Source organism: Phodopus roborovskii, unplaced genomic scaffold, assembly GCF_943737965.1.
Source record: "Phodopus roborovskii unplaced genomic scaffold, PHOROB, whole genome shotgun sequence".
NCBI lineage: Eukaryota > Metazoa > Chordata > Mammalia > Rodentia > Cricetidae > Phodopus > Phodopus roborovskii.
Window position 1 is genome coordinate 8,605,287 of NW_026125281.1, and position 144,179 is coordinate 8,749,465.

General features: G+C 42.6%; 1 protein-coding gene across 1 annotated transcript; it reads left to right on the plus strand.

Annotated features, from left to right (window-relative positions):
- The first annotated feature begins 852 nt into the window (after positions 1 to 852).
- Positions 853 to 120,483, plus strand: Eya1 (EYA transcriptional coactivator and phosphatase 1). The gene is made up of 16 exons (XM_051196911.1): positions 853 to 1,084; positions 21,250 to 21,327; positions 29,103 to 29,172; positions 29,502 to 29,647; positions 32,586 to 32,708; positions 48,150 to 48,232; positions 48,624 to 48,810; positions 66,973 to 67,112; positions 69,028 to 69,111; positions 84,610 to 84,699; positions 105,710 to 105,768; positions 105,883 to 106,043; positions 106,916 to 107,030; positions 107,136 to 107,257; positions 110,255 to 110,355; positions 120,320 to 120,483. Exons 1-16 carry the CDS (start codon positions 913 to 915, stop codon positions 120,398 to 120,400), a joined length of 1,812 nt encoding a protein of 603 aa, XP_051052868.1. The 5' UTR covers positions 853 to 912; the 3' UTR covers positions 120,401 to 120,483.
- Positions 120,484 to 144,179: the final 23,696 nt, after the last annotated feature.

Below are 144,179 nucleotides of genomic sequence, written 5' to 3' on the forward strand. Positions count from 1 at the left end.
GTGACTTTAAATAAGGCCTCTGTTCAGGAATAAGAGTGGGAGATAGAAGCAGGGTCTAGTTCTGAAATTGCCACCGTGAGTCGTGGCTGCTGTGCCTCCTACAGCAGGAGTAACTGTCGTTCCTAAGGCCATCTGGGAGGCATTGAACTGCTTTTTTATATGGTGAAAATGAAAAATTATAGCACTGCATAGAATTTTCTTTCTTCCCCTAAGTGACGGCTGGGGTGCTGTGAGGGCTAATGGTCCCACAGACCCCTCTGTGTTTGGCCTTATCCTTTTTCAGTTGGCTATGGTGTATGTAATCCACAAAGCAAACAAGTGGGCGGACACCGTGATGTTTTAATGCTGCATTTGTTTCAAGGGAAACAGGAACAATTAAGTGGTCTGCCAGAGTAAACATGTGCATCAGGACAGGCTCCCTGTCACTGGACTGGAGGTTTCGAGCGCTTTATTTGGTTTGGAACCCATCAAATAACAATTGGGTGTTAAATTTTAAAGGGAGTCTCTAGTGTTAATTTATTAGATGAAACAGATTGCACAGAATAGTGACTTATTTCTTTTCCACGTGTTTATGTATCTCCCTCTTCTTTTTAGCAAAGTCATACTCCGGGGGGATTGTTTTAATATAAAAACAACTGCCATGTTTTCTTCTGAACGTACAACAGATGCCGTTGTCCCACATTAGCTTATGACTTTAATTATACAAGAAAGGGGGAGATTTTAAAAGCTGCAGGTGAACACTGGCTGCACAGGGCGAGCATTGCCTTTCAGTAATACATGTGATGAAAGGCCTAAAGACAGATGCAAACTGAACCGTTTCCAGTCTAAGAGAACAGATACAATGGGACTTTTGTGTGTGTGTGTGTGTTTCAAAGAAGGTGTCAAGTCGTTACCACATTAAATGGTGCCGTTATGAATTTGGTACATCTGTCAAACGGAAGGCTTCTTGTCTTTAGGTCTATGGAAATGCAGGATCTAACCAGCCCGCATAACCGACTGAGTGGTAATAGTGAGTCCCCCAGTGGTCCCAAACTCGATAGTTCTCATATAAATAGCACTTCCATGACTCCCAATGGCACGGAAGGTGAGTGTCTGTCTCTCTTACTTTGCCTTGTCTCTTCATCACTGTGTACCTCTTGACCGCTCCTGAACTCTGCCCTCAGAGCCACCAAACTGTTCCTCTGTTTCAAAGTAGTTTGAATTAATCCATGTTCCCCCTTAATTGGGAGTTGCATATTACTGGATTATCACATTCCATAGGCTGGATTTATATTTGTGTGTGTGTGTGTGTGTGTGTGTGTGTGTGTGTGTGTGTGTGTGTGTGTGTTGTGTGTACGTACTGAAGTATATGCATGTGGATACACAAAATGCTTTTAACTTGGAATATATTTCTTTGTGTTGATTACATGTCCTCATCACCATATTATTTTACATCATTTTTCTGTATGACTACTGAAAATTTGGAATGATTTCATTTTATTTTCCATTTTGTTAGCAAATACAACCAGATTTTGAAAAATGTCAACATCAAACTGGATTAGATCAGATCAGCAAAGCAGTTTTTGTGTCTAATATTCCTGTGGCTTTGGCCACTGCAGTATAAACAAGAAGAACCTAAAACTTAATACCTATAAAGTATGCAAGCCTATTTGGCAAGTATGCATAGCGTTTAGCCACTTTCTTGAAGATTGAGTAGTATACTTTAAACATAGTATCATAATTATTTTAATATAATTAGTACATATGAATGCTTATGTGAGCTGCATGTAAATAGAAACATCTACTTCAATCCATGCATATTTCAGTCTATACATAGAAGGTTATATGTACATATTACTGTCTGTTATGCACAGCTACTTAGGTGCTATGCATATTTTTATAAGTCAGATGTATAAATTCATTGCATTTATTTCAACTGGGTCTATGGAAAAATGTTCACTGATATTGTTGCTTATTTGTTACTAAGCCATAAAGTGTTGATGGATTCATGAAATAAGTTTTATTAGTTCAATAGATTATCCATGCTAGGATTCCATTCATAGACAAACCCTTATCCATGAGTTCTCCAATCATAATGATCTTTTATCTCAGGTTTTTTAAAAAATAAGCATAATTAAGTTATGTATAATTATTATCATTTTGACATGGTATTCGAGTATGTATCTGGGAAAGCCTTTTAAAACTTGTAAAGCTATTTAATCCATAACAGATAAAGCACAAAATTAATTACCTTAGATATAAGGTGTCTTGATTTTTCTACCAGTAGTAATTAATTTTATGCACAACTGTTCTGTGGCTTTCCTGACAAGTAAATATATTCCTGTGCAGTGCTTGTGGAGAATGGCTGTTGTAAAAAGTAGAAACTTTGTGCTGATATAGCAACACGGTTAATCTCTGGATAAAGCAACTTTCCATTGGAAACTTCCAGTCACGTCAATCATTAATCAAGCCGAAGTTTACACAAAGGCAAGTTTAATGTCTAAGTAGAGTGTATAGAGCTTGAACAGTAAAAGCAATTGATCAGTCCTGGTTCACCTCTTCTTTGAATGTCTTCAGGTGGGAGCCCATTAGCACAGACAAGGTCTGGAGACATTTATACACTCTACCACAGGGTCCTCCTCAGCTGGGCCCAGGGGATTGTCAGGGTGCTGGGCAGCCAGTGAGAGGCCCTGCATCAAACCCAACACTGTCAAGCTCAAAAAGATAGCCACTTAAACGAGGAAGACTAAGTCCATTAAACCATTTACCAATAGACATGACAAGGAAGGATTATAAGATAATAACATTTTGAATATGACATAGTGACATAGGAGTAAGACATTTTCATCTTTCCACCACATTACTGACAAGCCACCTCCTCCAAACAGGAGTCACCCACTGTTTAGCAGAGTGTCTGTTTGTGTGAGGCGCTTCCTTAGATGGTTTTGTGTGGATGAGATGTGGCCTGATTTTAAAGAAAACGTAGAGGACCAATATATTTCTAAATGTTTATATTTCTTACCTTGCTATCATGTCTATTTTCAGGAATAAAATATATTTTGTAATGTTTCTATACAATTAAAGTTACCTTCAGATAAATAAATATTCTAGATCAGTTTTGTAATTGCTCAAAGCATTCAGTATGTGAGACACATAGAAAGTAATTTCTTGAGTTCGAGGCCAGCCTGGTCTGCAAGAGCTAGTTCCAGGACAGCCTCCAAAGCTACAGAGAAACCCTGTCTCAAAAGAAAAAAAAAAGTAAGTTCTTTTCTTTTTCTTTCTTCATTCCTCCCTTCCTCCCTTCCTCCCTCCTTTCTGTTTCTTTGGTTTTCTGAGACAGTTTCACTATGTAGCTTTAGCTGTTCAGGAAGTCATTATGTAGACCAGGCTGACCTTGAACTCAGCGATAATTCTACTTCTTTGCCTCCTTCATTTGCTGGAATTGAAGGAATGTGCCACTACCCCTGGCTCTTAGAAGTAGTTTCTTGTCCTTAAAAAAAGAAAGTTAATTGTGCAGACGCTGATGAGGCACTACAACCCTAGTACTATGAAGTTGGAGTCAGGAGGATCAATCAGGAGTTTAAGCCATCTTCAGCCATGGCAGTGAGTTGAAGGCCAGCAAGGACTACAGGGGATCCTGTCTCAATGGCAAAGACACCACAACATTTTGATGGTGTTAGACCTTGGAAATGAACTTTCAAGGTACAATTTCAAAGGTGTACATAACTATCCATGGTGTCTTCTCTTCCGGTGTTTTTATCAGTCAATGTGCTTACAAAGGCTATGGTGGAATGCAGTAGGATCAGAAGCTAAGCTAGAGGGTCTCACTATAAATTATTCAGAGCCCCAAAGGAATATTTTTGTCAGTGTAATGGAAAATTTAGAGCACTTTTTTAGCATAAAGCTTAATATTATAGACCTGAATTTTCCTCAAGTTCTGTTATATGGCTTTACACCCAGATGTATAAAAATAATTCTAGGTTATTGTGTGTGAATCACATGATCGCGTTCCTTTTCTGTTCCATCATATTCTTGTTCATCTCTCTCAGCCACCACCACAGGAATTGTGGTTAAAATTAGTAAATTTATTAACATCTGGCAAGCTTCCCTGGAACATAGTTGTTACAGATCTTCTTCCCATCCCTCCTTTGAGATATGATTTAGTTTGAAACCTGAAGTGCTTATTAATGAATTAGAGGATTAGGAAGGAAAGAAAGAAATTCATTAAAAGTAGCCACTAAAATAACACCTCCCTTCAATCCTTAGCAAATATTTCAGCCCTTTGTACCACACATGCATGCACGCATGCACACACACACACACACACACACACACACACGCACGCACACACACGCACGCACACATGCACGCGCACACACACACGCACGCACCGCATGCACGCGCACACACACACACGCACACACACACACGCGCGCACACGCGCACACACACACACACACCATGATAGATGTTTAAGTGACTTCCCAGAAGCCAAATGCAAATAATCTCAGCTCAATTTAAATTAATTAAATGACCAGCAAGACTTACATATAGTTTAGAGTTGGCTTTGGCCGAATTTACTGAATTTGATATTTGGTTTGGCGCTCAACTGGGTTGCCTTGTCTGACTCAGAGCCAATTATTAAACTTCCTGCCACCACTTGTCTATATCACGTGGCAAAGAAAAAAAAAAAAAAACCAGAAAAATCTCCTTTGTAAAAAAACATAGCTTCTTCTTAAGTACAAACAAGGAGGGAATATAATGGAGAGGCAGAGAATATTAAGTTTCTTCTGAAGTCTGCTGCCAAATTCTTCTAAGACACCATGCTTGTAGGTTCTACACTCATAGGCTAGTACCTGTTTTCTTGATTCATCTAGGGATCGAGACAAAACACGCCAAGCTCCAGCCTCAAGAACTATGTTTCATTTGCTTTGCAAACACTGTTGAGTTATAAGAATCAAATGTTTTGAAAATGTTTAGCTCTTTGTATTTTCTTTTTTTTTTTTTAATGCCAACCTCTCTGGTTTTTGTTGCAAGTTTGCAGGTTTCGGCTGGTGTTGTCCAGTTTGAAATGTAGAACAGAAGTAGGTAAACACAGTTTATGTTTACCAGTGAATAATTGACTGGTAGTGGGAAAGTTCTGTCGGGAGAGATGGGTTTCAAATGTCATCAGTGAATATTTCAGTTAGCATTGAACAGGCTCATTCAAGAAACACAATTTACATATTCTCCCTCTACTCATTTGACTCACCCTCTAAGGTACAGTGGGAAAGAAATTTCCTATCAGAGGCATTAAAATATCACCTCTCTTCCCTCTATAGCAAATACTCAGTTCTCTGTACACACACACACACACACACACACACACACACACACACACACACACACACAGTGTTTAAGTGTAGTAGTCCCAGCTTAACTGAAATTAAATGACCAGACAAACTTGCATGCAGTTTGCAGTTGGCTGAGTTTACATGGCTGATGTGTTGTGTTAGAGCATAATTTTGATGAAATCGGCTTTTGGGCAAAGTTAGCTGAGTACCACAGTGTCCAGTGTGAAGTGAGGGAGCCTTTCTGCTGTGGGCGTGTGCTCCGGCTCCTGTTGTGAGAGCCTTGTGTTGTAGCCATGGTGGCAAACTATTCTGAAGGACCCAGAGTCATAGCAGTAAAAAGAATGTTTATTTGCACACCTAGCTCGGGCCTTGTTTGCAAAGCACAGATTTTTTTTTTTTTTTTTTTTTGCCATCTTTTTTTTTTTTTTGATTGTCTTAAATTCGCAAGGGCTAGAGATTGATGAGTTCTATACTGCCAATTTGAGTGTTTATTTTTGGTTGTAAGTGGCTGGGGAAGGTGAAGGGAGAGAGAGACAGAGAGAGAGAGAATAGGGAGGAGTTAGGCCCAGACCTGAGGCTGCAGCTTTCTCTCAGATCCCAGCGCAGGAAACTTCTCCTGAAGCAGACAAATGTGTTTAAACGATGTAAAAGCAGATGGAATTGGAATTCTCACTCCCACTCATCTCAGGGATCCATAGAGTAATTCAAAGAGTAATTTTGAATTTATATATCAGGTTTCCCAAGATTGTGATCTTGAATTAGGTGGCTAAATTGCCTGCATTTACAATGTATTCAATTTTGTTTTGCATATTTTAAGGTGGTGGGTTAATTCAATTGCCCATATCTATATTACCAGAATCTATTTTCAAACAGTTTTGTCATTTCTACAAAAGTTGGAACACTAGAAAATTACTAAAATTAGTTTTCTTCTCTTTCTGTATTTGAGTAAAATATAGTTCTGGCTGATGAGAATATCTTAAGCAATCTTGTTTACAGAAAGTCTTCTAAACTGAGTGTGTAGAGTTGGGGTTGGAAGCTGCTCCTCATAGGAAATATTTGTATATCTGTGCTCAAATATGCTGGTGTGAATAGAAACATGTTAATCTAATTTCACCCTTGTTTACGTTCCACACTTAATTCAGTTTCTGTGAGATTAAGGGACACCATGAGGAAAGGCATTACTAAAAACATTTTTAGAGTTTTGTTGGTGGCCACAGCATTGGCTTCTTAGAAATCACTCTAAAGCAAAAACTATGAAGGAATAAAATAATGAGTTAGGATTTAATATTTACTATATGTTATATACATGGAAATAATTCTCGCATGTCTGTTAATAATAAAAATAGCTGTTTTAGACTATTTTGTTGATCATTGCACTGAGTATTTGCCACATTTTGTTTTTGTCAATCTTGAGAAAATCCCTGGAGCTGGCCAGGAGGATGGCCTAAGGGTATGGGTTTGAATCCCAGCTCCATAGCGTGCCAGCTACAGGGACAGGAGCAGATGAGCTACCCTGACTCAGTTCCCTCACCAGTCAAATGAAGAAAGCAACGGGTCTCACATTAGGCTTGCCATGAGCATGTAATGCAAACCTCGTGGCATATTTGGAACTTACTAAGCAAGGACATTACTGTATCTATTAATATTAACTGCTAGGCCATATGTAAATAATAGTCACTTCTATGGCATGATTCCTGTTTTACAATAAAAGCTGTAAAAAGTTAAGCTCCAAGTTTCAAGGCACATAACTTGTTGTAATGGGTACCACTGGAGCCTGTTCTTGTATTTGAGGAGCTGCTGACAAAAACCAATGGCCAGGCTTGGGATCGCTGTGTTTTTCTCTGAAGACGATATATGACCTTTCTCATGACCTTTTTCAATACCTTCATCTCAAGTGTCAGAGCACCTAACCATGCTAGGGCCTTTGGTAGTGACCAGCAGACTACACACAAGTTGAAGGTGGAAATTGTTGGTAGAAAATGGACTTCATGATAAGGATGACTACCCAGGATACTTGCGTCTGCGATCTCATGTGAGATCGTGGAGACTTCTTCTGGGCCCACACATGCCTAGCACCTTGCTTCAATTGCTTAACTTCGGGGCAATGGTCTCTAACTAGGTTTCAAAGCTTTCAGCTTAATTACAATTCTGTCAGGCAGCCTCTGCTTGCTTTAAGCCTCTTTGAGATGAAAAGGAGATGGGAAACAGTCCCTGCTTTTCATTACAATAGCCGTTATTATATGCACATTTGTGAAATTCAAAAAACATTTTTGCTACTGCTCGGAGTAAAAATGTTCTACCTCAGGAAATGTTTTTCAGTGGGTAGTGAAGTGGATGGCCCCATGTCTTTTGGCTTTGAGAATCAGATGTGGATGTTCTTGTCAAGGATGCTATGCTACAGGAACAGCTAGAAGCTACCTGTGGTTGGAAGAGAGAAAGTGGCTTACTTTACAGGACTAAGTGGCGGCATGTGTGGACCAGTTGGGGGACAGTCTGCTTTCACCTGTCACCTGTTAATAAACCAGCTCTATTCCTGGTACCTAGTTAGTTGAGGAGATTCCTATTGTGTAGATTCAGATTGAGTTCAGTTCTTCAGTTGCTAATAGAGAATCAGCTCGGTGACATCTCTATTGCAGTTTTCCTCTGTGAGCTGAATGGGCTGAGTTCTTAACACTTTGAGACTGTTATGGTCCACTCTACATATTTAGTCATTTCATCCTCCAAGTAATTTTTAAGATGGGGTTTATGCACCTGGTGCTACAGCAGTTGAGTGACTGATCCGCTCTCAAAGCACATGGGCTGTGCTAGGGAGATGGCTAAGCACGCTGCGAGCTGTGATGGCCTCAGACCCTACATCCCTGGTCCCTACCATGTGGGCTTTCCGCTAGCACTGCTCCAGTTCTTCCTGAGACTCTTTACCTGCTTGAAGAACTTTATTATTATTATTATTAATCAACTTACCTAGGACTATAGCCAAGACAAAAGGGTTATAATATCCAACATATATTTCTCCTTTGCCCAGTGGGGCCCCTGAGCACCTTGAAGAGCAGGACAGACTTGTTCACTGCCCTTGGCATCTGGCAGCTTTGTCAACAGGTATTTGTTGAATGCATACCCTTGTTACTAAGTAAATCATGCAAACGAGGCATTATAGGAGCAGGGCGTCCATTCATATTAATTTCAGGAGCAGGCATCCATTCATATTGCTGACAGCACATTAACTATTCAAAAACTATTTAAAGCTTCACTTTTAGTTCTTTGGAAAGTTCTCGTCATAGACCAATTCACAAAGTAGCCATGTGCTTTCCATCCAGCGAAGAGGAGCCGAGGTAAGCACCCATGGCAGCTTTTGACATGAGCTACAGTAGCCAGTCTGCACTTGACCGAAAAGAACTTAGTATTTCACAAGTAGAACTAGTGGACTTCTAATCTTAGCGGCGATGAAGCAGCTCCCACACGGTATGACAAAAGTGTATGACATGGCAATAAGACTGTTAGTAAGCGTAGGTTTAGCATCTTTACAAATATGGCAAAAGTAATGTTTAAGGTAGGGAACGACTAAAGGAGAACTAATACTTCCACACTTCAGTCACTGTAAAGAACGTGCTATGTGTACCTCTGTCTCTTGTACACAGTCGTGTCTGTGTGTCTGTGTGTGTTGCGTACAGAACACAGCATAGCGAGGAGACTGGAGTGACGGGCTGAGCAGGTGACGCAGCCTCCGGTTACTGGGCTCTGAACTTGGGCCAGTAAATAGAAGAGGGTTGTGATTGTCTGTGTGTTAAGCCTTGTACTTAAGTAGTATGGGCAGTGGGAAAGGACTTTGGGGGAGAAGATGTGGTGGTAATTTACTTGAAGCCATGGCACTTACGTAGTAATGTCTCAGCGTCATCTCATATTTGCCTTGGGAGGTGAGTGGGACAAGAGTAACCCTAAAAATGCAGGAAAGGGGCGACACATGGTGTGAGGTTGTATCTTCTATAGTCAGACTCAATGGAGCTCAGAGTCTCTGTTCAGCTCTTTATGCTCCATGTTACAAAGTAGGTTTTCAGAGGCACAGCGGAGCAGGTTGAAGGGGCCCAGAGGCCAGGCTTTCTCCACTGGAAGCTGGACTCAGTCTCCAGCAAACTAGGCTCTTGATTCAGACCTCTGCAATTGAGATGATAATGGTACCTAAGGAGAGAGGGGGCCTTTAGGAGGATGTAGTGATGGAAGACAGTCTGACTCTTCCTCCGTTACTGTTCATTGGCTATTCTTGTTGCCTTCAAGCCTTCATTGTACACTGGGGATTACCCATTTATTCTTGGTGATAGGACAATTAGTCTATCCAAAATCCTGAGAATGATTACTGCCATCTGCTTCATGCTCAAGACATAGTAGCTACTTTGAGACAATGGTGAATGTTCTATTTTAAGGAAGCATGTCCTTTGGAACTGGTAGAGTAGTGTCTACATAGGAGGTAGGCTTATTTGCTCTTGCTTTTGTAGGCACTGAGAGAGCTTGATAAACTTAATAGCACTTAGTTAATACTGGGTAGAGGTGAGGTGAATATCTGGGTGCTCCTGGGGCTTAGCAAAACACAGGAAAGGGGTACTAATCATTTGGTGGGTTGATTGCATTTTGGGCAAATAAACCATTTTTCCATATTGATATGATTGAGGTTCTGAATCGGAGCCAGCTCATCTGCTTCCAATCTTCAGACACTGGTTGATTTTACCATCTGCTAATTTGCAACATATACTGATACACTTCTCCTCCGTGCCCTGCTATTGGCGGACTAGCCTGGTTAGTGCCACTCTCTGATTATCTCAGTCTATACAGAGGAATGGTCCAAGATGAGAGAACTCTACTTGGGAAACAGCTGACTCTTCAGCAGATTGATAAAAGAGAAATTAATTGCAGCAGTGAGAAGCTAGCTTTGTAATCTCGGCTGTCACTTAACATCTTTAGGCTGCAGATTCTACACCTTTGAAAGGAAACAAATAAAATGCCCGCCCTTTAAGCTTAAGTAAAGGAGCTGTTGTTTGCTTGTAAAGTGTTTAGTATGTACTAACCACACAAGAGGTGCTTAACACATTGAAACTACATAATAAATTATCACTCCTCCATTCTAAAAGCTACATAATGTGTTATTTATGTCAAAAATGGAGACTGGTATATTGCTAAATTTTTAGAAGTTTTTTTTTTCTTTTTTACCATTGTGCCATGTTTCCCTTGTAGCAAGATAACAATATTTAGCTCCTACTGTGGTTTCTAAAGGCTATTATCTATTGGGAACCATCAAAGGGCACGATTAAAACCTGTACCTTCCATATGGGTAACTTCACTGAAAGAGACATAAACAAACCTGGATGCTAATGATGTGAATGATGAAATATTTAGAAGAAATCTTTTACATATGCAACTTAATTGGGAATAGATAAAAAAAAAAATTAGGGTGTTTTTTTGTTTTTGGAGTTTTTTTTCTAGGCAGAAAGCATAACAGTCTCCTAGCTCAGTCACAACAGCACAGCAGTAAAATATTAATTACTGTCCCCTAATGGTAGGTTTATAGTGATTCATCTGATGGCCCTCCCAGCTTTTCTGCAATCTGGTAAAGGCCATCATACAATATTGGGACAGAAGGGAAAAACTAAGTTTTGTGTTTACTGTGCACAAAGCACTCTGAAGGGAGATAGAAGCTGGACCATGAAGAATGCTGGTTGGCCCCCTGCCTTAAGGAGCCCAAGGTCTGAGTGAGGGAAATACAGATTCCAACTTTTTGGCAAAAGTAAATAAATAAAATTTGGGGACTAGGACCTTCAGCCCCTGACTCAGAGATCCCTAGGAGCGCGAGTGCATGCTGAAGATGAGAAACTGATTTTGTGTATCAAGCTTTGTGTATTTGGTGAGTACATTAGCATGTCATATGTGCACTTTACACATGGGACCGTCCGTTCTGTTTGTTCAAATGCGAAGCATGTGTCATTCATTTCACAGTTAGGGTTTGCCACTAAGTTCTTTCCACATCAGCAGATTGGAAAGAAGTGATCATTGAGTTCTGAAATATTTTGGTGTCAGGGAAAAAAAAAAAAAAAAAAAAAAAAAAAGACTTCATTCTCCATCAGGTTAGAAGCCACTGGTGTGAATAAAAGTGCTCTCAGGGTTCAGAAGAAAGGGCTCTTCAGCTTGCTAGGCTCTGGCCGAGCTTCAAGGAGGAGGGTGGAATGTGAGCTGACTTGGGAAATGGGTAGAGTCTGAATAGGTGGACAAGAGCTGGAATGCATGGTAAATGAGGGGATGCTATGAACAAAGGTAGGATAGTCTGGGGGACTGAGGAGACCTGGCGAGCTGAAGAAGGGGCTGATGGGAGATAAGGTGAGGAGGCAGTCAACTGTAGCCAGGCTGAGCATCAGGCTGAGGAACTTGGACTTTCTGGGCTGGTAGGAGAAGCCAGTGAATATTTTGAGAGAGGGACTAGGCCGACACTGTGCAAGTGTCTCAGGTATTAATCTGGCACCATGTCTGAGGAGTGTTTGGACTGAGAGGGGGTGAGCTCCAGCATAGTCTCAAATCTGTTCAGCTGTGATGTGTTGGGAACCTGAGCCGGTGCGACAGGAATGACACCCACAAAAACAGCCCATCAGGGTTGTGAACAATCTTTCCAGAGACTCTACATTTATCTTACTTCTAGAAGAGGGCCACTAGCCTTGGCCTCTGTACAAGTCACTGCACAAGGCACAATGGCACACTAAGTTAATATACTCTCTTTCCTGTGAATCACAGGGTTTGAAATTCCCTGCCATTCTTTTTTGACCAGGTATATTGATTAAATTTTCATTACTATTACCAAATGCCTACCATAGCTAGCTGAAAAGGAGGGAGATTATGTTTTGGCTTACCGTTTCAAAGGTTTCATTTTGTGATCAGCTGGCTGCAGGCCCTAAACCTGAGATCAGAGAACACATCATCACGGAAGGGTGTGCCGCAGCAAAGTTATTCAGTTCATGGTGACCAGGAAGCAGAGGAAAGGGCCAGTGATAAGAAATATCTTCCCAGAGCTGACCCCCACTTTCCTTATTCATCTATCTAGGCCACGCCTACCTGCCACCAATTTCCAATGATGCTGCAATATTGTAAGTCTATCAAGGAACTAATGTGCCAATTGGTCAGAGTTCTCAGAAGGAAGTCTTTTCCCAGAAGCCTGTCTGCTAGCATACAAGTACCCAATCCATGAGCCAATGGGCGACATCGTATACCATGCATACTCTTAAGTTCAAATCTGTTCAACGTGGTTTGCTTTTAACATGGTTGTACAAGCTACTTTTGAAGAATTCATATTTTTCTCCTTCCTTGGGGGACAGAGAATATGCCTTTAATATTCCGAGGACATCAAGTTGTAGTCCTAATCCAAATGAAGAGATGCCTCATCTTCTAAGTGAGGCTTGACTAAAAGCAAAGCATCAACTTTGTAGGTATCTATCTGTCCATCTATCTATCTATCTATCTATCTATCTATCTATCTATGCTTTTTGATTAAAAAAATAACATGGCAAGTTAATGTAATTCAGTGATTTTTTTTTAAAGTCAGGCATATAAATATGTACATTCAGGGATATTTTCCACTTTCATTTACCATGTACCAATTTTATTCGTTTTTCGCCACTTTTCATTTGGTGTCACCGAACCTGAGCCATTACATGGCTGTCCTTTTCCTTTTTGACCTCAACAGCACAATACTACCAAAGCTGTCTCAAGTCATTTGCCCGTCCTCTTATGAAGTGGGGAAGGGTACTCTCTAACAAACAAATACCCAACGATACTATTTCATGACAATGCAATAGTATTCGTTTGACAAAAGAATTCAGAATGACACAAGTGTTTTATGTGTGCCCCACCCATGGGTGCTTTGGTCATAGAAGCTGCATCTAAGCTCCTGGGGTAATAGTTTAGGAGGGCTAAGATCGGTGGTTTTTGTAATTGCCTGATCGGCGTGCCTCATGGGTTAAGCTCACTGAAACCTGCCTTCAGGTAGCATTCATCCCCTACCTTCATCTGTTCCTTCTGCAACTGCTGGGTCCTGGGAACCAAGTACTGGCTTAAGTTCTGTAAAGACAGAGCGACTTAAAAAACGCTTCTTCTGTGAAAATAGTTGCCATACGTCAAGATGGATAAGACCATGAGATATGAAGTAGAAGAAAAGGACACATATGCAGATAAATACATTCATGTATTCTGAATATTTATATTCTAAAGATATATACTGCGTATTCCATATATCATATACAATATATCCCATATAGCGCGTATTGTATATTCTACATAGAATATATTCCATTTACTCTATATAATATAACATATTCTAAAGAGGGCAAAGACACAGGTTTTGAAGTTCAAGGTGAAACATTATGCCAGAGTAGTAGATTAAGGGCAACACAGTAAGATTTTGAAATGTAACTTGGAGTATATAATTCAGCTTGGAAAATGTATACAATAGTTACTGTGAGAGAGTAAGAGGCATGGAGCTGGGAGGAAGCACTGGCTACTGTAGTTTAAGGGTCTGTACGTGGGAGCACGTGGTACCTTTTTCGGAGCATGTAGATGATAGTGTCTCACAGATAGTGTCGGAACCATTAGATGTGGTTGAATGTTGTAGAAGAGTCTAATGTAGGATGAGTAGGGGATAGAAACTTTGTTCCTGCCTATTAAATACTTGCTGAACCTCAGTGCCAGAATATTGTACAAATCTAGGCCACCAAAATGTAAGATTTTCTACAGCTTCAAGAGTGGAGCTGACGGTCTCATCTCACCAGTTCTGCACCAGTTAGAAGGTAATTAGGGCAGGTGGTAGAATTGAATATGCATGACTTGTTAGCTTTCTGTCACAGTGACAAATGACTGAGATAACGAGATTGTAAAGAACAAAGGCATCCTGGCTATGTTTCCTGAGCCCATGAACAGGTAGCCTCAATACTCCACCCCATCCCCATTATTGGAAGTAGGAGCCAGGAGATGGTGCGTGCTAGGAAAGTGCTCTGCCAGTGTACCAGATGGCTACATCATGGCTGTTTTCTCCCTACTTAGGAACCAGTGGGCTACATCATGGCTGTTTTCTCCCTGCTTAGGAACCAGTGGGCTACATCATGGCTGTTTTCTCCCTGCTTAGGAACCAGTGGGCTACATCATGGCAGTTTTCTCCCTGCTTAGGAACCAGTGGGCTACATCATGGCTGTTTTCTCCCTGCTTAGGAACCAGTGGGCTACATCATGCTTTTCAGACTCTGGTTGGGGTAAGACATTTCATCAGGGTTGGAACACTGTGTGCACAGGAAAATCATTCATCTCATGGCTGGGACATAAAAGAGATGAAAAACAACAAAATCAAACATTTCCTGGCCTCCAGTAATGTCACAGGGGGGGCGCATATCTCTACACCAGCCTCTAGGGCATACGTAAGATCCAAGCTTCATCTACAGTAGTAGATGCAAGAAACAGAAATCAGAAGAGAGACATCCACTGTTCGTGACTAAAAATGTCTTTTATAGAACCTGAGCCCTTCAGAGGGATGTGGCGGTGATATATTTATTTAATCTCTCCCTGTTTCTCTCTCTCTCTCTCTCTCTCTCTCTCTCTCTCTCTCTCTCTCTCTCACACACACACACACACACACACACACACACACACACACGTGCGCGCGCGTGAATAGAGATTGAGAAGTTGCCTATATAAAAATCATTTTCGAAGTCATGGTAAGGAAAATTATTGTGAATGAAAATGGAGACGGGTGGCCAGGAGGGGCAAATGATGTGGGGATGGGGGAAGAAAGATAACACAGCAGGAAGAAAAGCAAAAGGAACCATTGTTATTGTTGGGTAATTAATGATTTAACAGAAAACTTTCACGGGATATTGTTTATTTAGAAGGGCTAAAGAAAGGTAAAACTGAGAGAAGTTTGAGCTAGGAGGTTGGAAAAGGGCATTTATGGAAACAGCAGACACTGGCAGATGGTACAGTGAGTTAGAGAGTGAGTCCATGATGCAAATATAAGAACAAGTGCCCAAGAAACTTGAAGGGTTAAGAAGACAGCTTGAGAAGAGCCATCATTGAGAGACAATTCACAAACACTTGAACAATTAGGAGAGGGGGCAGGGACAGAATACAAGGTAGCTTATGGTCCCGTGCTCAGTTCTGAGCCCTGCAAACAAGATGTTCAGGGAGTCCTGTCTTTGTCCCTGGGTACCAGAGAAGCAGCTCTGTGGAAGTCACGATGCTGCGAAACGAAGAAATGGGGAATCATTACAAGGGAAGCCTTGGGGAGACGTGAGGAATGGGGTGAAAGGAAACCCTGAAACTTTAAATTAATTAAACATACTGCACCAAGAAGGGAAATTAATGCAGTTTCAGTCTCTATAAAATATCTGGTGAGGGTGGGAAATGAGATATGGTTTGGGGAGTGAGGAAGCTGGGAAGGATTCAGTGAGGCTATTTCAGGCACTCGACAAGAAGTAGAAAACAGAGACTGTCCCATGATGGGATGGCTCAGGGGATGAGAAAAGGGGAACCTCTGCCTAAGTGGGATTCATCGGCGTGGCAACTGGTTCTGGGCTGCCACGGTGAAGAGTGGGCAGTGACAGTTGCCCATCCTGGGATTAGAGGCGGACAGAAAAGGCACGTGGGACATGAGACCACATGGCCCATCGAATACAGACGAGACACGGCAGTCACTGGACTCCACACTGATGAAGCTGGAGTGGGAGAAGAGACAGGGGTTTGGAAAGACAGGTTCTAATGAGCATCAAGAGCGAGTCTGGCAGAAGTGAGTAAATGAGGAAACGTGACAGTCCTTGGAGGCGATGTACTTTTAAGCAGTGGCATAGCAGGATCACCTCACAGGCAAACTTAAATGAATAAAATTGAGAGGAAGGAATCATGGGAAGAAACAGTCCCTCTGTGTCTGAGCTTATGCCAGCCAAAGAACTGTGAGATGAGCTTAGATTCTGGCCTGGGAGTGGGGAGGAGACTAACTGCTCCTCAACCAGCCTGCTGCCTTTCTGGGAAAACTCATCAGCGTACACACTGGCTCTCGGTCCAGCAAACAGAGCTACAATTTTATTAATACATGGGAGAAGTATCACTCATCAAACGGCTTGAGCACTTCTCTGATTGCCCTCTAAGTTTGGAGATGTGTTTTCATGACCATAACATTTAAAGTTCATCCAGAAGTTGATGAACATGGGATTACGGTGCCAGAGGCTAATTGGCTGATTGTCATAGCGGATCTCCCCAGGCTGCAGTGGTCTGATAGGCAAGTCTCCATTTACAGTATCGAAAGAGGCTTTCTTGTTTTTATAGATCAGCTTACTATAAAGAATGCTAGAACTTCTACGTGTATTCTGAAATTTCTGATCACTGCTACCTCGTGCGCCATCTTTCTTCTGCTGACCCGATCCTTCAGAAAAAGCTTACACTGATGATGGTACTAGCCGAGGCACTAGTTGTCTTAATGTAATCGTGATTTAGTCCCGCCTTCTTGAACTATTCCCAAGATACCTTGCTTGATTTGATTTTGGCTTCCCTTAGGTAAGGCTTCAAGGGTTGATTTTTCTCTTTAGATCCTTCCATTTCTTTTAGAAGGGTAAGCTTGACTTTAATGTGGGACTTCTGATAGATTTTTAACATTGTTATCTGTACTTTTAAAAACAATGATTTTGGAGCCAGGGATGTAGTTCAGTGGCAGAGTATTTTCCCAGCATGCAACTCAACCAGTGGAACAGAGATTCTGATTTCTCATGCTTCCAGAGATGTTGCAAAAAGAGGAAGAGTTTTTATAAAAGTATGGGCTCTGGATCTAGACAGAGCATGGTTAAAATGGTGGGTTCTGGACATAGCGCACTGCTGAAATGGTTATGATCTTTATTTATTTTATATTATCATCTGAGTATACGATACCACTACAGATGAAAAAACTGAGATAAACAAAATGGAGTGCCTTGTTCTAGGTTTACACTTTTGGCATTGAAGCACCGTTAGTAATGGGTTGTGACTTTAATTCTGAGTACTGCTGCTAGTGTGCGCTACCAGTGATGGAGATGGACCCTGCCTCACCCTCCTTCTTGATACCAGATCTTTCACAGAACATCCTGTGAACGTCTATTACAATTCAGTGACATCTATAATGTAAAAGCATCATGTAAAAAGAGGATCGGAACCAAAGAGCTAAACTGTAGCAAGGCCAGCCACAGGGGATCAGGTCATCTGACCTCAACAGTGATGCTCAAAGGAATTAGTAGGTGGAAGTTTGTGGAACATCTAATAAGAGTAGGTCCGGGATGGCTGAGGTCCGGAGTGCGTGGTCACGTGACAGAGTCTCTGAATGTCTTAAAGGATATCTCTGACACACAGTTGGCCAGGGTCAAAGGGCAGGCCAGAACCCAAAACTGGGGGAAAGAAGAGATGCAGGAGAGTCAACAAGAAGAAATAAAAGTGCTACTTTGTAACAAACTGGGGTCATATAACAAAAGAATGGTATGGGGGCGCATAATCCTATAGTTAGGGAAAATTATTTATAGGATTTTGCCCTCTAGTCAGGAATCTTAGATAGGAGAGCTGTCCTCAAATGTCACAGTGTCTTTCGGAAGAAAGTCAGCATGTGGTACTTGAAAATTTAAAGTTCGGAGAGATGCTTTGTTATGTCACTTGCAGCCTATTGCTGTGTGTGTGTGTTTACCCAACTAAGATGGACCAGGTCAGATTCTGGTGGGCACATACTGCTTTTGTCTTTTTAATTCTTCAGGCAGTGTATAGTTGGCTACAACAAAGCCAGAAATATTTAGTCTTGTCTTTTTTTGGAAAGGAAGTTATCCTTCATGAACGTATGTGTGTGTGTGCGTGCGTGCGTTCGTGCATGCATTGTCTTCTTCTATTTCTCTCCACCTCGCGTTTTGAGGCAGGGTCTCTTGCTAAGCCAGAGGTTCCCTTTTTAGGCTATGGGCTGGCTAGAGAGCCCTTGGGTTCCATCTGTCTTCCTTCTCCTCCACCACTGAGATTATAGGTGTTTGTCACCACGCCCAGTTTTTACTACTTGTGTCCTGGAGAAATGAACTCAGGTATTCATACCTACACAGCAAGTGCCTTAGCCAGCAAGCCATCTCCCCAGCCCCTAGGAGACTATCTTACATCACAGTAGATCATTAAGCCTCTGTTGATCAAAGTATTTGATTACAGGACTGATATAATCTTGCACATCCTGGTAGTTACTTTGTGGACATCTCTCTAAAACAGAGAGCCTTTTCAAAAACCAGATTTGGAGGGACTCTGTAGTTCATAGCGTATAGATGGCTGTATTGAACAACAGCAAAAGGCAATGATCTTGGGACCTAAAAGAGAGTATCGTCTTCCTTTCCTTTCTTTTTTGCCTACTTTTAATGGATTTCATGAACAATTGAAGTTCCTGGTTGGTTGGGAGTGAGAGTTGCTTTTGATTGAGCTTGATCTTGCAGGGATGTAGATTTCAGGGGAGCAAAGATAGAAGGGGTTTTGTTGTAGGTAAACTTTCTCAGAGTAATTGTATAGTTCAAGCTATAGCGTCATTGACCTTAGATTTGGCAGACTTAGAAGGAATTTGGACTGAAATTGTAGGCAGTGGAAGAGTTCTTCTTCATCCTTTCTTGACATCAGGGCAGGGAGTTGCTACTTGAGATCATCCAGTAATCTCAGTGGTCTGGAAGCTCCAAGGGCAGAACTGGCAGAGTCATATTTTCTAATCAAATCACAGCTGGTGGCGCCAAGCCTCAGCTGCCTTTTTCCAGCATTAACTTTTGCAAAGTGCTACTTACTTACTTATTACCGTTTCATCAAGCTTTGGTCATGGGCCTGGGAATAAAGGAACTCCCCAGATGAAATCCCGTGTTTGGATGCTTCCTGGCCTCTTCAGTTTCAGTTTTTATATGTGGGAGAGACAGTGAGGTAATGCCTGACTAAGGAGTTTCAGGGACCTCGCAGAGGTCCCCATGTGATGATAACATCCATGAAGAAGCCCACCCATAATATGAGTGTTACATGGTCACTTTCCATTTTACCCCATTCTACCCATGGTCTCAGCACGTGGTGTTTGATTCGGAGTTCAGCATCCCACTAGTGCTCAGTCTAGAAAGTGGACTAGAGCAAATGGGTGACCTGCTGAGGGCACTGTGCCAGGTCTTTAAAGGAACGTGAAGTATATATAATGTGGTCATCTTGAGCATGAGAGCCCCTTGCAGTTTCTTCCCTACAGCTGTGACCATGTCGTGGTTATGAAGAGCAAGAGCATTAGGTGGCTGGGGGCAAAGGGGCAGGGATAGAAGGGAAAGTCAGACTTCTGTCAGAGTGTATTAGCATCAGCTAAGACTTCTAACCCAAAGCAACTGGCAGAAAAGTGAAAACTTGAGTCTCAGTGTTGTGTGGTCTACATGAAAACAATCAGGCAAAATGATTTCCATTTGTCTCGGTGGGTTTTCTTTCTTTCATTTTCTCTTTTCTCCCCAACTTTGTTTAGAAGCCATCGGAGTAATTAATTTTTTAAATGACGGTGTGATCCATCTCCTTACAGTACTCATGGGAAAACCACTCATCATATGTGTGCAAACGCTTAGGGCCAGAGCCTGAGCTGGATGAGTCTTCTGCCTGGTGTTTGGGAGAGATTGATGACATTGAGACAGAAGAGCTGTTTTCTCTGTCATCTCTCCCATTCCAGAATGTTCTTACTTTGAGGGAGGAGCCTCTCTCCCTGAATACTCTGTGGTCAGAACTTTCACTTCAGGGAACATAGATTTCAGGTTGACTTTAGAATGTTAGTATATTTTCCCCTTTCCCCCCACCCCGAAAACCTGAAAATAGAGAATAAGTCACCTCCAGATACACACACACACACACACACACACACACACACAGAGGTTAGGAACATGTCTGTAATAGCATTCCAGAAAAAGGATTATAAAACTAGGGAGGGAAAAGGCAGGTGCTCTGAGTTCTGTTTGGTGGTATACGGTGATTCTGTCATTCTGTTGGAAGTAGGTTTAGTGGACATCCTATGGCCTGAATCAGAATGGAATGTCTCAACCCTTAGGAACTTTGTCAAAGATTAGATATACATACATATTATGTTTACATATTTTTCTCCTCCCACTATCTTCTGTTAATATTATTTTTAAATGGAAAAATTCCTCTTTTCTTCATTGTACAAAAAATATTGATGAATTGTCCATCTGAAATGCCTTGGTAATAGGAATTCATTGGCTTAAGGTTGTATCCACACCATACTAGATATCTAAGGAAGTGTGTGTGTGTGTGTGTGTGTGTGTGTGTGTAATATGTGAATATTCACATACTTGTTCTCAATTACTATGGAATCAATTGATCTTAAGGATGGGCACTTATTTCTTGCTTCTTGAAACCCTTTTAAATTTTCCTTCTGATTGCTTAACTAAATGACAGATTTTCGACAAACACTAATAAGTAATTACACATTGTATATTGGAAGTAATATTTTTACTAATGAGCAAATTAGTGGCTAGATACTGAAAATGAATTTTAACTAGTTTGTTAATTCTTCCTTTAAAACAGTGATAGTTGGCCTGTGGGTCCAGGTAGCATATCAGATGTCCTGCAAATCAGATATTTACAATACATTGCATACTAGTAGCAAAATTACAGTTATGAAGTGTCAACAAAATAATTTTATGGTTGGTGGTCACCACATGAAGAATTATATTAAAGGGCTACAGCATTAATGTTGAGAGAGAACCATGGATGTAAAGGGTAATTTGTAACAGAAGAAGGACTTTCTTATAGAAACCAGATTTAACATGCGAATTTTTCAAAAGAGAATCTAGTAGCAACATTGTTTAGGACGTTACATTTTCTCTCCTGCACCTTTACAAACGACTACTAATTCCGTGTGCGATGTGTGTTTACTTCCGTAGTTAAAACAGAGCCAATGAACAGCAGTGAAATTGCTTCGACAGCAGCAGACGGGTCTTTAGACAGTTTCTCAGGTTCAGGTAAGAAATGAAAGCGAGCTTTTCCAGTTCGCACCAAGCATTGTATTTCTGAGTTTATTATATGAGAGTATGTGTTCATGTAGGTGCATGAATATTCACAGGTACAAATGTAAATCATAGGTCTCCTCCCAATCGCAAAAGAACAGTTCTCAAGTTTGTAGTCCCTGTGTGGTATTTGCAAATAACGGTGGCGTCCAAAGAAGATCAAAGGACTTTTGTTCTCCATTCTTAAATCACCTTTATTTGTGAATGGCGCTTCTCCTATTGTTATCTGTATCATTTTTCCAGTCATAGAAGTTTGTGTGGGCAAAATTTGACAGCTAAAGACATCCTAAAGAGATGTAGTTCCCTCAAAGCTGACTCTCGTCTGAACGAGGTCTATGATGGGGCGATTCTGATAAGCAGTGTTTTATTCATAGGTTTTTATCACTCTCACATTAGCAAAGCCTCTAGTAAACAGTACACAGTGTCTGTCACAATCAAAACACTCAGAAGAACTTAAGGGTGGCAGAACTTACTATGAGACACTTGCCATTCACTAGGCAAGCTACCCAGAGTGCTTTCTTGAAAAATTATTTTCTTTCAGAGGCAGTCCTTAAATTGTATCCCCTTGTCTTGTGCCTTCATCGGCTTATGATCGATGATCTTGTTCTCAGAATCACATATTTTCAATTCACCAATGGAAAGAAATTATATGCAGATAAAAATTAAGCATACGTGCACAATTTTGGCAGTTATGATATTAGATAGAAGCAATAAGTAAACAATGGAGCATATCCTATCCCTTTGTTTCTTCACAAGACATTTGGCTCATCCAGGCAGTATGCTTTGTGCTGTTATAAAGTCACAGATGTATGACAATGGTCCCAGTTCAGGACTTAAGGGGATGAGCAAAAGAGACATTATCCCAGTATAATTTGACAACAGCAGAGAGAAGACCGATGATTGCCAGAGCACCCAGACAGGGTTAGTAGAGATCAGGCCAAGGTAGACTTTTAGCAAAGATGTCCCAGGCTAACACTCAGATTATAACTAATAGCAAAAAGTTCACATGGAACCAGGGAGGAGGACATTGACAGATTGGCAACTCTCTGTGAGGGGGACCGTAGCCTGCGGGCATGGAAATGTGGGAACTGACAGCAGTCTGACACCCTAAAAGGTACTGCGTAAGCGATGTGGACGGATGTGTTATAGACAGGTGGGTTCAGGGGCCAAGGACGCCAGCAAGTTCTTCCTGGAGTTCTTTGGTTTCGTTTTTGATTTTTGCCTCTGTGCAATGAGAGACATCACAGGCCAAGCTGAAGTTTATGTTCCTTATTTAGTTACAGCTGCTGGGGTAATGTATTTGGGGACAGCTGAATTCAAGTGAGAGACCGGTTTAAGAGTTTTGCCTTAATTTGATTAAGAAATATTGAAGTGGAGGCTGGAGAGATGGCTCAGCTGTTAAAGAGCACTGGCTGCTCATCTAGAGGACCTAGGTTCAATTCCCACCACCCACATGGTTGCTCACAACTGTCTCTAACAGTTGTGGCAGTGTAGCTGTAAGTTCTAGGGGATCTGACACCCTCACACAGATATCCATGCAGGCCAAACACCAGTGCTCATAAAATAAAAATAAATTATTTTTAAAAGAGAAGTACTGAATAACACTGGGGAAATTCTGGGAGTGGGAAAAGGAGGGTTTCTATACATTTATGGAGCTTAAGTCATCCATGACCAATGGTCATTGCATCAGGCAAGCGAGACAGAGAGGAGGTCAGCAAGGCATGTGTGGAGTATAACTGCTACTTCAAGGTGGAATACTTTGAATGAGAGAATGAGAGGTATGAAGATGTCAGGTATATTAAGCACCGGAGCTCAGAGAGTTTTCAGATGGAAAGTTTGGAAGTATACAGGGTGGGAAAGATAGTGGAATTTATTAAAGTTGAAGACAAATGATAGAAACCCCCCCTCTCTCTATATATATATGTATGTATGTATATGTGTGTATGTGATATATACATATACATACATATATGTAGTATATATATATATATATATATATATATATATATATATATATATACAGCCTGATAGGCAATCCCATGACAACAGAGATAATTAGAGATGGAACAATGAAGTAAGAATACTGAATTAGAAGTGAAAGCAGAAAGCAGGGAATTTAAAAGAAGCATTGTCTATATGGCAGATTCATTCATAGGCAGCCTCATTTATGTGTGTGTGTATACTCATGCATGAATACTTATGTGCAGTGAATATGTAGACACACAAATCTTACTTCTATGAAGTGAAAGAGTAGGCTCTATAAGAGCAACACCTTGGGAAACCTGTGGTGATGCACAACTTTAATCCCAATTCTCAGAGACAGAACCAGGCAGATATCTGAGCTGGAGGCCAACCTGATCTACAGAGTGAGTTCCAGGTCAGCCGGGATTACATAGAGAAACTCTGCCTGAAAAAGCCAAAATAAAATAAAAAATAAAGAGTAGTATCTTTAGTATAATCACTGTTTTATTTTTAAAGAAAATACACATACATGTATCCATACATTTCTTTGTATGACTATATTTCTGTGTGTATGGGGACAAAAATGGTGTTTGTGTCTAGGTAGTGGGATAAATTTTGAATTTTATTTATTTTTTCTTTCTTTTTTTTTTTTTTTTTTTTTTTCTATTGTGTATTTTCCAAAATTTCCTTATTGGGAACTTAGAGATTGGAAAAAGTGGTATTTTAAAACACAAGTCAGAAAGCATGTGCTACAAGAAGGTAAGAAAATTTGAATGGATCCTGTCCCTTGTTAGCCTTGTCTTCTTGACACCTGTAGTAGGCCATTCATCTTTGCTTAGAGAAGTAACACATGGATAAGCCAGTAGTGAATGCAGTCTACATTTTACTCTCATGTGTCTCGAAGAGGAGATTGGTGACAGGCTTGTGACTGTGTAGACTTGGAGGAGTCTGAAGGAGATGCCGTGCAGAACAGGAAATTGTGACAAGGTGGCTTCCAAATGTCAAAGAGGATAGACAGTGCAGTCACAGGTCCAAGCAAAACCAGAGCTCTTGAACTTGGAATATATATATATATTTATATATTCACAGAGTGAGTTTTCCCTTTAAAGCAGTGGTTCTCAAACTGTGGGCTGTGACCCTCCATAGGGGTCATGACTTCCGTGGAAGTTACAGATCATATATTTACATTATAATTCACAACAGTAGCAAAATTACAGTTATGAAATAGCAAGGAAATAATTTTAAGGTCGGGGTCACTACAGCATGAGGAATTAAAGGGTGCAGCGTTAGAAATGAGAACCATGGCTTTAAAGGCCTAGCGACCAGGTGAAGAGACATTTGGTTTGATCCAGAGTTATGAAGTTGGCAGATGGGATGCAAGAGAAAGTAGAGATAAGAAAGCTGAGACTATTTAAAAGACATAATATTGAGTAATTATTCATGTCTCCAACTGCCATATCGGAGAAGATACAGCCCAACATCGACAGGATACAGAGATGGAGGGAAGGCCGCATCTCATGATGCCACTGGAAGAGATGTGAAATGACAACAAGAGAATGAAAGTTCTGCAAAGAAAAGAGCCCCTCCCCCCAGTCTCCAAGCCAGCGAGATGCCACCACAGAGTTCTACAGTTAGTTCTCCATATTCCCCTGCTCAGTCTTCATCAGCACCTTAGGAATTATTCTTTGCTGTCTTCTTGTTTACTGTGTAGGCCTGTAAGAACAGGGTGTCTTGGTGTTATCGACTCTTACATGCCAGTAGCCATGTTTGATATATGTTGCTTAAATGTAGGAATGAAATGGCCAACATTCTTGTGGTTTGAGAGTGTGGGCTGTGGTCCTGAACCAGAGTGAAGATCCAGACAGAAGGAGGGTGATTATATTGGGACCCGTTGGGAGACACTGTGGAAGTCTAATGCTTCTGCCTAGGTCAAGGAAGCTGCTAGGAGGCAGTCATCATCACAGGGACATTAGAGATTCCAGAGCCCAGGCAATGGAAGGATTTCAGAACAGCAGACAGGTGCATGCTTTGACCAAGCAGTTTGCTGGGGTCGTTGTGATATCTTGAATCTCAGGTACTTTTCAAAGCAGCTTCTTTGAAAAGACAAAGAGGAAAAATTATGGACCTAGCAAAGGGCTTGGTTGAAGACTTCAGGGACACCTTGTTGAATCTAGAAAAGCTCTTAGTTTCTACAGCATCTCCATGTGAGGGAAAGGAGAAAAGGAGTGGGCAAGCCAGGGATGGTGAGGTGTGAGAAGAGACAAAGCGCTTCCACTCTGTCAGAAAACAGTCCACAGAGAGAAAAGGGCTTGGGGCCACTCTGGGGGTGGTGGCATTGTCACCTCTGTCTCTGTGGCCTTTAGTGTTTCCCTCCTGCCCTTAGTGTGGGGACACTGGAGAAGACTGCTCAGTTTGCCTAGAAACACAGTGGACTTGAAAATTTCAAGGCTGCTTACTGTGGATTGAAACCATTGTGTTGTTCCACTCAATTACTCCTTACAAGTACAGAGTAATTAATTAGTGTGAGCACACGCATAGGCAGAGAAGGGTGAAAACTCATGGCTACACTTTAGATCTGACCGAAAGAACGTTGCCAGTGAACGGGGCTGCCTGGAGGAGGCATGGACTGAGGACAGGCGACCTCTGAGTGTCCTCTTGATCTGCTCAGTGGGTTCTCACACTTGAGATTGCTTTTGGCTGTGGATTCTCCCACACCCCAAGACGTATGGAAACTTCTTTAGGTTATGTGGTAGAAGAAAGAGAAAGACTAGAATAATCACAAGTGTGCTGACTGACAAGGAGCTATGGATTGTCTGTGTGTTTCCAGGGCTCTCTGATTCCTATCGTTTGGAGTGGATAAATGGAGAATGTGACTATAAATGGGGTTAAGTGAGTGGAAGAGGGAACCAAGACAGTGCCTGGGGTTTCTAGATTCTGTGTAGGATGTCAGTGAAATGTTTTGATGGAAAAAAGACAGCAGGATATAGGTTCAAAGGTCACTGTACCTGTGTTACCCGCCCCCTCTGTCTTCAAAGATGTTAGGTCCATCTGTCCTGAACAACTCACGTGTAAAACGTGGGTCAAAAATTCTACCAGTATGCATTTTCCTGGACAGGTGGCAATGTCGCTTATTAATCAGAATTTAAAAAACAAACAAAAACCAGAAGAGAGGCTAGGGAGATGGCACATTCAGCAAAGCCCTTGTATGCAAGAATGAAGACTTGAGTTTGATCCTGCAGCCCCTGTGAAAAAAAATCTACTCATCATGGCCTGTTCTTGTAACCTTAGTCTTGGAGAGATGGAGTTGAGCTGATCCCTGGGACTCACTGGCCAGCCTGCCTAATCCAGTCAGTGAGTGCTGAGCAAATTAGAGACCCTGTCTCACAAAATAAGGTGGTCAGTGCCTGCAAAAGGGTGCCCAAAGTTAACCTCTACCCTTTGCCTCCACACATATATACCCACACACATGCATACACCTGTATACACAAGAGCATGCACACATGTGTGCACACATACCACAGAAATCAGAAAGAAGGGCAAGGTTAGGGACAAACATGGTGAGACTCAAAGAAAGTCATTTGTTCCTGTAATCACTATATGATTCACTTCATATGACTGATCGTCCTTAGTCTTCACGAGGCTCATACGAGGCCTAGGATCAAACATTGTTGCGTCATTATATGGAAGCTAGGAGTGGATGACTTGAGGCCATGTGACTTGACTTTCCACGCCCTGTAGCCCCTAGTTCTCATGACTTTCCTGCATGTGCTACTCCCATACAATGCATATACTTTTGAACACAATTTTCACTGGCTCACAGTGTGATAGACAATCCTAATGCCTCCCAGTGTTTTCTTTGTAAAAAAAAAAAAAAATTGTTGGGCATAACTTACTGAGATGATGGATCTTTTCAAGAATTGTGACCCAGGAGTTGAAAACCGAACCTAGAGCTAGAAAAGAGTGAAGGAGAGTCTCGTGGCTTCTGTCAGTGGGTGGCATCCGCTTTAATTGTGATTTCCAGGGAGATAACCCTTTCTGCAGATACTGCCTGCTTTGCCCTTGGCCTCTTTTGGTGGTTAGAGAAGGGGGTGGGAGAGCCTGTCCCCATAGGTGACATGGACAAGCGTCCGGCAGGCCTCACAGTCTAAGTGTATTCTCAGCAATACCTGCCTCCCAGAGACTGAAGCATTTAACAAATCTCCCCATGACTGCTCCTGTATCATCTGCCAAGAGGCTTGGGACCAAGTAGCTACTCAGTAAGTGCCTAGAGCTTGGGGGACATGAACCAGGTAGCAATCTCTTTCATATGGATTCTGTCCCTCCTAAGGTGACACCAGTCATGCCACTCTGGCAGTGTGAAAGGCCAGAGTGCACCCAGACCTTTTGGGCAGTCCCTGGATTAGGTCTCATTTGTCTGAACAGAGAAAGATGCCGTCTCCTCTGAGATTCTAATCAAAATCCCCCACTCTTCTGGCAAGTGCCCACCTGGAAATGCAGTGCGACAAGCAGAAATGCATTGCATGGCAAATGAGAAAGCATGTGACTCTCTGATGCGTGGGACTTTACATAAGTGTGGGGGAGAAATATCGAGACTGAGACTGGGAGGGCCTCCAAGATCCCGAGGGCTAATGGAGGAAGAAAACACTCACATTACACCCAGTAATAGTTGCCCCCAAACACTGTGCATTTTAGCCAGGGAAAGATTGGGAAGTTTGAGGGGAAAATATGTGTATTCATAAACAAATATATACTGTCATATGTAGGTAAATGGTCCTACTTGTAACAAAAGCCAATGTTTTTAACCTTTATGCTATTGAAAATGAGTTTTTGCTTTTTTTAAAAAATGTGAATGAGAGTTAAAAGGACATTTTATAGAAGGCTGGTGAATTTCTGAAACACCCAGAGTCAAGAAAATCTGATGAAAAGAAATTCAGTTTTGCTTGATTGCTGAACTGCTTCCTTAAAGGGGGGGGGGCTGTTTGCTTGAGCATCCAAGTTGAATACATACATCTAAGAGAACAGGAATATGCAGAGCAGCCAAAGAACAAATAGGCCAGGCTTGCAACCTGAGACATTAAAGATAGTTGCAGGAATGCAGTTTTACTAAACAGCATTGTTAAATCGACATTTCCCTCACAACAGAGATTAGGCCACATTTCTTGTTAATTCAGATTGAGCTTTGTGTGTTCCTGACGCATACATACATAGAGGCCCTTTGAGTTTCCTACCTCCGTTTCTGCCTGACTTTCCTGAGGGCAATGGCATTCCTCACCGTCAAAGTGCTCTGAAAAGTATTTATGGCGGTATCTTTGATTTTTAAGAGTCTATTTAAAATTAGAACCACTCAATCAGTGGCTATGTGTTCCCCCTTTCTAAAAGTTTTATTTTATTTTATGTGTATGGGTGTGTTGCCTGCACATGCCTGTACACCACATGTGTGCATTGCCTGAAGAGGTCAAAATGAGGCATTGGATTCCCTAGAAACTGAGGTTACAGATGGTTGTTAGTCAACACGTGGGTGGGTGCCGGGGATCAAACCCAGGTCCTCCAGAAGAGCAGTCAGTGCTTTTATTGCGTGAGCCATCTCTCCAGCCCTCTTTGACTTCCTAGCAGGAAGACCGTATGAAATCATCATGCCTGTAGGCCAAAGAGGTCAAATGTCTGCAGCATTCTGTGGTGATGCTGTAGATTGTGACATGCCCATGTTCTCGTCATGTTTAGTGCTCTCCTTGAGTTCTTTTGCATCACTGTGTTTTCTTTTTCCTCAGCTCTCGGGAGCAGCAGCTTTAGTCCAAGACCAGCTCACCCATTCTCTCCACCACAGCTCTATCCTTCCAAGTAAGATGTATTTTCTCTTAATCAATACATGACTTTTTCCGCGTAGACTTTACTTTGTTCCAAGTCATGTCTGTGCCCATGTTACATCGTAATTTAAGTGAAAGGGAATTTTGTAGAGGCTTTAATTACATACATATGTATGCAAATTTATCTTAAGCACTTACCTAATAGCATTGGAGCCCTTTGAAGTGCTTTGTCAATTGCTAGTAGAAAGTCGGACTATAAGATACACTCTTTAGCTGGAATTTGTAATGTAGTTGATCATTTTGACCTTGCATGTTTCCATCTAATGCATGGGCTTTCTATTTTCTGTCATTCCTGACAAATAGCAGACCATACCCACATATTCTCCCTACCCCTTCCTCACAAACTATGGCTGCATATGGGCAAACACAGTTTACCACAGGAATGCAACAAGCCACAGCCTACGCCACGTACCCACAGCCGGGACAGCCCTATGGAATTTCCTCCTATGGTGAGTCATTGGACCATTATTCTTGTGGTGTATTCTGTTGAGTAGTACTTCCAGTGCTGTCGGTCTACTTCAGAAATTGTTGCCTGCCTGCCTGCTGTCAGTTCTGAGTAATCCCTGCTAGTGAGCTTTGTAAAGACAGTGAACTCTTAACTTGAGGTCAGAGGTGGAGAGCAGGCTGCCTGGGTCTTAGGCCCCTTGCTCTCCTTTTTCTCTGCTTATATCTGAATTGGGCATCAGAGAACTTGACTCTGGAATCCAAAGTATTTTTGTGCATATTTGTGATAAAACTTCTATGAATGGAGTCTTTTGGGGTAAAGATCCATTTCCTGTTTATCAGATGCCTAGCTATGATTAGGGAAGTACATGCAGAATTCGGCAAACTGTTGCCCTCAACCTTGGGGTAGTTACACGATCAAATTTCAGCCTTATCACCCAGTAGGAAAGCTGATCTATATATCGCCTCCTGGACCGCACTTTGAAGACGCAGATCAGGAAGCATTCAAAGCTCACAAGCTATTTGTTCCTTCCCACCTGGAGATTATCTTTATCTTGGTGTAATTTAACTCAATTGCGACGGGGTCAGTACCTGTAAATTAAAAATAAATCCAGCCAAATCCCAAAGTTCTATTTACAAAAGACTACAAATTTCAAAATACATTTTCTTCCATTTGAGTTGTGATTGCAATTTTCCAACCAATTAAATTGGGCAGACTAATACGGGGCATTTTATTAAGGAAAGAACGGAGAATGGTAGAGAAAAACGTATATGAGTGTTTGTAGTAAAAGACTGGACTAGGTCCTTCTGAAGGTGATATCATTTTGGCAGCTGTTGCATTAGTCATTTGTTGATATAGTTTCTGTGTTGTCTACTTGCCAGCAAACCCTGAAAACATGGCTGTTCTGTTTATCAACCACCTAGTAGAAGCTTTGCAACTTTCTTCCATTTACTGCTGTCTCTTGACCTCATTTGACTCTATTAGTTCATTCTAACAACACATGGAAGTAAAGTCTAACTTACATGTAACTCCAGCTTCTGTAGTTTTATCTCAAAACCACCAGAGCTAAATGTCACTTTCTCTAAGGGCCTGTGACCCCAAGATTTCTACATAGAACTGTGAAAGTAAAGAAAAGTGAGGGGGGAAGAAAGGATGGGCATAGATTTTCATAGTGAGAATAGCAGAGAGGCTGAACAGCAAATTTATTACAGCTTAGATTAGAGCCATCACTCATCTGCCCACAGGTTTCTAAGAAAATGAGCTTTCTGCCCCTGGGTAGAGGTTGGGGGAGGGGGAGGGGTGGCTCCTGGTGTTTTCCATCTCTTCTTGCTTCCTCACAGCAATTCTCCATCCTGAGCTTCTGAGGGGAGGGTGGGAGGGAGACAGGATGCCCCTGGGTGGGTGGAGAAAGAAGGGGAAAGTCCCTACTGGTGGCGCATGGAAATAAAGGGAGTTTCTAGAACTGTCCAGCCACCTGTCTAGGGCAGGTAAGTTTCCAGGAATCATGTACAGGTTGGAATTGTTCGTTGGTGAGATTACCTGTACATAGCAGGTCACATTTGTTTTGACATGTTAAGATTGTACGGAATTTTCAATGTTACGGTCACTGTGGACTATTCAGAAATACCCAAGAAGTTAAAGTAGGGTCTCTCAGCCAAATCAGATTCTTCTGCTGCCTTAGGATAGTTACCTAAGTTCACTCTACCCACGAAATTCCCCTAAAATGGAAATAAACAGCAAGACTACTGTGTATCCTAGATCCCAAAGATATAATTTATCTTCAGTGTAAACCAAGATTATTATTGAAAAATGTGAACTCTCTTGGCAGTAATGTTTCTGTCTTCCCTGTGTGAGAGTGGGGGTCAGTTTTATGACTGCCTTTAACTTCAGCTGAGAGCAGTGACCTACCTCGGTGTTTCCATGTCCAAGTCTGGAATAGTGTACCAGCCTGGTGACTTGGGAAGTAATTGAGGACCGTGAATGATTTTCTGGAATCGTATAAAACATAAACTTGTATTTGCATGATAATATAACTTCAAATGTACTTTAGTCTGCATTTGAATACTTGAAAACAAGTAAGGACAGACAGCACGCTACTGGCTCCTTCCACGAATGTCTAGATCACTCTGCTGTTTTAGAGGTTCGGTTGCTTGACATTCTACTTTCTTAATGATGCCTTTCCAGAAAGATCTAGAACCCCCAGGAAAAGAAAAGAAAGAATCAGAAAACTCATTTTCCTAGAAACTTATGAACAGATGGGTGATGGGTCTAGTCTAACCTGTAACAGATTATTTTCAATTCTCTCTGTTATTCTCACTATGAAACCCTATGCCTGTTTGTTTTCCTCTTTTCCTTATGTTCACCATTCTGTGTAGAAATCTTGGGATCACAGGTCCTTAGAGAAAGGAGCATTTGGTTCTGATGGGTTTGATCTAGGCGTTCCCCACTTGTTTGTAGCTTGGATTGCTTCCTTTGACTTCAGAGTGTCCTGTGCACCAGCATCAGAGTTGGGAAAAGGATGAAAACCCTAGAGACTCTGAGAAATGGGGTCTCAAGGAAAAGAAGACCTAATGACTTGGGAACAGTGTGTCTTATCTTTTATTATGATTATGTCTCACTATGACAGGGTGACCTACTCTAGTAAAATAACAAAATGAATTATGGAAACAATACCTCTAGAGTTACACTAGAAAGTGGAATGAAGGAAAATCAGAGAGAATCGTGTGAATAAATATTCAAGTCTAGACTTTTTAAAGGAAAGTTTGAGCTTGTGGTGAATGGCATTCAGCTGTAAGCATTCACACCCTGTGCTCCTGCAGACGAGTCGGGGAACAGTTGTGACTGGGCACTTGTGGGAGTGTGGGTTTGTCTATATTCACCAGCTTCTGAAAACGAACAGATAGATCAGCTGTCATTAACTGATTTAGGTGCATTGTGGGCAGGCATCAAGACGGAAGGTGGCTTGTCACAGTCTCAGTCACCTGGACAGACGGGATTTCTCAGCTATGGCACAAGCTTTGGTACCCCTCAACCTGGACAGGCACCGTACAGCTACCAGATGCAAGGTCTGTATACAGCCTCTCTTTGCTGCTTTCCTCCAACTGTTGGCTGCTAATTTCTGAAGCAAATGTGATGTTCTCATAACTACAAGCTGATGAGGCCAGTGGAATGGGCCCAGAGGCAGGACAATGACACATCTCAAGTTAGATCCTCCCCCTGCTGCCCTATGGATCAGGATATCCATATTTATGCAAAGGAAATAGATGGAGCGATGTATAAAGGTGACATTTCAAATGTTCTGGTTGTATTTTTAATGCTCAAGTTTCTGCTGCCAGTTAAAAAAAAGAGAACAAAAAGCAAGCGAAATCAGCCACATAAGAGACTAGTGTGCTGTGCAGGAGCCCCAGATGTAGAAAGCTAACTTTCCTAGAGGGGTGTTTGGCTTCTCCGTTTTAGTGATAGGTGGTGTTGGGTGACAGGGCACTTTGCTTCACAAATAGAGTATGTGATGTGTGTTGTCTCAATGATTTACCAAAGACCAAATCAAATTTATACAGAGCCAGCTGTAGCTACCCCACAGAGCCTCAGGATAACCCTTCCAAGGACCAAAACTACAGACAAAACATGAAACATGACATCAGTGCCATTCAGATGCATTGACAGCTCAGAGTGGGGGGGTCATCAGAGCCGGTTTTCAACTACACAGCTACCACCTATAATTAGCACCTGTAATTAGCAGATTGTTATCAAGCAAATGCATTTGTAAAGTTCTGGAGAGTAAGTTTCACATAATTAAATATTTTTCTAGAACTTTTTTAGCCTACCAAACATCAGCTTTACACACTAAAATGCAAAACAGTTGAACCAACTCCTCAGTCCTGCTTCCTAGCTGAAAGGATTCTTTTTATAGGTTTCATTTTTTATGTTTATTATGGGGTCAGTGTGTTGTTTGTTGAGGATAAATTAGAAAACATAGAGAAGCTCAAAAATAATTTCAATCATACATTCCATACAATTCTTACCATTCTTTCCTATATACTTACACCATAAGCAATTATACTGCACAATATTGTTTTATCATGTGTCTATTTTAAGTAAGGAATATATTTTAAACATCCTTTTACATCAATAATTTATTTTTTAAAACATCATTATAATGCTGCCTGGCATTCAGGGGTGTTTAGGGTCTTTAGCTACTCCCCTGTTTGATGTTGGGCACTTATAACAATGCTATGCATATCTTATCTGTATTTGCAATTATTTAGCTTGACAAATGCAGGGGTCAGATTTCTAGGCAAATTTTATGCTTTCTAAGAATGTTTTATGTATTTCAATGTGTAAGGATGCATTATAGGGAACTGCATATGTTGGCGTTTGGTAGTAACTTTGAAATTTTGACATGTATTCTTTAAAGCTAAAGAGCTAAATTGTTTTCTTCTCACTGGTATTATTCATAGTCCTTCAATTGTTTGCTATATTGGGGTTCTTAGTGTTTTTATATAACTTAATAAGCACATTTTTGGTTTATGACTTTTTGTTTCGTTTTTGCCATATATCAAGTTAAAATTCTATTGGTCAAGATCCAGTAATTTTTCACATTTGTTTTTGCACTTGGTATAAAGAAGGCTTGATTTGCAAAGTTTTGATATGTTTAATGGCTACAGAATAAAACAGTCTTACAGCAGACAGGATTTATTGGTAGAAGGAAGCTACTTATATGCTAGACTCCGAACCTTTTAAGCTATCTTGGAACAGGTTTTACACATACTGAATTTCAATTGAGTAGAGACGTAGGAAAAACAAGAGCCGATGGAGATTCTTCATTGATGAGTTTCGCAGACTTGAAGCAATGGAAGACACCATGTAGCAAAGATCTATTTGTTCATAGGATCTTGTCAAAGAGAGAGACAACCAAATCCATTAAGCCACTGTAGATGCCTCCAGACTATGGGGGATAGTGAAGGATACTATGGGGCCCCATTGCCTATCAGGCCTCTGAGCCTACTAGAGCAATGCCAAAGGAGAGGAGACAGAAGAAATGCTTCTGAGCAGGAAGAGCCAATGTAGGCTTCTAGCAAAATCTATGTTGAGACAAATGTTTCTTTAAAAAAATATTTTGTTGTATATGTATGCATGTTTTGCTTGTTCTGGTGGCACATGCCTGTTTGCCCAGCACCTGTCGGGCTGAGGCAGTCTGAGGATAGGAATTCAGGACTAGCCTAGCTACCTGACAGGTCTGAGGCTAGCCTGGGTTACATGGTAAGGCTGTATGTCAAAATAAAATCATGTAGCTGAAGTATCTTCTCAATACATTTTTTTTAAGATTAAAAAGTGATTTATGTGCCTAGGTGTATAACTCTGTGAAAGTATGTGTGTATGTGTGTGTGAGGGTCATGCCTGTATGATGGTTTGTATGTATGTATGTGGAGGGGACTAATGTCTGTGTGAAGGATGTAAGTATGTGTGTAGGGGTAATGCCTGTGTGAGGATATGTATGCCTGTGTGTGTGTGGGGGGGGTAATATCTGTGTGAGGTTATGTATGTATATATGTGGAGGCCATAATGCCTGTGTGGTGGTATGCACATATATATGTGTAGGGTACCTATGGAGTCCAGCTGGGTTTACAGGTGGTTGGAGCTCTGAACATGGGTGCCGGGAACTGAACTCTAGTCATCTCCAAGAGGAGTGATCACTCTCAATCACTGAGTCTTCTGTCCAGTCCTCAGTACATGTCTTAAAGTTTTTGTTTTTTGCCATCTATAAAATAACTTCAAAAATTTCTCAAATTGTCTTAATTTATAATGAATAATACCACTCCTTTGCTTAATTTCTTCTTGGGTTATGGTATAGACCCGATGCTTGCCCAGTGTGTGCAAGACCCCAGGTTTAATTCCCACATGGAACAAAATGTATCTCCCAGCTAGACGATGGGTCAGAAGGTAGTTTGGCAATCTACGATATTTTTTTTTTCCCCAGGAGGAACTTTTCAGTCTTTAAAACGTGAGAGGGGGTACTCAGAGTTAGCCGCTCTCTGGGTACAACCATTCAGTAATTTAGATGACCCGAGCAAGCTGAAGTGTAGTGCATGCTGACATACTGGAAGAGAACAACTGCTCATCACCTCTCCCAGCACATTCAGACTTAGAGGGTAGAGTAAAGATGCTCGAGCTTCGACCCTGGTGGCTCTGCAGCGAGGCAGCTGCTCGTGGCGTGGTCCCTACCAGCTGCCTCCATTCCTTATCTCAGACACAGAAGAGACGGTACCCATGGGCACAAAGTGAGGCAGCGTTAAGATTTTATGTATAAATGACTCTGACTCACTTGGAGTTTATTGTGAGACATCCTGTGGTGATTTCATACTCACTACTTTTTCTGTGATAGAAATCCAGTGATCAGTATTTATTATTATTATTATTATTATTATCATCATCATCATCATCATCATCATCATCCAAATTCTGTGATGATTCCAGCTTAGGAAGCATCACCTGTCTCATTTTCCAAAGGGGTAAGGGATGTGAATGTATGTTTGTATGTGTAATATAGTTTATGCGATCTATATTCCTATATATGTGCACATGTAAGTGAAGTCTGATTAATGTTTAGTGTACATAATAAAATACATCTTCAATCTTTTTAACCAACAAAAATTCTAATAACCCGATGACCAAAACCACAGAAAAGAAGGGAAAATAAACACAAACCCAGAGCTAAATCTAAGTAATGCTTTAACAGGAAGAGAGAATTGCTGCTGAGAAGAATCAGGGATTTTTTTTTTTTAATGCACGATACAAAAGGGATGCGGGCAGTGAGTGGGTCGGTCAAAGTAACCAAAAGCAACAAGCAGCAACTTGGAATAGAAGAACGTTTGCATTGGTGATAACAGTGATGGTTATTGGCAAGCGAGAATGGCAGGAAACTGAGGAGCCATTGGCAAACAAATAACCATACTTCCCGATACCCTTGAAATCGCATTTCTACTTTGAGAGCACAGAATAAATGGAAGGAAAAAAAAATAGAGAAGGTAGCAGTCGTTTACACATCAAATTGCTTATAGTTCAGAAGTTGGAGGACACTGGCTTTGGTGGAGTGTGCTGATAATCCTAAGACTCAGATGCTGAGGCAAGAGGATTGTTTTGCGTTCTAGGCTACAAAGCATCAAGGCTCACTTTGTCACATCATATCAGGACTCACTGCAAAGGAATAAAAGAGTTCAGGAAGAGAGTGGGGTTGTAACATGCTCTGCTGGGTGGAAAACTTTAGTGCCCACACACACAATTGCAGTGACATTCATTGAGCCCTTTAGAACATCAAGGGCTGTTCTGATTATTTCACATTGACCATCTCAACCTTTCCAACAACTCTTGAGAACATCTTGCAGAGTGAAGATTGAACTCCTGAAGAGTGTGTTAGCAATTCATTTAACTAGTATATTAAGAGTAGCTTCTCAAGGGTAACTACTTAAGGAGAATGGTGTAGCATTGTCCAATCCTGCCATGTTCTACACATCCACAGGGGAAGCTTTGTAGCCGTAGGACCTTAAACATGGCTGCCCGGGTGGCCTCTGTCTTCTGAAGGGTAGAAATGGTCCCAGAAGCATGGGCACATGTTGCACATACCTAACCATATAGCCAGTTGGTTTTCTGCTCAGAATTCTCAAGGTAGGTCTTTAGATAACTCATTTGTGAGCCCTGTCTGTGTTTGAAGCCTCCAGAATAACACATTCATTCGGCAGGGCTTGGCTTTTATGCACTGTGGGGCCAGTCATGCTGAGATGGCCTTTCTAGGTGGCCTCATTTGGTTCGCATGCTCCTTCCTGGACATCCATGCTCTGCCATTTCGTCCTTCTGTCATGGCAGCAGATTTCCGGGACTCCAGAACTTGCTATTTCCAATTACCAGATCATTGTTTTCTATGCACTTACCCTAAAATTCTATGAACTAACATCTCTGCAAGTGGGAGAATCTGGTTTTTACCTTTGCTACAAGATCACTAGACAGTTCTTGTCCTGCTTTAATTATTTCTTTGTGATTTTAGTGAGAGATTAGAAACTCAAGTTCAACTGATGGAGATAATAATGTTCACCCTGAGAAAGTGACATCTTTGCCTGTTCCTTCTGACCTTTGTCTGTTCCCCAGTGTCCCTTTATGTTTCTGGAAGAATGTCTTGAATGGTCTGAAGGGGCTTTTCTCGTACACAAACCTTTTATAGATGAACAGGCTTGAAGGGTTGGCTGGGCATCAACGGGGCAGGAGGCTGATTGACTTCCCAGCATATATGCTAGCTATGTCGTCAACGTTTCTATACCTTTTATGTAAAAGAGACCGCTGACTGGCAGCCAAGCTTTCAGTGTATCTATATTTAAAACAATTACACAACTATTGCTGCCATTGTTGTCCACTTCTACCGCACAGATCACAGACATTGCCGATTGCATTTAACACGGAATTCCAAAAGTTCTGCTGTGGGGAAAGTGAAATTCCTCTCAGTTGAGGAAAGGAAGCATAGAGTTGACTCACCAATGATTTTCAGACACACACAAAAACAATGAAAATTAAAACCGTGTCACATAACTGATAGCGGCTCAACTGTGAGGAGACCTACTCTTCCGCGGCAGCTTCGTTCTGTGGACATAGACTGTTGAAGGCAGCATCTTCTTTATTCATATTCTTAGCCCCAGTGCCTAGCATTAGTATGTCTATAATAATCACATTTTTGTTGGTGGTAGAGATCTATAGCTCAGTGAAAGTTAGACACAATATCCGTAGACTCGGGCGATCATCATTTGAAGGAAATGAATTTGGAACTTCACATAGTAAATTTTCATTCAATTTATCACCATAGTATGCATTTAAAGTAACCTGTTCTTACTGGGACATGGGTTTCCCTGGTAGAGGCACAGAATGCTTTCCTGGGGTTTTATCCTCCCCAATAGCAGCAATATTATGGGACGTTCCTGTCATTCTCCTCTTAGGGAAGGGGTTAGGATTGGCCATGAGATGTAGGAGGGGTTACAATGAAGAAAACACTAAATGCAGAGTTTTCAGAGACTATTTCTTTTCTTTGGATGCCCTTGCTTTGATAAAGAGTTTTGAAGTTTTCCTTTGTGGGCAGCGTTTTTTCCTCTGAAGAGACCGAGGTTCAAACTAATGAGGAGAAACAACAGATTAGGGCAGAGTCATGCTAAAGGGCACATGGAAGGGTAGACAGCCCAGCTCCTCACTCATCCTGTGCGCATGGTGCATACATGATGATGATGACCATGGTATGGGAGAGAATGATATGAATGCATCTCTGCTGTTTTCCTTTGCGCTCCTGCTAGAGCTCTTCAGAGGTGTGGGTGAATTGTTCCAGTTAGCAACTCAGAGATGCCCTGCTAAACCTTTACATTTCAAGATACTTACTCTACAAGTGGTATTTTCCAAGAGACATTCTTATTAAAGATACTATTATAGGAAGATACACAGTAAATCTTGAAAGAGAGAAAGCTATTAAAGTTTTTTAAGGACTGTGCTTCCTGGCTAAGTAAAACAATAAAGTTATGGCTGGAACACAGCCTTATTTTTAATTTTCCCCTTAATTGCTTTAATTTCTTTGCCTGTCACCTCATTTTTAAGTTCTTGGCTTTTTTACATCTTTTTTTTTTTTTTTTCTAAGTTGCTTTTTTTTTTTTTTTTTAAAGTAACATTCCATTTCAGTTCTTTTGGCATCTTGTGTTATTTCAAGTGTTGAAAATTATACGGAAATCCCTTGAAATCTAGGTTTAGCAATAATTTGTGACCTTTACCAATTTTATTGTCTGTATGAGTTGTTTTTAGTTAAAATATATAGAAATATATCAGGAAAGATGAATGGATTACAGCCTTTATTACCTAAGTAAAAACTTTTCTTTGAAAATAAACTGGAAGAAAAGGAATCCTGGCCCATTAAGGTCTGTCTTCTTTCTATGAAGGAGGCGGCCTGGCTTTTCAATAGCCCAGCTGGCTCTCTGAGGTTTCCCCCATGGACCTGAGCTAACTTCTGCCATAGAAATTGTGCCTGATGATGGACGTAGCCCATGGCAAAAAGGCCAGAGAAGGAAAGCAAATGGACTTCTGTGAAAATCCACGAGGGACAGCCGGAGTCCTGCTTGCTGAATAAACGCTAGGAAACACTCTAAAATGTGGGCAGTATAGACAGGCCCCAGCAGGTCTCAGCATTCCTATGTTGCCCGGGATTCCAGTTTTTAATGTGAGCCCTTGTTCTCTGTGAAGCAGACCTTTGACCTATGTGTTACTTTTTTTTTTTTTTTTTTTTTTTTTTAATTTTTTTGAAGTTAGAGATGGGCAAAATTTCCCAGGTGAAATCACACACAAAACAGAAGTGTTCTTGCTAAGAGAAAGTAGCACAGACATTTTAATGCAAGTCTCTTTGAGGAATGGTGTGTTTTAAAGGTACAAGTGCTTTGTACCCACTGTCTCCCAGAAGGACTGTTTCGTGTTTGCTATGGTTGACAGAGCTCCACCCATTCTCTGTAGGAACCTCTGACAATGGCAAGAAGAAACCAGAGCCTCGTGATATACAATCCCTGGGTGACTTCTGCCATTTGCCAGCCTAAAATAACAATGAGAGTGAAGTCTTTTAGAAACGAATCAGTTTGATTCCAAATTTATCTATTAAATTTCCTACCTGCCATTTTCTGTGCTCTTGGTGTGTGTATGATTTGTGTGTGTGTGTGTAAACCAGGATTAATCTCAATGTTTTGAATATCTGAGACCCTGTCATAGTTATTGATTCAGAGAATCTGGAAGAGTTTGCATGGTAGATTAGAAAACAGTAAACTAGAACGTGGTAATGATGACTATTCTGCATTTACTGTGTGAAGATTAGTATCCTACACATTCAGTAACTTTGGAAATAACTCGGGGATAAAGGGGAAACTATGGAAATACAAACACACTATAAAAATAGAGGCTGTTGGGGAAGGGTAATCTTAAGTAAAATCAAGCAAGGCTGGAAGACATCATACTAACTGATTTCAGAATATACTGCAGTTATAGTAACCAGGACAGACAAACACCAGTGAAATAGAACAAAAGTAAACAGTCAACTAATTTTCAACAAATGTGGTAAAAATAAATGGTAGAAAAGGATAGTCTTTTCTAGTAAGTACATTAAGAGAAATTGGCCATTCACTCATAAAAGAATGAAGCTATGGCCAGGCATTGGTGGTGCACACCTTTAATCCCAGCACTCTGGAGGCAGAGGCAGATGGATCTCTGTGAGTTCGAGGCCAGTCTGGTCTACAGAGCTAGTTCCAAGACAGGCTCCAAAGCCACAGAGAAACCCTGTCTTGAAAAACAAAACCAAAAGCAAAAGAATGAAGTTCCCTTCTCTCTCACTATATACAATACCAATCAAAACAGAATACAAATATAGGTTACTGTGGCATTCTGGATTTGAAGCCTTTCATATGCAAGCAAAGCATAGTTTCAGGAACACACTTGTGATGCGCCATCAGCTTGTAACTTAATAGAGTGAAGAGCCTCTTAGGCGTTTGTCTGCCCCATGGAGGTTTCTGTTCTGCTATGCTGTCAATAGCTGATAATTCAGCTGTGCCCTTCACATGCGCATGCACTCCCAGAAGCTCCCACACACAACTTGAGCATGCACACTGATTACACATGCAAAAGAAAGATAGCAAATGAATTTAAGGAATCAAGCCTCATGGTGTAAAGACTGGGAAGAGTGTGCTCAAACTTGCTCTAGGGAAGAGATTAAACTATGATTTTAGTGAGCCAGGGTTCCCAGAACACAGTCAGCACAAACAGGAGTAGTCAAGGAAGGTGATCGGGAAGATAATGGTTGTCTGGGCCTTAAAGAATGGGGGAAAGGAAGGATTGATTGAGGGGAACAGGGCCACAGTAAGTCTTCAGAACAGCTTTGACCACATTCTGGATAATTATTAGCACAATGCATGCATAGAGAGCCTTGAGAAGTATCTTAGGTAAGATGTGTCCTAGCACTTCATCCCAACTCCACACCCTAAGCCCATCCCTCATTTCCAGGCCTAGACACACGTGTCTACCCTTACATTTACCATAGCTCCCTTACTCTTGCCCGTCTTCGGAAGGAGACGAACACATTTCATGGGTCCTGCTTTACCAATATTGACATGTTGGACACTGGGATTCTAGAATTTTTCCATTTCTTTTCTTGTGTTCTCTTTTCTTCAAGAAATGACCAAAGAACTCTCATCTTCTCCTTCAGCTTCCCTCCTACTTGTCTATAAAGCTTTCTTTGTCTCTCGGCTCTTCCATGGATGGTAAAATGTGCTCCATGCTCTTTCTGTATAATGCCGTGCTTTTCCTCCAGTCGGCTTGGGGCCTTCAAGCCTGAGGTGAGGCGGCCTCCTGTTCAGGCTTCTCACGCTTTTCTTCATTGTTGATGCAATTTTCAAGATGTGTTGATGGAAAAGAATTTTGTTTTGTGATAAGAGATGTAATCTGTCTATTCCACAAATAGTCTCGACTTTAAAAGGAGACCAACAGACAGGAAAATGTGTGTTCTTTATAGATGTTCTGAAAGGAAAGACATTTTTTCCAGGGATTCTGACCTGGGAGGGCGTCTCTTCTTGTGACAAAGAAAATATGGCTTTTCACAGTAACAAACTCTTTAACTATCGGGTAGAAGGTGGCCCCACCCACCTTTCTGAAATGTAACTTCACCAAGAGTCACTGAAAAGTCACCTGAGCCACCTTCTGCCAAACTCCTCAATTACATCAGTTCTAGGAAAGGATTCTATCCACCCTGGGTGACTCTCACGACTTTATGTGAAATAAAAACTGAGAACATGTCACCACCGAACATTTCTGATGCATTTCACTTCTCCCGAAGTTCTGGGAAATACAACACTGAGGTCTGTAGAGCGGTCATCATGAAGGGACTTCCTGCTCTTCACTATTGCAGCTCAGCTCTGGGCTAACTGAGCTCAGCACACCCTGGTCTGAGGGCTCAGCAGTATCCGTGCTTGCTGCCAGCCCTGAGCTGCGTTATATCCCTGGGGTCCACCTGGCAGAAGACAACTGGCTCCTGCCTGCTGGACCTCCACATGTGCGCATGTGCACACAAGATAAACATGCATACATGAATGTGAGAAAAGTTGAAAGGGGCCTCCAGTGCTCATACAGGTTCTGCCAGTGCTTAAAGACTATGACTACTTGCTTTGTGCATAAAGACAGAATATCTTGATTACCTGATTTTAAAGCAGTTCCTAGAACATTTGCTGAATTTGGTGCTGAACCATGGTAGTAAAACTCAGGCTCTGTGGGGGTTTTGGTAACATGTAGGCTTTGAGGTTAGACAATAACATTTTACCTCCAGTGCTGGGATTCCTGGGCCTCGGGAGGTTCTCAGATGGGCACCTTTCAACAGGGCCTCCTCATCACTCAGAGGTCATTCATCAACTGTATTTTGATTGTATGGGTTCAAATATATAAGAAAACACTCTTGCTACTCTGATAGTCAATGCACTATGGACATGAATGGCTTCATGCCTAGAACTGAATGGCTTGATGACATGGAGTCACACCCCTGCCACACCCCTTGCAACTCTGGGTGTTACCTGGAAGTGTAAAAGGAAATGTTACTACCTCCCTCGTGGGTGAGGCGAGTTGATTTGGGCATGTGCAGGATGAGCGCCTGAGGGTGTGAAGCCCCACAAGTTTTTTGTCACTTATATAGGACACCATGGGACATTGTCAGTGAATTTCCAACTCCTCATAAACCCAGACAAAAAGGAGGCAGGAGAGCAGTGAGTAGATTTTCAAGCTAAGTACGCTTCTGGTTGACTTTGGCGTCATGAAAGCTGCGGTACCTTAGCCTATCATTATTTTATGTGAAATCAAAATATTAACCCTGCCTAGGCTGTCATCTTTGTGGCCTACAAAGATGGCTCAGAAGTAAAGGCATTTGCTGCCAAGCCTGGCAACCTGATTCAATTCCTGGGTTCCACAACGTGTAAAGAGGGAACAGACACAAATTGTTCTCTCTCTCTCTCACACACACACACACACACACACTAATTGTGCATATAAATCATGGAGAAGGTGGGATGGTCTCTAACATGGTACAGAAAAATGGGAGTTACCAGTTTTCTCTGATGTGACTGTGTCTCTCTATATGTTTTTATAAACTCAAACACGTGCATAACCTTTTATATACTCCCACCACACAGAGAAAGGGTAACAAGCATAATTACTTGTTTGTTTACCCGTGAATTGTAGACATGATGGGATCACACACATATGCATTTACACGGGTTACAAAGACAGACTCATTAGTAGATGAAGAGAAAAGTGAAAGGGAGGAGGGAGGAGACTAAAGAGGGGCTTTCCGGGAAGGATGTTTCTAGACCGTGTGCGACAGTTTGACAGAGGTCGGCCAGTATTGGAACACAGAGAGGAGGGATGGTGCAGGATGGCATTCCGAGAACATGCCGGCTCACTAGGGAGGCTGGAATGCTGTGGGGCTGGGGCTAGGAAGAGATAAAACAAGCATAGAAGATGAAGAGGGACCGGAGCAGCTAAGGTCTAATAGGTAATCCCCATAAGGAGCTTGACTTTTTCCTGGGGGCAACAGGGAGCCAGGAACAGTTACTTTTCAAGTGGGGGTTAGTGATGATCTGTCACGCTCATTAGAGGAAGAGCCAGTCTGCTGCTTCCACAGGACAGCAGGAGAGTGCTGGGCCAGTGAAGGACGTTAGCAGAGAAGACCATGGCTGACAGCGAGTGTTAGCAGCCTGGGCTAGTTCTATGGGACTAGTTATGGGAAGCCAGGTAGAGCAGCCCTGGGACCTGCTTCTGGTAAAGCGCATATGGCCCGAGTCCCAGTCTCTAGGAGGTACGCCTCTCCCCGAAGCAAGGGAGATCCTGTTGGAAGTTGCATTAAGTCCCCAAGGCCACCGGGGTGTCATTAAAGTCCTGCTTCAGCACACTGAGTAGAATGGAATCTCAGCCTGCAAATGACTATAACTGATGTTGGCTTCTAGCTAGTGCATAGTCCTAGAAACAGCGTATGTCTGGAAAATCACTTGGGTACCATTTGGAGTAGTGAACTATGATTTACTTGGCCCTACCCTAGTGGCCTGTATGTGCCAATATAGCTCCCATGGTCTTTTCTACTTTGTTCCAGTGAATAACTTACGGAATGAAAATATCCATCTGAAAATATATTTTCTATATCTTATTCATTTTCTTGGTGAGTGGGGATTATAGGGGTTAGTATTTATTGCCCAAAAATGTGTCATTTTACTGAAAGTAGCAAGTCATAACCCAAAAATGTACACTTTAAATTAAAGTTACAGGTCATAACCCACAGTATTTTTTTTCTTATCAACTCTATATATAGTAGCTGAAGTTAAGGGGAGTGCACTTTTTTATACAGAAGAAATTTAGATTAGGTTCAGAAGGAATCTTTAAGGGCTTAGTATTTTTTATCTTTCTTTACATATCACTATCATTATTAATTACTTGTTCTCCAATGTACAAATATAGAAGGAATTCTACCCACACGATTTGGTGTTTAAAAACCACAGTAAGATGGGTGTGATGGTGCACACTTTAATCCCAGCACGTGAGAGGCAGAAACAGGTAGATTTCTGAGTCGGAGGCCAGCCTGGTATGCATAGCAAGTTACAGGCTAGCCAAGGCTATGTAGAGAGACCCTGTGTCAGAACAAAAAAAAAAAAAAAAAAAAAAAAAAGACTTCATCCTGATAAGTTCTGTGTGTTCCCAGTCTATGTCTTACTCACCCTTTTATTCCCAGAATCATCAGTTATGAACCCAACACTTGCTGCTTAATAAGTACATGATCATCCTATGCAAATGAACAGTAACGTTGTCTCTTGTTTCTTGAAACCACACTGTTTGGAGGATTAATAGAGTGAAAGAAGTTCCTAAGCCAAGAGGGGTGTTCTAGAGACTTGGAAGAATGGCTATTTCTAAAACGTACAAAAGAGGAAACCTCAGACATTAGTCTCTGTGATGAGTGCGTTTGCAGCTATCCTAGGAAATTTTTTCCTCAGTTAATAAAAGCAACAAATTTTGTATCTGGCTTCTAAAGTTCATAGATGCTTAATAACTAAGAAAAGAATTGCCAATATACAAAGAGATGAAGTATTTTTCTCATTTGGAAAAGTAAAAAGTGGGAAAGATGCATAAATACATTGGAGAATTCTGTGTGTGACAGGATGCACACTAATAATGCCTACCTTTTCTATGTATGGGATGGGGTCATTGTTCTTTCTGAAATACTACTTCACACAATGTTAAGAGCCCTCTTGACCTAACCGGAGTCCAGGCAGCCCTTAATTTATGCATCAAAAATGCTAATCTGGCCTCGGAGGAGCTCTGTCCATCAAGCACCTGCCTAGAAAGTGTGAGCTCCCAAGTTTGGTTCCCTAGAACCCACATAAAACATCAGCAAGGTGGTAGTCTCTTGTCATCCCAGTGATGATGAGCTTGGAGGCCGACAGGGGACCATCCTGCCTGGCCTGTTCTACCTGACAAAGTCCCTCAGTGAGGGACCATGCTTCAAGCCAAAGCTGGAAGGTGCCTGAGGAATGACCTAGGTTGCCCTCTGACCTCTGTGCACTTATATGCCTGCCTGCAGCTCCCTAAAGGACGCCCTTACAACTGTTTTCCTGATTATTAAGCCAACATTTACATCTTTAGTAGCAAGCAAATAACTGGAGAAGCAATGCCTGTGTTAACCCTGAGCCCGCTTGTGAGCAGTGAGCTCCCTTCACATAGAAGACTCTCCTTGCTCAACCTAAACCTTTGTTGTTTAGCAATATATTCCCCCAAAATTGCTTTTGTTGTTTTATCCTAGAAACATGACAGAACACAATTTAGAAATGTCCATTGGCTTCATAGATACACCATGACTCTGATTAAATGCTTCAGAAATAACAACTTAAACTTATTTTTTAATAAAATCAGTTATAATATGTGCATGGGTAGATGTGAAGCACAGCCCCCATGAGGAAGTAAGAAGACAGATCACCTAACTCAGGTCTGTCTTTTACCATGTGGTCCTGGGGATTGAACTCTCGTCGTCAGGCTTGGCAACAAGTGAGTCACCTCTGCAGCCCTGTTTTCATACTCCTTAACAAGCTTACACGTTCTAAATTATTTAAAAATGGAAGAACTAAAAGTATTTTTGTTGCTTCACTACGTACTTTTATAAAAGAACATGAAAGAAATCTCTTGTCAACAACGCCACTAACCATCTTTATTCTGTTGCACGGAGGCGCCCTTAAAAGGGTGGGGCTGCTCGGCTTAGTTGTTGGAAGCACACACACACACACACACACACACACACACACACACACACACACACGTTCATTTCTGAGCTTGATCGTTCTAGAAATCTAGAAATGCCTGCTAGTGAGATCATGAAAGTTGTGGGGTTTTTTGTTTGTTTGTTTGTTTGTTTGTTTGTTTTTGTCTGGTGCTGCTCGGCAGTACCATAGTGGATGATGTAAGGGATGGATGCTGCTAAGGCATGTGCACACTGTCTACTGTTGATTGTGGAACAATATGGACAGCCAGCACAGACAGACAGGGCTGCTCTCAGCCCACCCGTGCACATAGTCTTTGTAGTAAGAGACGCAAGTGCTGCCATTTTTTTCTCCCATTAAATAAAATAATGAGAGCCTGTTGAAATCCTATCATAAAAGCCCCATAAATAAGGACATCAGGGAGCATTTTAAGTCCTTGGAAGTAGCAGTACAATTTCCTATCTATCAAGAGGGAGAACAAATGTCTGTAAAAATGCACGAAGGAAAAGAACTCGTGAGCATGGACAGGACTCCATTTATGTTTTGCATATTTCATGAAAAGAGTGTGTTTTGTAGACTAAAATGGGAAAACTCATTGGCTGGTATTTTCATACAAGTGCATACCCGTGACCTTAGTTTTTTTCTAAATTACTCATGCACTCTGAAATTTGAACTTCTTTACTATAACATAGTACAAATTGAATATTTAAATTTTAAATTTGTATGGTGTATGTGCCTGTGTGTATGAGTATGTGTGAGTGAGCTGTGTATGTGTGTGTATACGTGTGTATGTGTGTGAATGTTTATGTGTGTGAGTGTGTGTATGTGTGATTGAGTTGTGTATGTGTGTGTATGTGTGAGTGTGTGTGTGTGAGTGTGTATGCACACATGTGAGTGTGAAAGCTGCTTCCAGAGGAGACCAGAGGCTTTGGATCCCCTGAAGCTGCAGTTACTGATGTGGGTTCTGGAAACTGAATTTGGGTACTCTTGAAGAGCAGGAATGCTTAACGGCTGAGCCATTTCTCCATCCCCTAAAATGGTCAAAAAAAAAAAAAAAAATGTTACTCATGAAGGTGGGTTCCGATGTAAATATGGAGCCTGACTCAATCGCCGCCTTATGGAAATGACATTCTCCTGCATCCGTGAGAATGTCACTGAGCAAGCTCTCTTTCCACTCTCTTCCAGGGAGCAGTTTTACCACGTCATCAGGATTATATGCAGGAAATAATTCACTCACCAATTCCTCTGGATTTAACAGTTCACAGCAGGTAATTTAATTAGGGAATTCAACTGAAATACTTCAGAATGCAGCAAGGCTTTATATAAAGAAAGAATTGTTTGTATTAAACTGTGAGAGCTTTCTTAAGCTTTGTGGTCATTTCTATACAATCTCCATAGCCGTCATTTAGGTGAGTCTACGGTTGTCAGATGGTTTTGTTTTTTTTTTTTTTTATTTTTTCACTGTGGCATAGGATGGAAGTTCTGAAGAATGCCTAGTTCTTGCCTCACGTTTGATTGCAAGTCTGCGCTCAAGAGTGAATATGGACTTGCTTATATGAGCTCACGAAGGATATATAAACAAGCATTTATGACTTTGCAATGTAGGAAATGAAGGGCAGTGATTTCCCTAACGAATTCTCCTGTGCTTTGATTTGGTAGGACTATCCATCTTATCCCGGCTTTGGCCAGGGTCAGTATGCCCAGTATTATAACAGCTCCCCGTATCCAGCACACTACATGACAAGCAGTAATGCTAGCCCAACGACACCATCCACCAATGCTACTTACCAACTCCAAGAACCACCTTCTGGCATCACGAGTCAGGCGGTCACCGACCCCACAGCAGGTAATTGTGTGTTTTGCTTTATTTCAGCTTGATTCTTATGCTTAACTGCATTTTTATGAGGTCATTAACTCAGGCAATGGGTTGCACCCTTTCCAAAAATTTTCCTAGCTACTTAACTATTTTGGACTGCACAATTTTGGCACGACCTTAATTATTGTTTATTTGTTTGAAAATTTTAATGTAACATACATAAACTTCCCAAACATGCAATTTTATTACTTTATTGGACAATATTCTCAGTTTTCATGGTGTAGTATACATAGCCCATAGCCTTTAAGAATATACTTAGAAATAGCATTATTATTATTGATAACTAGTTATGAGACCAATTTAATACCACACATGGAATCTCCAAATAAATTCTAATATTTAGAATTTCATAGTTCTATCATTACATAGTGTTTTCAATGATAGCAGTGCATTGCTGAAAGTTTAAAAAAGCAAAAGGAAGAAGAAGAAAAATTTCAAATAATACCAAAGGGGAATTGTGTAGACCAAGAAGCCCGCTCCAATCTTCCCCTCCCATGACATACTGTGGATTCTATAACAGTGCGTCTGTTGTGGGCATTTTTTATACTTCTGCTCCTCCATCTGTGGACCTTTTCTACACTGTCTCTTTACTTTCTAACCCTTCTCAGGTTTGCTCTTTGGGGAACAAATAACCCTCACGCATTATATGTTTACCTGTCTCAATTAATCTTCTATTTATTCCATTTTTTTCCTCAACACTCTCAGCCCATTGTTCTAACTTTAGAGATCGTAGCCCTTCATTTCATGGCTTATGAGCCCAGCTGTTATTCCCCCAAAGTAAGAGACGTTTCTGCTGTCTGCAGATGGAATTCAAAGCATCCCTTTAGCATTTGGGGGCGGCAACTTGCCTTTCTTCCTACCCTGAATGAAAAAGGAACTTTAATGGTAAAAACTCATAAGCATTAAATGAAAAGATCAGAGTGATGTATGAAATATTATCTGGAGGCTTTGAGATAGAAATAGGTATTGACGTTAACAAATGTATACTTTCAACAGAATCATTTCAGGTGTGTTTTTCTTCTGAATTATATAGCCCATTGGGTTAAAGTCAGTACTCTGTAATTCTGGAAAGCTCTAGTGTAGCATCTATCGGATGTATGTCACTAGACCTTTCTACGTCGTTACACACATGTGGCCCTCCTCACAACCACCATGGCATCTGTTTTTGCCTTCTTCACTGAAATTTTGTTGGACTGAATACAAAAAGATACCTGGCAAAGTTTCATTTTTTTCTTAAGTGGGGGATTTTGTAGTGACCAATGTATTTTACACTATGCATTTTTAAATAATATTTTTGTTTTTTAAGAGTCTCACACAACTCTTATCATATTCACCCCAACCCTTCTCAGACTGTCTCCATCTTATCTCCAACTGTGTATTCTCTACTTCTGCCATCTCTTGAAGCCCTACAAGTATAGTTTGTATTGCCCAAATACTCTTGGGAATGGGTCTGGCCCCGGAGCATGATGGACCTACCCCTGATACCCAGCTCTTCCAGCAGCTATCCAATACTAATAGCTCCTCAGGTAGGGGTGCTTCTGCCAGCTCTTTTGAAATGATCCCTGATTCTGTAGGAGAGGGATGTGATACATTTGTCCCATTTAGAGCTGAATGCTCTGCAGCCACTTATTCCTTATACATTGACAATCTGGGGCTACAAGTGTTTGTATATTTTCCAGTCATTTTGGATAAATGGTTCTGGATTACATGCAAAATAATGATGAGTTTGGTAGGAACCATGAAACTGCTTTCCAAGATGACTACCATTTTCCGTTCTCGCCAGTGGCATTCCAGTTGCTCCACATTTTAGTCAACATTCCACGTTATTATATTTTGGAGCCATTATCATAGATTAGCAGTGGTATCTTGTTTTCATTTGCTTTTTCCCTAGTGGTATATGTTCTCATGTGAAACATGTTTTCATATGACTGATCAATACTGTTGTCTCCTTTTAAATCATGTTGTTTTTCTACTGTTTAAATAATTATTTATTTTGGTTCCAAGGCTGATGATGCATACATATTTTTACAAATGTTTTTGTCTAGTACATGGATTTCTAGTGACAATATTTTTCACAGAAATAGATTGACATTTAATGAAATCTGCCTTATCAGATTTTCATAAAACACCTTTGATAGTGTTTCAATAATTCATTGCCAATACCAAGATGGTTAAGGATGCCTCTTATGTTACTGTCCTTGCAACTTGGTGCTCTGCTTTTTACATTTAAGGGCACCAATACACTCCAAATCAGTTTTTGTGCAAGACCTAGGTGAGACTGCAGATTCATTCTATTTTACATGGAGAGATCCAGTTGTCCTGGTGTCACTTATGAAAAGACTTTTCTCTGTTATACTGCGTCTGCTCCTTAGACATACATTAACTGACCATACTGATATGCATTTCCTGGCTCCATATTCTCTACTGATGCTGATTCTCTTTTCAGTGTATGTTGTCTTGATCACTGTAGCTCAGCAGTTAAGTTCTAAAGCCAGAACGTGTCAGTTGTCTTTTCAAAGCCTTTTTTTCTCATTTACACCTTGGAATCAGTTTGCCAGTATTCGTAAAGTTAATGTCTAGAGCAGTGGCTCCAGCTTTCCCAATGCTGAGACCCTTTAACACAGTTCCTCATATCGTGGTGACCCACAAACATGAAATTGTTTCCATAACTGTAATGTGCTACTGTTATGAACTATAATGTAAATATCTGTGTTTTCTGATGGTCTTAGACAACCCCTGTGAAAGAGTCATTTCACCCCCAAAGGGGTCACAACCCGCAGGCTGTGGACTGATCGTCTAGTACATTACTTGGGATCATGTTGTATTTCTAGATCAACTTAGTACAAACTAGTCTCTTGACACCAATGCATCTTTCTATCCATGGGCCTGGAATATCTTGCTCTTCTTCTAAGTGTCTTATCCCTCACCCGGCCCTTTCCCTTCTACCTCTTTCCTGCTGACATAAATGATGGTGTGTAAGAAAGCAATCATCTTACTTCTGTTACTATTGTGGTAACTTATTTCAGAAGTTTTACTTCCCCTCCTTAGTGAAGAGGGTCATTCTTTGGTATTGACAATTGTCACTTGTAAACAAATAGCTTCTTTCTCTCACCACAACCGATGTATTCCAGGGTTTGCTTTGGACCAGCTGGGCTTTCCAATGGAGTGTTGAATAGGGGTGGGAAGGGAGTTGACGTCTTCCTGTCCTATTGTAGGGAGAAAGCATCTAGTTTCTCACTCTTTAGGTGTGAGGTTAATTGTGTCATTTGAAAAATATTTTTATTAATTCTTTGACATTTTAATCACATTTAACCCCAACCATCTCCTCCCCATTTCCAGCCTTAGTCACTTTAGCTTTCCCTGCCCCAGATACATGAGGTTTTTTTTTTTTTTTTTAATAATCTAACAGCTTCAATGTGCTGCCCATGTACTCCTGGCTATGGGGCCACCCAGCAGAACGTGGGCACCATCAGTGTCTTTAGATGGCTGTTAGCGAGAGAAGAACCTTGCCTTTGATCCTACTTTGTCATAAGTGAGGCTGTTGGACTTTGCCAAGGGCTTTTTCCACATCTGTTGGAATGTTTGTGACTCTTCTTCTTTAGCATATTGAAGTGATGGACTCACTTATTTCACTTGAACCTTGCATACCTATAACATTCCCACTTGGTCATATTGTACAAATATGTATGTATGTGTGTGTGTATGTATATATACACACATATATATATTCTTGGACTCAGTTGCTGATACTTTCCTGAGAATCTTCGCATTTAATATTCATGAGAGATCCTTGTCTAGAGTGTTCCTATCCTGTGATGTCCTTGTCTGGTTTTACTATTAGCACAATGCTAACCCCTTTGCCAAAGAAGAGGAGCATCTATTCCGTCTGTGTGTGTTTCCTAGATGAGTACAGAGAATTTGAATAGTTTGTTCATTAACTATTTGATGAAATTTACTAGTGAACTGATCAGCATCTAGGGATATGTATATATATACACTCCAGAATATGTTTACATAATTTTCCATTGAAAACCTTTCAGTGACTTTATAAGAAAGAAAAATCTGAGAACGTTGATGGTTTATAATACTTTTACTAGCTACAGTCACCCAATTATTCCTCTCATCATTTAAAAGCCTTCCTAGCATTTGAGAATGTGCTTTGCTTCTATGAAGAAGGGTATTTATAAAAAATTAGAGTCCCACTATATATTTAAAAAAAAGTCTGGACCAAAACCAGCTCTGTATTTTCCTGTGCAATCCCAGACAGAAAAGAGTGTCAGAATCAAATCCTGATTTTGTTCACTTTAAAATGATAGACAGCACTTGCTTTCATTTCCTTTTAAAAAGACATTTTTTTTTTAATAGCTCATTTTTTTTCTTCAGTGTTGAAGATGTAGGAAGATGAGAAAATAAATTTTGGGGCATTTCATCTTTTGTAGTAGCCAAATTAACATACCATCTCTTAGGCTTGGGGTATAAATTATACAGTCTTGTACTAAACTCTTAAATTAATGTAACCACATGTGTGTTTTCAAAAGAATTTATAAAACGAATTTAACAACTTGAAAGTATTATCACAAAGGAACTTTTAAAATAAACTGATTTTCTCAAAGGAGAACCTAAGCCATTCTTAAATTTATATTTTTTATATTTTTTAACCACATAAATCATACATATAAGTAGGATATGGGAGTTCATTTGAAACCCAGCTACTATTCCTTGTTTAGTAGATTGTTTTCAAAATATAATTTTTGTCCCAAATCCCTCAGAATAGTTCCTACTAATTATGGCAAGTATCACCTTCATTATAATACATAATCAAATATACTCAAATGTAATTCAAGAGCTTAGAATTTTAAGTTCATTATTACACATCACAGCCCATAAGGTCCATTGTATTTGTCCCCATCTTACGGGTTTGACGAGTTGACCAGGAGTCAGAAGGTGCTAGAGAGCCGATTTTAGTACAATGGATTGGAAAGGGACATAGCTATTTAACGTTCAATAAGCATTAGGTAGTAAACTAAGAATTTTGTGGCTGGATTCTTAGGAAAGAAATCTTTACTTACAAGCCCTGCACTTTTCCTTTTCTTTTTCTACTGCTACAAAGCAAATCAGGGTGACAGAGAAAGGCGGGTGATGAAAAACACATTGGAAGCTGACATCAAGGCCAATTGCTTTTTCTTGAGAGAGAGTGTTAGCATGAATACCGTAGAAATGTAGATTCTTCAGAATGGGGTTGAATTCTCCCATTAGCCCTCGCAGACCCAATGCAGACAAGTCAGGAGCTAAGGTGGATGTGCGGGAACTTTGCCTATATTGAATTTCAAGTGACAGAGGAAAAATCGGTGTGAGAGGGAATTCAATATGCATGGGAAACCATTTGTTCCCTCTGCTGCTTTGATTCCTGCCAAGGCTCCAGAAAGTAGAGCAAAGGACTTGAAAAGCGGGGACAGATCTTGTGCAAAAGCCCAGAACCCTGCACTCTTGCAGGAACCCCGTGTGACAGGGTAAAAAGCTGAACTGCCAGGCGTCTCCCCATAAACGCAGGAGATGCGGGCCTGGCATCTAGCACTGAGCATGCCTGGCACGGCTTACTGCAGAACTGATCCTGAGGTTTGCAGTAGTGTGCACCCAACTCCCTGCGTGCTGGTGTGGCCTGAATGGTTGGGAAATCTGCAGGCCACAATCGCCCATTTTCACAGATGTCTGTAGATGCTGGAGAAGTTTGCAATTTGTTCAGCTCAAGAATAAACCGTTTCAGCGAGACAACCTCCACTAACTTTTTTGGGGGGGAGACATTTGTCAGCAAAACAAATGTTTGTATCTAAAATAGCCAGGCTATTAGGATGTGAGAAAAGGAAACAGATGTTTTTTAGGGGTTGTTGGGCTTGTGTATTGTGATGGCATTTGTTTTCTTCCTTTCTGTTTCCCCAGAGGACAGGGAGTGTTACCCTTAATGAGGCTATCAACTACATGGAAATAAAGTCCACTTTTTGTTTTACGATGTCAAAATATAATATAAATGGATTTTATCATTTGGAAATTTTGCTGTTTGTCTCCAGTTAAATTTGGAAGGGAGGTGGCTATTAAACACCTGTTTAGGTGTGCAATTTAGGAATGCATTATAAGGCTGGGCAGTGGTGGCACCACCTTTAACCCCAGCACTTGGGAGGCAAAGGCAGGTGGATCTCAGTGAGTTCCTGGTCAGCCTGCTCTACAGAGGAAGTTCTAGGACAATCAGAACTGTTTCACAGAGAAACTCTGTCTTAAAAAAAAAAAAAAAAAAAAAAAAAAAAAAAAAAACAAAGAAACAAACAAACAAAAGAATACAATATAAGAAGTACAAATTCAGACTTAGGGAAATTATCTATTTCATGACTCACTTAGAGTTCTTTGATGAGTTCACTAAGAGTCAGGACAGCTTACTGAGTCAGCCACTTTAGTACACTGGAGTCTAGGGACTACCCTGGACATACCCTCAGCATGTAATATGTAATCTATGTCTTGTACATCCATAATCAAAATAAAATTATACATTATTAATCTGATTAAGTTAACCTAAACACTCATTATTTCAGATTCCTTCATAATGGATTCCTTATTTGAAACATTATAAATTGCTAAACATCCTGTTGGCCCAACACAAATCCTTGTAAAATGGGTTGGTTAGTCAGAGGACATATGGTTGTGTTCAGTATCCTTCTGTTTCATTTAACTAGAATCAGATAGTTTAATAGTGGATTTGTTTGCTTATTTTTTGAAGGGCTAACAATCAAACCAAGGGCTTCTTGCTTGCTAAGCAAAAATGTTCTACCATCCAACTAACCCTCATCCCAGTAAGTGGGCTTTGGATTAAGTGTTAAAGGTTTGATAGATAAGTTGATATCTAAACTTGTAAATTTGGTTTGATGAGTATTTTTAATTTCTCAGCAGGAATGATGCATTAGCCTAGTACAAAGGGAAAAAGACACAGCCATGTTTACAGAGAAGGATGAGTCTCCCCTTATCATCTGGGACAAGGCCCTAGGTTGCTCTCACCTAATACAAAAGGTCTTTACATTCCTTTTTTGATTTTCATTTTCTCTGAACATATTAACTTAATTAATTCTCACCCAGCTACATAAAATATGGGCAGTGCGGACACTTAGCAAAGCTTCACAGATGAGAAAGCTAAGATGAAGTCAACATCAATGTGTCACACACCAGCTCTAGACCCTTGGCTTCAAGCGCTTCTCAATCAATAAAGCATGCTGCTTCAGAGAGCAGCTGAGTCTGAGCACTCACGTGGGCAGAACAGTGAGAATTCAAAGGAAGAGTCCTAAAAGGCTGCAGCTCTGTTCCAGTTTCTTACATCACTCATGGCATTCAGTAGAAGCATCTACAATGGGGTATTCTTTTGAGTAGATGCCCAAGGTTTGAATGAACACTGACCCCCCCCCCACACACACACTCACATAGAACAAGGCAGGCTTTAAGTTTCTTTAAGTATTTAGAGCCTTGGAGTTTTGAAATTGGTTGTGTGGATCACTTGAGACTTCTTCAACTTTCTCAAGTGAGTCCCATCCCCTACTTCTTATGCTACCCACCATGTTTTGCTTAGGGAACAATTTGTCATGTTTCTATTATTATCTTCCCTTCTCCTTCATCCTCAAGAGCCCCATTCTCTACCTTGCCCAACTACATTTTTACATTTTAAAATTTGATTTCTCCAGGCCATGCTTCATAAGCACTGAGTGCAGGTATAGCCATGAATTGTATCAAGTAAGACACGGGCCATCTGTTTTAGGGTGAAAGCGGAAATCTTAGCATCTTGAATCCCCTTCTAACACTTTTGGAAGTATTTACAATGCCTTCTGAAACTTTATCAAGTATCCCCTCCTAAACTTAAAATCAAGTTTCTTTAGACCATTATTTAAGAAATTTTACTGATTCTCCATTCATACCACTGCTGCTATTTAGGGGTGCACTTTTCGACTATTTTATATTGTGTATACAGTTTCTCACCATGATCACAGGTTGATATGGAAATCATATCTGCCATTGTTTTATGAGAAAATTGATTCTGAGTTTCAAACCGATTGAAAAATGTCTATAACACAGTTGTTTTATACATCAACAACCTTCTTGTTATCTATAAACCTACTTTACACATTTCACATGAAATAGTTGGGCAGCTATTAACTATAAACCGAGAACTGCCTTTGACTAAGGTCATCTGTCACCTTATTAAATACATAAAAGGAATCCAGGAGGATTAAAATGTTCAAAGAATCTCGGTCTGTCCTCAGTGGAGTCTCCTGATGCATGCTGAAATGGCTGCCTTGGGAAACAGAATAGCTCGGCATGACATTCTCTACAATGTTCCATCTTCCAGCGATGAAGATGGGTGTTCCGTTGTTCTTGCAAAATCCCAAGGTAAAATAAGTTTCTCAGGCTCTCTGGCGGTGTGGATTGTAGGCTGGCGATCCTTTGCTCTGTGTCTACTATCCACATATGAGTGAGTGCATACCATGTTTGTCTTTCTGTGATCTTTTGGATTAAAGTTCTCAACTTGGGTGCTATTGTTTGTGATGAAAGGTGTCTGCAAAGGTGAACTGGATGGATTGTCAAAATACCTGGCATGTTATAGACCCTTAGGTTCTCCCTCCCATTCATATATCCAGTGGGGAGTTGTTAACACTTGTCTGACAGACACTATGATCAGTGCTAGGGGTAAATATGTGACAAGAAAAAAAAATCTGAACTCAGGTCCCTACCGGTTTCTCCTTGCTTGAAGTTCATTATTACTGGGTATTGTGCTCTGTGGTTGTGTCAGAGAAACCCACAAAGTGTTACTTGCCTGATTCCTACACATAGAATGACAACGGGGACTTGAAGCCAGCATCTGCATTGTGTGAGAAGAATAAGGGACATTTTGAGCTTATCAACAGAGCATTAGTTAGTGAGTAATGAACACACTGCAGAGAAGATGATGCTTTATTTAGTTAATTGGATGACTGGGACATTCATTTACCTAGAAAACCTCAACTAGTGCCTGTGTAAAAGGGGCGTCATTGTCACAGAATACAGAAAATTCAAGGCAGTCCTCCACAATTAATTCAGCCAGCATGGATTGATCCTGGGCTGCTGGTTTCCTGTCTAATAACAGTCAAGAAGTCGGCATGCCATTAGTTGATTTCATACAAGAGTTTACGGGAAATTCTTGTTTCTGACAACCCAAGTTATCAAGATTCTTTAAGTCCTCTATCTTTTCATGCTGCTTTGTGTGGCAATGGGGTGCATGCATAGGTGTGTGTGGGTGTGTGGTATTTGCACAAATGTATATGTGAGTTCATGTGTGGAGGCTAGAGGAAGACAGTGTTCTTTCCTATACTATCCACTTTGTTCCTTTGAAACAGTTCCTGCACTGTGAACCTGGAGCTAGACTTGTGACCAGTGATACCCATGCCGCCCACCCCCCCCCCACACACACACAGCATGACTGGTAGAGCTTTTTATATGGATGTGGGTCTGAAATCAGCTCCTCATGCTTGGGCAGTAAACACTCCTAGCACCAATACAGCTCTCCAGCCCCAAGTTTTATAGTTTTTGATATGGTAATATTCCCTGAGAATCTAAAGAACAAAAAGAAAAATTTGAATGTATTCAACGCTTTATTGAAGTCCTTTTTTTCTTTTAATTTAATTTGTGTATTTCTTCCTTCCTGTTTGCCAAGATCTGATAAAAGGGGGTAAAGGGGTGAGGGCTCCATGTATGTATGTTCCTGGGAACACTCTCGTGGGTAACTATAAAAGGCTGATGGCCTTTTACTCTGGCATCCCTGTGAATTCCAAGTGCCTTTTGAGGAGAATCACAGGCTCTCTTAGGCCTCTGGCCTTCTTCCTGGGACTTGGCAGTGCCTTGTGATTTTTCTAAGAGTATATAATTTTTCTCTCTTCATGGCTAACTTTAATGTCTCGCTCAACCTAGAAACTAATAACTGCATTGGAAGTAGCTGTTTAGAGCCAATGCTACAACTCAGTGAATAGAGGTACCTGCAGCCAAGATTAATGATGTGAGTTCAGTACCTGAGATCCACATAGTGGGAGGGGAAAATAAGTCCTTTAAGTTGTCCTCTGGCCTCTCACCTGCCTTTGTCCAGTACTGGCTACAAACCCTAGGGCATAGAAACTTGTGGATGCCATATCTCCGACATTCTTTTTATTTCCTGAAAAAGTTAGGGGGCAGAATTGTGGAGCTGCCTCTGTCAGAAAAGTGCATAGCATCCAAGTATGAGGACTTGCATTTGAATCCCAGTAAAAAGCTGAGTATGCTGATGCATGCGTGTGACCCTGCAACTGAGGGGCTAGCTCTGGGGATGTGGGAGCAGGTCAGTCCCTGGGGCTCTTAACAGGTGGATAGCTCTGAGGACTGAAGCCCAGGCTTGGCCTCTGGCTTTCATAGGCATACTCATTTGCAACACACATTAGATCTTGCAACATACACGATCTAATATTTAGTAGGAAGGTTATTGCCAACCTCTCTTGGAAAAGTAGGGCGTAAATCATTTAGGAAATAAAATTAAAAAGGAAGATGTTTTACTCTTCTGTCACTGTATTTTCTGGAATCACTTGTATTAGCGTACTGAGTTAGCGCTCCCAGACTCAATAATGTCACCTCTCTGGAGAATATGCACACAGACCAGTTTGAGCATTGCTGTACGTTAGTCAGCTTCCTGTTACTGTAACGGGCTACCTGGTGGCGGCGGGGAATCATTATGAATAAAAAGGTTGACTTGGGCCCATAGTCTCAGTGGTTGTCATCTATAATGTGATGATGTTATCGCTTTGGGCCTATGGAAAGGGCACATTATGGGTAGGATGTCCAGCAGTGCAAAAACACTCCCTCAGGACTCAAAAGAAAGGAGAAGAGGCATGCAGTCCCAGAGTCTTCCCTAAGGGCAACTCCCATTGACCAAGACTCCATCCCTGGGAGGTCCCAGTGATGCTGCAGATGTAGCTTAGGGATAGGAGTGCAATAGTCTTCACTACTTCTCAGCGGTGTGACCCTAGGGACCAAGTCTTTAGCAAGAGACTCAGGAGACACTTGGTGTTCAAAGCAAAACATCATTTATTGTAGCTTCCCAAGCATAGATGCTGTTCTGTCTTTTCTTCTTTAAGTCAGAGTCCCAAGTATCCTTAATTGAAATACTTTAAAAGGGGCACTGCACTGTCTATGGCAAAGTGGACCCCAAATGTGAAAGCTGAAGGATGAAGGATGTGTAATATGCATTTGCTTTATGTGCTACCCTACACCACTTCCCCTTCCGTAGTGGATAGTGAGGACTGCAGGGTTTGCACGGCAGGGGTTGCTCCCTGCAGCACTCATTTCAGAAGCTGTCCATCTGACGGCCTCCCTGGGTTCAGCTTCTAAGATAGATGATCATTATAATAGAAGACTGCCTTTCCCTTGACATGTATTGATCGTGCTGTTCCATTGCGGTGCTGTGCTCCCTAGTCCCAGAGAATGTAGAAACGGCCGGGTCATTGGAAATGTGCTTATGAATGGTGATCATAGTCTCTAGACCTATCTTGTTCCTACTCTGCTTCTCAGGCACCTTTAGGGATATAGGTCTCTGCCATCACATGGTTCTACCACATGGGATGTCACAGGCACAAAACAATAGGGCCAAAGTTTGTGGATGGATGGAAACCCCTTATGAGTCAAATTAACCTTTTCCTTTACCAAGTTGACTACATTGTGTATTTTATCATAGTGCCATGGAGATAACTGATGGTCTCCATGTCCCACAGTGGCCCCTAACTGACCATTATTATTGAGAGAATGTTTTAAATTATAGGTAGGTTTTGCCAGCCCATCTCTGAAATCAGAAGCAATATCATTTACTGTAGTTTAATCAGATTCACTCCACAGAACAGTGTTAAATTTAAACAGAAACATGTTCAGAAACCTAATATGATTCTCCTTTCCAGTATCGCCTTCATTTCTGTGAGAACCACGGGGCCTGTGATGTCCCCTCCTATGAATCAGAGTTCACACAGCTCCTGCTTTCTTTCCTTCAGCTTTTCTTATGAGCCCCATTGTCATCTGTTGGATGATACTTTGCATATAGTTAAGTTGATTTTCAGAGTCTTGAAGTTCAAGGCCACCCCTGTGTCAATTACTGTCTGGAACCTATTTCACTTTTATGATTTGCCTCAAGGTCCCAGACTCAAGCATGGTTTAGGAAAGTGGCATATTATATTCTTGTAATCTAAGCCCCACGTGAGCCACAATTACCAATAACCATGTCCTATATTCCCTGAATTCAGAAAGTTTTCCTAAGGATTTTACATCAAGTTATTTATTTCATCCTATAAGCTGTCTCATTTTAGCATACAGATTTATGTTCTTGCAGAGACCACAGGACCTCTGGACACAGTCCAGTGTCCTTGTCCTTGTGACAAGAGCTACCTCAGTTCATCACTGTGTTCTGCTTAGGGAGCAGACTTTCCCCTCACTCAGACTGGAAATGAGCAAGGATGAGGGACTTCCATCCTTCCTGAATACAGAAACCTTCTGGAAATTATAATTCTGCCTTTACAGCTACCATTGGACATATCCAGTCCCCGGGGTATCAAGTTAGAGCAGAGAGGCCCTGCTTTTGTAGAATAAATGTGGATGCTTATCCCTAAATCTCCAGGGAGCCAACCAGGCCTTCCTGCTGGGCAGCAAGATACCATGTAAATAAAGGACTCTGTGAAGAAAAAAAATATCAAGGAAATCTCAGACTTGGAAGAGTATGTTCAAGTATGAAAGGAAGAGTTATGTTAATCAATAAAAGGTTGTTTGTGAATTGGGTTTGTGCTGTTCAGAGAAGAGTTTTTAAACAAATATTTACAAATGCTTCCAAGATCTGCAAATTAAAAATTATTTTTTCAATTGGGTGTGATGCCCCAATAGCAATGCCTTCTTTAAAGTGGAGAACCCTATGTACATGAGTCAGCTTAAGAGAACACTAACTTGACCTAAATTGATGGAAGGAAGCCTTCTGAAAACAATGTGGCACTGTGTGTAAGCACAAGTTGAGGAAGGCATGAGGTATTTGGCTAGAATGTAGCAGGAAACAAACTGGGAGACTGTTCTTCCCCCAGGAGACTCTTTTATTTTCATGTCGACTACACTATTGCAAGGGAGACCAAGCACTTACTGTTAGGAAAGTGTGGCCACTGAGCATCCAAAGATAAGGGACCTTTAAAGCTCAACGGCCCAGGCCGCTTCCTCAGTTTGGTCAGTAAGGAGATCTGGGCAAACTGGAAATCGCATCCCTAAAATTCAGGCAGGAACTACTTACTGGCCACGACTGGACTCTTCTGAGTTCTAGGTCTCCTATTTTTCTTCTCAGTGTTGAAAAATGAATGGAAAACATCATCCAAAAGCCTCAGAGAAACCCTGTCTCAAAAAACAAAAACAAAACAAACAAACAAAAAAACCTCCCAAACCTTTCCTTCATGTGATTTGCATAGCTGGTAGAAATAGTGAGCTAATCTGCACAATGGTTGTAGAGGAAGATGTAGACATGAGAAGCACCTGTGTGTACCAAATAGTCAGCCCTAGACAGCTCCAGACCCATAGCTACACTGGGAGTCCTTGTTAAAGTCAGTGGGTCCACACAAAAAGAGAGGCATGACTGTGGAAAAGAGATCTGTCGGGAGGGGAGGGTTACTTGGGTAAGGGGGAGTACGAAAAGTTAGGGAGTAGGAGTAACCATAACGCATGACACACATGTGGGATTGTTAAAGAACACTAAAATTAGGGCGAGTTGGTCAACACTAGCAGAGAGGTGAGATGAGGTGGCAGAGCTTAGAAAGACGCGTAGAGCTTCAGGAGCCATAGGCTCTCGCCTCCTGTTCAGTTGTCGACCTTCTCAAGCCTACCTTGTTAGAATGCTTACTCAGCATCTCTTACTCTACGTCTTCCTCACTGTTGGTTTCCGTCTTTGTTTTCTTAGCTGGTCTGAAGCTTTTGAGCCCTCTCCCTCCCCACAGAGAGCTTCCTCTCAACCCCCTTTAGTTCCTCTCTTCCCAACCCCACCACCTTTCCCTACCCACCTCGTCTACACTGGTTGCATTTCTTCGAATTCCTTCCTTTAAGCTGGTGTCGGTTCTTCAAACCCTGCCTGCACTTCTCTCCCGAGCTTTAGTAGCCTCACCAAACATTATATGGATGGCCGACACCTCTTCAAGCTTGTTCTTTCCAGTGCTCATCTTGAGGGTTCCCTTCTCCCCTGACATCCGTTCATCCTCAGTATTCCAGTTTACCCAGCTGCCAAACCATGGGCATGAGTATCATCCTTGACTGCTCTTGTATCCACTTAGTTACTGACTGTGCCTTCTGATGGAGACTCAGATCCATCACTGCCCTATGACACCACCTGTGTCCAGACCACACCCTCTTGTGAACTACCGAATTACCTGCTCCTTTATCTCCTACTCTTGGGCATAACTTGTCTTCAGTCTCCTGCCATCCAAGAGCTAACGCTTCCCTCTCCTTGACCGAATTCTTCACTGGTTACTCCAGCTGCCTTGTAATGCACTCTGTAGACCCAGATGGTATCGTTTTCTGTTTTGTTTTGTTTTTCTTTTCTTATCCCCTACCCTGAACACATTTCCCTTTTTTTTTTCTTTCCTGGTGCATCTGTCCTGATTAGAGTTACATGGATGTCCTTCATGGTCTGAAGAATTCCACCTCTCCGGTGTCATAACCTTTCCCTTTGATTTCATCCCTTTGTGTTTGTGTATGAGTCAGTGAATTTTCAGCCCTGTAAGGCAGAACTTTGTTCAGTGCATCCATGTCTCCCGGTTTCTTAGTGCTGTAGCTGGGCCTGTGTGCACCACATACAACAAGTGTTTCTTGAAGGACATGAATGTTCTTCAGAATATTTTCACACCCACATCTCAGTGTGGGTAAAGCCAAACAATTGGAGAGGGTTTAGGGAAACATGAGCGGTGGGTGGATTAGAAGATTACATTAGCTGAGTTGTTTTGCACTAGTAGCAGGAAGAAGACGTTCGAATCAGTAAAGCTGGTTTACAGTTAGAAGCATTTAATTCCACCCCATAGAACACAAAGGAAGAGATGTTTGTAAAACTAGCTTGCACCAGCTTTAATATCATCTCTCTCCTAATGAAGAGCGGTTTCTATGTTGTGAAAATATACATTTTAACATTCAAAGAGATGTCAAAGTATTAATCATTTAAAATCATTTTTCCCTACAAGAAACTTTGTATAATTTTCCTATTTTGCTCAATGAACTCAATTGACTATACTTAACTATAATTTATTTTAAAAAATGATGACAATATTTTTTTGAATTTTAATTTGTATTTTAAAGACAAGTACGCACTAAAAAAGATAAGGTGGCAAACAGTAACAAAATCTGTGGCAATAAAACCTAAGTTAGGTATTTGTGGGCAAAGTAAAGCAACCTGGAAATCTGTACAGAAGTCACCACTTGACAAGATACAGTACTAGATGTCTTCAGCTCCCCTCAGATAGGCTCTTCCCAAAGCTGGGGAGAGTCCCCAGCGTGCAGTAGATCTTAGAGCAAAGAATTGAGATGACAAGGTGCATCTGATGCCATCCCTGCAAAATGAGCTTCATGTTGAAGCCATGGTAGAGATGGCCATGTGTCCAGTTTTAGATGAGTGCCACCCATATTACACACATTGTGTAAAGTTTCTCAACGTGTAAGGGTTAGATGTTTTCTTCAAAAGTACAACTTTGAATCCGTTTGACCATTAAAATACATTAATTTAGAGCCCATTATTCTCTGTAAAATATACAAAAGAAATGCTTGCTTAGAATGTTTTAAAGAGAGGGTGCATTTGCCTTGCCAGTCTGCCTTTGCAACAAAGCCATGCTAATGCTGATTTAGGGGATGATTAGTACATATTAACTCTCTCTCTCTCTCTCTCTCTCTCTCTCTCTCTCTCTCTCTCTCTCTGTGTGTGTGTGTGTGTGTGTGTGTACATATATGCATACATGTGTACTTGCTCTTCCTCCTTCTTCTTTGTCCCCTTCCTCATCTGGAATAGTCCCTTTATGCTTTCATTTCCCAACTTTTTAATCCAAGTTTTGCAAATGACAGAAAACATGCAAAAATTTGTCTTTCTAAATATAGACTAGTTCTCATGACTTGATAATCTCTAGTTTTATCAATTTTCCTGAAAATTACCTAATTTTATTCTTCTTTAAGTTTGAGTCTAACATTTCTGTGAAATGAGTTAGCTCAGAAAATGAATCCTAGCAACTGAACCTGAGATCTGTTGAGTGGAGCTTCTTTGGACTTTCTGATGGAAACAAGAGAGTAACTGGCTTGTGTCATCCTGGTTATTTCTGGGTGTGAGAATCCCATGGCCAGTCTATATAAGGATGTTTACCATTTTCTTGTGATGGAAGAGGACATGCAATTGCCTCCCCTGAGGTCTGGACATCTGCTGAGTTGTTAAGATTTAACAAGAAACGCAGAGCATGTTCAAGAGACTTAGAGATCGAAATGACTTGTAGAAGTCTGCTGTCCTGTATCCTCTTTCACGAAACTTTAGAGCAGCTTCTAGGTTTGGAAGTAACAGTAGTATCCATGTTTTGATCTCAGAGGACCTGGTGGTAGAGTCAGGATGGGGATGAGGTGGAGTCAGGATGGGGATGATGTAGAGTCGGGATGGGGATGAGGTGGAGTCAGGACTGAGGATGAGGTGGAGTCAGGATGGGGATGATGTAGAGTCAGGATGGGGATGAGGTGGAGTCAGGATGGGGATGATATAGAGTCAGGATGGGGATGAGGTGGAGTCAGGATGGGAATGAGGTGGAGTTGGGATGGGGATGAGGGGAGTCAGGATGGGGATGAGGTAGAGTTAGATGGGGATGAGGTGGAGTCAGGATGGGGATGAGGTGGAGTCAGGATGGGGATGAGGTAGAGTTAGATGGGGATGAGGTGGAGTCAGGATGGGGATGAGGTGGAGTCAGGATGGGGATGAGGTAGAGTTAGATGGGGATGAGGTAGAGTCAGGATGGGGATGGAGATAAAGTGAAGACTGGGAATGAGGTACAGATAGGACTGAGGATCTACTAGTAAAGGATTCCAGGCATTCAATTGCCCTTCATAGTTCCTGTCTAGTAAAGTATAATCACCAAGATTACAATGAGAAAGAATTATTCATATTAAATAGAGAGATTCCCATCCCTGTCTAGTAAAGGAATGTGGCTCAAAGCCGTGCGGGGTGAGCCACCCCAGAGCCATCTGAAACCCGGGTAGTGTAAAGGTTATCTGATGGGAATGGGACTATAATAAGGGGTGAAAGTGGGCTGTGTTCATTCTGGACACGGGATAAAAATCTTCCACGAAGTCCAGAACTATTCAACTCTTCCTCCCAGCCTTTTTGGAGTTGTTCTTTATTAGTTGTGGTTTCTTTGCCATTTTTCCAGTGGTTTCTTTGAATCAGCCAGATGAGTAATTTTAATGTTATGCCTGATGTCGGATGTTTGCTTCAAAGAGATTAAGACACGAGAAGAGCCCAGGTTGGTGCTAGACCAAGGTGGGCTCTTTCTAAAAGTCTGTTCCCCATGTCAGGTCAAACTCGAATTGTCACATAAGATGAGGGAGAAAGTGGTGATTTTCAATTTTAGAAGGAAAAATATGCCCTGTGACTCAAATATCCCTGCCCTGGGGCTGGTTGTCATTTCGTCTCCTCCCATGTGCCAGAATCCTGTTTGTAGCTGGGGGAGCCACAGCTGAATCAAATACCAGGCTCCCTGGGTGGCCAGGGCCATTTACGGAATCAGGTAGAAATGGCTCAGACCACTAGGGAAGGGACAGCAGCTTATCACAGGGACACCAGGGAAATAGAGGCAATGCGGTATGGCCTGCTGTCTCACACCCTTAGCTAAGGTTCAGTGGCTTCTGACTGCACTGTACTTTCAAAACAAGTTTTAGATTCTCATATCTCTTGAGCTATTATTTCCTAAAGCAAGTAGAAGATAATGTAGGATTTTAACTAAGTGGAATGAGCCTTGCTCTTTAAGCTTCCCTGTGAAGCTTTTCTTGGCACCGTGGTGGTGGGACTTGAAAGATCCTCTTATGTTCTTACAGAGTACAGTACGATCCACAGCCCTTCAACGCCCATTAAAGATTCGGATTCTGATCGTCTGCGTCGAGGTTCTGATGGGAAGTCACGTGGCCGAGGCAGGAGAAACAATAATCCCTCACCTCCCCCAGATTCTGATCTTGAGGTATGTCACTGCCCATACTCAAATAAGGGATGAGGTGACACATAGCTCATTAGTGGGTCAATAGAACTGGCCTGTGGACATCAGCAAATACCCCAAAACTTTGGTCATTGGTTGTTATTCATATTAACAAAGTAATACATTTTTTCCTCTTTCATACAAACTTTTCATAGTTGATACAATATGCTAGTGGCTATTTCTGCTGTTGTTCTATAGCCCAGATCTCAAACAACCTGCATAAGTTCTATTGACTGTCTTCCTGGCTTTATTGTAATTGTTTATTTCTGTATTTCTTTTATAATGTCTATGCAGTTTTCTCAAGAAATACAGTAGCCAGATGTGGTATCACACACTCCATATTCCCAGCACATAGGAGATAGAGGTAGAAGGATCAAAAACTTCAGTCATTCTTGGCTTACAGTGTTTCTGAGGCCAGCCTAGGTAACAATCTAAACAAACTTGGTAGCTCTGCTTAAACAAGACCGTACCGTACCACTGTGTATAACTGCCATTGCAATTAAGTAAGTGCCATTCGTAAAGAGCTTTACTAAGCTGTGTACATTGAGACAGGGAAATTTGGAATGTTCTAAACTGAAGTGGTAATCAGCTACTGAGACATGTTTTGGTTCAGTTCAAAAGCAAGAGGATTAAGCAAGAACTGTCAGGGTGGCAGATTTCATTGCCTTTGAAGCCACTGCAATTAAGTTTCTGCTTTTTGCCAGATGGTGGAAAACTTGATTATTCTGGCTGAAAAGATGAACATTTTTCCAGCAGCGTCTATGTACATGAACATGTGCTGGTGTGAGGAGGAATAGTAAGGAGAGAAGTAAGATAGGAAGACTTTGTAATATCTCAAAGGACTGTTTGAAATGAACTCCAAATCCAGTTCAAAATACCAGCGCCCCACCCCACCCCTCACCTGCCAAGTATCTAAGAGTATGTGTGACTTGGCTGCTCAATTCTGAAAACTGAAAACAGCCAATGAAAAATATATAGTTGGCCCTCAGCATCCACAGGAGACAGGCTTGAGGACCATCCTGTCGATACCGAAGTCCACCAGTGCTCAAGTCCCCCATATGCAACAAGCCGTGAGTTCACACATGCCCCATGTGAGTTCACACATGCCCCATGCAGTCTCCCTGTGTCTGTTGTGCATCTTGGGAGCTGAAAGCAAGGCCTGACCAATGCTAGGCAAGCTCTCTACCACTGAGCAGCATCTCGCATCTCCCAACAGTTTAAACCTTGTCTGGACTACTTACAATACCGGTAAAATGTAAATTATCTATAGATGGCTTTGTCCTGGACTGTTGATAGAATAAGAAGTATAAACATGTTCCATTGAGATAGTTTGTTTTTCTAAGTATCTCCAGTGCTGGATGCAGAACTCATACATGCTTAGAGCCAATCATATAACCTAGCCTTCTGATAACTGCCTAACCAGTGAATGAACTAGGTAAAGCTTCAAGCTCTGCATGAAATATTTACTATTTAATTAAATTAGAGTAAGTCACACTGGCCATTTTTAATTCTTCTCATCTTCTGAGGTAAGGCCTCTTTTGAATGACTTTCAGTCCTGGACCTTCTTTCAAAACTTAGGAACATTCTAGTTTCAACTCACCCATTCATCTCCTGGGAACTGAACTGGAGAATTACTACAGGATAAAAAAGACGTACATTCTATCTCCTTCTATAATTCTATTGACTTTATGAATACACTTGACCTCTTGTGCCTTTCCGTGATTAGACCTGAAAATCCAGGCGATACCCTCAGGAAGAGTTGTGTTTGAAAAAAAGCATAAGTTCTGATTTTTTTCTTTTGGATGTCCTTTCAAAACTACCTACCATGTCATGTCCAAATAGAGTGACAGCAGTGTTCTCAACTAGAGCAAAGATGCACTGACTGGCTCTTCCCTTGTAGAGAGTGTTCATCTGGGACTTGGATGAGACGATCATTGTTTTCCATTCCTTGCTCACGGGGTCCTACGCCAACAGATACGGGAGGGTGAGTACATCAAGAGCCATCTTTGAATTGCTAGAGAGCAAGTGTGCTACAATTTCCTTATTTACTTTTGTCCAGCGAATGGCATTTAACTTTAAGCAACACATTTAAGAGGTAAAAAGAAGCATGACTTATTAGTGTGGCCAAATACACACGTTAGACACAAACCCCTAAGTGGGGAAACAGACAGATTATTTTTAAGTCTTACGAACGAGGTAGTTTTCATTCAGTTCATACTTATTTTGACTTCAGTGAGGAAAGTGATGGAATGATATTTAAAATATGTAACAAGATAAGAACTTTTGGTTGTTCTTTTTCTACTGGTCCTGTCTTTTATTCTTAAAACATTTACTGGGTCAAGTGTTACTTGCTGTTGTCTGCAATGACTAGCAGGGTTGGTATTTTGCTTTTAAAACATCTACTATGGATACTTTTATGTAACCCTTTGGTGTTGGGACTAAATTAATGTAAATGGTATGTAACACTAAATTCCTGAAAGGTGGTAGTAATAATATACATGTTCTAGAGTTGTTTAATGTAAATAGTATGGTATTTAGTTTGCTGAGTTGGTAAAGAATAATGTTACAGATCACCTCCTATGAGTACACTGGTACTTGGGTTTCCCAAAACCTTAGAAATTTTTTGCAGTGTGTTGCTTGTTGGTTTTAAGAGACTTTACCCATGCAAAATCATGCTATTTAAAACTGGACATTAGGTATTTTATAAAATGGCCATGTGTGCATTTTTCTCATTTTTTAGTGGCTAAAGAAATATGAGCCTTACGTCCTTGAAGCTAAGATTAGTTTGGATCCCAAGAAAACAAATTCAAATATCAATGAAACAAGAGATTTATCAACATCAAAGCTGACACTGTAAAAATAAGTTTTCATTATAAATATAACCATGCGTTCACTTTTCAACAGATACTTACTTTAATAACTATACATTTAATCCCTGATGTTGACTTGAGTCTGGAGCTAAAAGTGTGGTATTGTCCCTTAAGCGGCACAGTCCATATTTGCTAATTGTTAACAATAAATCTAATCACAAAAAGTCTTGTAATGCTTGTGCACACACATATGCACACATTGTTATAAGGTCTGGACTACACTGTTATTGAGTTTATATTCAGTGGTATGTATTAAGTAAGTTCTCTGTGAGAAGACAATGAAAATTATGTCAATGAATCCATCAGTCATGAAATTTTAAAAAGCCTCTGCTAGGAAGTGAACACAGGAAGGATTCAGTAAATTCTTGCAGGGTCATTTTTATAGTGTTCATTTTTGTAATAGTATTATGCTTATATCAATCTCCATTTGAAAAACTAAGACAAAGGCTAATTATAATCTACTAGTAGTTAGTAGAGCCTTGGCAAGCATCTTATCTAAGACACAGGATGTCCCTACACTTAAAGAAGAAAGATGGTGGTTACTGGAACTCACGCAGACGTGTGGAGAAGACCACCTGTTTACATGGACGGCCTTTGGAAACTACAGACAGGCACCGCCTTTCCAAGTTCCCGCTAAACCACACTGATGCACAGAGAAAGTGGCCACTATTCCCAGAGCCACCAACAAGGCCAACTTAGAATAAGGTGGTAACACCACACACCCTAATGACTTCCTGGGAGCCTGTGGCTATAAATTATTGGTTTGCGTGTAGAGTTCCCACCAAGCTTGGAACCATTGGCTCGAATTGTTTCTTTCAGACTCTCAGCAATCTAGAGGCAAAAGGCTCAGTAATTCCCTACTTGTTAAAAGGTTATTTTTTAAAAAGTGTTGGCCATTTGCATTTTGAGACTTAATCAAATAGGATCCCACCTGTTATTTGCTGTTGTTGCAATAGGGCACATGATTGGTTTTTCTTGTTTTTCTCTCATATAACTCTCGAAAGTCACTTGCATGCAGTTTGTACACTAGGGCTCTGATCGGTTCCTCTGTAACTCTACTCTTCCTTGACACATTGATGAGCCTTACAGACAACTTCAGGAAGACCATTTTGTTTTTCAATTTTAGCTTTTATTTACGGTATTGTGTACATGGGCGTGACTGTGAAGGTCACAGGACAACTTGTGGGAGTCAGTCTTAAGACAAAGTGCGTGGGGAACGTTGGTGGATTCCATGATGGGTTCAGGGTGACCAAGGAGGGGACTGAATCGGAAGACAAACATGCCAGGCAGACAGAGCTTACGTGAGCAGTTTTATTAGAAAGGGAAAGGGAGGAAGGAAAGGAAAAAGGAGGTAAAGAGACAGAGAGAGGAGAGAAGAGGGAGACAGGAAAAGTCCTATCTGCCTTAGGGGAACAGCAGGACAGAGCTAAGTGGACAGGGATCTTTCTTTTAAAGGGTCCTTTGCACCTGCATCCAGACTGGTAGTCATGGAAAACTTGACTGACCAGGGCACTGCCTGAGTGCATTCTGCAAAGTGATATGGGGCAGGCCAGCCTGGATCCTTACAGTCGGTTCTCTCTATCCACCGCATGTGATCCAATGCTAGAATTCAGGTTGCTAGGCTGGTTTCCAAATGTCTTTTACTTGTAATCTCACAGACACCAGGCAGCCTGTTTGAGGAGACGCTTCCTGCATATAACTTTGCATCTGAAGCCAGAATGATCTCAGGTCACTGTGGCCATCAGGAAAAAAAAAAATGTTTTAAGCAGAAGAAACACCAAATTCAGCATGGAAGGTTTTGCTATTTGAGGGATAAAGGAGCTTGAGTGTGGTGATGGAGATAGAGCCTTTCTGCAGATGTGGTCAGGAATGCCAACTGAGTTCACAGGGCCTCCCAGACATCTGCACGAAGGCTTTCACTGTAGGAAACAAGAGGATGTCATGGGATATCTCAAGGGAGACGTTGATTGTCAGCTTTACATCACTTCACGAGTGCATGGAGAGTTAATGGCGGGGAAGAGAGATAATCGTGTTGACTAGCAGTCCAGAGACAAAGGTTGGATTTGGGTTTGTTTTGTGAGTAGAGAATAGAATGAGGAAGTGACTTGGATCTGGGCACAGGGCAGTATATCACGGGGAAGAGAGAAAGGTGATTCCTGGCTGGTGTCCTGAGCAACCGACAGAATAGTCATGTATATTTTTGAAATAAGGATAAACTGATTCTCAGGAAAACCTGAGGATTTGGACAAGCGTAGACAGTTCTGACATACTCACTTGACAAACAAGAAGGCAGCTGGCAGTGTTCTGGAAGAACTGGGCGGAGCTGGGTTCACAGCTTTAACATAAACATTGTGAACCGTAGGACCAGAGGCACCTCAAGTCCTTGACTGATTTCCTCCCAAAGATTTATTCAGCTTCTTCTCTGTGTTGGATGCTATGACCAGCCTGCTATCCTTGCCTGGAGACAGAGCTCCTGGTCAGGGATACTTGTGGGGGGTAGGGGGCAATGTACTGCTAATGATACTGGGAGGCAGCCAGAACTGTGCGAGAGAACTCGCTTTTTATTATCCTTATTAAAGGACATCAGAATCGGGTCGAAGTTGTTCTCAAATTAGGTAAACAATCCTTGAAAAATTCGAGGTTTGTTCAGAATTCTTCTAAACAATCAGAATAACCAAGCTGCCTTGCATCCCCTTTGTTCCCAGTCTGAAGGTAGCTTAGTGGCAATCTGCCTCATTTTGGAGGGCAGTTCTACTTATGTCCTTGACCATTGTCAGGGAAGCATGTGGCCCCGCCTTCCCTCTACATGCATAGAAAGAAATGAATGCCTGACAATGTGGTGGCTGTTCTGTCTCTATGGGAACCAGATACTTGAGAAGTAGCTTAGTCACAGTAGCTTAGGCAACTCAATGAGTGGGCCATTCAGTAAGGGGATACAGGATCTGGTAGATATAATGCAAAATTAGGGCATGTTATAGCAGTACATAACCCCCTCCAAAGGATTGAGACTATGCCCCCTTCTGTGTAACCCTAGCTGTGGGAAGAAGGCATGCTGGGTCTTATAGGGAAGTGTTTTATAACAAAGGTGGTGAGGACAAAAGGAAAGGGTGCTCTCTACAGCCTAGCTAAGGCAGAGGAAAGAAAGTACGTATTAGCAGGGATTGGAGTCTGTGGGTGTTAACTGTCATTAGGGTGCTTCTAGTAATCTGTATTCTAGCTGCTTTTGTTTAATGCATTTAAAAAAATGTCTCCAAACTATATCCAAATTCCTGAATTTCACTAAAGAAAAATTAGGATTTTTTTCCCCCTGTAGAATGTTCTCCTTAAAACAGACACTATAATCCAATTTTCAATATTGAATTATAAACCCCAAGCTTGACAGTATTCAACTTACTATTGTGTGGATGACTCAAGCAGGGTCCTTGCTCATGAGAAACTTCTGGAAGTATCTTTATCCGAGTGCCTGGTCCCTTCAACACTCCCTTTTTACTTAGTACCGTTCTCCTAGTGTGGATATTAAGAGTATTAACACTCCTTCCTTCATCATGTTATAGAAAGCTAAAGCATAAACAGTTAAAATAGGGAGCATGGCAGTAAGCTTAACAGGGTCAACTGTGGACCCTGTTCAAACTTCTTAACTGTCTCACATTCATTGAGTCCAACAAAAATGCCAGGAGGCTCCCTTACTGGAACGCTGGGCTGCTTATCCTGTTTGTTTGTTTTGTCAGCTTGGTTTTGTTGTCGTTTAGAACTACCTGTGCATGCAAGGGTGTACCTTGAGCACTTTGAGTATCTTGTTTCTACCTCCCAAGGCCGGGGATGACAGGCATGCACCCCTATTCCTGGCTTGTTACCAGGGTAATTTCTAGGTTATAAATTGACAGGATTTGAGATCACACGCAGAAAATACTTAAAGCAGAATATTATGCCTGGCATAAATTATTTGGTAAGTACATATATTTGAATGTAGATGAGACTTCGTTGTCGAAAACTAACTACAAGAGCAGCGACAAAACCCTTGACTCAACTGTCAACAACAGAGTTCTTGAATTGCCAGTGAGTGCTGAGGTGCAGTGGTTTCAGCCTTATGAACTGACGTGGCCTGTCCTGCGGCGTGATGCGAATTGGAGATTTAAATTCAAGTACATCTGTCTCAGTTTTAAGCTCTTGACCTTGGACAGATTGTTTATTACAATTGACAGCCAACCGCTCACCACAGAGTCAATTGCTTGGCTTGTAGGATTGTTCCGACACTTGCATTAAAGCTAAAGTTCAAAAGCATTGTGTCTTATAATGCCAAAAGCCAATGGCCAGTCAAGCATGCCACCTGCTGAACTTATAGCTGTCCTTGGAGCATTTGTTGTAGAACACACCCAGGTTCTAAGAGGCCCTCGGATGTCACTTTGGCCTTATGCTGTCCTGTCTGAGCCTCTGTCGTGGTTGTGATCATTTAGTACATGGCATAGGGGGTGTGAGAGTAGCCCTCCTAACCCACTTCATCTGGATAGACTAGTTGCCCAGTGATGATTCTTGTTCCTTCTTCTTCTGTTTGAGGGGACAATGCTGATCACCCAAAGGGTCTAGTTGCTGACAAGTGTTATCTCTACTTTGAAGCTAGAGCAGGGCTACAACCACGTTGTTACTTCTGCACTCTGTCCTGATGGGAATGGTGTGGAAACAAACAAACATGGCCGTCTTGCAAATAAGCCAGATATGTACTTCCAGAATTTGAACTTCGTGCAATTACCATGTCTCACAGTTTTTCAACATCTAGACCAGAGACTGCTTTTTGGAGGATCTTTAAGCCAAGAGGATCATTCATTTTTGTAAAGTATTATTTTTAAAACTCAAAATAGAAAAATGTGCCAGAGATGATATAAGCCTAAAATATTTATTTTTTGCCTGTAAAGAGAAAGGTGGTCCCCACTTTATACTCTATTCTGAACTTCAAGCTGATTCCTCTCCCTCTTGTCTTTGGGGTATGAGGACCATGGAAGCATTGTGGCAGGCTGTGAAACCAAGGTATGTAAAGACTAGCTATATGAATTTGGTTCCCTGAGGAAGCTCAGGTTATCAAATTCACTAGAGAAGATGCAGTGTGACTTAACAAGTGAATGTAATATATAATGGTACAAACACAATTCAATTTTTATCTTTGACACATGGTCTATTAGCCCAGGCTAGCCTCAAACTCATTTGTAAGGTTGAAGATGACCTTGAACCTCTGATCCTTCTCCCTCCTCCTCCTTCTGAGTTGTGGGATCAGAGACCCAACCCATGGCCTCCTATATGCTTAGCAAGAATGCTTCCTATTGTGTCACACCCCGGGTCTGTGGTATATCTCTTACATAGTACTCTGTTGAGTGTATATTCCCGGCTTTGTTTAAGCAAGGTTTGGCGATACAGAGTTCAGTGTATAGAGATTTCCGGAATCATTGTCATCGTCAACAATCAGTCAATAGGAGAAAAAGCAGAGTTGCTTGAGTGAGACATTGTAGACAGGGCTAGAAGTAGCACCCAGCTCTGCTTTGATGTCTCTCACTGGACACAGAAGAAAGAGACCATGGGTTTAGTGAACAGGTAGCAGTTGCAGTTACGGCAGCAGTTCTCAACTTTGACCAATGCGTGAACCCAAAAGACATTTCCACGCCTCCTGGGAGCTCTAATTGCCCTAGCAGAGAGCACCAACCCTGTGTCTGGGGAGCTGAAAGGAATATAAATACCTCACAGGAAGAGGTCCTAATCTTATTATTTTATTTGTATGTTAATATTAAACCAGGTTAAAGTGAAAAGGTATTGTATGGCTCCAAATACATCCTCTGGATGCTGTGTGATGACATAGAATACAAAAACCTCAGCACAGAGGAAGGAAAAGCATCATTTCCTTGAACATCAAAGACATGCCTAGCTGAATGAGCCTTCGTTCCCTTCATCTTCACCCTTGTCCTGAAGCCACTCTCTCCCTTCATCTTAACTTCGAACTGTAGGAAACAAAGTGGCTGCCTTGCTTTTATTGTTAATCACTGTAAGATGGGAGGCAACTACTGAGCAAGGGCCACCACAGCTTCCCCACCATTGTCCATGCCTGCCACCAGTGGCCACCTCACTTCCCCTGAGGCTTTTCAAAAAAACTACCTTGGATCGCAGTCATTCTGTTCCCTTAATCACCCCATCTAAAGTGTGAAAGTAGTCCTGGAGATCGCTGGACAGCAATGCAGAGCTGTTATTTATTTTTTTTTTAGGGGGTTCCAGTGGATGGGATGGATGGCCATGTGTATTTTGTTGGAACAATAAAAATATATCCACACACACAAAAAAAGCACATCTATAAAGCATGGGAGATCAGCCTTGGAGAAAATGAATAGCAAAAAGGTGTTGATACGGTAATAAAATTTGTGCTACTTCAACCAACTTCTAGAGCTTATGAGGCTCTCGTACTCTTTATCTAGCTACTTCGTTTTTCAATGAAGAAATTTGGCAGGGGAAACTAATTCACCCAGATAAGTACATCTTATACCAGACAGCACCAGAAATATAGCATAGCCTTCGATTTGGCCCATTGCTGTCAAAGATGAGCTGTTGGCAGAATTTAGTGTCACTGCCTTACACTGTGAGTATGGGAATGCCACAAGCAATATCACACTCGATGGAAATGTGCAACTGAGATTAGCATGATAGCAAAGAAAAGCATTGTGTATTGCTTATGGTAGGAAGGAATTAAGGTCTAAATAGCGGCTGTAACACTAGAAAGGAGAAAGAGATAGGAGAGAGGTCACAAACGAGATCTTGATAGGTCCTTTGACTGGATTTAACGGTGAGTCTTGCCTTTGGCATCTCATGGGCCCGACTGTGGAGGCCAATTGGCTGGGTCTACACTAGTGTTCTTTTCCCTTATTAATTCCGCATCTTGGCAATTGTCCCATGTTTGGGATTCATTGGGTTTTCTACCAATTGAATTTAATTGAAATTAATCTTTGCAAATGCAAAGGTCTTTTTTTTAATTCTCTAGTAGTGTATTATTTCCATGCTGTCTAAAGGGCATCGTTTAAGTAATGAGAAAATGAACATAGGCCAGGGCCAGGTAAAATCGGTGAAATGACCTGATTAGCTCCATCATGGGGGTTAGATTTTCTGTGTTCAATCATGATTTGCTTTTCAGAAGTGTCCAAATTCTCATGGAGTACGTCCTCATTGACAACAGAGTAAACAGCTTGTCACCCTAGCTGCCCAATGAGAGGCTTTCCCACCCCAAACAAAGCCACCATTCCCTGGGTGCCTCTCAGGTAGGAACAGAGACTTCGGTGGAGACCTGAGTCTTAGAAGTAGAATGTCCTACTTGAATAACATTTTTATAATGTTTTGTACGAGAAATAACATTTCACAACATCTTTCCCTCTTCTCCGATAAGTGAGCAATTTACAAAGCTTAGCCTTAGTCTCTGCCCTGTGAACAGCTAGCAGGGAGCCTTAAAATAAACCACTTTGGTACTCAAAGTACCCATTCCTGTTCTTCAGCCTCCTTTTCTTCCAAAACAAAAGCTCCTGAATAGGGAGAATTTTTAAATGACAGCCAGGTCCTGCTTGTGGATGTAATATTAGCAATCTAAATAAGGGATTGTTGAAGGGGCTTAAACAATTTTTTTCTTTCATTTGATTGATATTCCCCCAAAGGTTTGTGCTTGATTTGAGCATACTTAGCAAGATTTTCGCATTGAGCAACAAATCCTCATAAACCTGCTTTCATTGTTTGCCTCATGCCTCACTGGGCCTGTCAGTAATTGCAGCCTACCCAGCTTTGCTGCCCACATAGAACCCATGCAGATAACATCTAACAGCCTTAGATTCACTTGCACAAAAGCAAGATATAAGTACTTGTCCAGAGGACCCACATGGGGTTTCTACAGTAGTTGAACTGTCTTGTAGAAGCTCTTTTTAACCTAAGACGAATAACTAGCAACTTAAAAGATGTAATATACTTTATTTTGTGGTCCAAAGCAACACAGCAATTACTAGGAATTGGCATAGACTTGATCTGAAATAATAGTAGGATATACACATAAGAATAAGCTATGCAATAGACATCATATATTTAAAACTTAGTTTTACATTGAAAATGGGAATATAATAATACTAATATGAAATGCATAACTCAGTTTTTTTGGTTTTAATTAACTTATCATTTATTTAGTAAGTTATTCTGGTTTTTAGTTAGACATGGCTTATAAGCCATCATCAGAACTGCAACAATTTTTCAGGCTACCCAAGCAATGGAAGCTCTCCATCCACATTTTTGGCACTATTTAAAGATAATAAATGTCTTATAATAAAGATAATGAAGATCATTATAATAAAACTGAAATGACTTTTGAGCTGCATGAATCTACTGTGATGTTGTTTGGCTTTATTTATTAAAATCAAACCTAAAAACTGTAGTTGCATTCAAAGTTGTGATCATTTGTCAGAGAAATGTCTAGAATTAAGTTTTGTAGACAAAGGAGAAAAAAGATATTTTGCTTCTATACAAAGAAACAGCCAAAAAGTAAAACACAGTTTCCTTCAAGTTTCTGTCTTTGGTTGAGTTCCAAGGGGCAACAAGTGTTGAGCCAAGAGTTGCGTTTTGGGGTTTTTTTTTTTTTGTTTGTTTGTTTGTTTTGTTTTGTTTGTTTGTTTGTTTGTTTTTTTTTGAGAAAATGAATAATAATTTTCTGAAGCAGTCTCAGTTCTGTGGGGGGTTGTGTTTACCACTGAACACTGAGTGTCATGTCTCCTGAAGCTGGCTGGTGAGGAGCGTTAAATTCTTCTTGCCCTGGTTGTTTGTGACGACTGGGTTTAATGTGCAGCATCCCGTCTCCAGCGACAGAACGAACAGGCACAGACCTTGCTGAGACATCCCTATTTCTTGTGGGTTAGTCACCACACTGCCTGATGAGTGTGCCTTCACTGTGATGGGCGTGTAGAATGTTGCACAAGTGAGAACCAAGCTGATCAAAAACTAGTGGAAAAGAGAGCTTGGGAGGGACTGTGGCCTCAGGAGGGGCTCTGATGGCTCAGCAGTGTGTTGGGACATGTTGTGTGAACGGATGACCTGCCAGGATGGTCCAGTTGGCTCTGGATAGGGCATGGATAAAACCTTCAGGGCTGTGGCCACTCTGATACCCAGAACACATACACACACACACACACACACACACACACACACACAGGCCACCATTTCAAACTAACCTAGTCTGAGATAGCAATGCCCTGTTATAGGCATATAGCTACAACTTTTGCCCACAAGGAGCTTCTTAGAGACATTGCTAAGGGATGAATAAAACTTCAAGAGTTTGTCAGTGGTGTGAGACAGAACCAGTGTCACCCCACACAACTAATAGCAAAACTGCACAGTATCTGCAGGACTAACAATGGCGAAGAGGCATCCTGTGTCCCCATGTTGGCTATGAGAGGTGCTTCCTAGAAGCTACAAATGTTCGCAGCATGAGAAATCCCTAGCAATGGAGGTCAAATGATGACTCTGATATTGGGGGTTCTAGGGGAGGCACTCAGGCTCTCTGGCAGCCTCACATAAAACCTCAACGCCAGAGGCCCTAGTGAGGTTCTCTAGTGTTCCTGAACAGAATAAGATTTATCCTCTTCAGCTAGTTGCCATTGCAGCTTGACACTAGCATCATACACGAATGAGATGGAGATGCTGTGGCTTGCGTTGAGACCTGGGCATTCCTCTGTTTGCAGGAAAGGACAGTGTACAATGAAAGCCAAGTTAGCACAGGCAGAGCAAACACTCAGATTATGCTAAGGCTGTCCCTCCTGGGAGCACATTAACCAAGTCCTGGCATGCTGGTTTTGTGCATATGTTGGGGGGGGGGTAAATCTTTGCAAAATAGTGTGATTTAACATTTTTAAAAAGTCTTTTCAATACAATTTGTCACCTGCAAAGGAAAACCAATACTGTTCCACATTCTGGCTGTTACAGTTCTTAGCATAGTTCTTAGACATTCTTCTAGATCTCATGGGTATTAACCTGTTAGCAAGTATAAAAATTCTATACCTTATTTTTCCTCTCATTTCATGGGTTACCTTTTCAATTCAGTTGATTGTGCCCTTGGAAACATATAAGGTTTTAATTTTAAGGAGCCAAGTCTGTCTGTTTTCCTCTGTCCCACTTGGTGTCACTTCCAGACATCATAGCCATATCCAACAAATCCCAAGGTTTTCTTCTAAACGACCTAGAATTTAGGTCTCACATTGAGGTCTTTGATTTATTTTGAGTTGATACCTGTGTATGTGTTAAAGACCCAACTTCATTCTATTGCATGTGGCTATCCATTTGTAGAGAAGACTACTAGATAGACTTAACACCCCGTCACAAATAATTTAACTACATACACAAAGATTTATTTCTGAACTTTTCTATTCCACTAGTGTTAAATTTTGAAAATGCATTGCTTTGTTTTCAAGATGTTTGTTTGTTTGCTTGTTTGTTTTGAACAACTTAAGTTCCCTTTAAGGGTGCTTGTACATTTTAGAATGGTTTGATTTTTTTATTTCCATAAAAAGTAATTATTGATAGGGAGTATACTAAATCTATAAATTACTGGGTATTAACATCTTGATAGTGTATCTCATATCTATGAATATGGGATATCTTTCTATGTATTTCTATTTTTTTACTTAATTTTTTTCTTGTAATAATAATTTCCAGTTTATACTCCACAAGTGTTAAGTGTTTTCCCCCCTTGGTTTCTTCATAACTATTTGCTTACTTCTATAGTTGCTATTGTAAATGAAATTGTTTTATTAATTTCTGTCCCGGCTTAAATATTAGTGTATAGAATAGAAACACGACTGATGTTCATGTATTTCTGAATCTTGAAACTATAATTTTATTACTTATTGCATTTTTCAGGCTGTTTGGCCTATTCTACCTATATAACCAAGTCCCTGCAAATGGATCCTTTCTTATTAATTTATGTTTTCATTCCCAGTCCTCCTCCCACTCTCCCCCCCCCCCCCGCCCGCCTCCTCTCTGCTTCACGGACAGTAGATCTCTACTCTCTCCACATTTCTCTTCTAATGGTGTCAAGGACATCACCAATCTTTCTGAGCATCCTCCCAGAATCTGATCATCCGGGAACTCTGTAGATAGCGGTGGTGAGTGCCCGCGATGGTCATATGGGACAATGGAAACATTTGGAAATTAATTTTTCTTAAAATGAGATGTTACTTTGAAAGGAGACCAGAGCTCCAACTTTCCCACAAGCGGTGTGAGGGAAAGCAGTGATTTAGAAATGCCAAAAAGAAAGTAGACGGTGGCGGCAAATGCCCCAGATGTCACGTGGAGCAATGGAAACATTTGGTAATAAGTTTTCCTTAAAGTGAGATATTACTGTGAAGAGAGGGCAGAGTTCTCAGCTTTTCATAACTGCAGCCCTGGAATCTGTTACTGCAAGAATAGACATATTTCAAGAAAAGTGAAATTAAGCCAAAGGCATGGTGATTTCCACGTCTCACTTTTGGTCCAAGAATGTGGAGAGTTTGTCTGCTTTGTTTCTTCTTCCGAATTTTCCAAAATAGGCCCTCAAGCCAAGACTAACTTATTAATTGTCCAGGATTAACTAACTCTCTTCATGTTTTATTTACATCAGGCATGTTTGAGAAATATAAATGTATTAAAATAATACTTAGTATGATAGGAAAATAAGATTTGTTACAATTCTGGATGCTCGAATTGTGTAGTAAATCCATGCAGGCTGTCTGCCTGCTCTTCTGCTAATCCCCCTTGAGTGAAACAGCTAGTGTGAGGTGTCTTTGCCCTCGAAAGGTCAGTTTCCATGTATAAACCCAGTGCTTAAGGATGTCAGGGAGGGACCTCCTAGGGATCTTCTTTGCAAACTATAAAGTGAGCATGGAAAAACATCAGAGGAAGCTCCAGGTAGCAAGAATGTGTTTTGCCAAACTTGTATTTCATTTTTGTATTTCTGCATTTCTGTAACAGTTGGGGGGGCTAAATGTGGAGGGAGATGGGGTATGGAGAAAAGAACTAGGTTCTAGCTTTGTTTCTTTAGTGTGATTCTACTTAAAACATGTCCATACCTACTACTTTCCACAGACCTCTTTCCTCGTCTAAATGTCTCCCCTTTGCTAACTGCCAACGTGTGTTTTTGCTGTAGGAAATGTTTCTGAAACAGCACCATGAGGTGGCAGGTACAAAAACCATAAAAGAACGATAATAACAGGCAGCAAGCTGTTTCTGTAATTTATGAAGAAACGTTAAAGCACTCTACATAGTAACTAACAATAGAGAGACTCTTTTGATGCCCATGTAAATAAGCAACCATATCAAGAAAAAATAAGGCTTTTGAACAGCAGCAGTACTGTGGTACACATATTTCACGGTTGGCAATTAAATAGATGTGGTAAGTCTCTACCCTCGCCACATGAGAAAACTTGCTGGCAGGATTCTATGGCAAGCCAGTGTGTTTGCATTGGCTAAGAGCCTCTAGGGCAGTGGCTCTCAACCTGTGGGTGAAAAGCCTTTGGGTTGAATGACCTTTTCATGGGGGTCACATATCAGATATCCTGCATACCAGATATCTACGTCACGACTCATCACAGAAATAAAAAATAGCAATGAAATAATGTTATACTTGGGGCTCACCATAATATGAGGAACTGTATAAAAGGCTCGCAGCATTAGGAAGGTTGAGAACATGGTTCTGGGGCCTCTGTACACCTCATTCTGGTGTTCTGTTTTAGAAACAGCCGTTTGAACTGCCCTCACTGATCAACCCTACTCTGGATATTTGAGTGTTAGCCTCTTCTAGAACATTTACTGACAAAGTCCTTGTGAACAGTTTCCTCTGAGAGTTAGTGGGTTAGTTGTTCGTTTGCTTTACTTATTTGTAAACTGTTTCTAAATTCCTGTGCCACATGAGAACGTTCTTAGATACTAGGAGGTGTTAAGGGCAAGGTAAGGAAGGTAACCGTCTGAATGACCTGACATGGAGTGCGTGGGTGTTGGTTTCATGACTCCAACTCTTGACCGTGTAGTCTTCTGCCCCCTTTCCACTGTTAATTAGCAGGAGGACGGACAGGCCAAGGTTGCCATCCTCTCTTATTTCCAGGTCCTCTTCCCTTCCATCCCTACAAAGGTAGGAGGTAGGTGGTGCTGGGGTGGAGCTAACAATGTGGGTGGAGCTAGTGAAGTGGGCGGAGCTGCTCTGCAGCCCTGCTCACCTGGTTGGCCTGAGAGGAGTACAGAATTTGCTTTCTACGCTCCATCTCAGCTTCCTTCGCTCTCCTTGACACCAAGAGATGCTGTGATTGTGGCGAGCTGAGAGACAAAGTTTTCATTAGTATTGTGACTCTGTTGTTCTGTGGGAGAGCAAAGGTAGGACCTTGCGGGTTTGTCTACAGCTCCTCTTGTTACAGCCTCCCAAAGCAGGGGTTACTGAGTCCTGTGGTAGGCACTCCAGGCTCAACCATGCTTTGTTGAGCACATGGGCAGTCAGCAAACCTGTGAGCAAGTCTTGAGAGCTACAATAGAATGAGAAAACCATACAGATAGTGTGCATCATCCGTGCTGGGCAGTAGTGTTAGAGGAGAGTGTTATTTTCTTTGAATTTTATTTTTTGAGTCAAGACTCTGATGAGACACAAGTTACATCAACCCTGTCAGACAGAATAATTTGCCTATTTATAATTCTCCTGTTAGGTATATTTATTCCAAAAGTTTATTGTGATGATAAAATACAATTATGGGATATTAGAAGAAATTATTATTCTTTGGAAAAAGTTATACTACACATATAAAGTGGTTATCAAGTTGCCAATAAAAGCTCTAGGAACTGATTATATATTCCCTGTATACTTTCTAAGTGGGATTTTTTTTTCTTCTTAGCATAAATGATGGCAACCAGAAAGCATAGTGGTTCCTGAATTTCATATATTAAAAATCCAGTATTTTCATAAATAACAAAACTATCCCCATGCCCCCCCCCAAGCTCATCAGTACCAGTGGACGTCATTAGGACAGAGGCATTGGCAGCAGATGGACTGCCCATGACTTGAAGCCTTATAAAGAAGCTATGGATCCTCTTGGCTTAGTGCTTCCCTCTGTAGGGAACTATTTGGTGACTGATTGTGTCACAGCATCAGCTCAGCTCACTTCCTTTGTTGAGAAAACTTGAATCTGGTGGGCAGTCTGAACACATGCAAAAAGACAGTGACTTACCATCTGAAGTAAGATTTCTGCTTGTTGCTTTTCTGAACTTACTCTAGACTATATTTTCTGGTATTTAGACAGGAAGTACAGAGACTCTTCATGAGTTGTGGCATAAATTTCCCCTACTTCATATGTTTAAGAACCTTATACCTTATTTTTGTGATACTTGGGTGTGATACTTAAGTAACTTATGGATTGCCTTTTGTCTAGAAGGTCACTGAAGACTGCACATGGGATAAATGATGGACAGTACAGGCAACTGACTTCCGGCTCTCCTGGGGTGCCTTATACTTCCCACATTTCCTGTTACTGCCTCTCTTTGAAATGAGACTCCTTCCCTTACAGCCTGGAGATCGTACCAATTGCTGACCTGTAAAATTCTCCTTTTAGGACCCGCCCACTTCAGTTTCCCTTGGTCTGCGGATGGAAGAGATGATCTTCAACTTGGCAGACACACATCTGTTTTTCAATGACCTAGAAGTAAGTTCTGACTGTTTTACACATCCTTTGTGGAACATATCTGAATATAAGCGATTGCTTCTGAAATAATGATTGGGTATTGCTCTTCTCAACATACAATTGGGATGTTGAGACGAAGTGCTTGTAAGGCAATGTGTTTCCCCTTTGTGGTATTTATTTCATCTCAAAGTTGGACCCTACGATTACATTTTGGTGACAGGGATCCTAAGCATGGCCCTCAGAAGCTTTGTAAGTTATTATGCCTGTGCTGTCTCCACCCAACCCTTCCAGGGTCCTCTGTCCAATCTGATTGTTCGGAGCTGGTTTGCATGAAGGCTTTACTACCTGCGCTGCTAGGGACCTTTCATGTCTTAACTGTAGCTGGTTTTATTGGGGGAAACATCTCTAAGATGGCTGGCTGACTGCGAATGGGCGGCAGCAGGCATGATCGTAGTTTGCACTCCTAACAAAGAAGGATATTGTTTTCACCCATCTCCATTATGACAAAACATGACTATAACTCCACTGCCCTCCTCCCTCACAGAGACGGTTGTTTATTTAACTCTCACTGCTAAGCAAGCTTGTGGTAGGGCTGCCAACAGGCATTAATCATCAAGTTGTTGCTTTGCTAGGTTTTATAAATGTATGTTATTTCAGACAAGAGAAGAATCTCAAAGATTCAAATAGGACTTTTACTGATCAAAGTTAATTGGCAGCAATTGGCCTTTAAATATTTCCTGATGTTTCCCTTCTCAAAATCAAGCAAAATGCACCTTATTTAATAGAGGAGCCAAAATCACTTGAAAAATGCCAGTGTGTGACAGAACTTGAATGCGGTTTGTTCAACATCTGTCCTGTATTTTGATTTCTTTTCATCTGCAATGAAACAACTCACAGGCGAATTGGCAGCTTCCAGTGCAATAAAATGATTTAAATGCACTTGATTTTTTTTTTCTCTCATTTCTCGGAGATATAGTTATTTTTATATTTAGAAGTAAAATGCAATTTTTACTTTTTCATTTTTAAGTGTTTGCTTTCCTCAAGGAAATGACATGTAATGCATTATGATTTTTGTATGGGGGAAATTCTCTCTGAGTGACTTCAACATTACCTTTGTAAGACGCTTCATCATCAATACTTATTTCCAAAACTCGCTCTGACTTGTGGTTGTATTTCACTTTGCAAGAAGGCGACACAAAAATTCCATATTTTACTAGCCTGCTAAAATTCTTTACCCAGGTTTCCATTTGTCTCTAAAGACATAGACTAGGCAGATATCTTTGTTTAGTGCAGCCTTGTCCTCATTGCTGTTCATCAGACTTGACAAGGAATACTTGGCAACTGATTGAAAATGCTGACTTGTTGAAAGTGTCAAATGGTGTGGCGAAAAGGGAGAACTTAAGCAAAATGATAATTTATGATTTAATTTATTATGGTTCTTACGAAAGCTTCCAAACTCAGCTTTGATTTAATACAGTTTTTTATTTGTGCAATTTCCATTATTTCCACTGAAATACAAAGAGAGACAAGATACCTTAAAAGTACACACTAGAGATTATGCAAGGATGTGGGTCATGAAAAAGTTTTAAATGGTCTTTGAAGCAATTGAAATGGCAGAACCTATCCTTGCATGCCCGTTATTTCTTACTAAAAGTAGAGAGCAAAAGAGAATGAATATATGCTTCAACCACATATATAAAATAAGAATGGAAATATTTTTAGGCCCCAGATGCAAGTAGCTTTTACATTATTTTACTCAAGAACAACATGAATGTAACCACAAAAGTAGCCATGAAAGATTGATTCAGAAATCATTTTCCCTAGATTTGTGTAGCATCTCAAAATAAAGTGGTTCTTACGCTTTTGCAGCTTTAACTTTTTTAAGTCTTTTAATTCAACAAACCTTGTACTAGTCACTGCAAACACAAGTTGCTCTGACTACAAAAAGTAAAAAATATTCCATGGCCAACACGCTTAGGAAAAGCAAAATTATCTTCTCAGGCAGAAGTGATGGGCATTGCCTGATTTCACACACCCGTTACAGTGTGTATTGGCAAGCCATATAGACATTTCAGTACACTTAGACTACAGGATTGACAATCTCCTGTTGGGTATGGAGCATCGTCCCTGAACTCTGAGTGGTGACATTTGCCTTTACGACCTTCTAAAATCTTAGCTTTTTGACGCTACCTCTCTGCACATTCTATTTAGCTCATACTTGCTTAATGAGACAAAAGGTTTGGAGCTTCCAGTGACGTGTGTGGTAGTCTCAAAGTATGTGTATACAGTGACTATAAGGGGACGGTTTTAAAGACTGGGGGTACAACTTTTAAAGGAGTTCAGAAATATCATCATGAACTCTAAAAAGTCAAGTAGATAGCAGCCCTATTTAGTTGCTAAAATCTTGCCATCTCAGTGGCTTTTTTATTTAAAATATCAAAATTCACATTAATTCCATTGATGTATCAGGAAAGTAAGTTTAAAAGAAGAAGTGCTGTTTTTTGTGTCATTAAAATTGTCTGGTGTGTTGAGGAACAAGAATGATAGGGAGACATAACTGTCATGGGGTATTATATTTTCCCCAGTACAGACAGGCTGACATATTAGTTACAAAGCATACCTCTGACTCCATGCTTCCTACCCTGACAGACATCCCACATATCACTTTACAGAAAGCCCCTGCTTGCAAGCTTACAATCTAACGATGCTTATATGGAAGTCTTTTCTTTCTTCTTCTTCTTCTTTTTTTTTTTTTTTTTTTTTTTTTTTTTACAATGTATGACTTTCTAACTGAATAGAGAAAAGTGTTTTTTCTGTTGGATTTATACTCAAAAGCTGTCTGCAAACAGTGACAGTAGCAGTAACACTGGTTCTAAGCCACGTCCTGCAGGTTCCCCTGCTGGAACTTTCCACATTCAAAAGGAAATATGTGGTATGTGGTGCAGATGTTTATGTCTGAAAAGAAACAAGACATTCAGTTTGCCTTGAGCTAGCTCTTGTCACGGCGGCTGCTACACAAATGTGTGGACTCAATGTGGTGGCCCTCGGGAGTACGCAGAAACTGTCTTCATGTGTTACCCATGGAGGGACGAAAGCTGAGAGATCACTGAACCCCCATCCATGTCTGTGGACACAGCATATGAGGTCATTGCCCACGCTATTCACCTAGGCAAGTTCTCTAGTGCATTGTTTAGTCGGGTGTCCTGGTTAGAATTTTTGTCAACCTGCATGAGCCAGAGTTAAGAAGAAGGAACTTCATTTAGAAAATGCCTCCAGAAGATTGGCTCAAGAGCAAGACTGTGGAGCCTTTTTTTTTTTTTTGATTATGAGGGATATGGGAGATCCCAGCTCACTGGAGATGGTGCCACCTCTGGGCAGGTAGTCCTGGGTTGTATAACAAAGCAGGTAGAGAGCAGGCCAATAAGAAGCATTCCTCTGTGGTCTCTGCTTCAGTTTCTGCCTTGACTTCCTGCCATGATTCCCCTCAAAGATGAAGTGTGACCCAAGAGCTACAAGTTGTGAGAAATAAACCCTTCCTCCCTCCAAGTTCCTATTGGTCATGGTGTTTATAAAAGCAATAGAAACGTACCCAGGACAGATGTGACAGTCGAGTTGCGTTTCTGCTGTATTCATGCCTAGCACAAATACTTTGACCCTTGCCTAGGTCAGTTTGTCTAGAGTCGGTTTGCTGTTTTGTTTTATTTTTTTTAATACCTATACGTACAGCCCTTGCAGTCACTCCTTTCTGTATATAAAAGAAAGGATAGAGGCTCTGGTCTCACTAGGGTCTGGGTTTGATGAATCTAAGACCAGTATGAGGAACGTGGAGACAATGTCTGGTTATCTGGTTATCCCTAGAGGAGACCGTGGAGATTTGTCATGTGAAGAAATGTATGTGCACCTTGATTTAACTCACTCTTTAAATGTGGTATTAAGTTTTATTATTCTAAAACTCGGGTTAGGTAGCAATTATCTTAATATATCTTATTTAGATTTTTTTTTAACCTGGGAAAAATATTTTGCTTCAAACTGTCAATCAGGCCAGTGTTGAGTGATTTGCAGTGATGCGTGCTGTACTAGCCTGTGCCTGCAAAAGCGTAAAACACTGAATGCACAAGTCATTTTTTTTTTTTTTTTTGAGGTTAAGAAATACAATGCACCTAGAAAGTCCTTTTTTGCCCTGTAAATAGAGGCTCCAGTGCCCAGCAACCAGCCTTGTGGATGCGGGGAGCCTTGGCTTTCAGCAGCCAGAGAAAAGGGTTTCTTGACGAGGAAGGCGTGTAGAAAAGAGCCAAGCTGGTTTCTGTGTTTAGTCACTCCCATCAGCCCAAAGTAACCGCATGAAAATGTGTGGGCAGGTCAACTGACACAACCCAAACATAAATGTCCCATCGCATTACACGCAGACACATACATACAACTCATCATTGTCAGCTCTGTACATAGACATTGGGGTCTGCACATAAATGTAAGGGAGGGCATTATTTTAACCCTGGCAACATCCTTCATGATAGCTTTGTTCATGGTGATGATTAAAGTTTTGTTAGCTTGAATTCGTGTATGTTTTCACAGAATGAGGGACTGACTCATGCTTCTTTCCCCAGAGAGGTTAATTGGTCTAGCCCATGCCTCTAGTTAAGAGTAATAGAAACACTTTCAGTTTAGGGAAGGATATGCTTTGTAATCAACATATGATCATATTGAATTTGTTTTACCTGTTTTACAACTATTGGACAACAAGAAGCTTTCAAGTTACCCATTATTCTTATTAAAATATCATTGTTCTTCTTGTTTTTGTTTTGGATTTGAAAACAGGGTTTGTGTGTGTGTGTGTGTGTGTGCGTGTGTGTGTGTGTGTGTGTAGCCTTGGCTGTCCTGGTCCTGAAGACCAGGCTGGCCTCAAACTCACAAACTGCCTCTGCCTCCCGAGTGCTGGGATTAAAGGCATGCACTGCCACCACCAAGCATTATTTTATTGTTTTTACTTATTCATAATTTCTTGTAAGATTGTTGTCTTTATTTTGCCTCAAATTTGAAATACAAATATAGTGATATATCCAAATGCTTTGATGTTTATTAAAAAAAAAAAAACAATTGAGAGTCAACATGAGCAGTGGTTAACATAAGAGATGTTTCCTGGGCCAGGATGCAGAGTGTTTTCCCCGCATGCATGAGTCCATGGGGCTGTGGAGGGAGAGGGAATGGGGTGGCGACATCTGTGGAACAGAGGAGACCCAGGAAGTGAACTGGGAAGCAGCTGCGATGGTCAGGTGAGAAGAAGGGTAAGCACAGTGGCCGGAATGAGCAAAACTGCCACATGGCTGGCACAGACAGGCACAGTCCTCAAGCGTGGGCCAGCCGCCGGAGGCTTTAAAACACGGGCTCAAAAGGACAGCGCCATAGATTTTAAAAAGAAAGATCAGCCTTCCTATCAAGTGAGGGATGGAGGCAGAGAACGGTGGAACCAATTACAAACATTTGCAGCCAAAAGGGAAGGTTGGGGGGGGCAAGGCTGTCACAGTTCTGACCCACTGGGGGGGGGTCCCGAGATTTATTGTTCATCTTGGTGGAGGTGCTGGGGGCAGTTGCTAGTGGACAGGGGACAAAATCTCCAAGGACTGCTGGGCTGTTTGTTTGTTTTGGTTTTTTAACCCAGATCTTATTACTGCGGGCCTGTATCTGAGGAAGAAGAAGGCTATGTGTGGATGGTAAGGGGTGAGCACTGTGTGTCAGGGTGGGGTAAAGTCTCGCCTTCTGTGGAAGTTTAACTACCTAGTCAGCATTCATGTCAAGAGAAGGAGGCAAGACTTACAGGTTTCTCAGCAGAGAGAAGGGAATTTGAAGGTATCTTGTGGGAAATTATAAAAGTCTTGAGGACCAGGTGGTATGTCCCATGGGGGGGGGTGTAAATTGAGAAAGACTGAGTCTTAGGCACACTGCCAGGTAGAAACAGAAGCTCCAAAGAAAACGGAAAGGAATGGCCAGTAAGACAGGCAGGAACATGCGGCTTCAAAGGACCTTTGGAATTAGGATTCAAGATCTTTCTAGAAGAGGGGTGTTACTATGTCACATGCTGCCTGCAGCATAAGATGAACACAGCGTGGTCCTGGTGGGACTGGCTAGTGATGTGTCTCAAACAGGAGGTGTGAAAGGTTCAAGAGAGGACGGACAGGAAGACATAGAAACAAGATGCAGAGATGACGGGGCGCGTAGGGACCATAACCCGCATGGGGGCTTTCTTTTCATTTTTATTTTGAGTGTGTTTCTGCGTTTTGCATATTGGTGCATACCTATACACACGTGTGCACATATGGGTGTGGAAGCCAGAGGCTGATGACAAATTTCGCCCTCAGTCATCCTCTTAATCCCGTATTGAGTCAAGGTCACCCACCCATCAATTCAGCCATGCTGCCCACCCTCCAGGGTTAGTTCTCCCTCTGCCTTTCACCTGCTGGGATTAGAGGTGAACCACCCTGCCTGGCAGGCTGCCCAGCATCTACACAGGTGTGGAGCATTGCCCTCTAGTTCTCGCAAGTGGCTGCGAGGTGTTTCTTTTACCCACTGAGACATCACCCCACCCTCCAGCCTAGGTCTTAAGTTTAAGATAGTTAGGACCACTCAGGTGAGAGGAAAACACACAGGGTGTAGCGTAGGAAGGGAGGAATGCGTCCTGAACACACGTTCCGGGACCCATCTCAGGGAAGGGACAGTTAGGCCCCCACAGGAACAACTGGAGGTAGGGTCCAGCAAAGGTAAGAGGGGGTCTTCCTTGCTACTGAAATTATGACACCGCTCTATTATTTGTTTGTTTGTTTAGTTGGTTGGTTGGTTTTCCAAGACTTTGGAGCCTGTCATGGAACCAGCTCTGTAGACCAGGCTGGCCTCAAACTCACAGAGATCCACCTGCCTCTGCTGGAATTAAGGGCATGTGCGACCAATTTCTGGCTTATTTTTATTTGTGTGTCCTTCTCTGTCACCCAGTTGGAAATCCCTTGAGGCCAGAGATAATTGACTACCCATTTCCTCTCTAAGCTCTTTACCCAAGATACATCACATAGAAGGCTTTCTTTATTCTCCTTGTTCTCTTCCAAAAATTATCAAATTGGTTTATAATGAGGACACACTCCTCACTGGGCACCCAACACGGGACAGCACTCCTGAAGATCAGAGTTCTGACTGTTCTTCGGGAGGAAGGTGACTTTTTCATTAGTGGGCTGCACCAATGTCAGCTTGTTTCAAAGTCCTGCACAATTGTCCTATTAGGTCACCTACGTCCAGTGTCTGGTGTAAGGCTTTGATTCTAACAGGTGCTGAATCTCCGTCAGTCTCAGAACAGCTCAGTTGAAGCAATAGAGAAAGGAATTTGGGCATCCTCTCCCTCCCTCCCTCCCTTCCTCCCTCCCTCCCTCCCTCCCTCCCTCCCTCCCTCTCTCCCTCTCTCTCTCTCTCCTCTCTCTCCCCCTCTCTCCCCATCTCTCTCTCTCCCTCTCTCTCCCCAACTCTCTCCCTCCCTCTCTCTCTTCCTCTCTCTCCCTCCCTCCCTCTCTCCTTTCTTAATATCGAATAGCGCAAGAGAAGGCCTGTAACTCCAACTTCCCGCAAATGTGTTTCAGCAGGGTCCCTGGGGGCCTCTCCCATTTCACTGTGGCTACAATGCAGCCTCTATGTGGGCCCACTCCATATTCTAACAGCGTCTGCAACGGGCTGTCTGCACCCCAGTTCTCCTCCCTGTCCGTTCCTTTTCTTTGTAAGCAGGTGGAGGGCTGGGACCCCGGGAGAGGATGCTACTTTTGAGTGCTGTTCCTTCCCCAACTCCCTTTGTCCCTTTGGACATAACGGGCTGAGAACTACCTTCTGAGGGGTCCTATTTTCACAGCGTTAAAGGAGACATATGTCTAAGACACCATCCCTTTTACAGTTCTATGTCTCTGTTAGTCTTAGTGTAGTAACTGTAATACTTGCCTTTGCAGGTAGAAGCAATCATTAAAGATGGGGAAATAAGATGAGTAGCTCATCCTTGCCACCATATTCCCAGTCAAAGTGTTATAAGCAGAAGCCCCTCCCCCCCCTTAAGGTGGCCACTGGAAACTGTCAAAATGTACTTCTCAAAGATTCAGGGAAGATTTCAAAGTTTTATCCAGGTTGAAGTAAGACACTAATTCTGTGGCACCACCCTTGGGATAACGATAAGACAGATGAAGACACTCCACTCTCACGAGGTCTATAACGTGGTGGGGTTGGTGCTGAGTGTGCAAACACAGCCTGTGTGTGTACGTAGAAAGAGGGACTAACGGAAGAATCTGCCGCTCAAGGTTAGCGTTAGTGGGATAAAGCGACGCTGAAAGGAAGGGGCTTCACAAATGAGTGTTCAAGCTAGAGGTAGGCAGTGAGCAAAAGCAGATGGCTGGGCGGCTGTTAGCAAAAGACGGGAGATGGATGAATGCCCTGTACCTAGCCATGTCCATCACAGTCACCTCTTTCAGCCTTAAAGAGAGAGAGAGCGAGCGTAATATAGGTGATTAATTGATGATCATAGGCATTGTCACAGATTATTGAAGGAAAGCAAAAATTCATCTTAATCAGGATTTACCTGCTTCTTTGCCCTTGTCCCCTGAAAATGTAAGCCTTATAACAACCACAAGCAATTTGGGGTCAATGGATGAATGAGTGTGGGGGTGTAGCATGATGAGAGATGCTTGTCAGTAATCACCTTTGACATGTGGAAGAGAAGACAGCTTCTTCTATACATTTTCCACGAGTCTTCTGTGTGGCTTTATATCATTTTACAATCAGACAGTGCTTTTATTTTCACAAACATCCATATACTAATGGTGGCATGAAGTAACATTATCAGTTAGTTTCTGATTGGTTCTGCTTTCCTCGCTCAGCTTTGCTGGGCAGGCCACAGGAAGGCAATGTGCAATGCTATCCACGCTTAGTCCATTGTTAAGAAATACATAAGGAGAAAAAAAAAAAAAAACGCATGAAGATTGGCGTATGCCTCCACAAATATTACTATACAGCAGGGCACCCCCAAAGTTGTCTGTAGATGTCTCGTTATTGTCTATTAAATGCAGAGCTTTAGAGAGACTGGAAGGGACACAGGACAGGGACTCACCCGAAGCAGGTGCTCAACAATGGCAGTGACTGTTATTCAAAGGGTGACTTGCCCAGAGGACACTGGACTAAAAGAAAGGAGCCTATAAAAGCTGAGCTGAGGGGTAACCTGGAGGAAAGAGAATGGAGAAAGTGAGCATCATAAGAAGTCGTAGGCGAGCCCGTTGTCAGGGGAAGAAGGGGCCTGAAACTACCAGGCAGGAGTGGGCCAGTCCTGACTGCGCAGGAAGCTTCAGGGCCTTGCAGAGGCCCTCAAAGTCTGGCTGCATTGCAATGCACTAACGGTCCCTAATTTAATTTTTCTGATGCACCAGTTCAGTGAGGCAGAAGCGGAAGTGTAGTGCGTGGCTCTGCCGCACCTCAAAGCCTGTGTCCTGCACATGCAACGTGAAGCTGCGGCACAGGTGGGTCCAAAGAAGGGCCACGCAAACACTTTAGTACGTTCCGCGACGGAAAGCCATCGAGGCAACTACTTTCACCAACTCTCTGCAGCCAGTCTCTATGTTTGCACAGCCGGACCACCAAGGGTAGCGTGTGTGTGTGTGTGTGTGTGTGTGTGTGTGTGTGTGTGTGTGTGTGTGTTTCATGGCTGGGATATAGATAGGTGCCTTTAGCCATGACTAATAACATGCAGGAAGAAATAAATAAGAGAATTTGGAATGTGTCCTGTAGGTACTCTAGTGTTACTGGCATGGATCACACAGAATATGTGTAAGAGCCGTGCTTTATTGAGGCTCGATACAGTATTGTCCCCAGCAACATGAATTCGCAACCATATCTGTAACTCTGGAGAAATGGCTTTATAGATAGTGGGAGTATGAGCATTAGCAAACCTTTTCCTCGGGTTTCCATTCAGGCTGTCAATGATTTGGGGCTCATGGGGCTCCTAATACTGGTGGGAATGGATCTGGAGGAGCAGCTCTCACCAAGCCTAATGGAGCTGAGCCCTTCACCCTCATCTGAACACCAAATCCTCCAACAAAAGACCCAGGCAGACTGGTATGAGGTGGGGGGGGGCACACCCAGCCCACTGGTACTTGGAAGAGCAGATATTTTATGAGAATCCCCTCAGAGGGCCTCCCTGCCCTCAGAGCCCACTGACAAGAGGTGACGACAGGACCCTTCCTGCACCTCACAGGGAACCTTTTTCCCCTTTCAAGTGCCTATGTCCGGCTTTACATATTTTTCTTTCTGAAGTCAGTAACAATTCTGTGACAGAGAGCATTGATTTGGGAATACCGTGGATACCCCGAGAGCTTGTTCATTCTGAGTCACACAGTCCTTCAGTCACAACTGAATACTGCTTACCACGGTAAGCTTCTCTGGCTAACTGAAGTTGATAAACCAGCCTCTTTTGCACTTTAAGCTTTAGCCTCACCCAACCGAACAGAGAAAAATTACAGGACAGCATTTCTTTTAACACTTGTATTGACATATGGATTTCAGTTAAAGGTTAATCTACGACCATGAATAGCGAAGAACTACAACTCGCATTTGTTGCAAAGAACTAGAAAGACTGCAAACTTGATGCAGGGTAAAAGAATATACTTTCCTTAAAATGCCACCTACTGTAGTTTGTAGCTTTTTTTTTTTTTAAATGTGTACAAACAAAGCAAAACTGTTCTGTATAAATCAAAGTGTCCTGTTTAAAACTTTGTAGGTAAATTCATACAGGGTTCGTTTTCCTCAGGTGGCAACAGGGATAAAAACAAAGTGACTACGGAAAGGCATGAAAGGTCCCTAGCCCGGGTGTTTTTCCAGACGCTGCCAACAAGACCATGGAGTAAAGAATGATTCTTATGAGAGAGCGATTCCTCACAGCAAGCCTTGACTCGGTGTCGCTGTGAAACATTCCTCTCTAGTGCATGCTCTCAGCAGGAATAATAGATCTGAGAGAAAGGAAACGGGGTTCCAAAGACACTGTGACAAATTATGTGTGCAAGAACGATGGGCTAGCCCATCGCAACTCGACAAATCGGTTGAGCGGTAAATCAAGGCTTGCTCTGAGAGTGACTGAGCTGACATTCACCAGCGGTGTTTTCGTTAGCTGTGCACTGAGTCCTCTTGTCGTGATGTTGGGGATAATTATTATTTTTTGCTTTAACTTAACCTGTTAGGCTTTCATCATGATACTTTGCATAATTTAATATTCCCTGCATGCAATAGTGATTGATGAAAATTACATACTCTAATTTGAGATCCACTCCAACACTAACTTATCAGCTCTGCTGTAAAATGCCACAGCCTCTCACCTGAATTAAATAATAAACAAGCTGTGTACGGTTATCAGCCTTTACGTATAACATCAATGCTGTACGCAGAACACACTGAAACAGCTTGTGCTATTGTACAAAACAGTTTAAACCATCAAGGGTGTGTAGCCCAGAAACAGAACACAAATTCAGCATGTGTGAAGTTCCCCAAATTAATAAAAAGATGGATCTCGTACCAAATTGTAAACATTCATTGAACTTTTAAGGGAAAAATATTTAAGTATTGATGTCATGAGATCAAATGTAGCTGTATCATAGCTGTGAATTAGATTAATCCATTATCATTAGAGGCATAGCATGAAAATATTTTAAATAAGCCCCACTCTGTCTTAAAAGTTTATTTTCAATGCTTTCTGGCTTATACTAAGCAAGACTTTTCACCCTAAGGTTGAGAGTGTGGATAAAGACAGATAGATTAAATGTAATCACGCCATAAAGGAAGTATTCATGGTGAGAAGCAAGTCCAAACCAAGAGAGACTTACATGTCGTATTTATTAAGACTGTGCCTCCAAAATCTCACGACCTTCATGTGATCCCTCTGCGACATGGAAAGCCACATGCTGGAATATTATTAAATTGACATCCTATTTTAATTAGCATACTTTAAAGGGATAAATACAAAATATTAAAAATTTGAAGTTTTGTTCTTTTCTAGTTATTAATAAGCATGGGTTATTGGCAGGTTTTTGATATTTAGTGATCATAAATATCTGTCCCATTTATAGCTTATGCCCAGCTTAAATGCTTCAACTTATCTTTTGCTTTAACATGCCATCTGTAGGAACTTTCAGTAAATAATTAATCTCTATGTATTATATGGCTAATAGTATAAACAGATTGAGAACAAAATAGCCAACAGCTCCTTTGTTTAAACTGCTATAAATCAAATCTTGGGTTTCTAACATAAGAATCTAGGTCTTCCTCCTAATGTAAACATAAATGGAACAAAAATTCCCTTCTCACTTAGGTAAACCCCAAAGGATACAGTATGCCCAAATGTAGTCAAACACTGTTTTCAAAGTGAGAAACAATACAAACAGAATACCGCAGCTTTCTACAAACTCAGTAATGGATATTGCAGTGGCTCTTAAGTTTCGAAGTCTATTTGTTTTCATGTTGCCTTGTGTAGCTGTATCATCCTATCAAAGCAGATAACTCATGTTAAAACTCTGATTTAAAATAATCATCGAGGCCAGTGGTATACCGGGCAGATGATTTAGAGCAAGAATTTAAGGATCTGTTTTCTGGGTTCGTTTCATTTCTGTAACTTGCTTGGCCCCAAATCCTCAGACGTGGAGGTAAACTTCTGAAGTCCCTTATTCTTCATTAACACTCCCCTGGCTATAGGTCATGTCCAGGGAGGCTTTGCAGGGGGCATCAAGAAGTTGTGACTATCATTGGTGTGCCCAGAGAGATGATAGGTAGATCTTACCGGTCAGAGCCAGTGTGAAGGGGCTTTGGGTGTCATGTCTTCCGCATTACCAGGCATTGGGTTTGTTCTGTGGCACCAAGTTAGGGAAGTCCAGGTGTCTCTTAATGTCCCTTGTATCTACTTGGATATGCACATGTCTAGAGAACCTTCAGGATTGAATTAGTATTTATAAATACAGTCTCAACTGGGCACACTCCTTTTCACAGACAGGTGTAAGCAAGTGAGAGGTTGGTCCCTGCAAATTGGCTTCTAGAGTTTAGTTAGGAGCTCAACAAAAAGCTAGACCTGCTTACCAGATCTAGTCATAAGCTAATTAATTAGAAGCCGAATCCTTCACCTCTTCCGTTTCGAGACCACCTCTTTCCTCCCTTAGACTTTTTGAATCATAGATGTTCCTGAGAAAGCAGACATCTGAGTCACGCCTTTTATCTTGGTTTTCCCAAAGAACTTATTAAAACATCCAAGGAGTCAGAAGTCATTGCCCAAATCACCGTGGAATAATCACTCTCTGAAAACACGCCACTCTCATACGGCCACCACTGATCACCCCGAAAGTCCATTGCATTAGTCAGGGTTTCTACGAAGACAGCGTAAGCAGGTCTACAGGGGTCTTGTTTTGTGGGGTTTCTTGTTTGGTTGTTTTTTAAACTAATAATAATTTGTGAAAATCAGCCTGATAACCATTGGTGTGGGCTTGTCTCTAATGAACTGCACTACATATGGAGTTTCATATTAAGAAATGGGAGATCTGCTTTTTAGCAATTTAGAGATGGCATAGGTCTTGAGCCTGTCTGTATTGCTCTATAGGGAGGTCCTATCTATGAATGTAATTCGGTGATGGGAGATAGAGAAGGACACAGAAGCCAGGGGTTGTTTATTTACCTTGGCTAGTCCCAGCTGGTCTCAGTAGGTATTGCTGGTGTCAAGATGTAGTGACACATGGGGTTGTAGAGATGGGTCAGTAGTTAAGACTATCCATTGTCCTTGTAGAGGATGCTGGTTCAGTTCCCGGAATCCACATGGCAGCTCACAAACGCCTGTGATTTTAGTGCCAGGGGATAGGGTGCCCCCTTCTGACCTTGGAAGGCACCAGGCATACTCAGGGTATCCATACATACATGAAATCAAGACTCATAAACATAAACATAAAAGAAATATTTTCTTTAAAAGAGGCAGTAGCAATAGCCATTCCATGACTTCTTCCATGTTCACTCTGGACAGGAAAGTATTGAAACAATTAAAAGGCAGGACAGTGTGTGTGTGTGTGTGTGTGTGTGTGTGTGTGTGTGTGTGTGTGTGTGTGTGTGTGTGTAGATGCAGACAGATGGTGTTACAGGTGGTTTGGGTATCCTTATGTTTTCTCACGGTGCATTTGGAACATTGACAACTGCAAAGTGGGCAAGGTAATCCGACTTCTCTGAAGACAAGCTTCTAGCATCCTCATATTGTACCCTTCTGTATCAGCCTCAGCATCTTCTTAGAGCCTCTGTTTATTCAAGGGCTCCAGATTTACTCCAAGTTTGTGTTTCCAGGTTCACGTTCATAGGTAGAGAGCATCAGTGCCCTGCCCATGACGTCCATCTACTTGGCACTGCGAATAAAGCCCATTGTAACTGTCTTAATTCTCTTTATTAATTTCCCTAAACTAGCTAGAATCGTGTGGTGTGTTTTTACATAATTATGGTAGAAGCAAAAGGCTTTGGCGGGGTGGGGTGGGGGAGAACAACCACTACAGTATCAAAGGAGAATAAATATTTGCAGAAAAATTCTGCCATAAGTTAATATTTTGCATGTACAAAATCTGAGTTTATTCCCAGGTCTTGATCCAAAAGAACAAGGGTGTCGCCCACCCCTCAACACCCGGAGATGATGACGGATCAGAAAAAGGTCAGCTAGAGATGCCATGCCAAGAATAAGACAGAAGGGACCAAAAAGGCAGAAAAACAATGCAGCAAAAGCCCGCCTGCCGGTGACCATTAGTTTCTAACTCAGGTGGATCTCTGCCAACTCCCGCACCGAGCTGTGTTCTGCGGCCTGGTGTGCTGGCTGGTTCCCCAGTCATCCATGTGAGCGTTGTACAACTTCGTTCTGTGAGTGTTAGAGGGCTACAGTCTGAGGACCAGCCATGCCTGCAGCTCGCTCATTTTATTTCTCTTCATCCTCTGTGAACCATAGTGAAGGAAAGCGGGGGAAGGGAGACATTTGGACTGTGATCATTAGCATTGATCTGAAAGACAAGAAGGAGTCCTATCCAGTTTGTTAAAAGCTCATGGGCCTCATGGACCACACAGCCGCTCTCTGCCTCAGTTCTGCTCCTGCTTCTGAGACGGTAGCTAAACTTGTGTTCCCGGCCTTCATATTTTTCCCAGTGAGTGACGTGACATAGTAAAATCATATACACTCACACTCTGTATGTACTGTGTCACCTGGAAAAACCCAGTAACTACATGTGAATCAGTCTCCTTCAGGACCATGGCCCTCTGACACGTCAGTCATTTAAGGGCCTGGTGTTGACATAAAGGGTTGGAGCTTGCACTGACTTGATGGAGGCTGCACATTCAAGCTTAGGCTGGAAAAAAAAAAAAAACATAGTCACACACCCTGGGCCAGGTTGTTACGTGTAGTGCAGGGCAGGACACACACTTCCCAGCCAGAGTCCCCTAAGTTCCAAGCAACTGACAAGTCACCAAGAACTCTGATCCTAACTGACAGTGGTGGTCCAATGTATGTGTCCCATAAACTTGGGGGATCCTGGAAAGATGAGTCGTAGAACTCTGAGCTTCTCACAGTCTTCATTTCTCATCTATAAATTAGATTAGAACACTAAATGGCCTTGAATTTTCTCCCACAAACTCAAGGAAACAACCTTCCTGCCTTTACAGGAATCCCACAAGAAATGGAAGCCAAGCAACCCTTATGCAAAATGTGTGGAAGCAAAAATGTTGGAATTCTTAATGTTTTTTCAAATTATGGACTATTTATGTATACATAGTGATATAACTTGGAGTGTGACCCAAGTTTAAACAGAAAATTTACTAATATTTCATTTATACCTGTTATACTTATCCCAAAGTCAATATTAACCAGTATTTCATCTGTATATTGATTGTGGACCCTGAGAAGGGTAGAATTTCCTTATGTGGCATCTTGGGTCAGAAAGTTTAAGATTGTGGGATATTTTGGGTTTTGGTTTCTTTCTTTCTTTTTTTTTTTTTTTTTTTTTTTTTTTGCTTGTTTGTTTGTTTGTTTGTTTTGGCTTGGGTGATCAGCCTGCAGAGGAATTGGCTCTTAATGACGTGGTTTGGTATTATTGGGAAGGAGGGGTCTGCAAGGTACACAAAACATCAAGGCAGAACACTCTGGGAACCAGATATGGAGGAGTGGTCAATGCTTCACTTCTAGAAAGAGAGGGACCAACCCCAGGAGGGAAAGTAGCTATGTTTAGTGATGTTCAAATTTAGTAGTTACTAATAAATTTTCTTAGCAAAAGACAATCATAGCTTTACACTGGGCCCTGTTCTTCCCGAGGACTCTTTGCACTATTTAATTCCACAAGTGGCTGGCCAAATTGAAATGTTAGTTATGGGCTGGCAGCATGTGCCAGCAGGTAAAGACCTGTGTTTGTTTGCTCGCTGAGACCCACATGACGAAAGGCTAGAACTGATTCCAGCAAGTCATCCTCTGACCGCCACGCAGGTGCTGTGACGCTCACACACCTGCATACACATATGTCTCACACACGCGATGAAAATGCATTTAAAAGAGGTTTTAAATGTTATAATTCCATATGCTGTGATCCACACTTGGTTTTCCCTTATGCAATGTTTCTGGCTTTAAAGCCCTTAGCATAAACAATATTTTCCCCCTTCGCATAGCATCTATTTCTAACTCTACACCAATGCCGTGTAGATTTGGAGATCCAGAGACGCAGGGTGTCTTTACCAGCCTTCTCTGTCACTGAATGCTGTCTGTAATTTTCGAGAAAGAAGTAAAGCCTTGCCCAATAATAACCCCTTCTTTGCCCACCCCGAAGCTACTAGAAGAAAGAGGTCTGGCAAGCCAGTCTAAGACCCTCTAAGTTGTCTTGTCCTGTTATCACAGTTCAAGGGATCCTTCCTAAAATACCAACCCTTGTCTACATGGTAGATCCCTGCAATCACAAAACTAACAAAGGCAAGCAGTGGCCTATGGCATTCCTTGCTAATGTCTGTTTTTCAGACCTCTGCATCCTTAGCAGAAGGGGGTTCCTTTGGACTCCATGAGCTGCTGTTGCACTTACCACAAGTAGAATCAATCTGTCTTTGTGAAGTTAGATCAGACCTTTCCCTGCTGCTCCCTAAGTGCAGCCAGTGAGAGCTGTTTGCTGTGACCTTGTGCCCAGTGGTTCTCTGTGTTCTTTCTTCTGCCTCGGGGATTTTGAACTTACTTTTCCCCTTGCCTACAAGAGTCTTTTTTTTCCCTCCGAACTCATCTGGCGTTGCACATCCCCTTGCCTAGCTGCATGTATCTGTAGCTTCCATCTCTACCAGACCTAGTAGAAGGTTTGTTTGCCTGTCTTCTTGCATGGCTCCCCTACGAAGAGCCTAGTTTGTAGGATGAGGATCTTTGTTTTATTCCCCATTGTTTCCAGACTCAGAAACAGTAATGAAAGGAAGCTGTTCTTTATAGACAATGGCTGGAGGAGTGAGCACCAGCTTGTTAGCCTACTCGGGTGGGCAGAAGTTCAGACCCTGTCTGGAGTCGTTGCAGTCACTAGCTCTGTGCCCCCCACACCCCATACAGTCACTAGGTCTTGAGCCCCACCCCTCCTAGCCACTAGGTCTCAGGCCGGACAGTGCAAGTCTCTTCACACTCGCCAGCCCCAGTACTGAACATTAATGTGTAAAATATGTCCACTTGGCAGTGGCTCCCAGAAGTGTGAGCACTGCCCTCAGACTCGTTCAGCGGTGGTTTCAGCTCTCACAGCCCACCACATATTTTCAAAAGAACACTGTCAGCATGTTTGGTATGCTTTTGGAATAAAAGTGTATCCCCAAGCCTATCCCCTCCCCCCCCCCACTGGAATCCTGTGCACCCTGCTCTCTGTATTAAGAACCTAGTTTGAGTTTTTCAGGACCCATTTTTGGTACCTGGAAATGGATTCTTGGAACCAAGGCTCATTCAGCTTAAAACCAGAGTCTGTGAAGAGGAGCCCTGCCCCCTCCCCCAATCTAGTCTGTAAAGCAAATTTGGAAATTATAAAACAAGAAAACCCAAATGGGAATGAAAGCCTAGTAGAATCTTTCAAAACAACCCAAAGGCTTCAGAAGGCCCTGGAAGACATGTTGGCTTCTGAAATGGAGAGAAGAAAAATCCCAGTTTGGTAGTAAACACACTTAGGACAAGCCAACACATAGCATGTGTAGAGTATTGCAGCCTCTTTGTGTTTTCCAGGTTTCTGGGTTTTTGGCATTTCAGTGTGTGTATGTGTCTGTGTGTGTGTGTGTGTGTGTGTGTGTGTGTGTGTTTGTGTGTGTACATGCAAATGCTAGGGATCAACAGAACTTCACACATGCTAGGAAAATGCTCTACAACTGATAAACACCCCCCAACCCCAGCCATCAGAAGTTTGCTAGGTAATACAGAGCAATTATAGCATTACTTGTTACTGCCAAGTTCACAGTTTCAGAAGGAAATAGTACATGTACATGAGCTTAAAGCACTAGTATGCATTTCTATTCCTTAAACAATCGGAGGTATTTTCATTAATGGGCTATCTGGGCCCATTTAAAGGCACTTGCTTTTAAAAAGTCTCCTTCCATTAAACTCTACAAAATTCTGCTGAGAATAAGAATGCCATTGTTACAGGGGCCTTTCTTTTTAAACCCAATCACCTTGGAGAAAACTGTGCAGCCAGGAAAAGCTAGAAGCTGTTGACTTTTGATTAGAGTTAGAAGTCTTCACTTGGGGGTCCAGCTTGGAACAATGAGTCTTAAAGACAGCTAGCAGGAGACATCAAACACTGGGTGTGGAAAAGCTATGACAGCAATGGACCCTCTGCTGTGTTAGCTCACTTCTCAGTGGGTGGAGATTTAAAACTAAACAACTTTAAGACCCTGCACCCTGCTTTCCAAACAACCCTTGCCACCCTTAGCTAGGGTGCTCTCAGCTGGTCTTGAGTCCTTGAATTAAATCCCACAAACCCACCTTTTAACACGTCTTGTGTAAGTTGCTGGTTCCTGACTTACACAGGAGAGAAAGGGTCTCCCAAAGCATTGTAGGCTTTTCTCCCTCCACTAACAGTATGCTGAAAAAAAAAAAAAAAAACAAAACAGACAGACAAACAAACAAAAAACATAAAAATTTCATTGCTTGATAAGGTTCTGGAATTTATTTTCCTGAGTTAGAAACCCTTTAAAGCTAGGATTGTGTTGCTGAACACACGAACAGAACAATTACTCTATCTTCTAATCTAAGACTCCATTGTTAATGCTGAGAAAGCAATATGCCTGCTGTTTCCTGGGAATGACTCATTTTGCAAACGTTAAATTCACAGTGAGCATCTAAGGACTCTCAACTCTGCTCCTCTCTCTCTCTCTCTCTCTCCCTCCCTCCCTCCCTCCCTCCCTCTCTCTCTCTCTCTCTCTCTCTCTCTCTCTCTCTCTCTCTCTCTCTTTCTCTCTCTCTCTCTCTCTTTGGTCTTATCGGAGGTCAAAGACCTCAGGAGAGCCTGAGGAGGGTTACAAGGTCAAAGTCTTTTCCTCCTTGGAACTCTGCTTCTTGCTGGGAGAGCCCTGCCTGCAAAAGAGATACTTTGGGGAGAGGTTGGGGGCGGGTCACATTTTTAATTCTGTGAAAGGACAGCTGTTTTATATTTCTTTCCAATCCTGTCTCATGCTGCCTTCCTCACAAATCCATGGAGAGGAGGGATTTGTCCAGAGGAGCCAGCAGCATGAAGAATCTTCCTTCCATTACTATGGTGCTAGACGTGTGTTGTTTTGTGCCATACCTGAATTTGTTGACTCGCAGAGAGGCACTAGACTTCTCGTAGCTAACTCTGTCTGAAACCTGCCAGAACCTTTGTTTGGAGAACCCTCTTCTAATAATTTTTTTTTTAAACTAAAACTCTAATGGAAATAAGTATCCTAAGGTCCGGTGGGTTATATGGAGAATGAGTAAATGGCAGGGTTGTAACTGACCTTTAAAAGCAAGCCAAGTGTAGGGATTGCTTATTTCTGTGATAGCCACCATCTCCATTTCTAAGTCACTCATGGTGACAATTGCCACAGGAGCTGGGCATAGAGGGGGAAGATGCTCACTCACTTGGTGTTTCTATGTGAACAGGTGCACAAACTGGGGACGTGCACTGTTAAGCTCTAGCCCATGTGAGTAGATGCTCTGAACAGCACATGCGCCATGTGTGCTCACAATAGCATTTTTCTATGAGAACTAATAAATACAGTGCTCATGTATGTGCCATGAATGTGTAATGCTAGCAAAACAGTAAAAATAACAGGAAAATGTTTGGGCAAAACATACCATATGGCTTGATTATTTTTATTTAGTTTTGAAGTCTTCCACGCTTTTTAAATTCTGAACATGTGGGTGTGAGTGTACACACACACACACACACACACACACAGAGGGAGAGAGAGAGAGAGAGAGAGAGAGAGAGAGAGAGAGAGAGAATGAGAGAGAGACCAAAACTCACATCTCTGAAATAAATAGTAAACCAGTAACAGATTTTTGTCTAGGCTCCTCGGCACACTGGCCTGAGGCTGTGTTGGTGTGTGGCTCAGCAGCAATCAGAGGTCATAATTTCATTGGCAGTTAGCATCAGGTTTAATTTTTCTAGCATGTTGCGTTTACCAAAATGTCTGGTTTCGGTTAGGCCAGCCGGCACTCAGTTACTCAAGGCTTTGAGTCGAATGGTGTGTTTAGGTACCTGAGGTTTATGGAACACACATGCTAATTGTTTTCAATCACTTTCCTTTCTAAACACAACAGTGTGTTTTCCAAAGCTGAGTAACAGTAGTCCTTGATGACATCGCTTGGTTCTTAAAGAAAAGAGCCCCAAATAGGTAAAAATGTCAATTTAACAAGACTGCTGCCTACTGATGGACACAGTTGGAAAACATGCCAATTAAGGTGTTTTTAAAAATAACTGTTTTGGTTTTTTTTTAAGGTGCTTCTTAAAAATTAATACACATCATTTAAATTGCGTTTTAGGAATGTGACCAAGTTCATATAGATGATGTCTCATCAGATGATAATGGCCAGGACCTGAGGTGAGCACCTTGACACACAGACTGACCACTCCCTCTGTTATCAGTTTAATTGCTCGGCTGATTAAGATCTGTCTTCTGTCTGATTAACTCTGGACTTTGGTTGAATCTCGATAGCACATACAACTTCGGGACAGATGGCTTTCCTGCGGCAGCCACCAGTGCTAATTTATGCCTGGCAACTGGTGTCCGAGGCGGCGTGGACTGGATGCGAAAGCTGGCCTTCCGCTACAGACGAGTAAAAGAAATCTACAACACCTACAAAAACAACGTGGGAGGTCAGTGGCTCATGGATACCCCGGTGGGCTGCTTCAGATAGTCTAGATACAATTTGCAAAGTGCCACTCCTTCGGGGACTTGCCTTGTTGGGCATAATAGAATAAGGACGGTTTCGTCTAACTGATGAACTTCTACTACAATCCTGTGACAAATATGACAAGAGCCAGCTGCCCTGGCTACCTAGTGCCTCGCTCTGACCAGCTGTGACATGGCGTGAGCTCCTTGACCTCTCCCACACTCAGTGGTCCTTTTAAGAAAGCTTTGTCCACAATACAAGATGGGTTCTAACTTACACTATTCCCTCACCTGTGCTGGGTGGGCCTGAGACTTCTCAGTGTAGTTCACAGTAGTCTAAGAGGCTTGAGTATAAAGGAGATAATAGTCAGGTGATACAATGTGAAGTGTACAGAGAGGGCTGTACAATATGGCTGGAGCTAGATGCTCAAAAGACATGGTTGGTGCCTTCCTCTAGCTAGGAGCCCTTCCAAAGTCAGTCACAGGAAGTGAGTGGCTGGTCAGCATTTGGGCTTGGTCACAGGTGCATAGGTGAGCGTGTGATATTTGGTCTGGGGTCCTGGACCACAGCTCGCTCTCTCTTGATTCCTGCTGCTGGGTCATGGAGAGCAGCCTGGGTGTGGATCCTTGGGGTTGGGAGCAGGCCGGACATTGGTTTCTCATGTTAGTGACTTCTCCCCGAATAAAATATAATAATCCACATTTTATCCTCATCCCGTGTCTCTTACTCTATACATCGTTACAGATGTTCCCCACAAACTAAACACATTTGCAACTGAATGATATCTGAAACTATTCAGCACGTGGGTGAGCATGCGGGTGAGCACGCTGGTCTCATGGGCATTCTACTCCTCAGGTCTGCTTGGCCCTGCTAAGAGGGAAGCGTGGCTCCAGCTAAGGGCTGAGATCGAAGCTCTCACAGACTCCTGGCTGACCCTGGCGCTGAAGGCCCTTTCCCTCATTCACTCCCGGTGAGGCGCCCGTGGGCATGGGCTGGGAAGTGGGCATTGCTCAGGCTTGCTTCTCTTGAAGACTTATCTGTCAACAGTCTGCCTCTCTTCTCTGGGTTCTCATAGGACGAATTGTGTGAACATTTTAGTAACGACTACCCAGCTCATCCCGGCACTGGCGAAAGTGCTCCTCTATGGATTAGGAATCGTGTTTCCAATAGAAAATATTTACAGTGCCACTAAAATAGGTGAGCTCTTTATGTTTTTTAACTAATCCTTTTTGTTGGGGCCAGTGTGAATGCAACTTGTTTTTCGGAATTCTTGCTATGTCAGAAAAAAAAAAAAAAAGGAAGAAACATGGGAAATATCAAAAACAACCCAGATAAGTGAATGATAAATGTTAACTTTGCTGGAGAAGGTGAAGACTGGGCATTTAAGGCCCAAATGATTTAACATAAGTTCTGAACTATTGAATTATTCTTTTAGATAACTTCAACACAAACATTTAATAAGATGAAGCAAACGTATCCATGCAGAGTATCCCTGTTTTACTGGAAATGGCCTTTTGTTAGTTTTAGCTCAATATGTATAAAAGTTAACCTCTCATTTTAATTCTGGGAAGACAAAAAAGGGTAGCTTCCCACAAGGAGAACAGAGCAGTGAGGGGTGTAAAGTCTGATAAGAAACGTGGCTAGGGTATAAACTAAGAAGGAAAAGGATGAGAAGTCCTGACTTGTCCCCAAGGGGAGCAAATAACCATCTGTGACCCATTATGACAAGGAGCTATTCAAATGAGTCTCCAGAAGGCTTGTACAAGATGTGGAGAACTGTACTGGGCATTTTGCATATTCATCTTTACTTTTTACAAATGAGGAAACATAAGTGCCCATGCTTAAGTTGTTAAGGTAAATGGCTAAGAGCCAAGCCTCAGGTCACCTTGATAAATCCTCTCCACAAGGAGATAGCCTGCTAAGTGCCTGGCTGTGTGCAGGGCCGAGGAAGTTGTTGCTGCCAGCCAAGGGGGATCAGAGGTCAGTGAGAGCCAAAGCTAAGGGACAAAATGACGTTTGCTGGGTGGAGAAGGACAAATACGAGTGTTTGTTGAGCAGATATGCTAATGAGGTCAAGGGCCTTGTGATTGTCCCTGAGTGGCTGTTGTTCAGTACTTATGAAATGCCCAAGCCAGGGGTCAGCTGCCAGCGTACATTAGCGCCCTGCGTATTACTGTAAGACAGCAAGAGCATGCGTATGCTCACCGGTGGGAAGACAACTACCCTCAGGTCTAACTTCCATCTTCCCATGCTTTTAAAACCTCCTTCCCAACATCCCTGAAGAACTCCTCATTTGTTTATAGTGTGAATCTCCCTTCAGATTTTAATGTTCCTGGGGGCCTTTGTCTCACTCTGTCATCACGGTGCCCAGCATTTAGTGCATACTCAGGGAAGGGTTTTGAATGAAAAGGATAAAGGCCTATGCACTGAAGGAAGCTGACACAGAGCTCTTACAGGCAGCGGGGTCAGCAGAAAGCCTAGGCAGAGAGGGTTACCACCTTTGAAATCTGCCTTTCTCGAGTCTGAGAGCTACTCATGCTTTGTAAGCCAATATACTTTTATGTCAAAATAACAGAAGTAGAAATTGAATAAAATCAATGTGGAGGTCACTGTAGAGAAGGCACCAAATTAATTTTTTAAATATTTCATGTGGAAAAAAAAAAAACCCTACATTAACCCAAAGTTTGCAATAAAGCCTGTAGGTGACATACTGAAGCAAGACTTTTTCTTTTCTCCAACCAAAACTGCACCCTGAAATAATCTTTAAGGGATTTGCCAGGGTGGAGAGATTAGCCTAATCTGTAAGAAAGGCCCGGGTCTGATCCCTAACACTGTAAGAAATAAAAAGAACACAGGAAAAAACTGCACGCATTTACATAGCAATACATAGCAATCAGTTTACTCTTCCTTTCTGCATAAAACAATACAACTTTGCAAAACTTCTAAGTGTTTTCCCATCCAGAGGGAAAAAAAGCTGTTTGTCTACCGAAAGGCATCTTTGACTAAGGCTGGCTGTCTTCCACTCTGTCAGATGCAAACGAGAGATCTTAGTGCAAAATACAAGCATAAAGCAGACATTTGTTTAAGCAAACAAGCAATTTGCTCATGTGTATACCTGATCCTCATTTGAGAGAGGCACAGCCATTCACGCTGGAGAACTATAAACTGTCCCATTGTCTGTTAAAATGACCTTATTGGCAGCTGAGACCTGGAACGTGGATCTCTTCAGAGGAAAAACAATGCTGCCATTGGCTGCAGAGATGCGCTGACAGCAGAGCCGCCAACCAAGCCCCACGGAAGTCCTGACATGGGAAAGATAGTAGACAGATAGCGGTGTTCTGTTCCCTGCATCCTGCTTTGCCTCCAGGAAAGTGCTTGGCTGAGCAGAAGAGAGCTGGGTCTGGTGTAGTACCCACGCCCACGATAGCCGACATTTATTATATGAAGACATTCACGAGACGCCATTAAGCAAAAAGACATTAGGCCTTGCATGTCTTTCTCTAGACCTGCAAGTGGACAGAGAGGCCTATGCCAGTGTTTGATTTCTTTTGCTATACCAAATCCAAGTTGGATTTTGTTTTTTAATACTCTCACTGACCCTGTATTATGTTCCACTTGATATAACAAGTTTTTAATTCAAGGTAGAATAGGCCGCCAGATTGCATGCCTTTTAGATCTCAGCTTGTGGGGAAAGACTGTGTTACTGCAACATAGCATGTGTGTGCATGCTGTGTGCCCCACCCCCCTACCCCCACCCCCCCACCCCGACACAAGTTCTTTAGAAGAGAGTATTTCAGTCGGGGCGTCCAACATTTTGGCATTGAGATGTGGCATTGTCAAAGTTCATGCTTAAGAACTGTGCAATGGTACAGACAAAACAAAACAAAACTCAGATTTTAAGTTTGTGATTTTGTGTTAGGCTGAATGCTGTCTTGGCCTGATGTGTCCCAGGCACCCATTTTTCAAGAGACGGATAACATAACTGCTAATGAATCCACACCCTTTGCCCCACAGTGCTATGCTCATACTATTCCAGGGGCTAGCCTCATTTCCCGGGTGGGATGGAGTTGGATCAGAAGCACGAACAAAAAGCGTCTATTCAAAGCGACTGCGCATTGTCACACTGGGTTCCACTGCGCATTGTCGCACAGTTCCCCAGCTGTCCCACTTCTGAAATGTGCTCTGGCCCACTAGGAAAGGAGAGCTGCTTTGAGAGGATCACCCAGAGGTTTGGAAGGAAAGTGGTGTATGTTGTCATAGGAGACGGCGTAGAAGAAGAGCAAGGGGCGAAAAAGGTAAGCCTCCCCCAGGGGCGCCATTTGAAGCCTCGGCTCCTTCTGCACACGGGCATTTTTCTGTGAAACGTGGAGAGATGCAAGCACAGAGAGGGGCGGAGTAGAACCCCACGGACAGGAGTGAGCATTTCCAATGGTGGTTGGTCAGAGAAGCAAGCCTCGCATTGCAGCCGCCCTCCAGAACACAGGTGACACCCATGCTGTCAGGAAAGACGTTGTCGGGCAACTCACACCTTGTCACCCAATCCTTAGACAGCCTCAGATCCTCTCCAGCGTCACTTCGGAAAGAGGTTTGCTAGTAGTCAAAGCTGGCGTGCAGAGATGGCATAGACAGACTGCCCTAGAAGACGTGCGCCTTCTTTTTATCACGAGGACAGCACCAGCCCTGCTTGAGGAACTGCGAAGGGGAGGGTGGCCTTGGCGCAAAAGCCTCTTAAGGGCGTGGCCTGTAGCCCATTGCTGGCATCACAATTTCTGCTTCTATAACTTTAGCGTTCCCTTAGCAGAAACTGTCTGCTTTGGCATCTCATTGTGCTTGCCATAGGAGAGGAGCCCTTTCCCTCCTGAGTGGCTTTGCCCAATCTGCTTACCACTTGTCTTGCTGGCCTCTGTCCCTCCACCCAACACCACAGTCACATTCATCTGGCGACCTGCTATCTTTGTTCCTTCCCTGTTACTATGGCAAAATGCTGAGACCAGATAGGTTATAAAGAACAGATTGAAACCGGGCAGTGGTGGCAGGAGGTAGAGGCAGGCAGATCTCTGTGAGTTCGAGGCCAGCCTGGTCTACAAAGCTACACAGAAACTCTGTCTTGAAAAACAAGCAAGATTGATTTGGCTTTAGTTCTGGAGGCTCAAACATTGAAGAGTATGGTGTCAGCATCTGGTGAGCACCCTCTTGTTACATCTTAAAATGGCAGAGGGCAACCCCAGTGGACACAGGGCAAGGTCTTTCTTCATCTTTGTAGAAAATTACTAATGCCACATTACTCCCTTTCACACACGCTGCCCAATCACATCGTGAGCCCAATTTAACTAATCCTAATTCCTGCCTCCAGTCCCCACCTTCCATTAATATTACCATAGAAAACTGAGGGTTGTTTCTAACACGTGAGCTCTGGGAGACACCGTCAAACCATTACCACCTCTCTTTTGCCGTGCCCAGCACAGCCCCCCGGAATACTTCCTCCCAGATCCTCCGTCATCATTATCTGGCTTGGCTCTCAAAACTCAGGGCATGCATCTTGTGTTTTTAGGGATCTCTTTAGAGTAGTGCTCACTTACACTGGAACAGGAGCTACAGTGTAGTGGAAATAGCCAATCCAGGCTACGTATGATTGACAGCTTTGCTGTCTACTTACTCTGTCCTTCCGTGTCATTTTACGCTGTCTCCCCCAAATGGGGATTGTCACAGTGCCTCTCTGACCAATTAGATTCACTAAGACATGTGACTCTCAGAAAGACAACAAAAGGCAGCTAGGATTACACAAATAATTATGAATGTCTGCTTTGACAACTGAGTGTGACCTTGGGGTGGAGATCTGTTAAAGACTCTAACTTCAACTTTCCTATACGCCTCTAAATCTTGGTTCGGGGAACTCCATGTTTCTTCGGGGACATCCGTCACGAGATGAACAAAGCCTCCTCCTTTCCCCACAAACTTATTCATAGGACTCTGTGTCCACCACCGTGACGGACGCAGCATGCTCAGCTCTTGGCCCGTTTTCTGGTTAGAAGCATCACCCAACATCCCAGATCTCAGATGTAGCACTGACTAAGCTCTGCAGATGGCTTCCTTCAGCTCCAGTGCCTCTGAGCTCCAGTAAGAGCACAGACATGGGCGCTGTGTCCGTCCATGACAGAAGATGCCACCGGTGTGCCTGGCAGTGGCTGAACTGTTCATGCTTGATCGGAGCCACCACCATTGCTGCGTACATCTGTCAGCCCAGGCTGTTAGAATTCCCCAAACTGAGTCCTGGCAGCTGAAGAAGAATGGTTGGTGGGAAGCCAAACTCAGGTTGTCTTCTTGGGAAAGCGTCTGGAATTCCCAGGGCATCCCTACACAGAACATCCTAATGACCGTAGGAGCCTGGGGGACGAACGATATGGCGTTCCTGAGCAATGCTCTCCACGCTGGCCTTGAGCCAGCTTTCCAACTGCCCTCTGAGTTGGGCCTTCCAAAATTTAATTTCAGGAGGAAGATACGGGACTGTGGTTTTCTGGTTTGTGTTTCACAGGAGGAGGATGGGTAGCCCTGGTGAGCACAGACAGGAGGCAAGCACTCCTGGTCTGATGCAATAATTCAAAAGTAAAATGAGACTACATTTTCTGTCTTTGAAGGGCAGATATTTATCTTTGGACATATTTTTTTTTTTTAACACCAAAAAGAAATTAGGTACCCACCCACTGGCAATGAACATTTTCTTTAATTTTCATTTATGACTCATCTTTACTTGAATGTATGTGGTGAGAGGGGAAGAGAGAGAAGACAGACAGAAAAGAAGAAAGGCTCCTTGGACCCTATAACTTACTTGTGTGTGTGGGGGGGCGCGTGTATGTGGGTGCATGTGCGTGCGTGTGTGTGTGTGCGTGTGCGTATGTGTGTGCGTGAGTGTGTAAAAAATGTCAGTTTCTAGAAGGTTAGAGTATTGTACTTTGAAAACACTGGAAGCTATCAGCTTAATCCCTCAGCGTATCAGACTACCCAGCCTTTTCAAGACAATGTGTGAGCCAGTCCTTAGAAGAAGCTAATCTTTACATAGTGGTTCTGTGAAGGTAGAGACTGAGAATTGGTGACATATAATAATTAACTTAGAGGTGAAAAAAAAAAAAGAATAGAAAACCACAGTGTCCACACATAGACAAGGTCAAAGGAATGATGTGAATAAGATGGCTACCCATACTCTGGCAAGATCAGTGCTCGGTAGGGGAGCGTGGGTCACCAGATTTGAAACCCATCCCCTGTTTTCAGTCTCTCCCCCTCAAAATCTCGCTGTAGCTTCACAATGATGCTCTGAGGAGGTGTCCTCTTTGACCCATCTGACAGGAAACAGACTCTGCTGGGCCTGGTGACACATGCCTGTATCCCTAATGCTCAGGGGACTGAGGCAGGGAAATGGGAGCTCCAGGACAGCCTGGAGAACCTTTCTCCAAAGACCACAACCAAACCAACGGGGCTGTGGGTGGGGTGGCTAAGTCAGAATGATTTGAAGCCAAACTATAAACTCAAGATATTCCAAGCACGCTAAGATTTCATTTTTTAAAAGGTGTATGGCTTGTTAAATACTGGCTACGTTGGCTTCTTGGTGGGTGGGGAAGACATAACCAATACATAGCATAGGTGCCCCCCTTTCCTAATTTCACACAGTGGTTGTTTTTTTCCCTTAGCCCTCTGTCCGGGCAGATGTTTGCACACAGGCATCTAGAGCTCTGTTCTGCCCGTCCTGCCCAGTGACAGCTTTGTACTTCTACAGCATGCCATCATTCTGCTCTATTAGTTACCGGGTGATTAAAATTACTGAACAGAATTAACAGGGAGCGAGTGCCCATCCCCCGGGGAGTTCTGCACATCTGAGCATTCTACTCAAAAATCACAACATTTCGCCTTTCTTCAAAACCAATTTCAACTGCTTAGCCGGCAGTTCTTCTAAAAGTGCTATAGCTCTCTCCCTCCCTCCCCGCAGAGATGCCTTTTATCTGCCTAAATCATACTCTTCAGCTAGCAAGGGCTTTTTAAAGCCAGAGAACAGTCAGCACTCTCCAGGTGCCCATGGTGGACTCTTCTATCTCTCCAGTTCCCATTGCCAGTTCTGTCAAGCTTTCCTAAGTAATGCAATCTACTCCTTAATTTGTGTTATAAAAGTACTTCCTTAGAAATGAAGATACGGCATGGCTTGAGCGACGGACGTAACTAAGTATAACGTAAATAATCAAAATGATGAAGTAGTGATACCTGGTTTTCCTTGCTAGATTAATTTTTTTCAGAGACCCAGTTAAATCTTTGGTGAGTAAGCAAGCACCCATCATTCTGTGTTCTGACCAAGATTTCGTTGAAAAAAAAAAAACTGTGTCTCTTAGATGTGTACCCCAAAAACTGCTGAGATCCAAAATTACGCTGAGTGCCTGGCCAGTAGGGTCTCGTTTTAAACTCCAGAGAAAGCTGCCTTTGTTGGGAAAAAGAAAACATTTGCAATGCAATCTGATTCTTTGCTTTTTTTTTTTTTCTTTTTTATTTAATGGTGGGCACAGAGATTAAACACTAAGTAGAGATCAGTTTATTATATAGCAAGTCATTTGTTCATACTGAATTATCACACATCATATGAAAAGCCAGATACTTATACAGTTATAAAGTAGCAGGGAAAATAATTTAATGAGGAACATCACTAAAGGGGGCAGGGTTAGGGACTTTGAGAGCCACTGTCCTCCAGGGAAGCAAAGGCTCAGGGACTAAATGTTCTGTGCCGGGCAGTAGGTTTTACTGAGAGCTGCTACAATCATCAGTCTTTGGAGGGCTCTTAATTTACAGCTGCTCGAGTATCTGAACCTCTGTGTGCGTGTGAGTGGCCTAGAAGTCGTGTGTGCACAGCACAGAGAGGTTTTTATGTTTTTGGAACAGGGATGGTAATTCTGCGTTCGCTCTCTGCATCTCCTTTCTCACCGAGCAGTCTGTCCCGGCAGCTATCTGTACCAGAACACAGAGCACTGCACCACTAATCCTTTAAGTGGCTGTACCAATGTGCTGCTGTGTGGGTGTGCTATTATTATTTTACCAGCCTGTCGGAGCTGAGCTTTTCAGGGGCTCTAACGTTTAGTGTTTCAAGCAGCAGGTCCTCAGGGAACATTCTGCGAGTACATTCCTGAAAGTGCAGTATTTACACCATTGAGGAAGCTCTTAGATTATAGGAGACCTTTATATATATATATATATATATATATATATATATATATATATATATATATATATATATATGTTCTCTGTATTGCTTTGGAGACTGTTCTGGAACTAGCTTTGTTCACCAGGCTGGCCTCAAACTCACAGAGTTCCGCCTGTCTCTGCCTCCCTCGTGCTGGGACTAAAGGCGTGTGCCACCAATGCCCAGCTATTAATGCATTTTTAATAATTATATAAACTTCAGTTTCCATGTGAACAGCTGGGTACATAGCTTTTTTTTATAGGATGGATATCATGTGTAACCAGAAGAAATAAATGCAGAGTTTTGTAAGGAAGGAGGTTTGAAGAATTGTACCTATAAGCCAGAACAGGAATGGCATGTCATTGTGTTCCCCTTGGGACATATTTTGGTTCTAAAGATTCCCAGATCTGTACCCCTTGAGGCTTTGTTGCCTGTCAGCTCCCCTTGTTAGGGATCTCTATTTCCACAGTGTCTGACCTCACCAAATGAATTCAGGTATCCCCAGCCACCGGCCATTCAAATGCCCCTGTTCTCTGCAAGTCTCCTGTCCTGCACACTAACTACAACACAGCTTTCTCTGCAATGAGCTAGTCACACCTTCCAATCTCCCTTTCTGTGGCCCCTGAATAGTTTTAAATCCCTTCTTCCCGGTGTTTTTAGGCATTTGGCAAATATTAGCCTCCCTTCTCATCCATTTACAAGATAAAAATCTAAACTCCTTATATTCTCCAGGCATTCCCCTGAAAAGCTTCCTTCCTTATTAGTCTGGGTAATGAACAGAACATTCCAGCCTGTTGACATTCCAGGCTAATTGCAGAAGATGCTTCCCAAACCTCTTCCATCTCATCAGCTTTGTGTGGCTAGCCACACTGGGGCCCATTGACCCCCGTGGCTTTGTTTACTCTTCCTGGTCTGTCTTTCTTCGCATCCAATGCTTTTGTTCTAACACCCACACTACCCCAGTTGTGATTAGCTGGTTCAATAGTCTGTCTTGTCTGCCCAGTGGTCCCGAGCTCTGTGTTATGTATCCATTCTCCATGCAGCTATGGTGCTCCACAGGAAATGGCATTTGTTTCAACCATAAATTTGGAAGCAACAACAAATCATTTACACTACTTCGTTTACCGATAAACTGGAGCTTTGGGGAGATGGTGCCATAAAGGGACCTCATTTGGCTAAGGGGAGACTCAGGCCTCCTCAAAGCCATGTGCTACTCTTTCCTCTTTTGGCCGCCTATCTTCTGGTTTTATATAAGAAGTATTTGTTTTAGTGACCAAGAGTAATCTTATACACAGAACACACACACACACACACACACACACACACACACACACACACACACTTTATGAGTAGTTTTTCCCTGCCGGTCCCACCGCCATGCCTGCTCCAAATAACACATCGAGACTCTTTATTTGATATAATCTGTTGGCCAGTGACTTGTTTCTTATCGGCTAGCTGTGTCTTAGGTATTAACCCACTTCTGTTAATCTATGGATTTCTACGTGGTCTCATCTTACGGGAGAGAGCGGCTGGTGTTCCTCTCCCCCCAGTCTCTCCATCCTGACTCCTCCTCACTACTTCCTCTTCCTCCTTGTCTCCTAGTCCCGCCTATCTTGCTTTCCTATTGGCCGACAGTGCTTTATTCATTAACCAGTATGAGAAACATATTTACAGAATGACATCTCCCATCACACACGCACGCACTTCATTGGTCCAGTTTTCCCTGGTAGTGTCGAGTGTAAAATCCTGGCATTGGTATGTACTTGGGTAGGGAAATATTACCCTGTGCAATATAGATCTGATGCGGCAAGAGTCACTGGCCTTCTCTGCTAGGCTGTTTTCTATGAACGAGCCACTTGATGGTGGACACTGCTCAGCATCCCTCTGGTTCTGTGAGAATGGGGCTGTTGCCCACAGCAGGCGTCACTAGACATTCTTGATGGTACTGAGGCTGCAGCTGACATTCTCTAGGGTGTGTCAGCTCTCATCCGAAACCTTTGGCAGGTTCATTCCCGAGGAGGAGGCGCTTCGATGCCCCTGCACTGAGCCGAGCTTTCTTACACTGCAGGTGCAGTTCTCAGGGCACAGCTTGGCCTGAGTTTATCAGTGCTCCGCAGGGGAAGAGCGAAGGTTCCTTGTCTCTCAGTGCTAGAAAACCATCCAACTCAGGACTGTGAATAATTTCTCCTTTCTAGATGTTGTTGTTTGGACTTAAATAGTCTAAGTGGGCATCCAATAAACCTGTATGGAGGAGACACAGTTCCCAGGAGTGCGTTGGCAGCCCGCGAGTCAAAGAGCCTGTTTTGCACCTTAATTTGTCAATGGGGTCCTGGTTTTTTGTTTTTTCTTCCAGTTCCCTTTTCAGTCCCTGTCACTCATCTTGCTCTCCACTCACGGAGTACCGGTAGCTGTCAGATTTGAACTGAGAGTGGTTGTATGTAAAGAGAACTTACCCCAGGCAAACACTTACCTCCAGAGCACCCTGGTTTCCACAAGTAGTCTATGTGTCTGGGAAAGCGGATGTAGTGAAGCTTCTCCCCGCTGGCCCCCTGGAGAGCCTTCAGCATGCCCCTCCTGGCATCCTGCAGTACCTATACTCACTAGGATGCATAGGGGTGAGCAGCAGGTTTGGGGAGATGGCTCAGCGGTTAAGGACACTTGCTGCTCTTGCAGAGGACCCAAGTTTAAGTCCAATAATCCATGTGCAATGGCTCACAATTGCCTGTAACTAGAGCTCCAGAGGGCCCAGTGCCCTTTTCTGGCCCCCAAGAGCACCTGCACTTACATGCACACAGCCATACTTACACACACACACACACACACACACACATACACACACACACACACACACTGTAAAATAAAACTTACAAAAAAAGAAGGTATGAAATAACAAGCTGATTTCAAAAACAAAGTCTATAAATATAGATACTATGGAGGCATTTAAATAAACTATGGGTTGAAAATAATGAGTATCTTTCTTTTAAAATGTTATATATCTAAAATGAGCATGCTGAGTAGTAAAAACTGTACATATGCATAATTTCTGTGTTTATATATATCAAAATATAGATTTGCTTCCAGTGGTCAGTTTAGTTGTAGGGAAAGAAGTGGTTTGTATTTATTTGCGTTGTTCCACAGTCTCGGAGCGTTTTATAATACACAGGAATGTGTTCTAATAAAGGAAGAAAGCTTTTTGTGTGGCAGATGATCAGTTTGCCACACTCCTCTATGACTCAGTCACTCAAACTTTTTCAATACCTGCCTGTGCCATGGGGCTGTGAGTTGTTCAGCTACATAAAAAGGCCACAAGGTACGGGGAGGGGACACTGTAGCATCCAGGGAGGGAGGGAGCACTGTGGATTCCAGGCAGGGGAGCACTGTAGCATCCAGGGAGGGGACACTGTAGCATCCAGGGAGGAAGGGGACACTGTAGCATCCAGGGAGGAAGGGGAGCACTTAGAATCCAGGCAGGGAGGGGAGCACTGTAGATTCCAGGGAGAGGAGCACTGTAGAATCCAGGGAGAGGAGCACTGTAGATTCCAGGCTTCAGACTTCACCCAGACCGGGTAGGAATCTTACTTTTCAGTCCTTGCCTGCTGTTATTTAAACCTCCCTCTTCTCTGCCTTCCATAGTAGCATAACTCGTTACTGTCGAGTGATTTGAGTTTTCGGAGATCCGTGCTATCTGTGGCCTGAGCCCATAGAGCAGTCTGAGTACCCTTCCAAACGCTCACCTCCCACGCTCAGCTCAACTGTCACTTTCTTCTGGGTATTTCCCTAGCTTCCTGTGCCTTTCATGTTAGCACACTGATGAATTCCCGTGTTGCAGTCTGAGAAGGTGAGCCGGAACTGCCTGTCTCAGACTCTTCTGTTCCCAGACCATGGGCCCAGAAACGCAAAAGATAATCTTCGCTGAATAAATAAATGAGCCATGGTACAGACTGCAATCTAATAGTGCCCAGGGAGCCATCTTTCTATACATCTGAGGTGATTTTAGGCATTGATTTCTGGACTATTCTCTTATTGACACATCACAAAGATACATGGATGCCCCTCAGTGGACTGAGTCTGGAATGCTGGATATTAGAGTTAGAGAATGCAATAAAAGACCGTAGCAGGTAATTTGAGCATATTAACAATATTAACATATTGTGTATAAGCATATTAAACAGTGTACATGTCATTATATAGTAGGCTTATGAACTATATCAGGCTACCTACAAATCTTTAAAATCCATCTCCCATGACAAGCTTTCACCTTCTTATTTTGAAATTTCCTCAAATTCTTCAGAGCTGTAATTGCAAATAGTCTATCTGCCTCTAGATTATAGTGTGTGAAAGAACCCCATTTTCCTCTGAAGAAAACAGAATGTTGTTCTCAGAGATTTTGCCACCGCATAAATACTTTTTCAAATGCTTGTGAGTAGGGGTCTGCTTGAGCCTCTGTAGGAGGAGGGGCTACCCTCTTTCCCGGACAATTGGTTTGGCCAGGTGTTCACAGACACTTCTGTCTGAACTTAATTTGTGCCTCAGTGGCCTGAACAACTGCAGATACACACGCACACACTAACCTCAGCTGTTCATTTACAATCTTTCCCACATGGAATAGTCATGAAGGAGAAAGCTGCTTCATCTATGAGCAAGATCGCATTCAGGGGGGAAAAAAACCGCAAAATACTATCAACTAAGGAAAATTTCCTAACCCGTAAAGTATAAGCTTTTAAAACTGTCAACGTTGACAACTGCAAAGGTCATACCTGGAAAAGCCCCGGCTTCTTTTCAGTGACTTTTATTTAAACGTTTGAATTGTCATTCAAGTCACAGTGGAGTTCTAGTAGAGAGAAGCGGATGTCACACCCACACCCTTGTTCTTGGGGCGGGGCCGGGGTTGTGTCTCGCGAGTAGATGTGACATGAGTTGTACTGGCTGGCAGGTTTTACGGTACTGAGATGGGGAGAGCAGGACAGCGTGGTCTCTGTAAGGAGGTGTGAGGGTTTATGTCATGTCCGTCAGGGTCTCTGTCCTCACCCTCTGTCTGTCCTCTGCAGCATGCTATGCCCTTCTGGAGGGTCTCCAGCCACTCGGACCTCATGGCACTGCACCACGCCTTGGAACTGGAGTACCTGTAGCGGCCCCCCGCCCAACTGACACTGCGCACCTGCCCTGTGGCCAGAGACAATCCAGCAGGCCTCAATCTTGCGTCAGTGCCGGCCGGACTGCAGAGTGTGCCAGCTCCAGCGTATGGATGCTGTGGCCTCGACTGCTCCCCTCGAGGCTACTGGAGGACCGTGTGTATCTCTTCAGAACAGCTGTTGACTCTAGTACTGTGAATCCAGTGAGAAGAAGCCATGAGAATGTTCGAGCACCGTGTGATGTGTCTTGGCTACATTAACTACATGGTTCAAACCTGTGAAGAAAAGACCTACAGACACTTTGGTTTTTCAGCAAATGTGACATAAACAGCTTCTCCAACCCAGCAAACTTGATTCCACAGCAAAGACTAAAGTGTTGTCTCCTGGACAATAGTGGAGGTATTTTCTCAAAGGTTTACTTTTTTTTTTTCTTTTTTCTTTTGGTGTCTCCTACCCAGGGCAATCTGTACATCACTACTTATTTATGGAAAGACTTTTGAAAAACAGATTTGCTGAGGTATAATCCATATACCATATAATTCACCAAGACAGACGTCTCAATATCAAATAGTTGAAGGGACAATAACATAAGAAATAATCAATTAAAGGAAGGCCTTTGCCTGACAGCGTGGCAAGTACTTTGAATTTTAGCACATTGCAAAGTAGTTTAAAGTATGTCTAATTTAAACATGTAAAATGTACATCACTGAGACAATCGTGTACAGAAAGAATTTTTGGTGTAAATTTGTAATAATGGATGATTCTTTTACATTCTGTGTAGGGAAATGTTATTATGAGGTAGAAATGCCTTCATAGGAAGCTTGGGCACTAACTCCCACAGTGCCTTAGCTAAGTATTGGGTATAAATATTGTAGATAATGGATCTTTTTGATAATGTTATCTAAGACCAAAAGCATGAATGTCAAGTGTCAACAAGGATTTTATTTTCCCAATCTTTTATCCCAACGATTTTTCTTGTGGTGTGTGTGTGTGTGTGTGTGTGTGTGTGTGTGTGTGTGTGTGTGTGTGTGTTGGTTAGAAGGGCCTTGATAAAAATAACATAGCAGTTTGATAACTGAAAGAAAGCTTAAAAGTCTTCCGGCCAACCTCACTCTCCCATTTCAACACTAATGTATTATATGTAACTACTTGGAAAAGAGTGATTGATTATTCAAATGCGTCATCCCACAGAAAGAATATAGATGATAGATATATTTTATTAATAAAATTAAATGGAGCCTAGCAGAGTTTCCATGTGGTCACAATTATTATTGTGTCTGGGTTTCTTGTTTGTATCAACAAGGACATTACCACATAGCTCCTCAGCCCCTCCTCTCCCGCCCGGAGAATATTCAGTGCCCACAATGGGTCTGTCTGGACATTATCACAAACACTAATGTTGCAATGTCACTCTCATTTATGACATTACAGACATAAATCTGAAGCTGGTAGGTGGGTGATGATGACAAATGATCATGTTTGTCATGTAAGATTCTCCCAAAATGATGAATCTGATTGGGCAGGAATCTTTCTCATCTTGGGCTTTGTGTTGGTATGAAATTTTGCTTTGGATCCTTTTGTCTAATAATATATCGAGGGTACTGGCTTTGACCCAGAGTAGCAGACAAACCACTCTACCCTTTCCTTTTGTACAATTCCATGTTGCTGCTAACATTAGTCCCTGGGAAATTCTCCAAATTGTGCAAGTGAATAATGGAATTCGTTTCCGGTCTCATGTGGCGTAGACAGAAGTGGACAGTTTTTAAGCCTCTTCATTTGATGATTTTGTACTCTGTGCAGACTGAAAAGACAAATTTGATCTTGGCCTTTCTGTAAAAAAATAATAATAATAAGTTTGTTGTGTCCACAGATGTGTACAGATGTTTTCTTCATTCATTTTGTGTTTAAATTAATAAACTTGATTTGTGCAGTACTGTATGCTCCTTGGATGTCAGTATCATCCTTCTGGCTTTGGTTATGGGAAGGAACAGACTCTTGTTTGCATTCGAACCTTGCAGCCCACGGAAGTCATATGGAGAACCCGGTGATGGCTTTATCAGTCCTTTAGGAGCCGAACTGGAAGGTAACAGCTGGTTCTTTGATCATCGTAAGGATGGAAAAGCTCTTTATTCCTCCAGACTATATCAACTGGGTCTTCACTCAAATTTATCTATGAGAGAACAGAATTAAGTATAAGTTTTCTTGGATTGCAGAACATCGATCTGCCTACTTAAATACCTAAGGGAGAGCAATGTGAGGCAGTTTCATCAAAAAAAGAACAGTCACAACATATATCTCTGTGATTTGCCAGATTAATCACTGACAGAGGGCTATAAAACTGTACAGCCCACTTCCTCTTGAGAATTCAACCCGAAAAACACAACATTCATACACAGGAATCCATGACAACCAAACACACACAGTTGCCAGCCCTGTGATGTGCACTTGAGCATAGGCGCTCACTACATCAATTCACTTGAATAACTAGGTGTTCAGTACGAAAATGATGAGAGGGGAAATCTTCGAAGAGGTTGAGGTGGAAAGTGATGGTAGTATCAGGTCTCACTGGAAGAAAGTATGAAAAATGTGCAAGATGGGGGTTTTATACTCAGAAGACAAATACTCTGCCACTTCTAACACAGCACCCCCCCATGCCCAACCCCCTGACTATTTGTTGGAGCTCAGATTTCTAGTATTCGAAAGCTTCCAAACATAGCTTGCCTCCCAGCATTACCTCCCATTGCTGTAATGAACAAGACTTCTGTTCCTCTGGTCAGCATAAAGACCAAGAACCCCACTTCATCTTCGCTAGAACATTCTAGCATTCTAACCTCAATCTACCTACACCACAGCCAGCCCTTTGTCCTTGGCTAGGGTCTTTCTCCTAGTATCACAAAGTGTTGGCTCCTTCTCTTGAACGTGTCCCCCACCTTCCTCTGTCTTTATGAGCAGTTTACTTTCCATCTTATGGACTAGCCATCCCCAACGTGGCGCTGCCCTAGATGCCATGGAGAGCAAGATGACCTTGTCCCAATGACCGACTTCATGGTAACAGATTGTGAATGAGTTGGTGGGTGGGTGGGTAAGCTACATTCCCGTTAGAAAGGCTTCTTATGGAAAGAAAGTTTATGGGTCCTAGTCTAAGTGAAGGGGGCATCACTGAGGGGTAGACGTGGGATGTCGGTGCACCTGATTTATTCTTGCAGTGATCATCCTGGCTAAGTAGACAATAGGCTGTGTAGTGGAGAAAAAGAGGGTGTGGGGGGGGAATGGTTATTAGTCACAGGGAAGGGCAGTGAGCGGTGGTCTGAGTAGGATGAGGATGATGGAAATCTAAAATCTGGGTTTGTTTGTTGACATAATAATGGTCAGACAGAGTAAGATGTTACATATAGGAAAAGGGGTCACAATGGAACATGGGTGCATGTGAGGTAAAGAGAGTCATTATCTACAACGTTGTGAAACACAGCATTCTAACAGTTTGCAAACGCGATTCTGTGGGCAGACTGCCTGCAAGCCCAGCAGAGCAAAGCCAACCATTTAACTGTATTCTTGGTTGCCCAACATGGGAATAACAATGACCAGTTTCAAAAATTATGAGAGAAAAACCAAGCTAATATTTACAAAGTATTGGACCACTGCCTAGCAGATTTTCTAATGTTGCCAACTATTATATGCTAAGTTTGTATATACATTTTCCCCTGCCCACATGAAGAATCGACTTCTCTAACACAGTAATGACCCTGCAGACATGCTCTGCATCGCTGAGTCTGGGCCTAGAAACAAAGTGAAAAAGAGGCCCCTGCTCGCAAGCCTTTGGCTGGTGGATGTTAGAGGATTCACTGACATTCTAGAAAGTTCTCTGTGCGCAGTGCTAATGGAGACCAGTGGCAGGCTAGCACAGGTTTTTACAGAACCTCTGAGGTGAGAAGGACAGCAGTCCCCTGACTGGGGAAAGGGTCCAGCTAGCTGCTAAAGGGGAAGAAAATCCCAACCCGGAACCCTGAAGCTTAAAGGATTGAGGAGAAGCCAGGGACAGAAGAGGCCAGGGTGAAATGTTGGCTCAATATGCTAATTAGAGGAGCAAGGCCACAGCCCTATCCTGGGAGAAAGAATAAGAAAATCAACACAAACAACACTTGGGCTAGGGAAAGGCACTCCCTCTCTTTCTGGTGTGGTACTTGCCCGGATGGATGGCTGCTTACAGTGCTAGGGCCCAGAGCTGTCTAGTTTGACCCACTGTACTGTGTAGACAGCAGGGCTTGGGTTAAATGCTTTGCACTCAGGGACCATATCCTCCCTCCTCCCCATGGAAAGGTCACAGCCAAATAAGGGAAAGTCATGACCTTACCCTCCCTGCTGGATCATGGAGGTACCCTGAGCTAAGCGGTGAGGCCAGTCAAAGTTGGCTTCGTCACCTCAATCTGTCACGAACCACCAGGTTGAGATAGAGTCCCAGTCTGGGTTCCAGGGCCTCCTGCATCCAGGTAGCACCCTTTCTCATGTTTTCTGAATGTGTTGTGTTTCTAATTGAAAGTATTTTTTTTTTCCTACAATATATTCTGATGACATTTTCCTCTTTCCCTAACTCCTCTTGGATCCACCCTGTGTCCCTAACTACTCAACTCCATGCTTTCTCTCTCTCTTTAGGAAATGAACAGGCAAAAAAAAAAAAAAGAATGAGTGAATGAATTAATGAATTAATGGAATGAATAGAAAACACAAAAGAAAACAAGTCCTCCCCAAGAAATACCCCCCCAAAATCAGAAACCATAATATTCCCACAAAAGACCAGTAAGAGTTTTAAAATGCTCAAGCAAAGCACCGTGATACAAAATAATCTACAAAAATACTATGGCGTTCATTTTGTCTTGGCCGTATATTGCTAGGAATGAGTCCTACAGCTACATGTGGTTAATATGCCCAGTGAGACTCCATTGGAGTAAGTTAACTTTCCTCTTGAATGGTCATCAGCTGGAGATAGCTTCTTAATTAGGGATGGGGGCTCGTGTCTTTTTATTTCTTTTTAAGCCTAGCTTCCCGATCTCAGGTCATTCTTCTGCTTCTACGATTTTTTTTTCTTCCAATGAACATTTACAAATGCAATGAAAACAGACACATGTTTCCCGGGAATATTTTACATTTGGTTTTTCAAAGCATTTGCATGCCACATGGATGCTTCTCAAGGCAAATGACTATAAAGGAGGCCATTTGCTTAACAGGACCCTGGAGATGAGAGGTGCTGGTCCACTTCAGATGCAGAAGGAACTTGCCTGTAGACATGCAGGCCTGCCACTGCCTCCCAGAGCTCACCTTTCTTTCAGGGTCTCCCTGAGCATTTCCATTCCCCTCCACTCTGTATGATCATCCAGACTGACAGGATGACTGCGGCAGAAGAAATGAAAGGGTTTGTAATTTAGGAAACCTCTGGCCCCACTGACTGAAAGCAGGCTGTTTGTAAAAAGGAAATCCTGACCTCTGCTAACTGGCAAACTCTGTCAGAAGCAATAGAGCGAAGCAGGGGAGACAGAACTGTACTGGGGTTTTTATTGGCAACAGAAGAAAAACGGATGCTCTGCCGAAGGAGGCAAGACCCCCATTGGAGGACCAGGGCATCCCCACAACAGTGGGCATCCACTCCAAGAGTATTTCATAGTTGCCCCTGGGAGCTTACCGCTCGGGACAGTAGCTAGGTCAATTACCGTGGAGGTGGATTCCCTCCAGTTTGCCTAGGTCTGAGTCCCTGTGCTGCAGGCAAGGCACGGCCTACCTACCCTGTCTTTGCTCCAGCTTGACTCAGCACCAAGACTCCAGACAGCAGAGCTGTGGATTGGCTCCTGCATTAGCGCTTGCCTAGTTGTTCAGAAAAATACCTGACAAAGGCAACTTAAGGACCGAGGGTTTACAGTCTGAGGGTGCAGGCGGTCACAGCAGGGAATTCAAGGCGGTAAGGGAGTGAGACAGCTGGTCACGTAGCTTTGGCAATCAGGGAGCAGACAGAGAAATAGGGATGCTCAGCTTGCTTTCTCTGTTTTCATTCAGTGGAATCTCACATCCTGCCTACACGGAGGGTGGATCTTCCCCTTGAATTATGTCAGCCTAGAAATATCCTCACAGGCGCGCCCAGAGGTGATTCTCAACGCAGCTTCATAACTGTAACTCTGCTGCTGTTAGGAAGCATGGCATGAATATCTCGTGGGCAGATGATCTTAGGTGACCCCTGCGAAAGGATCGTCGGACTCCCAGACAAGTCACAGCCCATAGTTGAAAACCACTGTTGTAAGGAGTCCTGTGCCCACGGCGTCCATTAGGAATAATTTTGGTTAGGAGGCAGCCTGTGATGGGACAGCACTGGGTCTCAAGGAGTTGGGTGAAAGTTGCAATGACCTTTCATTTGTGCTGCAAATCCCAAGGGCAGTGAGGTGTGTGGGAAGGCCAAGTCTGAAGAGGTAGTGGTTTGCTCACAACAAGAAACTGAAAGGCCCAAGCCCATGCCCAGACCTCCCCAAGGGACCCAGTGATGGTCCCGGCCTCCTTCCCAGCATTCTCCCTCAAGGGTTTTTCCTGCAATGCCCCTGTTCTCACACTCACTTCCCATCCGTCCGCTGCTGGGTCCACATCTGTGTCACTGGGTGACCCTCGGGAACTGTCTCCACTCCTCTCCCTGCATAGTAGCCTGAGGAAATGCTTTCAGGATAGTTGTTGGGCTCCTTCCTTGGAGCACTGCTTGATGCCCCCTACCTCCTCCCTCCCATCCCTGCACAGTGTGCTCCAACCCTCCCTCTGCTAGCTAGTTAAGGGTTTCCTCCTCTAAGGTGCTGGTTGGTTCTCTGAAGTCCTAACTGCATCACAATGTCACACACAGCCTTTGCCTGTGCTCTCTCAGAGGACTCTTTCCTCCCGGGTGTCTCCCAGCCTCCAGGTTGTAGCCTAAGTAGTGCACCCTGCCTGTGCCTTTCTGGCCAGTTCCTGCAAGAGATGGCTGACCCCAAGACCCCAGTACCCCTTCGCCAGCCAGCACCCCTGTTAGCTTCCTTCCTGAAACGTACTGCACATCCTCATGTTTAGATTGTTGGTTGCCAAGCTCTTACTTGCCTCTTTTAAGAAAACAAAAGCAGAGAAAGAGAAAGGATGTTGCTGCTATTAAATTCCCCGGGGCAACACGGTGTGTGCTAATAGCTTTTATGTTTGTGGTGATAAAACTAAAGCGTTTGTTGACTGCTTGGAGAAACAAGGGAAAGATAAGGGAAGATGTTGGGAACTGAGTGTGCAGCATATACGTGGGAGTCATTTTAACTGTTCATTGAAGTAAAAGATGGCGGAGGCAAGGAGAGAAAATCTCAAAGGTTTTATCTGTTATGATGAAGTCACCAAAAAAAAAAGGTCTTAAACGGCGGGGGCGGAGGGGGGGTTGACAGTCGGATGCATATTCATTTGATTTATGAGGGGGAAGTGGACCAGAATAGGAGGTTGCCAGACATGTGGGCGGTGGTAGTAATAATCCAAGCAGGACAGAAGGAGACTTGTCCAAGGGAAACCCCAGGGGCTCTAAGGTGGAAGGAAGCCACACAGCAGGTGTGCCAGAGGCAGAGCTGGTCACCACGGGAGGGGAGGGGCAGGCATCTAAGAACCTCTTAGTTTCCCTTACCTTTCCATCACTGGAAAGGAGCCCGGTGGATGTAGCCATGGTCAGAGTTGCATATAATTGAGTCAGGTCTAATGTGTGTGTGTGTGTGTGTGTGTGTGTGTGTGTGTGCATGCGTGTGTGGTAGGGGGTGTTCATTCTAAATTGTCTCACTGTTCCCAAACTGGAAGGCTTTGCTGTCTGGAAGTAATTTTATATCTCATTGAATGTGTGTGCTGTGGTGAAGTGTGAGGGGTGGGGGTGGGGTGCTAAGAATTAAGCAGCCCGACTTCCCAGCAAGCAGACTGGAACGTTTTATATATAATTGAGGAAATGTCACTTTGCCATTTCCAATGGGGTGAAGAGGCTGCTTGGGAGGAGAGAGTAGGAAGATGTAAACCCTCTACCCGGAGGAGACCTCTATTATCCACCCCCTGGTCACTACTGAAGTCATAGCAGTAGCCCAGACCCAAAGTCAGCCATCCCCAGACTGGGCCTAGCTGACAGCCCAGGTCCTCTGCAGGTCTCGGGAACAGGGAGGGGTGTCGTGTCATTCCAAGTGAGCCACAAAGCTCCAGAGCAGAGGCCCCCTTTGAACCTGTCCCTAGTGTTTGTTTACAAGCGCAGAGCCTGCCTCAAAGGGCAAAAATGCAGAAGAACAGAAACAAAGAGAAGAGAAAGAGACAAAGGTTCAGAGAGGGTTCCGGAGCTTCCTTCAGCTCTAACACGCAAGCGCAAGCGCCGCTGGCCCCGGGCCGCAAGGATCAAAGCCCCTCTGAGCACCAGCTAGGAGCAGGGAGAGCAGAAGGGGCCATGCAGTAGAGCAGGAAGCCTGCTAGCTGCCTCCAGACCCTTCTGTCACCACCTTGCTGACCCCACCCCCCACCCCCCAGGAACCTCTCACTGAGAAATCACCACGGGCCTCATCACATCGCTCACTCAGTGGTTCAAAAACACCAAAGCCTTTCCAGAATTTCTCTTCTTCCCAAAGTAGTTAAAATGCGGGGTGGAGGGGGTGGGGGTGGTGGAAGGGGCTCACACCCCTGCTGGAACAGACGTGTTTTGAAAATCGTCTGCCCTAGGGGGTTTGAAAGCATTTCTTGGCCCAGTGGAATCAAGAGGTACCAAGACAGCCCCAGAACTGTTTCCAGCCCCTAACCTCGATATTTATTTGCAAAGCTTGACAGGAAACCGGCACCGAGGGTTCCATGAAAAACAAAGGAAAATGCGGGAATCAGAAAAAACAACAGGCAGTTCTAAACAACCTCAAATAGACAGGCCTTAAAGATTTTCCTTCCAAAGGTGCCAGGAAAATAGTTCCCCTTGACTTGTAACCATGCATCATGATCCGAAGACCTACTGTGTGCATGTTCCTGGGCTAGGGGCCAGCATCCCTATTTCCCATTAGGGGAGGGGCTTGGCTGTTTCTGTGGTGTGCAGGAGGAGCAGGAGATGAAGTGCAAACTCTTTGGGCAGCATTTAATCTGTAAAGAACAGGTGAAGTTTCCTAAAGAGGAACAAAGGATCGAGGACAGGTAACATCGACACAGCGTCAGAAACCGCACCTGAAAGTAACCCTGAAAACGTGGCAGGAGAAGACTGATAGTTTTGCTTCCGTTTCTATGTGAGACTCTTCCAGCGCAGAAAACCACGCGCCATGCACACGCATGCCCAGGCAGACAGCAAACAAGGCTGTCTTGGGAGCTCAGGTGCCTTGCTCTGCAATCCCTGAGTTCAATCCCCAGAACCCACATGAAGTTAGAAAGAGAGAACCAACCCCAGAGCCCCCCACACCGCTGCTGTCACCCCACCAAGCAGGGCAGGCTGGTCATCAGTCGGCCCCACCCCTCGCTGGCCGCAGCTAGGGAGAACTGATCCTGCCCGCTGAAGCACTCCAGGCAGAGCCCCACACCTCACCTGGCAGCACAGTAGAGCTGACCCTACAGACAGTGACGCTGGTGAGGCAGCCCTGAGCGGTGACAGGACATAGCTGGTCATGCCTCCACGGCTGCGGTGTGCTCACACTTGGCAAGGTGGGTCCTGCACCTTGCCTGGGCGCCACAGGTGCCCTGAAGGTCTAAGTGTGGGAGATCCGACCCCGAGGGTGTGAAAGCAAGAGAACTGGCTCCACCCTTTGCTCATCACCACTTGGGGCGAACTAGCCAGGGGCAATGCTGGAGAGCGCCCCCTGGTGGCGAAGACGGGGAGGGCTGGCGGGCTGATGAACCCTGTAACTACCCAGGTGTAGAACCAGGGCTGTGAGTTGACCCACCCCACCTGTGAGATCTGCTGGAGCACATGAAGGGGCTCGTCCTTCATACCCACAGCTGCAGGGCAACACAGGGCAACAACACGACATCCAACAAGAGTCCCACGGAGGGCCCAGCATCAATCGGGTAGCGGAAACCAGAGACTTTGAACCAGACCAATGATTCTTTGCAATGAACACTTGCAAGTAAACATATATGGATATAAGGATTTACTGTGTGACTCCCTGTGTCTCGCTACAGCTTCCATGACTAGATTTTCCTCTTCTCCTTTTTTTTTCTTAAAGATTTTCTTTTTTTTTCTATTTTATTTTGGTGGGGAGGTTATACAGGTAGCAGGTAGATATGAAGGGATGAAAAATAAATGGGATTGAAATATATGATGTGAAAGACACAGAGAGTAAAAAGAAAATTTTAAAAAAAACAAATTATTGGAACAATTAATAAAAACATTCAGATTATGAAAAATATGTCTGCCTGGAATGTCTAGAAAATGTTCATGTAGAAACTGTTATATAAAGGTGGCATTTAGCTAAAAAACAGTCATGTGACACAAAGATTTTTACTTCCATTTAAAAAAATGTGTAATTTGGCTTCTTAGACATCTGACTTCCCCATGGGCAGGGTCCAGACATTGCTAATGTTGTAAAATACTTAACATAGTTCTACTAGTTGCCAGCTTCTTTGGCACATTGATCTAAACACAAGAAACTATAAAGTATTATTGGCAAAAATCAAAGTCTTAAGTTAACAGAAAGGTATACTATGTTCATGAATTAGAACAGATGGTATTATATTCAATTTTCCTCAAAGTGATGTGACTTAATTTTACTCCATAGAAACAGGAATGGCCAAGGGGAGAGGACTCACACATACACACACACACACACACACACACACACACACACTCCTAAAGATAAACAAAGCTGGAACACTTTTACAAATAGCTGCTAAAGTTGAAACCAAACCTACTACAACGAAAACAGTGTGACATTGTCACTGGAACTAATCAGGAAAGAAGGGTGAACAGGGAAAGAAAAGAGGAAAGAGCTACACATACTTTGCCCCTTGATAAGGAGGAGGCAGGACAATAGAAATAGAGAGTTTTAAATGAGTGCTGTTTTGCTGGGCGTTAGTGGCTTCCAAGTTGCCATAAGGTCCCCAGCTTCCTACTCCAGTGACTTCTACAGAGTCACCATGGGCAAAAGAAACAGGGCTCATTAAGGATGGGTGAGACCTCTGAATTTGTCAGCAAAAATGTTTTATTCCTCTTAAGTTGATTATTACAGGCATTTTGTCTCTTACAGAAAGCTAGCCAGTCCCATCAGACTGTAAAGGATGCATGCCTGAGTATGTATTGTCTTTGTGGCATTTGCCCTGATGGGGGTTATCACAGTCAGATCACAAAGACAGATGCTTAATGACAGACACAGGGGTAGTGGGAGTATTAACCAATGTGTCTTCCAGGGAGTGGGGCCTTCTCCGTGCTTCAGAAAGTTTAGCAAGCATATTTGTTTTGGATTAAGCGGCTGAGCTCCCCCTTGTCTCTGAAGCACAGTGTCGGTGCCAAGGTGAACATCATTAATCTTTTCTTCTAAAAGATTTACTTATGTTTGAGTTTTTCTGTTTAGGTCTTTGGACCTCTCTGAGTTAATTTTTATATATAGTGTAAGATGAAGGTACAACTTCGCCCAAATATGGATATACAGGCTCTCCAGTACCCTGGCTGAATTTGTTTGTCTTTTTCAGCTTAACAAAAATCTAGATGTGTCTGGAAATAGAGACCCTCCAGTTGGCCTGGAGGCAAGCGTGGGGGCATCTTTTTTTTTTTTTTTTTTTTTTTTTTGGTCTGGATTAAGGAGTAATGTGGGAGGTCTCAGTTCACTGTAGATGGTGCCACCCCTGTACAGATATATGTGTGTATATATATATATATATGTGTGTGTGTGTGTATACACACACATATATCTGTACAGATATCAGGCAGAACAAGCATGGGGAGCAAGCCAGCAAGCAGCACCCCTCCAAGGCTTATACTTCAGCCTCTGCCTCCAGGACTATCACCTGGAGTTCATGCCTTGGCCTCACTCAATGGACTGTGACCTAAGATATGTAAGGCCAATAAATTCTCGACCCAAGTTGCTCTAGGATGCGATGTTTATTACAGCACTGGAAAAGCAGTTGTTATATCCCACGTCTTCAAGCGGTCTTAGAACCCTTGCTCCATAATCCAATGACCATGTGTGAGTTTCTTTCTGGTGTAACCCAAAGGTTCACAGGCTATCTTTTTGCTACCCAATGCCATGTTATTTCGATGACTCTCACTTTGAGATGAGTTTTGAAACCTCACTAACTTCGTTAGCCTTCTTCAAGATTGTTTTAGATATGTATAGTTCCTTCAAAGTCCACATGAATTTTAAGAAGGACATTCTGTATTGTTTTTAATCTTTTATTATTTTTATTTTCTCTGATATCTGTAGTAAAAACATGTAGTCCTTGGTATTTATAAAAAAAAGGTCAGCTACTTTCACATTTTTGCAGCAAAACACCCAACAGAAACAAAAGAAAAAAAGATTTATATTGGCTAGCGTTTTCCAAGGGTTTTATCCGTTGTCACTTGACCGTACCGATTCTAGGACCAGGGTGAGTAGAGTTTCCTGGGAACATGTGGTGTAGCAAAGTAGTTCATACCATAGTGGACAGGAAGCAGAGGCAGGAAAGTGGAAGGAGACAAACAAGACCCTCCCAGTACCTACTTCCTTCAAGTAAACCCATCTCCGCAAATGTCATACTGTGAGACACATTCTAACAGGCCATTGAGATTTTAAAGGACTTCAAAACAAAGAGATTCAAATTAATTTGCTACTACTGTTGGGTGTTACTAGTCTACTACACTGTACGAATTTTAAAAGTGGCTGTTTGTATTTTATCCCCCATACGATCTACTTTTGAGTTGTGTACTAGCCAGGACTTGGAACACGCCCCTGGAGGGATGAGGGTAGCAGCGTCAGATCTTTGCATCCTTGTCTGATAAGAGCCAAGGCATCTTAAAAGCCGAGACAAAATGAACTGAAAATAAACAGACGTCTCTGATGAAGAGACTTGGGATTTCTCAGCAAAGTAAAACAAACTTGAGTCTTGGTTGGCACACTTCAGCTGTTCCATGATTATGTAAGAGCTACAATGAACCCAAAATAAGAGCTGAAGATTTTCTCGACAGTTTAAACAAGTAGAACCCCCCCCCCACCAGCTTCCTTCAGCCAACTGTAGATTAATAAAATCTAAGGGTGACCATCAGGGCTAAGTGGTTTATTATTTCTAAGGCTATATTACCAGCTGCATACTTATTGTAACTGCTCATAACTGGACATGGTTTATTCTATTTATAGCATTTAATACTATTTTGTAAGTTTAAATAAACAGCTTGAAGAATTGGAGTCTGCATAGCAATGTTTTTACATAATATAAAAGGTATGAAACACAACCTTTTCCTTCCTTCTGTGGAGTCTAATGAAACTGCCAGTTGTTTGTTTTACCACCAGACACCCTTGGCCTGCAGAGCAAGGGAAAGACACAAGAAAATCTTGCTTTGATGTTTCTAGAGTTAACCCACGAGGCCTTATGGACCAAGATAGCAAAACTTCTCCGACAGTCCAGGGTCCTGTCTCGACTGTGCGCACGCCCTTGGCAAAACAGGACTCCTAGCTCACAAAGGAACAGGTCTGCAGTGGGCCCATAAGGGAAAAGAAGCCATTTTGATCTGTCCTGGGAGTGTTAACCTTTTATGGTACGGAGACTTCTCCAAAATCTGAGAGAATCTGCGGTTCTGATCCCCCACTAACACACAAAGACAAACACACCTGCATAATAGTATGTGTGATTTCAGGAGTTCACGGACAAGAACCTGTTCCGTCACTAAGCCCCAGCTTTGTATTATATTCTGTGCTAAGTGAACTCATATGGTATGGTATACATTAATGTGGTAAGTGAGAGATGTGTAAGGGTGGTAACGTGGCTGGGTTTAGTGAGTTTACCAGGAAAGCAGTCGCAGAGGTGGAACCCAAAGTTGTGGGGTAGACCTGACGGGACACCGTGTAAAGAATTCAGCGTTGCCTAAAGAGAGGTGTAGCCCTACCTCGGTTTCCGGGAGGCAACCCATATCATACTGGCTGACACAAGGTGAACTATGTGCCTGGAATTTCTAACACTGTGGTGATCGATCTTGTAAGGTGGTGTGTGTCTGTGTATCTACATGTTTGTGTATGTGAGTGTGAGTTGAGTGCCCTGAGGACACCTGTAAGGTCAGAGGACAACCTCAGGTGACAATCGCTCTTGTCCACTTTGACACAGGTCTCTTCTCTGCTGCGTATGCCAGGCTGGCTGACCTGTAAGCATCTGGGGATGTTCTCCTCTCTGCCTCCTTTATTATCATAGAAGCCCTGGGCTCTCTCTCTCTCTCTCTCTCTCTCTCTCTCTCTCTCTCTCTCACACACACACACACATCTCTCTCTCACACACACACACATCTCTCTCACACACACACACACATCTCTCTCTCTCACACACACACATCTCTCTCACACACACACATCTCTCTCTCACACACACACACACATCTCTCTCTCACACACACACATCTCTCTCTCACACACACACACATCTCTCTCTCACACACACACACACATCTCTCTCTCACACACACACACATCTCTCTCTCTCACACACACACACATCTCTCTCTCTCACACACACACATCTCTCTCTCACACACACACACACATCTCTCTCTCTCACACACACACATCTCTCTCACACACACACATATCTCTCTCACACACACACACACATCTCTCTCTCACACACACACACACATCTCTCTCTCTCACACACACACACATCTCTCTCTCACACACACACACACACACATCTCTCTCTCACACACACACACACACTCTCTCTCTCACACACACACACATCTCTCTCTCACACACACACACATCTCTCTCTCACACACACACACACATCTCTCTCTCTCATACACACACACATCTCTCTCTCTCTCTCTCTCTCTCTCTCTCACACACACACACCATTGTGTTTGGCTTACTGTACGTTCCAGGGTCCTACACGCAAATCCTCATCTCCCTGTAATGAACGAGTCTTTCTCTGTCCCACGAGCCAGCTCCCAAACAATGACCCAGAGACATCTTATTAATTATGAGCTCGGCTTTAGCTTAGGCTAGTCCCACTAGCTCTTATAACTGAAATTAGCTTGGTTGGTATTTTTTATTTACTAATCTACATTTTGCCACGTGGCACTTTACCTGCCTTTCATTCTCCACGTCCAACTCTCTCCATATCTCACTGACATCCGTCTTGTACCTCTGTCATCTCCTCCTGCCTCCTCTCTGCCTGGAAACCCACCCATTCCTGCCTAGCTATTGACCATTCAGTTCTTTATTAAACCAATCACAGCAATGTTTCTCCACACAGTGTAAAAAAAGACCCCACAGCGTCTCCCTAGCTCTGATGATTTGTCCTGGCTGCCTAGTTGATGTAATTAGAACTTGTCTTGGTGACAAACTCCCCAGGTATTTCCATAGAGGTTTAACTGAGGTAAGAGGAATGTGGGCAGCCACTGTGTGCGCGCTGGGGTCCTAGACGGATCAAAAAGGCACAAACAAGCTACCAACATTCTACCTCACCCTGCTTTCTGACTGAAGACCCCACGTGACCATCTGCCACCCACTCCAGTCACCTGGGAAACGATGTCCTGAAATCTGAAAACCTGACCCAAAACAATCTCTTCCTTTCTTAGTTTCTTTGCGTCAAGTGTTTGTTTTGTTTTGTTTTTTTCAGGTCACAGCAATAAGAAAACTTACTACCATCTTGTTCTCTCTGCCACACCAGTATGAGAGTGAAATGAAGTGGAAATCCTTAGCCTCCTGTTCCTAAAGCACACGAGGACTCACCTTTACTGTCAGATGGATAATGTACACTTCAAATATTTTCCTAAGAACTTGAGGCGGGTAGCTATGGTTCATGATTCTCAGGATGCTACTTTGAAGGACTCACAGCCTAGAAAATTAAAAAGGCATATATATATATATATATATATATATATATATATATATATATATCCAGGAATATAAGAAAAGCAGAAGCCAATGGAGATAAAACAATATACCCCAAATAAACAAACAGTTAATTTTGGGGTGCAGGAGGAGACTTCACTCCCTTCTGAGAAGTACTAGATTTAAAATGACGTAACGTATGTTTCAGGTCATGTAAGAAGAGACTTGGGGTATGAGGGCCTACACCAGAGTGATCCCAAGACAACCTAGACTAAAGGAAAGGGCCAGCAAGCATCTAACCCAAAGATGTTTGGATTATGTATAACCCAGGGTGTATTTGTTTATTTATCTGTGTCGTGAGAAACAGGCATGGCCTGAGTCAAGTGGCTGAGGCCCTGTGTGAGACCACAGGCTCACAGGTGATTCCAATCTGGGCCTGTCTGATGGAAAGAGAAGGGGGGATGAGGAGGAGGAGGTACATCTCAAGGTAGGACATAGCACTAGAGTGTCCACAGTAGTCAGTAGAGTAAAGAGAGGAACAGGAGCTGGAATCATCAACAAGATGCAAAGGCAACAGAAAGCATCAAATCAAGCCAGGTGTACAGGGTTTCACACGTGACCTGCGCAAGGCATGTAGTGAGGAAAACTGTTGGTAGAATCCTGGAGGAGAGAGATTCTATAAAGAGATGCCCCTCTTTGGGCATCATTCTACTGAAACAATGGACTCCAAGGGATTAAAACTTCCCAGGAAGTTTCCCTTAGAGAAGGGAAAGCTGAAGCCCTGGCAGCAGGCAGAGAGGGAAGAGATTCCACAAAATTCTGAGACCTTTCCAGACAGACTGGAGTAGAGACAAAGAGGGGCCAGTGATGGGTGGGACCATACCTCAACGCCTGCTCAGTGACGCATACTTCATGTATTTAAGTAAAAACCTTATACCAGACGATACATCTGTGGGCCACTGGGCCCTGTTGTTTGCCACTTTTCCCCAATGCGATCAATTGAAAGGTCTCCTTCCTCTGCTTTTCATGATTTTTTTATCGCACTGATTGGCACACTGGAGATAAGTGGCCAAGTCTAATGTGTGGGGACTGCCTGAGCCAAGGTTTTGAGCCTAAAAGCTCTGGTGACTGTATGACTGGACTTCATAAAGAAGTTCCAGAAGCATAGAGATGGAGCTGTGTGAGGAAGACTTAGGCAAGAGGCTTACATGACTGGAAAAGTGACAGAAACACCCAGCACTGGGTCCACTGACTGCTCTGGGACGGGGCTGCAGCTTCTAAGGAGCCATGCTGCTTGAGTAGATCTAGTTCTATGAGAACCAAGTGGGGTGAAGGAAGAAAGGATTAGCGCTGGTGGTTTGTAAGCATACCCCCTTAAACCTTAACGCTACCTCCCTCGGATCAGTAGACGGACATGTCCATGAAGACAGCATGGCCTCAGCGAACTCAAGAGTATGAAGTAAACAGAACACAGTTAAAATGAGAGACTGGAAGCTGGACCCAGACGGCCCCACCCACACACGAGATAGTTGATTTACCCAAAGACGCCTCCTCACACGATGGGAATACTGTCTACCAACTGCTGCCCAGTATGGAAGCACCAATCCACGGCGGCTGTGAGCATCTGAAACGCCAGCAGTGGCTGCCCAAGTGGACAGTGTGCTTCTAGAACAAGCAGAATATTCTCTGTATGCAAACGTGGCTCCAAACTGATTGGATAAAGAAGCTCAAAATCCACGAAAGAAAACGAGTGTGTTGGCCAAGACTGAGTCTCCACGATGCTGTTTCTGAGTGTCAGCATGTGCATCTCTACCTTGGAAAGAATGGGGTACTGGGCCAGATGGGCAGAGGTAAGCCAGCGGCTTTGTGGATGGATGAAGTTATCTCCCGCATCTCTGTTGCGTCTTCAGGGAATTCCAGTGCTCTCTCCAGCCCGAGAGGAACTTGTGCTCTCTGGACTTGTTCTCTGAAAAGCAATTGTAAAGCCTAAAACTCTGTCCTGGAACATACTTAGGTTAGTGAAGAGGCATAATCACCCAATGCTTACCTCTGTGAGGACATGACTGTGTACTATTTGTCTCCTTATTAGCAACTTGCCCTTCTTCCACAGAGAGCCAAAGGCTGACCATAGGGCCGAAGAGAATTCTGGGAAGCTGAGGCTCATTGCCCACTTGCTATGGTTCTATAGTTCCTTCCTTCTACAATAACTCAAGAAAGGCTGTAGACTGTGACCTGCATGCCACACTGGTGCAGTTGCCCCTTCCAATGCTCTTCTAAGGTAGGTTAGGACCAAATTCCTGGGGGAAATACAAGAAAGCCAGAGGAATGGATCCAAACAGCAATAGAAGGAACAAGCCTGCTAAGAAACAGAGGCAAGCAAGTTGAAGGGCACAGGGACGGAAGACCACAGCCTCTTCCCATCCCTTCCTCCATGTTTCCTGTCTGTAGATGGAGAATGAAGTCCCGAGGAGAGACTGTGTGCATTAAGAGATTTTTCAACCAAATGTACCCTGTGGCCTTATTTGGATCCATATATGAAGGAAAAAATTGGAAGAAATAATTCTGAGACTGATAGGAAAGGGAAACACACTGATAGGAAATTGATACTAAAGAATGATTGTGCATACTTTTAAGAAAATGTCCATATGATTTAAAGATTCGGATTAAGGTGTAAACAAGTCCCAGAATTTGTTTTCATATATTTACCAACAAGGGAGAGAAGCAAAGGAAAAAACAAGTAGGGTGTGGGGAGAGAAAGGAGTCAGGGAAAATGGAAAAGAAGCGAGAAAATGGAATTGGACTCTACTATGAGTTTATGACCCTCCTGCCTGTTTCCCGAATCCTTAATTACAGGTGAGTGTCGCCATGTCTTTTTAAATAGCCAATATATCTAGAGCCTTCTCCGGAACATGTTTTCATATTTAAAGCCAAGCCTTCCTAAACATTCTCAAGCATGAACCACACAAGATGCTGGCCCCTAGTGGGAGTTACCTGTAGGTATTACATACTCTCAAATCAATCACTTGACGTTTTTACAACATCACAAAATCTACACCTTTGCTCTAGCCTAAATCAACAACAAAACGCCAGCCAAGGCTGCATATATCACAGAAGCCTTGTAAATCAGCAGTTGCCTTTAGGCTCCAGGGGCCTCCAGATTTGACCAGCTGTTCAAAACAGTAAAATCTCATTAGTTCAATGTCCAAGCACTCACCAGTTAGGCTCACTTCAAAGTCACAAGCACCCAGAATCCAAAGAAAGAATGACCAGAAAAGCCCTATACTTTTTAAAGCTCATTAACAAGCTGAGAATTTGGCCTCTTTCAATAGGTAAAATAGAACAGCCTGGCATTAAAGGGGCTTTCCCCTTAAACTACCCCCTTACTTTTATGAGGAGACCTTCTTTATTTCCTCTGGTGGCAAAGAATTGGTAGGATTCTGTGCCCTTATGATCAAGGTGAGAAATTAGATGGTAAAGCCTTTACTGACGGCTAACGCTGGCTGTTGGGATGTCCTAGAATTCAGCTTTATGCATCATGTTGACTGTAGCACCAGGCTCAAGGAAGAAGGCATCACAGACCCTTATGGAAGAAGAGGCATTCTTCATCAGCTTTTAAATACACTCAGAGAGCGCAATCGTCCAGGAGCATCCATCCCAAAGCACCCACACAGGTCTTGGCAAGTGTGTCATCCATCAAATCCTCTCTGGCATCTATCAGATGGCAACTGCCGTGAGGGGTGGGGGATGAGCATGGAAGCGTTTATTTTGGGGTGTTTTCCTTTTCTTTTTCTAGAGTAGGATTGGGAGCTTTCAATTCGGTCCAGTTTACGTTCTGGTCTTTGGTAAATGGCAGATGCAGAAGGCAGGGCTTCCAATGTCTTCGTACATTGTCTGTGATCTTCATCTGCCCGAAGGAAGATGACAGAAACACTTGGGACTGTGGCTATTAGACGGGGGGCTTATGGAAGCAGGGAGCCACCAAAGGAACTAACGAGGCAGCGGAAGGCGGGCAACTTGGCTGTGTCTCCCTCACCTCAAGTAAGCGACACGCGCGTGTCACTGTGCAAAGCCCACTAAATGGGAATAAACACCCGGCCACACCAATAAATCCTTCCTCAAATGTGCCCTTGTCACGCTGGCCCCTGCACAAACAGCTCATGAGGCTTGCCCCATGTCTTCAAGCTATCAGGTGTGCATGGCACCTGGGAAATCTCAGCTTTAAAGACCAGGAAAGCAAGAAGGGACACCAGAGCCCTGGCCTTGTTACTCTCGCAGGAGAAGGGTAAGATCCACACATCACTGGGGAAGCTTAGTGACTTCTATTCGAATGAACCCCATTTCCTGCTTTCACGGGACAGAGTAACTTTCTACATTGTTTGTATAGCAATCCTGTTGTGCTAAAGTGTCAGTAGATATTGCTTGGATAAGTAAATGAGGTCAGTTTAGATTAACTTTTTATGGCCAAAGGTAAGTCCATGTGCTTTACAAGGTCAAGTATGTCCAAGTATGAATTTCCCTAAGACAACCCGCTGCTTTTCATCATGTTTCTCTCATATGATAACACTTTATGTCCTCTAAGGATCTTACTGATTTATTTGTCATGGGAATGCCAAATACAATTGCCACAATGGGAGCAAGCAACTCTGCCGAGCACACTCTGTGTTCTTGCAAGAAAGAACACGGAGCCCAGCACAGAAAGCCACTGTCGAAACATTAAGCTGTAAATTCCTGTAGAACAATCGGTGCTCACTGGCAGATTTTCCAAATTACTAGAATGGTTTTGGAAACCAGACCAGAGACAACATTCACGTATAAGACTCTGCCAGGTTCTCACATAAGCTTTTAACATCACCCTCCATATTCGAGACAGATGAAAAGGTAATTGGAGGCCTGTGGAAAATATGAGTAGTGGGGTTACAGATCTTCTTGGCTTCTCACGTATCTTCCACATTCTAGAAGGGAAGGAAACGGCTTATGTAACGCCGTGCTAGTATTATATGGCTATTGTTTCCATGTCCCACTAATCACCTTAGGCAGGTCCGGGTGGAGAGCCTGGCTTTTCACCCAAGGGAACCATGGAAGTCACAAGTACCTCATGGCCTTATTTCTTGTTTTCCCTCTTCAAGAATCCAATCTGGATCCAAAACCCCCAGGTTTCCCTCTTCTAACTCAATGATGTGCTTAACAGGAAAGAGGAAATTAAGTGAAACAAAAATGGTTTTCAAAAGCACTGCAGTTACTGACCAGCTCCAAGCCCCCGGATGTTAACAACCCATGATTATATCCTTGGTAAAGCATCATCCAAAATAGAAGTCATCAGGAAAAAGACACATTAGGCCAAGTTATTCCTTGAAAGGGGAACCCCAGCCTTGGCCCAAGTAGCTCCAACCTGACTCAGAGTAGGAAATGGCAACCCCCCCCCCCACATACACAATGTGGGGCCATGAATCTATCAAACCAAAAACCTATAGCAATGCCAACTTCCCCCTCAGAAAGATGAGAAGGGCTCAGCAGAAGAGGAGGTATGTGGCTCCATACCCAAATGTGTCCTGAATTCTTCTAAGGAAATTTAATATGCAAATACTTCAGGAAGCATATTTCCAGACAAGTACTGAACTCCAAAACATGAGTGGCCTTTTAATTTTTTGTTTTTCTGGCCAGCATGCTTTCTTGTGGCTAATAGTATAATCATTCATTCTGTTGCTTTGTCATCCATTTGTTCATCTGGAGCCCAAGTGATTAGCATCTTTATTTACACCCAGTACCCTAAGTATAGTGAGCTTCTCTGTCTCACCTTGTTCTTGTTGATTGGATCAATTTAACACAAGTTGGAATTCTCTGGGAAGAGGGATTCTCAACTGAGAAAATGCCTCTGTAAGACTGGCCTATAAGCAAGTCTATCACTCATCTACCAACAATGTGGGAGGGCCAAGCCCACCTCTGGGATACGGTATTTCTTGTATGAGAAAGGAGAGTAAGTCATGAGGAGCAAGCCAGTAAGCGGCATTTTCCCATGGTCTCTGGTTCAGTTCCTCCCTCCACGTTCTTGCCTTGACTTCCTTGGTAATGGACTGAGATGTGCACCAAAATACCCCCTTTCCTCCCCAAGTGGTTCTTGGCCATGTGTTTTATGGCAGCAATAGAAACTCTGAAATGCATGTTGTGGTGATTGAATAAGAACAGCCCCCACATGCTCATATTTGAACGCTTAGTCACCAGGGAGCGACACTATTTGAAAAGGATTGGGAGGTGTGGCCCTATTGAAAGAACTGTGTCACTAGGGGTGAGGGTTTTGAGGTTTCAAAAGTCCATGCCAGACCCAGCCTCTCTCTTTCTTTCTGCTACCTGAAGATCAGAATGTAGCTCTCAGCTACAGAATACCATGCTTCCTGCCATTGTGATAATGGGTTAAATCTCTGAAACTGTAAGCCAGCCCCCAATTAAACATTTCCCTTCATAAGAGTCGCCTTGGTCATGGTTTCTCTTCATAGCAGTACAACAGTGGTGCAAAACTCTGATGTCTGTTGTTCCTACTATCTTTCCATCTGATACTTATGAAAAATCCTCTGAATGTGTGTCAACACAGAAAATTCACTCATGCAAAGCCCCAGACTGACAGCGAAAACGGGAACGTTGTGGTATGACACCACTCAGACGCTAGCTCGAAGCAAGGGAAAGTGGAGGAATTTGGTGTCTAATTCTCTTAGTCTGCCATATTGACAAATGTATAATACAAATAATGTGTCCTACCCTAGAGGTCTGTGTGAGCTTTGAAGTGGTGAGGAACATTAAATCCTACAACGTGTTCTGTTTGTTTATGGACTAAACTCCAAGAACAAAAATATGTTGTATCCAGTCATTCTGCCTTATTTAAATTTCTCACTAATGTAGCTGAGCGTTTCCTTGATATTGGATTACATATTTAGATAGCTGTGTTCCCTTTGTCCTTTTGAAGAGTCACCTATTTCTGGAACAGGTAGTTGCATTATCTTATGGAATAGTGTTCTTTACATTATTGGGCAAGTTTGAACTGTGCTTCTTCTATTTAGTCTATTGGGCACCATGTCATACATGTAAGCTGCTCTAGAAATCTTATGCCCCATCCCTCCCAAGACACAGAGACTGTTAAAACAGTGTGTGTGTGTGTGTGTGTGTGTGTGTGTGTGTGTGTGTGTGTATACAGATCAGCAAGGCAGGGTAGGAGACATTCCACCCTGGAAGTGCAGAGAATATTCCAGAAGCCCAGAGAAACACTGAGAGGAAATCAATTTCCTAAAAGTCATTAGGAAGGTAAAGGAGTGAACTCAGGAGCATATGTACTGAATGGGTGTGTATAAAGTCACGAAGTGTTTTTAGAAGATGTGTTGTCATCGATTACACAGAAGGGAAGTCCCCCAAGGGCAAGGAACACTTCCGTACACTGTAGGCTCCCCCCCCCCATACCCAGGACAGTACCTGGAACGTGTTCAGTAAATGTTTATTGAATGAATAACTATTAATAATGGATTTGGTCATGGGGAGCATTCCAGGCAGTGGCCACAGACAGCCGTTGATTACAGACAGACTCTTTTGATTCCATTGTTTGGCAAATACAGAATCTTTCTGCTACGAAAAATAAGGCAATCTGTTTCTTGTTCCCTTTTCAAGTTTATTTTTATTTGAAACAAACTTCCTTGTCTCCTCCGATTGTCCTCCTCCATGAACTGCTGGGTGCGCCTGCATATGCTGAGAGATAGCAAGACTTGAGGAACAAATTTCCTTTTCTCACCCCATGTCCTCAGCAGCTTCCCAGCTGAGTGGGCTTCCTTCGC

Bases quoted from the DNA above. Each gene is read 5' to 3' on its own strand.
- Eya1 (XM_051196911.1), top strand. From the start codon at position 913: ATGAATTTGGTACATCTGTCAAACGGAAGGCTTCTTGTCTTTAGGTCT. The intron at 29,173-29,501 runs GTAAGATGTATT...CCTGACAAATAG, and splicing joins CCACAGCTCTATCCTTCCAA to CAGACCATACCCACATATTC. The intron at 48,233-48,623 runs GTAATTTAATTA...TTGATTTGGTAG, and splicing joins GATTTAACAGTTCACAGCAG to GACTATCCATCTTATCCCGG.